Source organism: Trachypithecus francoisi, unplaced genomic scaffold (genome assembly GCF_009764315.1).
Source record: "Trachypithecus francoisi isolate TF-2019V2 unplaced genomic scaffold, Tfra_2.0 Lachesis_group16, whole genome shotgun sequence".
Lineage (NCBI taxonomy): Eukaryota > Metazoa > Chordata > Mammalia > Primates > Cercopithecidae > Trachypithecus > Trachypithecus francoisi.
The window spans coordinates 45,350,749-45,472,644 of NW_022681461.1; the positions used below are offsets into that span (position 1 = coordinate 45,350,749).

Sequence of the window (121,896 nt, forward strand, 5' to 3'; positions counted from 1 at the left end):
TCCTGCAAAGTGACTCTGAAGAAGACGACAAGCCCTGCTCCAGTCACACCTGGAAGCTGACTGGTCCATGCACAGCTGAAGCATGAGGAAACTCATCGCGAGACTCATTTTCCTTAAAATTTGGACTTGTACAGTAAGGACTTCAACTGACCTTCCTCAGACTGAGGGCTGTTCCCAGTGTATACATCAAGTCACTGAGGTAGAACCAAAGGTTGCTACGGTCCTATTATTTTATGGTTGTTATAAGTGTACTGGAACTCTAAAAAGAACTAGTTTGTTTAATATTATTCTATACAAGGTATGTAGCCCAGGAAATGACCAACCTGATGTGTGTTATGACCCATCTGAGCCTCCCATGACCACAGTTCTTAAAATAAGATTAAGGGCCGGGCGCGGTAGCTCAAGCCTGTAATCCCAGCACTTTGGGAGGCCGAGACGGGCGGATCACGAGGTCAGGAGATCGAGACCCTCCTGGCTAACACGGTGAAACCCCATCTCTACTAAAAAATACAAAAAACTAGCCGGGAGAGGTGGCGGTGCCTCTAGTCACAGCTACTGGGGAGGCTGAGGCAGGAGAATGGCATAAACCAGGGAGGCGGAGCTTGCAGTGAGCTGAGATCCGGCCACTGCGCTCCAGCCTGGGCGACAGAGCGAAACTCCGTCTCAAAAAAAAAAAAAAATAATAAGATTAAGGATTAAGGACTGGTGGGAGCTCATAAATGATATGAGTAAAGTGTTAGCCAAAACGGAAAAAAAAAAAGAGTGCCCAAACAAGTCACCTTAAAATTTGATGCCTGTGCTGTCATTAATAGTAATAAGTTAGGAATAAGGTGTGGTTCTCTTAATTAGAAAAGAGGCTATATGGCAGAAAATAAGTACATCTGTCATAAATTAGGACTGTGTGGAAATAAATGCAAATACTGGTGTTGTGTCATTTAGGCCACTTGGATAAAAGAAAAAAAAATGATCAAAAGGATCCAGTCCACCTTCAGAAAAGAAAAAATGGTCCTTCCTGTACTAAGGGACAAGGTAACCCCTTAGAGCTAGTACTAACTGATACCCTTGATCCTTGCTAGAAAAAAGAGGAGTGTGTGACCTTAGGAATTGATGGGGCCAGACTGGATCCTTGAGTAATATCTCGGTTTTAGGAGAAGTTTACAAATGCTCTCCTGAGCCAGTGTTTCAAACTTTCTATGATGAACTAACTGTACCAGTACCAGAAAGTCCAGGAAAAACAAGAAATTTGTTTTTGCAATTAGCCGAGTATGTAGCCCAGCCTCTCAATGTCACTTCATGTTATGTATGTAAAGGAACTGTAATGGGAGATCAATGGCCATGGGAAGCCCGAGAATTAGTGCCTACAGACCCAGTTCCTGATGAATTCTCAGCTCAAAAGAATCACCCTGATAATTTCTGGGTCCTAAAAGCCTCAATTATTGGACAATATTGCATAGCTAGGGAAGGAAAAGAATTCACTCACCCCGTAGGACAACTTAGTTGTCTGGGACAGAAACTGTATAACGGTACCACAAAAACAGTCACTTGATGGAGTTCAAATCAAACAGAGAGGAATCCATTTAGCAAATTCCCAAAGTTGCAAACCGTGTGGACCCACCCAGAGTCCCACTGGGACTGGACAGCCCCAACTGGATTGTATTGGATATGTGGGCATAGAGCTTATGCCACATTACCTGACCAGTGGGCAGGTAGTTGAGTTATTGGCACTATTAAACCATCTTTCTTCCTACAGCCCATAAAAACAGGTGAACTCCTGGGCTTCAGTGTCTATGCTTCTCTTGCAAAGAGAAGCACAGCTATAGGAAATTGGAAAGATGATGAATGGCCCCCTGAGAGAATCATACAATATTATGGGCTTGCTACTTGGGCACAAGATGGCTCATGGGGATACCGGACTCCCATTTACATGATCAACTGAATCATACGGTTACAAGCTATCTTAGAAATAATCACTAATAAAACCTGCAGAGCCTTGACTATTCTGGCCTGGCAAGAAACTCTGATGAGAAATGCTATCTATCAAAATAGATTAGCTCTCAACTACTTGCTAGAAGCTGAAGGAGAGATCTGAAGGAAATTTAACCTTACTAATTGCTGCCTACACATAAATAATCAAGGGCAAGTAGTTGAAGACATAGTTAGAGATATGACAAAACTGGCACATGTGCCCATGCAAGTGTGGCATGGATTTGATCCTTGGGCCTTGTTTGGAAAATGGTTCCCAGAGCTATGAGGATTTAAAACTCTTGTAATAGGAGTTATAATAAAAATAGGAACCTGCCTACTGCTCCCTTGTTTGATACCTGTACTTCTTCGAATGATAAAAAGCTTCATCGCTACCTTAGTTCACCAAAATGCCTCAGCACACATATACTATATAAATCACCATCGATCTGTCTTGCAAGAAGACATGGGTAGTGAAAATGAAAGTGAGAACTCCCACTAATAAAATAAGTGAGAGTCTCAAAGGGGGGGAATAAGGGAGGAGACCACCCCTCATGTTGTCTTATGCCCAATTTCTGCCTCCAAAGAAAGAAGAAGTAGAAACTAAAAGGCAGAAATGAAATCCACAGGCAGACAGCCCAGTGCCACACCCTGGGCCTAGTAGTTAAGGATCGACACCTGACCTAATTGGTTCTGTTATCTATTGATCACAGACATTGTATAGAAATGCATTGTGAAAATCCCTATCTTGTTTTTTTCCGATCTAATTACCAGTGCAAACAGCACCCAGTCACGTACCCCCTGCTTGCTCAATCAGTCACGACCGTCTCATATGCACCCCCTTAGAGTTGTGAGGCCTTAAAAGGGACAGGAATTGCTCACTCGGGGGCTTGGCTCTTGTGATAGAAGTCTTGCCTATGCCCCGGGCTGAATAAACCCCTTCCTTCTGTAACTCGGTGTCTGAGTTTTGTCTGCCACTCGTCCTGCTACAGGATTACAGGCATAATAAACTATTTCTGTAATGGTGTGAAAGTAAATATTTCAAATTTTGCAGGCCACACAGTTTCCTACAACTTCTCAACTCTAGCATTGTAATGCAAAAACAGCCATAGACAACATGAAAATAAATGACCATGCCTGTGTTCCAATAAAATTTTAACAAAAAAAAATGGTGGCAATGTATTCTCCAGTGATAGAAACCTGGGCTCCTTGAAGAAATGGCTGATTCTAGGCATGGAACAGGGAAAATATAAGATGAGCCAGGGCATCTTATAGTGCCAGAAAGTAAAGAAGTACTCAAAACACAAGAGGACTGGGAGCATGTCAAAGGGACACAGGAGTCAAACTAAAAGAGCTCTCAATAGCTGTAAGAAAGAAAAATCTAGGGCTAGGCATAGTGCCTCATGCCTGTAATCCCAGAACTTTGGGATGCCAAGGCAGGTGAATCATGAGGTTGGGAGATCGAGACTATCCTAGCTAACATGGTGAAACCCTGTCTCCACTAAAGATACAAAAAATTAGCCAGGTGTGGTAGTGGGCTCCTGTAGTCCCAGCTACTCAGGAGGCTGAGGCAGGAGAATGGCATGAACCCTGGAGGCGGAGCTTGCAGTGAGCCGAGATCATGGCACTGCACTCCCACCTGGGCGAGGGAGGGAGGAAGGGAAGGAGGGAAGGAGAGAAGGAAGGCAGGAAGGAAAGAAGGAAGGAAGGAAGGAAGGGAGGGAGGTAGGTAGGTAGGTCTTTTTTCTACAACTTCCTAGGTTCACTAGATGGGTCAAGGAAGGAAGGAAGGAAGGCAGGAAGGAAGGCAGGAAGGAAGGAAGGAAGATCTTTTTTCTTTTTTTCTTTTTTTCTTTTTTTTTTTTTTTTTTTGAGGCAGAGTCCCGCTCTGTCGCCCGGACTGGAGTGCAGTGGCCAGATCTCAGCTCACTGCAAGCTCCGCCTCCCGGGTTTACGCCATTCTCCTGCCTCAGCCTCCCGAGTAGCTGGGACTACAGGCGCCCACCATCTCGCCCAGCTAGTTTTTGTATTTTTAGTAGAGACGGGGTTTCACCGTGTTAGCCAGGATGGTCTCGATCTCCTGACCTCGTGATCCGCCCGTCTCGGCCTCCCAAAGTGCTGGGATTACAGGCTTGAGCCACCGCGCCCGGCCAGGAAGATCTTTTTTCTACAACCTCCTAGGTTCACTAGATGGGTCCTGGAAATCAAACTGAGAAAAGACAAACCAGAGCAAAACAGTTTTAATTACAAACCTGTGCAGAGGACTTCACAAAGAAAAAACTGTGGTTCAAGGAGGCAGCCAGATGATTGAGGCTTATATATCCTGTTAGACTAAGCAAAGGAAAACGGGATTGGAGATTCCAAGCCAGGCAGAATTTTACAGTTGAAAAATGCTTTTCTTCTATGATGGGATCAGAATCTTATGTTAGCATCAGATTACCCAGTCCCATAGCTTTTCACCTTCAATCATTTTATATCATTTCCAGGATCCATTACCTTTGTTTCAGGGTGTGTGTCTCACCAGAGGTACAGGGTAACTTAAGCACATTTTAAAAAATGGTTGATTGGCAGAATCTAAGGATGATGCCAGCCTCATGTCATGGGAGTCAGACAACATCCTGGTCCAAGTCACTCTTCAAAAAATTACAGCTTCTCCCAAATGTCCCCTCCATGTTGACAATCTTTATAATCCAAAGGGGCCAGAATATTTTCTCATATATTTTTCTCTGATTCTCTATTTTCTATTAGTAGACTTTCTTGCTCTCTTTGCTAATCCCAAGATTTAAAACAAGTTATAATAAATTAGTCACTATTCTTGGAAAAAGCTAATTACCTAATTTTTACATATCAATGGAGCTGGGTTGGTGGGGGTGGAAGAACAAGGAACAGTAGAGATATCCTAAGGCAATTAGTTGGAGGCAATTTAAAGAATAAAAAGAAAGTTATTATGCAAATATGTATCTATTAGCAGTTAATCAGCCTTGAAAAGACGCATGGCTTAGAATTAAAGAGGACAGGAGATTCAGGTTTTTCACCTCAGTTTTTAGAATTCCATGTAATTAGGCCAGGGTGGGTGGCTGACGCTTGTAATCCCAGTACTTTGGGAGGCTGAGGAAGGAGAATCACTTGAGCCCAGATGTTCAATAACAGCCTGAACAACACAGTGAGACCCGCATCTCTGAAAAAAAAAAAGAAAAAAAATTCTAGCCTGGCGCAGTGGTAACCAGACCCCCATCTCTAAAAATAAATAATAAATGAATCCACCCTGGCATGGTGGCTCACGACCGTAATCCCAGCACTTTGGGAGGCCAAGGTGGGCAGATCACTTGAGGTTGGATCACTTGAGGTCAGACAACATGGCAAAACTCCATCTGTACTAAAAATACAAAAATTGCCGGGCGCGGTGGCTCAAGCCTGTAATCCCAGCACTTTGGGAGGCCGAGACGGGCAGATCACGAGGTCAGGAGATCGAGACCATCCTGGCTAACACCGTGAAACCCCGTCTCTACTAAAAAATACAAAAAACTAGCCAGGCGAGGTGGCGGGCGCCTGTAGTCCCAGCTACTCGGGAGGCTGAGGCAGGAGAATGGCATAAACCCGGGAGGCGGAGCTTGCAGTGAGCTGAGATTCGGCCACTGCACTCCAGTCCGGGCGACAGAGCAAGACTCTGTCTCAAAAAAAAATAAAAAATAAAAAATAAATATACAAAAATTAGCCAGGCATAGTGGTACACACCTGAGTCCTATCTACTCGGGAGGCTGAGGCAAGATAATCCCTTGAACCTGGGAGCCAGAGGTTGAAGTGAGCTGAGATGGTACTACTCCATTCCAGCCTGGGGAATAGAGCAAGACTCCATCTCAAAAAAAAAAAAAAAAAAGTTAGAATTGAGGTATGCTTCTGTCTTAGTCTGTTTATCCTGCTATAACAAAATACCATAGAATAGGTGATTTATAGACAAAAGAATTTAGTTCTGGTGGCTGAGAAGTCCAAGGTTAAGGTACTGGTTGTCAAGCGTGTCCGTGTCCGTGTGAAGAGACCACCAAACAGGCTTTTGTTGTGCCCGAAGTCGCAAGACCCCAGTAAGTGACCACCAGAGTCCAGAGTCAAAGCCAAATAGCTGGGGTCGCCTTATTACGAGTTCGAACCTGGACCTCTCCGCTTTATACAATGGCAGGTAAAGAGAGAGGCCCCGGCTCCTATTTTAGGGTTTCTTTTATAGCAAGGTACAAACAAGTCACAGAGAAACAGTAGTTACAAGCTTATTATTGGTTAACATTTACAGTTGAACATTCGGCAGTTTCTGGTTGGTTCCCGCCTTTTTCACAACCTCAAACGGCTGGGGGTTTTCTAGATAAGTTGTTTGTGTAAGCCCGGGGGGGGGGGGGGGGGGTGGTCACATGATATGTTTAGAATTTTTTCCTTAGGGGCTTTCTATCTCACTTTGTGTGAGCAACATGGCTGTTTATTTCACCTGGGTGCAGGTGGGCTGAGTCCGAAAAGAGAGTCAGCAAAGGGAGATAAGTGTGGGGCTGTTTTATCGGATTTGGGTAGGTAAAGAAAAATTACAGTCAAATGGGGGGTTGTTCTCTGGAGGGCGGGAGTGGGAGAGCTCAGTGGGGGAGCTTTTTGAGCCAGGATGAGCCAGGAAAAAGACTTTCACAAGGTAATGTCATCACTTAAGGCAAGGACTGGCCATTTTCACTTCTTTTGTGATGGAATGTCATCGGTTAAGGTGGGGTAAGGCATTTTCACTTCTTTTGTGACTCTTCAGTTACTTCAGGCCATCTGGGCAGACGTGCAAGTCACAGGGGATACGATGGCTTGGCTTGGGCTCAGAGACCTGACACTGGCATATTCAGTGTCTAGTGAGGGTCAGCTTTTTGGTTCATAGATGGTACCTTCTGAGACAGCCAAGGAGAAAGGGCTCCCCAGAGAACCTCCAACCAGTCTGTGCACTGGGAGGAATCCACACTGGGGTGGAGCCTCAGAAAGTTAATGCCATTTGCAGCAGGGAGGAGCCTGGCCTCTTCTCTTCCGGGGTGGTAACTTACTGGGCTTCAGTCTATGAGGCAGGAAACCTGCTAGAAGGACTCTCACTTTACTGAAAGCCCATTTCCCTTTTTTTCTCTTTTTGCCCAATAAATTCCATTTTGCTTACCCTTCTATGTGTCTATGAGCTTAATCTTTCCCGGTTAGGTGACAAGAACTCTAAGGAGAAAGTCCTGCAACACTTCTACCTGTGTCCTCACATGGTAGAAGGGGCTAGACAGCTCTCTAGGATCTCTTTTATTTATTTATTTATTATTATTATTTTTTTTCTTGCACAGTCTCATTCTGTTACCCAGGCTGGAATGCAGTGGCACGACCTTGACTCACTACAACCTCTGCCTCTGGAGTTCAAGTGATTCTTTTGTCTCAGCCTCCAGAGCAGGTGGGATTACAGGTGTGCCCCACCACGCCTGGCTAATTTTTTTGTATTTTTAGTAGAGATGGCGTTTTGCCATGTTGGCCAGGCTGGTCTTGAACTCCTGACCTCAGGTAATCCGCCTGCCTTGTCCTCCCAAACTGCTGGGATTACAGGCATGAGCCACTGTGCCCGGCCTATTTATTTACTTTTCTAGTTTTAATTTTTTTCTTTTTTTGGAAAGAAGCTTCCCTAGTCAGATAAGGAAATTCCAGAAAGAGTTCTTCCCAGTTCGTCGGGAAAGAAATGTTGGGGACCACTGGTCTAAGGTGTCAAGCTTACATAGCTAGAAAGATTATTATAGAAATAGGAAACAGTATCCTGGCACGGTGGCTCACGGTTGTAATCCCAGCATTTTGGGAGGTCAAGACAAGCAGATCACTTGAATTCAGGAGTTCGAGACCAGCCTGATCAATATGATGAAACCCCATCTCTACTAAAAATACAAAAATTAGCTGGGCATGGTGGCATGCACCTGTAATCCCAGCTACTCAGGAGGCTGAGACAGGAGAATCACTTGAACCTGGGAGGTGGAGGTTGTAGTGAGCTGAGATCGTGCCATTGCATTCCAGCCTGGGCAACAAGAGCGAAACTCCGTCTCAAAAACAAAAAAAGAAAGAAATAGGGAACAATGGAGGGAAAAGCAAATGTATGAGAGAGAAATAGTAACTTTCAGGCCAGGCGCGTTGGCTCAAGCCTGTAATCCTAACACTTTGGGAGGCCGAGGTGGGCAGATCACTTGAGGTCAGGACTTCGAGTCCAGCCTGGCCAACATGGTGAACTCCCATCTCTACTAAAAAGACAAAAAAAAAAAAAAAAAAAAAAAAAGCTGGGTGTGGTGTCAGGCGCCTGTAATTCCAGCTACTTGGGAGGCTGAGGCAGAAGAATTGCTTGAACCTGGGAGGTGAAGGTTGCAGTGAGCTGAGATCACGCCACTGTTCTCAAGTCTGGGTGATGGAGCAAGACTCTGTCTCAAAAAGAAAAAAAGAAATAGTAACTTTCAGAGTAATCTTCTAAGATATTTTTATTTTTATAGAAATTTGTATTTTCCCCAATTAAGAATTTGAGGGTCAGACAGACAGGGTAATGGAGGAAGGACAGAGAGACCTTGGTTCTGAGGCTTATTGCTGAAGCCTTTCAATTTTCTTTAATTCAAAGCAACCAGCAGGCCAAAGCACCATCTTTTGAGGCATTGTTTTCTGAGCTCAGAGTCATAACTCTATGAAACCAAGCCCATCACTGAATCATTCTCAGCCTCAAATTCTTAACTGGGCAAAATACAAATTTCTATAAAAATAAAAATATCTTAGAAGATTACTCTGGGGGCCGGGCGCGGTGGCTCAAGCCTGTAATCCCAGCACTTTGGGAGGCCGAGACGGGCGGATCACGAGGTCAGGAGATCGAGACCATCCTGGCTAATACGGTGAAACCCTGTCTCTACTAAAAATACAAAAAACTAGCCGGGCGACGAGGCGGGCGCCTGTAGTCCCAGCTACTCGGGAGGCTGAGGCAGGAGAATGGTGTAAACCTGGGAGGCGGAGCTTGCAGTGAGCTGAGATCCGGCCACTGCACTCCAGCCTGGGTGGCAGAGCAAGACTCCGCCTCAAAAAAAAAAAAAAAAAAAGAAGATTACTCTGAAAGTTACTATTTCTCTTGCATACATTTGCTTCTCCTTCCATTGCTCCCTATTTCTATAACATTGCCACCATCTTTCTAGCTATATAAGATGGAAACCTTACACCAGTGGTCTGCAACCTTTTTGGCACCAGGAACTGGTTTCCTGGAAGACACTTTTTCCATGGACAGGACCGGGGAATAGTTTTAGGATGAGTCAAGCACATTCCATTTATTGTGGACTTTATTTCTATTATTATATATTGTAATATATAATGAAATAATTATACAACTCACCATAATGCAGAATCAGTTGGAGCCCTGAGCTTGTTTTCCGGCAACTAGTCAGTCCCATCTGGGGGTGATGTAAGATAGTAACAGATCATCAGGGATTAGATTCTCATAAGAAAAGTGAAACCCAGATCCCTCCCATGCACAGTTCACAATAGGGTTCACACTCCTACGAATCTAATGCTGCCACTGATCTGACAGGAGGCAGAGCTCAGGCAGTAATGCTCACTCACCCACCACTCACCTTCTGCTGTGTGGCCCAGTTCCTAACAGGCCATAGACCAGTAACAATCCATGGTCCAGGGGGTTGGGGAACCCTGCCTTAGACCTAGCCTTCTTCCTTGAGTCTCTCATGTTGCCTTTTCTTCTCTACTTCTCTCATGAATCCCTTTATATATTCTTAAACTGTTATTGCCTCTGACTGGACTATCGTTCTTGTTTTCTGAAGTATTTCCGTTTCTAGTCTGTCTCCCTAGGCCCACTTAGATTTACCCTACAAACACATGGTTCTGTTCATATCGTCGTCTATATTAGTTATCAATCGCGATGTAACAAATTATTCCAAAACTTGGCAGCTTACAAACATAAATATTTATTATCTCACACATTTTCTGTGGGTTGGGAATTTGGGAGCAGCTAAGCTAAGTTGTAGTAGCTCAGGGTCTCTATGAGATGGTAGTCATGACATTGGCAGGACTCTAGTTATCTAAAGGTTCAACTGGAGCTAACGGGCCTGCTTCCTAAGTAACTCACTCACATACCTGACAGGTTAGTGCTGGTTATTCACAAGAGGCCTTTTCACATTTACCTCCCCATAGCCCTGTCTGAGTGTCTCATAACATAGAGCTAGCTTCCTTCAGGGTGAATGATCTAACAGAGTGCAAGAGAAGAAATGTTTAAAAAAACATTTTTTAAAGAGATAGGGTCTCTAAGTTGTCCAGGCTGGACTTGAATCCTGGGTTCAAGCAATCTTCCCACCTCAACCTCCCACGTAGCTGGGTTTACGGGCATGTGCCTCCATGCCCAGTTTAAGAATAATCTTTTGGCCGGGCACAGTGGCTCACACCTATAATCTCAGCACTTTGGGAGGACAAGGCGGGTGGATCACGAAGTTAAGACATCGAGACCATCCTGGCCAACATGGTAAAACCCTGTCCCTACTAAAACTATGAAAATTAGCTGGGTGTGGTGGTGCACACCTGTAGTCTTAGCTACTTGGGAGTCTGAGGTAGGAGAATCGCTTCAACCCCGGAGGCGGAGCTTGCAGTGAGCCGAGATGGCACCACTGCACTCCAGCCTAGCAACAGAGCAAGACTCTGTCTCAAAAAAAAAAAAAACTAAAGATCTTTTTTTTTTTTTTTTTGAGAGGGAGTCTCACTCTGTTGCCCAGGCTGGAGTACAGTGGCGCCATCTCGGCTCACCCCAAGCTCCGCCTTCCGGGTTCACACCTTTCTCCTGCCTCAGCCTCCCGAGTAGCTGGGACTACAGGCACCCGCCACCACGCCCGGCTAATTTTTTTGTATTTTTAGTAGAGACGGGGTTTCACTGCGTTAGCCAGGATGGTCTCGATCTCCTGACCTCGTGATCCGCCCGTCTCGGCCTCCCAAAGTGCTGAGATTACAGGCGTGAGCCACCGCGCAAGACCTTAAATAGATTTATTAATTAAGGTCAGAGCACAGATATACATGAGCAAAATGACTGTAAGATTATTCATTGTTGTCTTATTTGTAGTAGTAAAAGACTATAAATAACCTAAATGTATTTCGAGAGTAGAAGAATTAGGATACTCTTTATATGTTAACATATGAGGAAGTCTAAGATATGCGGTGAAGTAGGAAATCTGAAGTATACACTATAGAACAGTGTGTGTAGTATGTATGCTATCATTGTGGGCCAAAAATTGTGTGTGCCTGTGTGTTTCTGTGTGTGTGTGTGTATCTGGAATACCAAAAAAATCTGCTAATATAATTATGGTTGCCTCCAGGAAAGAGTTCTACATGGCTGGGGAAGAGGGAAGAGAAAATTCTCTTTTAGTGTATAAAATCTGTACATTATAAATATTTAATAATATGTGCATAAATAGAAACAACAATAATAAATATAAATAACAAATGTATAATTTATTATATCTTTTAAATTATGTGCCTTATAAAGTTATTGCCTATTCAGAATTATTATTATTATTAATTTTTTTTTTTTGAGACACAGCCTTGCCCTGTTGCCAGGCTGGAATGCAGTGGCGTGATCTCGGCTCACTGCAACCTCCAACTCCCTGGTTCAAGTGATTCTCCTGCCTCAGCCTCCCGAGTAGCTGGAATTACAGGCACGTGCCACCATGCCCAGCTAATTTTTGTATTTTTAGTACAGTCAAGGTTTAGCCATGTTGGCCAGGATGGTCTCGATCTCCTGACCTTGTGATCCACCCACCGTGGCCTCCCAAAGTGCTGGGATTACAGGCGTGAGCCACTGTGCCCGGCCTTATTTTTTTTTTTTTTAATTCTTTTTGAGATAGGGTCTCTCTCTGTCACCCAGGCTGGAGTGCAGTGGTGCAGTCTCGGCTCTGTCACTCAAACTCAAGCGATCCTTCCACTTCAGCCTCCTGAGTAGTTGGGACTACAGGCATGCACCACCACACCAGGCAAATTTTCTTTTTCTTTTTCTTTTTTTTACCAGGCAAGTTTTCTATATTTTTAGTAGAAAAATACTAAATGCCATGCTGCCCAAGCTGGTAAAAATAATTGTTAAAAATCTAGACCAATTCTACACTCAGAGAAAAAGAAACTGAAGCCAGAGAAGAATAAAATAAATGACTTATCTATAGGAAAGATTTAGACAGTAGGAGAAACTAACTGGAAATACAACTTGGATAGCCAACACTGAAATGGTGGGATACACACATGACCTCAATCCCAGGGAGACTCCCAGGTACCTATAGCCTTATTACAAGAAAGAAGGCCTTCGGGCAGTGGCAGTATTACAGTATTATTGGAAAACAAACTGAAAGAATTTTACATGTGGAATTGCATAAACTGGGAGCTGGATGGATTTTAGAGATATGAGAGATCAGAAATCACAATACAGATCAGAGATCACAAACGCCAGATGCCTGTGAGTTGTGTTTGACTTGAATACTGCATACCGTTGTATTTATTTATTTAGAGATGCATTCTCGCTCTGTCGCCCACGCTGGGGTGCAGTGGCATGATCTCGGCTCACTGCAACCTCCACCTCCCAGGTTCAAGTGATTCTTTTACCTCAGCCTCCCGAATAGCTGGGATTACAGGTATACACCACCACACCTGGCTAATTGTTGTATTTTTAGTAGGGACAGGTCTTGCCATGTTGGCCAGGCTGGTCTTGAACTCCTGACCTGAGGTGATCCACCCACCTCAGCCTCCCTCCGAAGGTGCTTGGATTACGTGTGTGAGCCACTGTGCCCAGCCTATTGTTTTAATTTTTTTTTTTTTTTTTTTGAGACGGAGTCTCGCTCTGCCGCCCAGGCTGGAGTGCTGTGGCCGGATCTCAGCTCACTGCAAGCTCCGTCTCCCGGGTTTACGCCATTCTCCTGTCTCAGCCTCCCGAGCAGCTGGGACTACAGGCGCCCGCCACCTCGCCCGGCTAATTTTTTTGTTTTTTTTTTAGTAGAGACGGGGTTTCACCGTGTTAGCCAGGATGGTCTCGATCTCCTGACCTCGTGATCCGCCCGTCTCGGCCTCCCAAAGTGCTGGGATTACAGGCTTGAGCCACCGCGCCCGGCCTGTTTTAATTTTTTTTAGAGACACAGCCTCACTATGTTGCTCAGACTAGCCTGGAAGGAAATACTGTGTTTAAATGTTGTATAAGTTAATTGCCAACATTTTAAGATCAAGAGATTTCACACTTAAACAAATTGGCTATCTGGCTTCTTTTGAAATTCTTATTTTTTATTTTTATTTTTTATGTTTTTAGACCTCTGTGGTTTAACTCTGGAATCTTTTGAAATTATGAAAACTCTGGCAGGTGAGGCCCGCACTCTCACGTGGCACCATCACAGCTGACCCCATTAGAGAGGATAGCGTACTCGCCAGTTTGCCACAGTTCCCACCAGCCAATGTTTCTCATTTTCATCACCTGCAGAGCCCATATAAGTATCTCAGGTGAGGAAGCTGGTTCAGAGGCCAACTGTAACAGTGGCCCCTTTTCCTACTCCCCAATTTTTAATATTTTCTTCAATAAGCCGAGTTGGGAAGTCAAGAGCCAGATAACACTCCATAATCATCTTGGTTTGACCCACTACTCAGTATTCCTGATTCTAAATTCCACACCACTACCCCAACCTAGTGGTCGGGTCCAATAACCATAATCAGGAAACCTTAGGGGTTTTCCCCCCAGGAATTATAGAAAGCTCACCCAGAATTTCAGGGACTATACTAATCCCAGGACCTTGGAGTCTTTCCACTTCCTTGCTGCTATTCCTAGTGCCAGGCCTACGACACTCCCATCTTTTGCCAAATTTGCCACAGACCTAGAAGCTGCCTTTGCCATGACCTTATCCCAAGAAGGGCAGCTGCTAATATGATTATGGTTGCTTCCAGGAAGGGGCGTTACATGGAGGCTAAGACCCAAATGACTGCCATGTTGTTGTGACTGCTGCTGATGCTCACCATGAATTCTTCTTTCCCCAATGATCCCTGTAATTCCCACCTCTGAAGTTGCTGCTCCCAAGTGGTACTCCTTACAGTGACAATGAACCACCTCCCTTGGTTACAGCCATTCTGATCCTGCTCTTACCCACTGCTGCCCGGGAACCTGTGTGGTCACCACGCCTGAAGCCAATGCTAATAAATCTCTAAATAATATGTTAGACCAGTTCTACCTGAAACATGACCTCATTCTCTCGAGTGAGGGCGCCCCCTGTTGAGGAATTTGGGTCAAGTATTTCAGGACCTCAGAAGACTTTAGGTTGCAAGAGAATCCAACTCAAACTAGTTTAAGATTAAAGCAAAAAGGCCAGGAACGGTGGCTCACGCCTGTAATCCCAGCACTTTGGGAGGCCGAGGCGGGTGAAGCACGAGGTCAGGAGATTGAGACCATCCTGGCTAACACGGTGAAACCCCGTCTCTACTAAAAAATACAAAAAATTAGCCGGGCGTGGTGGCAGGCGCCTGTAGTCCCAGCTTCTTGGGAGGCTGAGGCAGGAGAATGGAGTGAACCCGGGAACCAGAGCTTGCAGTGAGCTGAGATTGCGCCACTGCACTCCAGCCTGAGACTCCGTCTCAAAAATAAATAAATAAATAAAAACATAAAAAGTTACTAGTGAAGGAGTTAAGAATATACCACCCCCAAGTAGTGGCATACTATTTTGAGTTAAAGGCACTTGTGTGGTAGGAGTTTTTTGTTTGTTTTCTTTTTTGAGATGGAGTCTCGCTCTGTCGCCCAGGCTGGAGTGCAGTGGCACACTGGAACCTCCGCCTCTCTGGTTCAAGCAATTCTTCTGCCTCATCCTCCTGAGTAGCTGGGATTACAGGTGCCCGCCACCATGCCCAGCTAATTTTTGTATTTTTAGTAGAGACGGGGTTTCACTAAGTTGGTTAGGCTGGTCTTGAACCTCTGACCTCGTGATCCACCCATCTCAGCCTCCCAAAGTGCTGGAATTACAGGCGTGAGCCACCGCACCCGGCCAAGAGTTTTTTTTTTTTTTTTTTTTTTTTGAGACGGAGTCTCGCTCTGTCGCCCAGGCTGGAGTGCAGTGGCCAGATCTCAGCTTACTGCAAGCTCCGCCTCCCGGGTTCCCGCCATTCTCCTGCCTCAGCCTCCAAGTAGCTGGGACTACAGGCGCCCGCCACCTCGCCCGGCTAGTTTTTTGTACTTTTTAAGTAGAGACAGGGTTTCACCGTGTTAGCCAGGATGGTCTCGATCTCCTGACCTCGTGATCCGCCCGTCTCGGCCTCCCAAAGTGCTGGGATTACAGGCTTGAGCCACCGCGCCCGGCCCCAGCCAAGAGTTATTAAGAAATTATTTTAGGCAGAGAGAGAGGAAAAGGGGCCCTTGGGGAGTTTGTGGTTTTTAAGCATCTCTGGAAAAGTTTCTTTTTTTTTTTTTTTTGAGGCGGAGTCTTGCTCTGTCGCCCAGACTGGAGTGCAGTGGCCAGATCTCAGCTCACTGCAAGCTCCGCCTCCCGGGTTTCCGCCATTCTCCTGCCTCAGCCTCCCGAGTAGCTGGGACTACAGGCGCCCGCCACCTCGCCCGGCTAGTTTTTGTATTTTTAGTAGAGACGGGGTTTCACCGTGTTAGCCAGGATGGTCTCGATCTCCTGACCTCGTGATCCGCCCGTCTCGGCCTCCCAAAGTGCTGGGATTACAGGCTTGAGCCACCGCGCCCGGCCGGAAAAGTTTCTTGTAAAGCCCAGGCTCTTAGAGCCAGGCCGGCAACCTTTGATGTGCAAATGCAGGCCTTTAGAAACTGGGTCCACCTAACATAGCAATTCCTGCGGACTTCTTGCCCTTGCCCCACATGTTCCTGGCAACATGGCCACCCCACATATCTCAACGTGTGTAGAACATCCAGAGTGCCCTGCATTTGCATATTAAAAGGCTAGGATGAGATGGCCAGCTTTTTCCGAGGGCTACATGAATGACATGCCTGGTCAAACCAATCCCTGAGCCCTACGCAAATCAGATATCGCCTTCTCCAGCCTCTACATATATACGTGACTGGTATCCGAGGCAGGTGGGGACCTCCTCTTTCGGCTGTGGAGCCAACCTCCCTCTGTCTCTCTACTGGTGAGCTTCTTTCCTCTATTTCCTCTCATCCTTCTTGCCTATTAAACTCTCCACTCCTTAAAACCACTCCACCTGTGTCCATGTTGTTTTATCTAAACTGGCATGAGGACCAACAACTCCGGTGTTCCTCCACTCATCTGAGCCGTATCACTTGGAAAACAGCAGGTGCAAGGAGTTCACTCTGACTTCTGTTTCTTAAAAGCAGGAGATGAAATTCCCATGTAAAAGGTGTCCTCCCTATACCCAGAAGGAAAACATCATTCTTATCATCAAGGACAGGAAGTTGAGGGTGAGGGAAATCTGTACAAACCAACCCTGTTAAACTAATTCTTATCATCCTAGTCACTTCTCCACTCACATAACTACCCTATCCTTGTGTGCTTTGTGTCAGGCCTCTGAGCCCAAGCCAAGTCATCACATCCCCTGTGACTTGCACATATACGCCCAGGTGACCTGAAGTAACTGAAGAACACAAAACAAGTGCAAATGCCCTGCCCCGCCTTAACTGATGACATTCCCCCACAAAAGAAGTGAAAATGGCCAATCCTTGCCTTAATCGATGACATTATCTTGTGCCTGGCTCATCCTGGCTCAAAAAGCTCCCCCCACTGAGCACCTTGTGACTCCCACTCCTGTCCACCAGAGAACAATCCCCCTTTGACTGTAATTTTCCTTTACTTACCCAAATCCTATAAAACGGCCCCACACTTATCTCCCTTCGCTGACTCTCTTTTCGGACTCAGCCCGCCTGCACCCAGGTGAAATAAACAGCCATGTTGCTCACACAAAGCCTGTTTGGTGGTCTCTTCACACGGATGTGCATGACACTTTGCCTTGTCACATTTTCATAATTCACTACTCTTTATCCAATTCAGTTTATAGTGTTCAATTGTAACTGCTTCGTTGGGTCTTCATTTCCTTATGAAGGATCGTATGCCACATAACACTTGTATGAAATTAATTTGGCCGGGCGCGGTGGCTCAAGCCTGTAATCCCAGCACTTTGGGAGGCCGAGACGGGCGGATCACGAGGTCAGGAGATCGAGACCATCCTGGCTAACACGGTGAAACCCGTCTTACTAAAAAATACAAAAAATTAGCCGGGCGAGATGGCGGGCGCTTGTAGTCCCAGCTACTCGGGAGGCTGAGGCGAGAGAATGGCGTAAATCGGGAGGCGGAGCTTGCAGTGAGCTGAGAGCCGGCCACTGCACTCCAGCCTGGGCGACAGAGCGAGACTCCGTCTCAAAAAAAAAAAAAAAAAAAAAGAAATTAATTTGTACGTTTTTCTCCTGTTGCTCTGTCTTATGTCAATTTAATTCTCAGGCCCAGCTGAAAAATCCTAAGAGAATAGAGGTAAAATTTTGCCTCCTTTACCTAATGGCAAATATACGGGAGCACATGGCCTCAGCCCCAATACCTCCAAGTTACTTGACTTCTCTCTTCTCCATTTTCTGTCTTTGCTTATTCAAACTCTTGCCTCTGTTCTTTCTGACTCTTCCACTGGCAGGAACAGTCCGTGTCTAGGACACATTATTAGGTCCTTAGAACGGATAAAGAGCTTCTTGGTTTATAGATAAAACCCCACAGAATTCTGATTGGCTCTATTTGAGACACTTGCTCATCCTTGGACCAACCACTATGGCCAGACTGGGAATGGTTCTGTGACTGGCAGCCCCAGCAGGGTCAAAAGTAGTAGGGAAGGTCAGATCTAATAAACAATATTAGGCTGACAAAAACAACAGATATTCCCTACAATGATGTACTGATAAAAACCAGAGCTCCAGCCGGGCATGGTGGCTCATGCCTGTAATCCCAACACTTTGGGAGGCCAAGGCAGGAGGATAACTTGAACCCAGGGGTTCAAGACCAGCCTGGGCAATATGGCGAAACCTCTTCTCTACAAAAAATAAAAAAATTAGCTGGATGTGGTGGCAGTGTACCTGCAGTCCCAACTACTCAGGAGATTGAGATGGGAGGATCACCTGAGCTTGGGAGGTCTATGCTGTGTCACGTGCATCTGTGTGAAGAGACCACCAAACAGGCTTTGTGTGAGCAATAAAGCTTTTTAATCACCTGGGTGCAGGCGGGCTGAGTCTGAAAAGAGAGTCAGCAAAGGGTGGTGGGATTATCATTAGCTGGGTTTTTTTTTGTTTGTTTTTTGAGACAGAGTCTCACTCTGTCGCCCAGGCTAGAGTGCAATGGTGCAATCTCAGCTCACTGCAACCTCTGCCTCCCGGGTTCAAGCGATTCTACTGCCTCAGCCTCCCAAGTAGCTGGGACTACAGGCATCTGCCACCACACCCAGCTAATTTTTGTATTTTTAGTAGAGATGGGGTTTCACCATATTGGCCAGGCTGGTCTTGAACTCCCGACCTTGTGATCCGCCTGCCTCGGCCTCCCAAAGTGCTGGGATTACAGGCGTGAGCCACGGCGCCCAGCCTATCATCAGTTCTTATATGTTTGGGATAAGCGGTGGAGTTAGGAGCAATTTTTTGTGGGCAGGGGATGGGTCTTACAAAGTACATTCTCGGCCGGGCGCGGTGGCTCAAGCCTGTAATCCCAGCACTTTGGGAGGCCGAGACGGGCGGATCACGAGGTCAGGAGATCGAGACCATCCTGGCTAACACGGTGAAACCCCGTCTCTACTAAAAATACAAAAAAAAACTAGCCGGCCGAGGTGGCGGCGCCTGTAGTCCCAGCTACTCGGGAGACTGAGGCAGGAGAATGGCGTGAACCCAGGAGGCGGAGCTTGCAGTGAGCTGAGATCCGGCCACTGCACTCCAGCCTGGGTGACAGAGCGAGACTCCGTCTCAAAAAAAAAAAAAAAAAAAAAGTACATTCTCAAGGGTGGGGAGAATATTACAAAGTATGTTATCACAAGGGCGGGGAGGGTGTATTGTCATAAGGTCAATTGATCAGCTAGGGTGGGGCAGGAACAGATCACAATGGTGGAATGTCATCTTTTGTGGTTCTTCAGTTGCTTCAGGCTATCTGGATGTATATGTGTAGGTCACAGGGGATATAATGACTTAGCTTGGGCTCAGAGGCCTGACACGCTTCAGTGAGCCATGATTGTGCCAGTGCACTCCAGTCTCGGTGACAGAGCAAGATGCTATCTCAAACAAACAACAACAAAACAACCAGAAGGCCGGGCGCAGTGGCTCACGCCGATAATCCCAGCGCTTTGGGAGGCAGAGGCGGGTGGATCACCTGAGGTCAAGAGTTCTAGACCAGCCTGACCAATACGATGAACTCCTGTCTCTACTAAAATACAAAAAAATTAGTCGGGTGTGGTGGAATGCACCTGTAATCCCAGCTACTCAGGAGGCTCGAACCCAGGAGGCAGAGGTTGCAGTGAGCCGAGATAGCACCATTGCACTCCAGCCTGGGCAATGAGAGGGAAACTCCGTCTCAAAAAAAAAAAAAAAAGAAAAAAAAAAAAACAGAGCTCTTATGGGAAGACAATAACCTTATTTAAAAATTGGTAAAGAACTTGAATAGACATTTCCCCAAAGAAATATGCAAATAGTAAATAAGCACATGAAAACATGCTCAATATAATTAGGGAGATGCAAATAAAAAATCATGAAACACCATTTCACAGTCACTGACATGGTTATAATAAAAAGTTCAGATAAGTGTTGGCAAGGATGTGGAGAATCCTGCTGGGGAGGAGTGTAAATGGGACAGCCACTTAAAAAAAACCCTGGCAGTTCCTCAAATGGTTCAAAATAGAGTTACCATAAATACAGAATCCCCTGGTATCTGCAAGGGGTACTGTTTCTAAGACCTTTGTGGACTCCAAAATTGGCAGACGCTCATCTTGCAGTTAGCCCCGTGGAACCCGCCCATAGGAAAATTGCTCTTATCCTCAGGTTCTGCAGCCTGGGAATACTGCATTTTTGATATGTGGTTGGTTGAATTGGAGGATGCAGAACCCATATATGGAGGGCTGTCTGTATACTGGGCACATGCCCAAGAGAAATGAAAATGTATCTGCACAAAAATGTGTACATGAATGTTCACAGCAGCATTATTCACAGTAGCCAAAAGGTAGAAACTTTTTGATAAATTGATAAAATGTGGCATATACATAGAATGCAGTATTATTCAGCCAAAAAAGGAATGAATTACTGACACATACTACAAAACGGATGAACCTGTTACAGGTGGCAGATATCCAAGTTACGAGGACAAATCTGTATGGGTCTGCAGCAACTTCAATTCTTGCCTCCTCAGAAGAAAGAATTTGAGGAGCAATAAAGCAGAAAAAGAGACTGAGGCAAGTTTCAGAGCAGGAGTGGAAGTTTATTTAAAAGGCCTTTAGAATAGGAAAGAAAGGAAAGCACGCTCGGAAGAGTCCCAAGCCATCACTGAGGTCAACTGTGATATTGACCTTGATCCTAGGACTTTATAGGCTGGCTCCTTTCCCATGATTCTTCCCTTAGGGTGGGCTGCCTGCATGCGCAGTGCCCTCCTTATCACCGGGAAGTGAGCACAGCGCAGTATGTAGGAAGTTGCACGCACGCCCATGAGGCTTTCTTGCCTTTTCGATAGAGTCCCCTTGGAAGGTCATACTCCCCGATTTTGTCTCTTAATGCATATGCCCAAGAAGTTGCTTCTCCCTGTCATCTGCATTCAACGAGCACTTTAGTGCAACAGGTGTGGGCCATCAGGAAATGGCCTCTCCCCGGCACCGGCTCCCAATTTATCACTTTTAGAGGCAATATGCATTCCTAGTGGGTGAGGGAAGAGCCCTCTCCTGCCCTGCTCATGCCTAACTACCTGTGACAAACCTTGCAAATATTAAGCCAGCCACCAAAAGACCATATAATTCCGTTTATATTAAATGTCCAGATTAGTTAAATCTAGAGAGACAGAAAGTAGGTTCTTGGTTGGCTAGGGCTAGAGGAGGTGGGAGGATCAGGGGTGATAGCTAAAAGATACAAGTTTCTTCTTTGGAGTGGTAAAAGATGTTCTCAAATAGTGGTGATGGTTGCCCAAGTCTGTTAATACACTAAAAATCATTGAACACTTCAAATGGGTGAATTATACGGCACGTGATTACAACCTAATAAATAAATAGTATGTCCTGCTCTATCCTTTAGGGCCTCTGAGAAATGGAGAGAGCTCCATCTGAAGTCAGATTGATTGAGTTCCGATCCTGCTTCCATTTTCCCCGCAGGTAACTCCTTCCTTAACAGCATCACGGGGTGATACTCCCTATCCGGAAAGTTCATTGTAATTTTTAAAAACATTAAAAACATACACCAGGGTTAATCATGTGCAGTGTGTGATACACAGACGCTCTGAAACACTACTGCACACACACACGCGCACGCACATGGGGCCTCTGGGGAGGTTCTGAAAGAACCAGATCTGGAGGACTGATCGTGTCCCTGGTCTCGGCCCTCGCCCTCCTTGTTTCTTAGACTCTAAAGCAAGCAGGCAGCAAAGCAGTCCTTGAAATGCAGAGTCAAGAAAAAGCTCTGCACCCCTTGGTCCAAGAGACGCAAGGAGCGCGGCCTAAGCGCCTGGCGAGGCCGCCCTACCCAGCAGAGGCAGCTGCTATGTAACTCGGGGACCAGACACCAAACCCCAACCGCTGGCGTTAACCTACAGCCGCAACGGTTCCCGCCCCGCCCAGGTCGGAGAACAATGCTGCACCCTGCCCGTAGAGCCTCGCGGTGCCGCGCCCTGGGGCGGGCCTGCCCATGTCCTGCCGGGAAATGTAGTTTCTGAAGCCCCGCCCTTGCCGCCCCGTGGCTCGCCGGCCGGGAACTCCAAGCAACTACAAGTTCCATCACGCTCTGCGAGGCCTTGATCTCTAGGCTTTTGCAGGGAAGGGAGTGGGGCGAACATGGCTGAAGGAAGCCGAGGTGTACCAACGTGTAGCGGGATGGGTGGCAGGCAGGACCTAGTCTCCGGCAGTGGCGGCTGCAACTTTCCAGAGTATGAGCTTCCCGAGCTAAATACGCGCGCTTTCCATGTGGGCGCCTTTGGGGAGCTGTGGCGGGGCCGTCTGCGCGGGGCCGGGGACTTGTCGCTGAGGGAGCCGCCGGCATCCGCTCTGTCCGGGAGCCGGGGGATTGCTGACTCCGACCAGGAGGATGCCGCGGTGGCCAGGGATCTGGACTGCAGCCTGGAGGCGGCGGCTGAACTGAGGGCGGTGTGCGGGTGAGTGCGGAGCAAAGGGGCTCTTGCAGCTTGGGGTCAAACAGGGTGCATCCTTGCTCCTGCGCTCCTCTGGGACTCATCCCTGAGAAGGGCCTGTGGTTTGGACCTGGGCTAGGAGTACTACTGTTTCAAAGCTTTCAACCCGCTGGAGCCTCCCTGGAACACCAGGAGAAGTCCTGGGACCCGAATGCCCAGTTTCTGCGAGTTGGAGCGAAGGGCCAAGACAGCTGCATCAAAGACTAGTTTTTCTATTTGCTTGTTCTAAAAGTGCTTGTTAATAAAGAATAGCAGTCAGGGCAACAGCGAGGTGTACCTGCCATTGACAGAGACTTTGACAGTGGAGGAATCTGAGTAATGGTGAAGCTGCGGGAGACTTCATCAAAGGAGTGTTAAAACCCCGACTAACTGGTTTCTTTTGGGGACCTTCCGGGTATTCTGTTACTGAAATTTTTCCTAAAAGTGCCTTATGTGGGGGTGAAAATATAAAAATAACTTTAATCCCTTTCTTCATTTAACAGTACTGGCTGCCTTCATCGGCCTTTTCATTATAAAATGTAACCACAGAAATCTTTGTCTTAAGTTCTGGCCTCTCTGAGCCGCCTGCTGGATTTTATCTGACTTCGTAATTCAGTAATGTATTTAGGAAAACAACCCTAACTCGTTGTGAACCAGATGCAGAGTCGACCTTAAAGTATTGCTTTTCCTTTTTGTTTTAGCCTTGATAAACTGAAATGCCTTGAGGACGGTGAGGATCCAGAAGTCATTCCGGAGAATACTGACCTGGTGACTTTGGGGTATGGAGGACTTGGTTTTTATGATCTATTTATTTAAACATTTTTTCAACATTATGTTTTGAAAAGTTGAAAGTACAGTGTTGATTGTTATCTGTATACGCACCCCGTAAATTCAGCTGTTCTTAACATTTGACCATATTTACTTTAGCCGTGTGTATGGGATGCCTGCTGTGTGTTTTTTCATTTTGCTATCCCCCATTCAGTAAGTTAGACATGATAATTTACCCTTAAATACATAAGCATATAGCGTCTAAAAGTATCATTCTCCTACATAATTATCGTGGTATTATTGTACCTGAGAAAATTAACCGTAAATACATAATCTGTAATATTCAGCCCATATTCAAACTTGTGTTTATTTTTTAATATTCTTGAATGTGTGTTTATAGAGGTAGAGTTAATCTACTTAGATCTGGGGGACAAGCTAAATACTCTGATAGTGTTTCTCAAACTATTTGTGGTAAAGGACAGTTTTTGTTTTTAAAAATTTTAAATTTTTGACAGATTTATACTTTGATAAAATACTACAAAAAGAATTGCTAGAAAAATGAAATTAAAAAAGACAAACACAATGTAAGTTCACATTTTTAGTTAAATTCAACAGACATAAAAATACTGTCAACTGATAATGGAAGTTTTTAAATGCTTAATCGCATTTTCTGTACAGATTGGTTAACAAATAGGTCATAGATGAATTCTAGTCTGCCTACCACTCTTTGAGAGGCACTGTTGTATGATAATATAGAGAAATTGTGCATGTAATAGTGAAATTTATAATTTCCAGTTTATAGTCCACTTACTTCGTACCACCTCAGCTATGTTCTGTTATTCTTGATCCTACGATATTATCCCCCTCAAATATTTAGGCAGTCATTTCAACTCTATTTGGGTTTTCTTTCATAATAACTGCCAAATCAGTTCCCCTGGTCCCTACTGCTAACTTTTACAGCAGCAACACCTGGAGCGCTATGCAAGGTTCTTAACTGTCTTTGCTAAGTACAGTTATTTCTCCCACTGATTTATCCATCATGCTACCGCCTGAGGATATATTTTGCTTAAAAATGGTCTATGGCCTTACACCTCCTATATGGAAAAATTTCAAACTCCTTAGGTAGACATTTGAAGCCTTCCACATATATCCCAAATCTGCCTTTCCAGATTTATTTTCAACCACTTTCAGATGGCTGAGAATGCATGTGGCCTCTCTCCCATCTGAAACATACCACTTTGTTATGTTATGTTATTTTTTTGAGATGGAGTCTCACTCTGTTGCCCAGGGTGGAGTGCAGTGGCGTGATCTCTGCTCATTGCAACCTCTGTCTCCGGGTTCAAGTGATTCTCCTGCCTCAGCCTCCGGAGTAGCTGGGATTACAGGCGCCCGCCACCTCGGCTGGCTAACTTTTTTGCATTTTTAGTAGAGACAGGTTTCACCGTGATGGCCAGGCTGGTTTCAACTCCTGACCTCAAGTGATCCGCCCACCTCGGCCTCCCAAAGTGCTAGGATTACATGCCTGAGCCACCACACCTGGCCCATACCACTTCTTTAAAAACCTAAAGATTCCTTTCCAGATTACCACAACCCATCTTTCCCTTAGGAAACAGATACATTTATACTGCCTTAAACTCTGCCATTTCTAAAGTCCTTGAAGGCTCAGTGAGAGTCCAAACTCCCATCTATGTATTGTTCTCAGGCCCACTGTACTGCCTTACTCCAATTGGTGTTCTGTAACTATTGTTGATTGATTAGTTGTATTTGTCTAAAATGCATATCTGATTGTTACTCCCTTGCCTAAAACCTTTTGATGTCCCTGAGGCTGAAGTCCTGAGTCTGTAGTGGCTCACAAAGGCCTGTAAGGACCATGGACCTTGCTGTTTTCGTTTTGTTTTGTTTTTGAGATGGAGTTTTGCTCTTGTTGCCCAGGCCTGAGTGCAATGGCCCGATCTCCGCTCACGGGAACCTCCACCTCTTGGGTTCAAGTGATTCTCCTGCCTCAGCCTCCCAAGTAGCTGGGATTACAGGCATGCGCCACCATGCCTGGCTAATTTTGTGTTTTTAGTAGGGATGGGGTTTCTCCATGTTAGTCAGGCTGGTCTCAAACTCCCAACCTCACGTGATCTGCCCACCTTGGCCTCCCAAAGTGTTGGGATTACAGACATGAGCCACCGTGTCTGGCTGACCTTGCTGATTTTTTTCAGCTTTCTCTCTGCAGTGTTAACAGCCACACTGCACTGTGTTTCAGTTCCTGGAATGTGCTCTCTCACTCCACGCTTTTGCCCAGAACAGTCATTCTTGCTTATCTCCTGACCCTGCTGACTTCTACTCATCCTGCAAGTGTTAGCTAAAGGATTACGGACTCCATTTAGGTCCTCTTGTATGCTTATGTAGCCCCCCATGCTTCCCTAATGAAATGCTCATCACATCTGTAATATACATGTTTAATTTTCTGTGTTCTTAGCTACACTTGAAAGTTCCTTAAGTTATATCTGCCACACTCACTGTTCTAGGAATTGGTAATATAGCAGCGAGTGTGGCAGATATAACATGAGCATACAAGAGGACCTAAATGGAATCTGTAATCCTTTAGCTAACACTAACAAGTATTTGTAGAATAAGTGGAATAAATGAAACTTTCAGAAGACTCAGGAAGTGATTTCTGAGATAGACTGAAAAAAGAACGTTGATGATAATCATATTAAAGCAGACTCTTTTTGCTATAGTTAATACATTAATTAATTTATAGTAATTTTGTTAAGCCATGTTAAATAGTAATTTTAAGACTACTTAAACATTGCTTCTCATGACTACTTTGCACTACTAGGCCAACTAGATCTCTCTGGTTATCTTCTAGTCCCTCCAAACAGGATTTGTGAGTAGAATTATATATAATCTAATGTAAATCAGTACAGTATTCTTCAACTGGGGTTATTTTGATATACTGTGAAGCTAGTGTATTTAATACATGACCATTGTTAACTGTAATGGTCCTGCCAAAAAAAATTAAGACTTGTGGCAAAAGCCTAAATTTGTATTTTTATGCTTTATTGTTCTCTGAACCTTCCTTCTCCTCACCAGTAATTTAACATTATTCTATTATAAAAATAAAACATAAGTACATCATTTCTTTATTATGACATAAAATAAATTTCTGGTACTTTTTCTTTCCTACATCGAATGATAGAGCTCATTTTATGCATGTGAGAGACAAAGGGTAGTTGGTAGATATTGATTCTTCCTTGATACTTGTTGTTCCCTTAATCTATAGCAAGCTACATAGCTTCAGCAGTTTTGAAATTTTTTTTGACTACTTAATTGGAAGGTTTTAATTCCTAGGAATAGGAGAGAGAATTGTTAATACATGGGTGCTGCTAAAACTTCGTTGTCATTCCAAAAGCTTCAGCAGCATCCTTTTTTTTTAGACAGAGTCTCACTCACTCTGTTGCCCAGGCTAGAGTGCAGTGGCTCAATCTCTGCTCACTGCAACTTCTGCCTCCTGGGCTCAAGCTATTCTTTTGCCTCAGCCTCCCAAGAAGCTGGGATTACTGGCATGTGCCACCATGGCTGGCTAATTTTTTATATGTTTAGTAGAGATGGGGTTTCACCATTTTGACCAGGCTAGTCTCGAACTCCTCACCTCAAGTGATCTGCCCGCCTTGCCCCAAAGGGCTGGTATTACAGGCGTGAGCCACCGTGCCCAGCCCTTCAGCAACATTACTTTTAATACAATAGAAATTTTAGATTATTCTGCCCATCCCCCTCACTTTTGTGACCAAGAAAGCACTGTTTACAGGTCCAGAATTTACTGTTTAAAGGCTAAAAAAGGGAACTTTAGAGTCCTGCTAAAAAAACCAAAAGAACCATGAAATTGGAGAACTCAAAACTCTTATCCCACCAAACCAACCACAAATGACTTTTTAAAAAAACTCAAACAGGGCGGATCGCTTGACGTCAGGAGTTCAAGACCAGCCTGGCCAATATGGTGAAACCTCCACCTCTACTAAAAATGCGAACATTAGCTGGGCATGGTAGCACCTGCCTGTAGTCCCAGCTACCTGGGAGGCTGAGGCAGGAGAATCACTTGAACCCGGGAGGTGGAGGTTGCAGTGAGCTGAGATCATGCCATTGCACTCTAGCCTGGGTGACAGAGCGAGACTCTGTCTCCAAAAAAAAAAAAAAAAAAAACACTCAAACAGCTCTCATATATCTGAGGTTGACTAGAATGACAGAAATGAGCACCGTCAAACTGGGAATCTTGTAAACTATCACTATACCCCAGATATTACAAAAATGAGCAAGAGGAAATAAAATCTAAAGAGAGCTTATTGTAGACAATGAGGAAATAACTGTAACTGTTTATACAAATCAACTTTGGAGACTACCTGCTTCCACCCAGAAAACAATGAGGAAATAGAAGAAAACCTGTAAGTCTACACTCCACACAGAATTGAATATACTCAGATAAGCATTTGAGGGTATAAAAATGTTTACCTTGGCTTAGAATTTTTTTTTTTTTTTTTTTTGGAGACAGAGTCTCACTCTGTTGCCCAGGCTGCTGGAGTGCAGTGGCGCGATCTCAGCTCACTGCAAGCTCCGCCTCCCGGGTTCACGCCATTCTCCTGCCTCAGCCTCCCAGGTAGCTGGGACTACAGGCGCTGCCACCTCGCCCGGCTAGTTTTTTTGTAGTTTTTAGTAGAGACGGGGTTTCACCGTGTTAGCCAGGATGGTCTCGATCTCCTGACCTCGCGATCCGCCTGTCTCGGCCTCCCAAAGTGCTAGGATTACAGGCATGAGCCACCACGCCCGCTGGCTTAGAATTTTTAAAACTATTAATAAGAATGGAAATGATGACTAAAGGAGAAATGAAAAAAGAGTTGATGAAACGCAGGAAAGAAATGGAAGAAAATACAATTACTTCGTAAGCGAATAAATTGTAAGATACCTAACGGAAAATAGACTGAAATGAAAGCAAGAGGCAATGAAGAAAGGCATAAAAACAAGCAAGAGAATTGAAAATGACAAAGAAAAAAGTAAGGTGAATCCGAGAGAGTAGGGAATGGTAGATAGACAAAGATATAATAGTCATACTATCAGAGTCCCTGAAGAAGAAAAAGAAATGGAGCAGAATTCGTATTTAAAAACATAATCCAACAAAAGTTTCCAAAATTGAAAAAAAAACTAAATCTGGAAAGGGTTCTCTAGGTACCTGGAAAAATTAACCTAGACTTACTGGCTTTTGGGATATATATTAGTAAAAGTATTAGATTTCAGAGATAAAGATGAAATCATCACGTCTTCCGTGCCCAAAAAGAACACATAACTTGTAAAGGCAAACTTACAGAAAGCATCAGATGTTGCAAAACTGATGTACAAAGCAAGGCAACATAGAGCAGTGTTTTTTTAAAGCTCAATGAAGGTGTGAATTAAGGATTTTGTATTTAACTGAATGTCCTAAAATATCAAGGTTATAGAAAAAGAGTTTTCAATATACAAGAACCTGGGTAATTTCTGTACCTGCTGGCCATTTCTGAGGAGCATACGAGAGAATGAGCTTTATCCAACCAACTGATGACTGGGAAATTTTCAGCAAAAGGACTAATACAGAGAGGATGAGGGTAGAAGATTTGTGTAACTGCTGGGTATTGTAACAAAGTGTGGTATTGCAACTAAAACGATGGAAGGAGAAAAATGGATAACGTGTGGGCAATAGATGGGTTTTTTAAAGACTACTGCAGAGGGAAAACAAAATCTGACACATCGGATAGTAAAGTGTTAAATAAGAAAATGGGTAACTATAGGATTTAAAAAATATGAGTACAAAGGTAACCAGTAGAACAATAATAGAAATACCAACTCCCCCTCAATTTCTAAAAAATAAATGGAAAAGAATACACATTTCATAATGAAAAACAGCTAATACAACAAAATATGGATAATTAGAAAATATTGTGATAGAGTTGATACCAAATACATCCATCAGTCTTAAGCAACCTATTAAAAAAGGATTTTCAGTTTGGCTTATAAAACAAAAATCTTGGGAAGACAAGAGACACATCTAAAATAAAGTGATTCAGAAAAGCTAAAAATAAAGGGTTAGACAAAGGTATATCAAGTAAATGGAAACAAAAATTGAGCAGGAGTAGTGATGCTGATAACAGACAAACAGTATTCAAGCCCCAAAGTATTACCTGGGATAAAGGACACTTTTTAATTTATATCTTATGGAGGTACGTATACATAAGATTTGCTCCCTGCTAATGAAAACTATATGACATCTTCACAAAAATTGATTATGTATTAGGTCACAAAGGTAACATCAATGACATTCATAAAATAGAATATTACAAACAGATTGGGTGCAGTGGCTCATGCCTGTACTCCCAACACTTTGGGAAGCCAAGATGGAAGGATTGCTGGAGCCCTGGAGTTTGAGAACAACCTGGGCAAGATAGGGAGAATCTGCCTCTACAAAAAAATAAAAACAATTAGCCAGCTGTGGTGGCACATGCCTGTGCTCCCAGCTACTCAGGAAGCTGAGGTAGAAGGATCACTTGAGCCTGGGAGATTGAGGCTGAAGTGAGCCATGATTTTACTACTCTACTCCAGCCTGGGCAGCAGAAAAGGACCGTGTCAAAAAAACAAAAAGAAAATAAATTTCCAGCTCAGAAAACGAGAAAAGAACAACAAAATAAGTGAAAAGAAAATACTAGAAAGGAAATAATAAAGATAACAGAAATTAATGAGGAAAATGATAGGAAAACCATGGGTCTAGTTAATTTTTTTTTTTTTTTTGAAATGGAGTTTCACTCTTGTTGCCCAGGTTGGAGTAGATTGTGTACTGGCACAACCTCGGCTCACTGCAACCTCTGCCTCCCGGGTTCAAGCAGTTCTGCCTCAGCCTCCAGAGTAGCTGGGATTATAGGCGTGCACCACCACACCCAGCTAATTTTGTATTTTTAGTAGAGACAGGGTTTCTCAATGTTGGTCAGGCTGGCCTCGAACTCCCAACCTCAGGTGATCTGCCTGCCTCAGCCTCCCAAAGTACTGGGATTACAGATGTGAGCCACTGCCCCTGGCCCTAATTAAATTTAAAATGGTGACTTTCTGAAACAATTTAAAAGTTAGTTAACTAACATATAAAGCAAGGCAACAATAGAGCTGTATTTTAAAAGAAAATTCAAGGTGTGAATTAAGGATTTTATATCCAACTGAATAGTTATAAAGTTAACATCTTATTTATTTTATTTTATATTACTTTTTTTTTTTGAGACGGAGTCTCGCTCTGTGGCCCGGGCTGGAGTGCAGTGGCCGGATCTCAGCTCACTGCAAGCTCCGCCTCCCGGGTTCACGCCATTCTCCTGCCTCAGCCTCCCGAGTAGCTGGGACTACAGGCGCCCGCCACCTCGCCCGGCTAGTTTTTTGTATTTTTTAGTAGAGACGGGGTTTCACCGTGTTAGCCAGGATGGTCTTGATCTCCTGACCTCGCGATCCGCCCGCCTCGGCCTCCCAAAGTGCTGGGATTACAGGCTTGAGCCACCGCGCCCGGCCTTTTTTTTTTTTTGAGACGGAGTCTTGCTCTGTCGCCCAGGCTGGAGAGCAGTGGCCGGATCTCAGCTCACTGCAAGCTCTGCCTCCCGAGTTTACGCCATTCTCCTGCCTCAGCCTCCCGAGTAGCTGGGACTACAGGCGCCCGCCACCTCGCCCGGCTAGTTTTTTGTATTTTTTAGTAGAGACGGGGTTTCACCGTGTTAGCCAGGATGGTCTCGATCTCCTGACCTCGTGATCCGCCCGTCTCGGCCTCCCAAAGTGCTGGGATTACAGGCTTGAGCCACCGCGCCCGGCCTATATTACTTTTTGAGATCGTCTCACTCTGTTACCTAGGCTGGAGTGCAGTGGCCTGATCTCCGCTCACTGCAACCTCCACCTCCTGGGTTCAAGAGATTCTCCTGCCTCAGCCTCCTGAGTAGGTGGGACTACAGGCACATACCACCACACCAGCTAATTTTTTGTATTTTTAGTAGAGATGGGGTTTCATTGTGTTGAAGAGGCTAGTCTTGAACTCCTGACCTCAGGTGATCTGCCCGCCTTGGCCTCCCAAAGTGCTGGGATTACAGGCGTGAGCTACCACACCCAACCTTATTTAATAGAGGAGCAATACATGCATTTTCTACTAAGATCTGGAACAAGGCAAGCATGCCCACTATCTCTACTACTTTGCAACATAGTCTGCAGGTGTTAGCCATACAGTCTGACAAGGGAAATTAATTAGACGCATAAGAGTAGGTAAAGAAGAAAAAGTCCCCCTATTGGCAGATGTTATAATAGTTAACTTGATTAAGAAGAAATGGAAACTTTTTTTTAATGGCTGAGACTGGTTAGCAGTACTTTTTTCAAGGGTTGGCAAACTACAGCCTATGGGCTGGCTGGTTGTTTTTGTGTATAATCACGCCCATTTATTCACATATTGTCTGTGGCTGCTTTTGTACTGTATGGCAAGTTCCGTAGTTGTGTGAGAGAGGTCATATGGCCCACAACCTAAAATATTTACTATTTGGCCCCTTAAGGAAAAGTTAGCTGATCTCTGCTCTAAGCAAATAAATTTGAAAACCTAAATGAAATGGATAATTTCCTAGGGAAAAACAGATTACTGAAATTAAGCCCTTAAGACTTAGAAAACTTAGACAATTTCTGTAGAAAAACAGAGAAAGTTGTGTAAAGAACTATTTCAAAAAGACTCCAAGTCCAGATGGTTTCACAGAATTCTACCAGACATTCGAAGACTAAATACTCCCAGTGCTTCAGGGCCTTGAAGGAAGAAAAACTTCTTGATTATTTTTCTGAAGCAAACATGACAGATACTTAAACTAGATACTGACAATACAGAGACAGAAAACTTGACATGGGGATCATTCAACACAATATTACCAGACAATCCAACATGATATTAAGATGATACTCTATACCATTGCCAAGTGGGATTTAGTTCAGGAATGGAACATTGGTTCAGTATGAGAACATGTATTAATATCATATACCGTGTTAATAAATCTGACAAATTATTATTTCCAGAGATGCTGCAAAGGCCTTAACAAATTCAGCACACATTCATGATAAAAATACTAAGGAAACAGAAGTTGGAGGAATACTGTTCCAACATGATAAAATATATATATATATATCTTAGTTGTAAAGCTAGCACCTTATTTAATAAGGGAGCAATACATGCATTTTCTAAGATCCAGAAAAAAGCAAGCATGCCTACTGTCTCTACTACTTTGCAACATAGTCTATAGGTATAGCCATGCAATTTGGCAAGATAAATTAATTAGAGGTATAGGGGTAGGTAAAGAATACAAACTTCTCTATTTGCCGGTTATGTGATTAGTGTGCATGGAAAATTAGTCAATGTGAAAACTAACTCAAACAGAAAAAGAATTTAGTGAAATAGGATCCAAAATTGATACATAGAACTTAATAGCCTTCATATATGTGACAATAAACAATTAGAGATGGTGGAGAAAATTCCTTTTATGATACCCCAAAAGAAGGTTAAATACTGAGAAATAAATTTAACAATAAATGTATAAGACTTATGTGTGGAAAATTCCAAAACAGTTCTGAAAGACTGAAGAAAACCTGAACAATTTGAAAGATAGTCTGTTTTGCGCTTATTTTTTTTTTTTTTGTCTTTTTTTTTCCTTTTTGTGGAGAACGGGGTCGTGCTGTATTACCCAGGCAGGTCTCGAACTCCTGGGCTCAAGCTATCCTCCCGCCTCTGCCTCCCTGAGAGCTGGGATTACAGGCGTGAGCCACCGCGCCCGGCCAAGATAGTCTGTTTTGGATAGGAAGACTAAACATTACAATGATGTCAGTTCTTCCTAAATTAAATTATAAATATGGTGTAATCCCAATAAAAATGCCGTAAGTATCTGTTATGAAGTTAAACAAGTTGATAATAGCATTCATGCAGAAAACACATGTAAGAATAGGAAGACTGTGGAAGGAAAAAGAAAATTATGAGGGATGCTTGACTTGGTGGTGGGGCGATGGCTTACACCTGTCATCCCAGTACTTTGGGAGGCCGAAATGAGTGGATCACCTGAGGTCAGGAGTTTGAGACCAGCCTGGCCAACATGGCGAGACTCTGTGTCTACTAAAAATACAAAAATTAGCTGGGCATGGTGGCGGGCACTTGTAATCCCAGCTACTCAGGAGGAGGAGGCTGGGGCAAGAAAATCGTTTGAATCTGGGAGGCGGAGGTTGCGGTGAGCCAAGGTCACACCATCGCACTCCAGGCTGGGGGACACAGCACAACTCTGTCTCCAAAAAAAAATATGAGGAAGTAGTAATTTTACCAGATATTAAGATATGCGACAAAGCCTTTATAATTAAAATGGTGGGTAGTAGCTCATAAATAGACCAGTGGAACAGAATGAAAAGTCCAGAATTAGAGTCAAATACATATAGAAATGTAGAATGACACTATACACAAGAATAATAGATAGGGATCAAAGTGTAGAGAATGGCCGGGCATGGTGACTCAGGCCTGTAATCCCAGCACTTTGGGAGGCCGAGGTAGGCGGAGATCGAGACCATCCGTGCTAATACAGTGAAACCTCGTCTCTACTGAAAATACAAAAAATTAGCTGGGCGTGGTAGCACACGCCTGTAGTCCCAGCTACTTGGGATGCTGAGGCAGGAGAATGGCGTGAACCTGGGAGGCAGAGATGCAGTGAGCCCCGATGGCACCACTGTACTCCAGCCTGGGCGACAGAGCGAGACTCCATCTCAAAAAAAACAACAACAACAAAAAACAAAGGGTAGAGAATGAAACATGCATACCATGGTGCCTAGTGAAAGGATTTGTTACTCAAATCCAGAGGAAATAAAAAGATGGATAAAACTAACTAAAAATTAAAAATATTTTCAGAACATAAAGTCAAAAGACAGCTACCAAACTTGGAGAAAAATATTTATGACATATACCACAAAGGGGCTGATATCCCTAATATGTAAGAACTCTTTTTTTTTTTTTTTTTAAGACGGAGTCTCGCTCTGTCGCCCAGGCTGGAGTGCAGTGGCCGGATCTCGGCTCACTGCAAGCTCCACCTCCCGGGTTTGCGCCATTCTCCTGCCTCAGCCTCCCGAGTAGCTGGGACTACAGGCGCCCGCCACCTCGCCTGGCTAGTTTTTTGTTTTTTTTTTTTTTTTAGTAGAGACGGGGTTTCACCGTGTTAGCCAGGATGGTCTCGATTTCCTGACCTCGTGATCCGCTCGTCTCAGCCTCTCAAAGTGCTGGTATTACAGGCTTGAGCCACCGTGCCCGGCCAAGAACTCTTAAAAGTTGAGGAACAATGACCAAAAACCCAATGGGAAAAATATATGAACCAGTAATTTACACAAAAACATGAAAGTGACTCACAAACATGAAAAAATGCTCAAACACACTCAAAATTAGAGAAGTGAAAATTAAACCTACACTGAGATACCTTTTCTTCCTATCAGACTGGCATAAATTTTAATATATAATACATTTTTTGACAAGGCTGTGGGAAACAGGTGGTTTTTTGTTTGTTTTTACATTTCTGAAGAGAATGCAGATTGTTAGAACTTTTCTGTAGGGGCCGGGCGCGGTGGCTCAAGCCTGTAATCCTAGCACTTTGGGAGGCCGAGACGGGCGGATCACGAGGTCAGGAGATCGAGACCATCCTGACTAACACGGTGAAACCCCGTCTCTACTAAAAACTACAAAAAAAACTAGCCGGGCGAGGTGGCGGCGCCTGTAGTCCCAGCTACTCGGGAGGCTGAGGCAGGAGAATGGCGTGAACCCGGGAGGCGGAGCTTGCAGTGAGCTGAGATCCGGCCACAGCACTCCAGCCTGGGTGACAGCGCGAGACTCCGTCTCAAAAAAAAAAAAAAAAAAAAAAAAGAACTTTTCTGTAGGGTAAATTTTGTAATACTTAACACAATATTACATATATGTGTACTTTTTGTCCCAGCAATCCCACTTCTAGTAATTTATACCGAAGATACCCCTCCAACAATATGAAAATACGTATGTTCAGGGTTATTCCTTGAAGTATTGTTCATAATTGCAAAATATTTGAAATACCTTAAATATACAGACATAGGAGAGGAGATTGTTGAATATGCTATGGGAAATCCACACTGTAATATTTTGCAGCCATAATAAAGGATGAGAAAGGATTAACTCAGAGTAATTTCTAGTACATTCCATTAAGTGAAAACAGCAAAGTCCCAAAGTATATGCCACCTTTCATGTAAGAAACGTGTGCCAGGTGTAGTTTATTGGCTCTCATCTTCAAATTTACTTCTTTTTCCTGCTCTGTAAAAATGAACCTTGGCCTATTAAATACTTTTCTTTTGCCAACTAGCACATCGTTAAGCTTTGTCAGTGAAGGGCGATGGAGAGACCTTTCAGGACTCTCAAGGGTTTTGCTTCCTGATCTGATGTGCTGGCCCAGCAGGATTCTGCAGTGCACACAGCTTCCCCAGTGCCCAGCTCCTGCAATACACTGCAGTCTGAAGCACCCTGCGCCCAGCAGCTTTCCCTGCCAACCCCATTTCCCTCCACAGCTCCCCTGAACAGGTTTTCTTGGTGCCCTTAAGGGTAGATTTCCAGCAAGTTCCACTGATGCAGCACTATAGCAACTTCTTTCTCTTGCTGGATCTCAGTCCTGGGAAGAAAAAAGGACTTCCTTGAGCTTTTTCTCAGCCCTAGGGGTAGGGTGCTCCTTATATTTGTGATTATTCTGTTCTTTAGTGTTCCCTTTTACTGCTTCCTTGCCAGTCCCTCATTATTCCAATCTTCTGTTAAAGTTGTTGAATCCTTAACCTTTGTTCAAATTGCTATTCATTTTTTTCTTTCTTCCTAATTGAACTCTGATACAGAAGGAGATAAAAGAGTGTACATAAATATTTGTTTATTTGAACAAAAGAAATAGAAAGGATAAAGCAAAATTGTAGAGACTGGTTGCCTGCAGGGGTGGGTGCGAAAGGGGTAGAAAGAAGGGAGGGAATGGGAACCGGTTAGTAGGGACAAAGAGGGGGTGATACTTTTGACTCTTAGGATCATAGTGATGTGTCACATATTTTTCACATACCCCAGATGTAATCAGACAATTATAACCAACTAGGATGTAGGGGGAACCCAAAACTGAATTCAAAAACTAAAAAATAAGCCTAGCTGCATTACAAATGTGTATATATAACACCACTGAAGAGGGTGGGGAAGAAAGAACTAAAGTCTTTATTAAAGCCTATCTTACTTTTTTTTTTTTTTGAGCACTTCATGAATTTGCATATCATCCATGCATAGGGGCTGTGCTAATCTTAACTATGTTGTTCCGATTTTTAAATAATAAAATGCTACCAAAAGCATATCTTGATATAATGTAAGGGTGAAGACAGAACTTTTTATAAGTTAGTGTTTCTCACAGAGGTATAGGTTAGCAATTCTGTAACCATTTTATGTATTTACTAGAATTGAACAAATAATAGGTTGCCGACAGTGAAAGCTGGATTTCTCACTTGTGGAGAAAGAAGTTATAAACAAGGAAATGTTAAAGGCTAAAATGAATCCTGTGGTTTTAGTTTGGGATTAGAAGTGTCAGTATAAACTCATAGTTTTAAATGTGTAACAGTAAAATACAGAAATACAGATATTTATCATGTATAGGTTAGTATGCATACATATATTTCCTGCCTATCTCAGCTGAGAAGCCTAGAAGCAGTGACAATGAGAACTCCAGTAACAATGAGAACGCCTAGAACCCAGATACTGGTCTCTAAACACCTTTTTCCAGTAAAGGAACTAGGGCTCTTACAAGTGGTTGATTCCTGGGATGAGACAAGAAAAATACAGGATGGGCCTTGAGCATCTTGTGTGCCAGAAAGTAAGGGAATGTTCAAAAAATAAAAAATAATTTTAAAAAGGAGAGGACTTGCTGAAAGAACAGGAGCTCCTAATGACTAAAACTACCAATTTGAACAACAAAATAATGGTAATATTAGATTTTAACCCCAGAATAAAACAATTATCTGTAGGTTCATACTAATAGAAATGATGAAGTAAACAGATGGGAGGAAAGAGGTAGCTCTTCCTCAAAATATAATTCTGATGAATAAATGTAGAAGAAATGAAAGACAGAATTGCTATTAGGCGTACATCACAGTAATAAATGTTGCAGACAAAATCTATCAATGAATGCTAAAATTCCTGGGTGAAGTTGGAGGAGAAACAAGATTTGCATAGTGTCAAAGTATCTTCCCCAAAATATTTACCAAGTTCATAGAAAATAAGGTATCATTCTGGTGCAGGAACCTGGCAGACAGAAATAAGCTAAACATCACTAGTAAAATGTCATATTAATATCATGAACCTCTTGTGATGTACTGAGAAGGACATCATTGTAGTGTACTTACCAAAATGCTAAATTTATTCCTATCATGAGGAACTAGCAGTCAAGCACAAATTGAAGGACATTCTATAAAATAACTGATTAGAGCTATTTGAAATTGTCAAGATCATGAAAGATAAGGAGAGACTGAAGAACTTTAACAAACTCAAGGAGACTAAGGACAAATAACATGCCATGTGGGATCCTGAATAGGAATCTGGAACAGAAAAAGAAAACCGAGTAAATTAAAAATTGTGTGAAATTTTAAAAAGGCCTATAGCTAATAATATTATATAATAATTTATTTCCTGTTCTTGATAATTGTCTCATGATCATATAAGATGTTGACATAAGGGAAGCTGAACAAGAGAAGGGAACTTTTTCCTGCTTTTGCTACTTAAAATTAGTTCAAAATAAAATATACTAAATATTTTGAAGTCTGAATAACAAATGTTGAACTTTGATTTTTTTTTTCCTTTTACATCTACAACAGGGTTAGAAAAAGGTTCTTGGAACATCGGGAAGAAACCATTACAATAGATCGAGCCTGCAGACAAGAAACATTCGTTTATGAGATGGTAATTAAGATTCTCATCTTTTTCACCCTTTTCTCTTAAAACAGTAAACTGACATTGGCTGAGGGTTAGTAATGACAGTATGGTAGCTTTATACTGGATATGCTTAGTTGAAAACAAACTAGAGAAACTCCTTTGAGTCTGGGAACTAGTGAGAGAAGAGGATCCTTAGAACTCAAGTGACCACATATTTGACTTTTTCAGATCTCTGCCTTTATTCTTGTTTGGTTTTATCTTGCTGTTGGTATTAGGCTAAATTTATGCCTTTTCACTACCCTATTTCTGGTCTTTTTGTTCTGCTCATATTTTGGTTTAACCACATTCTTAATCCTTATCTATTATCTCTTGTGTAAAACTCTGGGAAAATTTAAGATGATGACTCTTGAGGAATTGGGAGCTAGTAGACACAATGGGTTCAGAATCAGTGTGCTGGCACTTGATCATGCATATGAGCACCTATTGTCTCTCCCACTTATTTTACTTTTATTGTGGTAAAATTTACATAACATAAAGTTTACCATTTTGATCATTTTAAAGTGTTCAATTAAGTGGCAGTAAGTACATTCACAATGCTGTATAATCATCACCACTGTTTCCAGAATTTTTTCATCATCGCAAACAGAAGTTCTATACCTATTGAGCAATAACTCACCAGTTTTTCCTCCTGCAGCCCCTGCTAACCTCTATTCTGCCTTCTTTCTCGATGAATTTGCCTATTCTAGATATCTCATGTAAGTGGAATGCTTTTTTTGTCCTTTTCTGTATGGCTTTTTTTTTTTTTTGAAACAGAGGCTCGCTGTGTCGCCCAGGCTAGAGTACAGTGGCGCCATCTCGGCTCACTGCAGTCTCCACCTCCTGGCGATTCTCCTGCCTCAGTCTTCTAAGCAGCTGGGATTATAGGCACCTGCCACCATGCCTGGGTAATTTTTGTATTTTTAGTAGAGACAGGGTTTCATCATGTTGGCCAGGCTGGTCTCGAACCCTTGACCTCAAGCAATCTGCCCACTTCGGCCTCCCAAAGTGCTGGGATTACCCACGGTACCCAGGCTATGGCATATTTTACATAGCATAATGTTTTATAGGTTCATTCATATTGTAGCATGTATTAGAAATTCATTCTTTATGGCTGAATAATATCTATTGTATGGATATAGCACGTTTTGTTCTATTTATCTGTTGATGGACATTTGGGTTGTTTCTATCTTTTGGCTATTGTGAATAATGCTGCTATGAAAATTGGTATACAGGTATCTTTTTAAGTCCTTTTTCAGTTCTTTTGTATCTGCACCTAGGAGTAGAATTGATGGATTGTATAGTTAATTCTGACAAACCTGTTTTTCATAGTGATGATACCATATTACATTCCCATCAGTAATGCATGAAGGTTCCAGTTTCTCCATGTACTTGTGAACATGTATTTTCTAGCTTTTTTAAGTAATAGCCATCCTAGTGGGTGTGAAGTGGTATTTCAATGTGGTTTTGATTTGTATTTCCCTAATAACTAGTGATACTGAACATCTTTTAATTTGGTTTTTGGCCATCTGTATATTTTCTTTGAAAAAGATCTATTGATATATTTTGTCCATTTTCAAATTGGGTTGTTTATCCTGTTGAGTTATAAAGAGTTCTTGGCCGAGTGCCGTGGCTCACGCTTGAAATCCCAGTACTTTGGGAGGCTGAGGTGGGTAGATCACCTGAGGTCAGGAGTTCCAGACCAGCCTGACCAACATGGTGAAACCCCGTCTCTACTAAAAGTACAAAAATTAGCCAGTCATGGTGGCATGCCCCTGTAATCCCAGCTACTCAGTAGGCTGAGACAGGAGAATTGCTTGAACCTGGGAGGTGGAGGTTGCCGTGAGCCAATATCATGCCACTGCACTCCAACCTGAGCAACAGAATGAAACTCTGTCTCAAAAAAAAAAATTAGCCAGGCGTGGTGGCAGGTGCCTGTAATCCCAGCTACTCTGGAGGCTGGCAGAAAATTCGCTAGAACCCAGGAGGCGGAGGTTGTAGCGAGCTGGGATTTGTGCCATTGCACTCCAGCCTGGGCAACAAAAGCGAAAACTGTCTAAAAAAAAAAAAAAAAAAAGTTCTTTGTATATTCTGCATACTAGACCCTTACCGTATATGTAATTTAAAAATATTTTATCCCATTCTATATGATGTCTTTTTACTTACTTTTCTTTTTTTTTTTTTTTTTTTGAGAGAGAGTTTCGCTCTTGTTGCCCAGGCTAGAGTACAGTGGAGCAACAATGGAGCAATCTCAGCTCACTGCAACCTCCACCTCCTGGGTTCAGGTGATTCTCCTGCATCTGCCTCCCAAGTAACTGGGATTACAGGTGCTCGCCACCACTCCCAGCTAATTTTTGTGTTTTTAGTAGAGATGTGGTTTCGCCATGTTGGCCAGGCTGGTCTCGAACTCCTGACCTCAGGTAATCCATGCGCCTTGGCCTCCCAAAGCGCTGGAATTACAGGTGTGAGCAACCACACCCAACCTTTTTACTTTCTTTTTTTTTTTTTTTTTTTTTTTTTTTTTTTTTTTGAGACGGAGTCTCGCTCTGTCGCCCGGGCTGGAGTGCAGTGGCCGGATCCTGGCTCACTGCAAGCTCCGTCTCCCGGGTTCACGCCATTCTCCTGCCTCAGCCTCCCGGGTAGCTGGGACTACAGGCGCCCGCCACCTCGCCCGGCTAGTTTTTTGTATTTTTTTAGTAGAGACGAGGTTTTACCGTGTTAGCCAGGATGGTCTCGATCTCCTGACCTCGTGATCCGCCCGTCTCGGCCTCCCAAAGTGCTGGGATTACAGGCTTGAGCCACCACGCCCGGCCTACTTTCTTGATAATGTTATTGGATGTACAAAAGATTTTAAATTTGGTGAAGTCCAGTTTATCTTTTTCTTTTGTTGTCCTTGTTTTTGATGTCATACTTAAAACATTGCCTAATGCAGCATCATGAAGATTTTCCCATATGTTTTCTTCTAGGAGTTTTATAGCTTTAGCTCCTAAGTTTGTCTTTTATCCACTTCTGAGTTGATTTTTCTATATGATGTAAGGTAAGGGTTTGACTTTGTTCTTTTGCATATAGATATCTAATTTTTCCAGACTGTCCTTTTCCTAGTGAATGATCTTGGCACTTTTGTCCAAAGTCAGTTGACCATGTAAGTTTCATTGTTACATTCTGTTGGTCTAGATGTCTGTTCTAACCTAGAACTACTCTGTTTTGATTACTTTGGCTTTGTAGTAAATTTTGAAATCAGGGAGTATGATTTCAAAATCCGGCTTTGTTCATGTTTTTCAAGATTGTTTTGACTATTCAGAGTCCCTTGAAATTCGCAATGAGTTTTAGGATGGGTGTTTCTATTTTTGGAAAAAATGCCATTGGGATTTTGATAAAGATTGCATTGAACCTGTAGATTACTTTGGGGAGTATTGAGATCTTAATGATATCAAGTCTTCCAATCCATGAATGAGATTTCTTTCCATTTATTTAGATATTTAATTTCTTTCAGCAGTTTTTTTTGTTTGTTTGTTTGTTTTGAGACGAAGTTTTGCTCTTGTTGCCAAGGCTGGAGTGCAATGGCGCGATTGTGGCTCACCGCAACCTCCGCCTCCCAGGTTCAAGCGATTCTCCTGCCTCAGCCTCCTGAGTAGCTGGGGTTACAGGTGCGTGCCACCACGCCCGGCTAATTTTTTGTATTTTCAGTAGAAACAGGGTTTCTCTGTGTTGGTGAGGCTGGTCTCGAACTTCCAACCTCAGGTGATCCACCCGCCTCGGCCTCCCAAATTGCTGGGATACAAGCGTGAGCCACTGTGCTCGGCCTATCAGCAGTGTTTTATACTTTTTATGTATACAACCCTTTCATTTTCTTGGTTAAATTTATCCCTAAATATTTTATTCTTTTGAATGCTATTAATAGTAAGTGAAATTGTTTCCTTAATTCCTTTTTTTTCGGAGACAGAGTCTCGCTTTGTCGCCCAGGCTGAGTGCAGTGGCGCAATCTCGGCTCACTGCAACCTCTGCCTCAGCCTCCCGAGTAGCTGGGACTACAGGCGCCCATCACCATGCCTAGCTACTTTTTGTATTTTTAGTAGAGACAGAGTTTCACCACGTTGGCCACGCTAGTCTTGAACTCCTGACCTCAGGTGATCCACCCACCTTGGCCTCTCAAATTGCTGGGATTACAGGCATGAGCCACTGCGCCCAGCCCTGCTCCTATTTTATTTAGTGTTTTTATCATGAAAGGGTATTAGATTTTTGTCAAATGCTTTTCTGTGTCAATTGAGGTCATGATCTGTTTTTTTTTTTTCTCATCATTCCATTAGTGTGGTGTATTATATTGATTGACTTGCTAATGTTAAATTACCCTTGCATTTTGATGATAAATAAATTCCACTTGGTTGTGGAATTCAGTAAAAATTGTAATCATGAAAAGTACCTTTTCTTAGAAGAAAAGTTGGAAAATTCACAAAAATTAATGCATTTGACAAAATCCTTTTAATATGCCTCTGAGTTTGCTTTGCTAGTATTTTGTTGAGATTATTGCATTCCTATTTATAAAGGGATATTGGCCTGTAGTTTTCCTGTAGTGTCTTTTTCTCACTGTGGTATCAAGATAATGCTGATCTCATAGAATGAGTTAGGAAGTGTACTGCTTTTCAAATTTTCTGAAAGAGTTTGAGAAACTCTGATATTAATTCTTCTTTTAATATTTGGTAGAATTTACCAGTGAAGTCATCTGGTTCTGATAACTTTTCTTTGTTGGGAGGTTTTTCATTGCTGATTCAACCTCCTTACTTGTTACACGTCTATTTAGATTTTTTGTTTCTTTTTGAATCAGTTTTGATAGTTTGTATGTTTCCAGGGATTTGTCCTTTTCATCGAGGTTATCCAATTTGTTGGCAAACAGTAGTTCATAATTTTGTCTTCTAATCCTTTTTTTCCTGTAAAATCAGTAGTAATGTCTCCACTTTTACTTCTCATTTTAGTAATTTGAGCCGCCTTTTTTCTTAATCAGTGCAGTAAAAGTTTGTCAAATTCGATGTTTTCAAAGAACCAGTTTTTGTTTTTATTGATTTTTCTATATTTTCTCTTCTGTTTCATTTGTCTCCACTCATCTTTATAATTTCCATTTTTTTGGCTAGCTTTGGGTTTAGTTTATTCTTTTTAATTTCCTATCTAGTTATTGAGATTGTTCTTTTTATATAAAGTTATACAGCCATAACTTTTTAAAATCACTCTTTTTACTGCATCTCCCTAAGTTTCCTGTGCTGTGATTTTTGTCAAGAGTGTGTTGTTAAATTTCCACATACTTGTGAATTTTCCAATTTTCCTTCTGTTACTGATTTCTAATATTCACTTATGATCAGAAAAGATACCTTTATTACTTTAATTTCTTTAATTTTAAGATTTGTTGGTTTATCCTGGAGAATGGTTCATATGCATTTGAAAAGAACCTGTATTCAGCTGTTGTTGGATGGAGAGTTCTTTGTGTATCTGTTAGGTCTAATTGTTCCAGTTGTTCAAGTCTCCTGTTTCTTTATTGATCTTCTGTCTAGTTATTCTACCCATTATTGAAAGTGGGATATTAAAGTCTCCAACTATTATCATAGAACTGTCTATTTCTTCAATTCTGTTGGCTTTTTGCTTCATATATTTTATTTTACTTAAGTTTTTTGAGACAGGGTCTTGCTCTGTTGCCCGGGCTGGAGTGTGGTGGTGCCATCACTGCACATTGCTACCTTAACTTCCTGTGCTCAAGTTATCCTTCCACCTCCACCTCCCAAGTAGACAGGACTATAAACGTGTGCCCCCATGCTGAGCTAAGTTTTTGTATTTTTTGTAGAGATGGCATTTTGCCATGTTGCCCAGGCTGATCTTGAACTCCTGGACTCAAGCAATCTGCCCACCTTGGTCTCCCATGTTTCTTATATTTTAGAGTTCTGTTGGCTGTATATAAGTTTGTAATTGTATATATCTTCTTGCTGGATGGCTTCTTTTCCCAATATATAATATCCTTCTTTGTCTATTGAAACCTTAAAAAAATTTTGTTTTTAGAGATGGGGTCTTGCTATGTTCCCCAGGCTGGCCTCAAACTCTTGGGCTCAAGTGACTCTCCCACATCAGTTTTCTGATAGCTGGGACTACAAACACATGTGAAAGCATCTTATTTTTCTGTAACTTAAGGATTACTTTTTTTTCTTTGAGACAGAGTCTCAGTCTGTCGCCCAGGCTGGAGTGCAGTGGCCTGATCTTGGCTCACTGCAGTCTCTGTTTCCCGGGTTCAAGTGAATCTTGTGCCTCAGCCTCCCAAGTAGCTGGGACTACAAGCACCCACCTGGCTAATCTTTGTATTTTTGTAGAGGCAGGGTTTCACCATGTTGGCCAGGCTAGTCTGTTACTCCTAACCTCAAGTGATCCGACTGCCTCAGTCTCCCAAAGTGCTGGGATTACAGGGGTGAAACACCGTGCCCAGCTAGGATTACAATTAAATCTTAAAACTGAAACAACTTACTTTTATACAGACAGTCCTCACCCTACTGTGGTTTGACTTTTTTTTTTTTTTTGAGAGGGAGTCTCGCTCTGCCGCCCAGGCTGGAGTGCAGTGACCGGATCTCAGCTCACTGCAAGCTCCGCCTCCCAGGTTCACGCCATTCTCCTGCCTCAGCCTCCCGAGTAGCTGGGACTACAGGCGCCCGCCACCTCGCCCAGCTAGTTTTTTGTATATTTTAGTAGAGACGGGGTTTCACCGTGTTAGCCAGGATGGTCTCCATCTCCTGACCTCGTGATCCGCCCGTCTCGGCCTCCCAAAGTGCTGGGATTACAGGCTTGAGCCACCGCGCCCGGCCGACTTAGGATGTTTTTATGATGGGTTTATTGGGGTCTTAAATGCATTTTCCACTTGTGATGTTTTTTATTTATGGGGTTTATTGGGGCATCATCCCATTGTTGAGCATTTATGTCAGTTTTGTTTCCATAGTATTCAAATACTCTGCTTCCACATCTTTGTCTGTCCCTCTTTGGGTCGTCACAGATCATGTCTTTATATATTTATTAGGTGTCCATTAACATAACCTTGTACGTATTGTTTAATCCATTTATTTTGCAATTATATTGGAAAAACAGAAAAATCATAGAGGAGTGAGTTACAAACCGAAAGTACAGTAATACTGGCTTCTATATTTACCTTTGTAGTTCCCTTTAGCAGTATTCTTTATTTCTTCTTATGGCTTCAGTTTACTGCCTAGTGTCTTTTCATTTCAGCCTGAAGAATCCTCTTTAACACTTCTTACAGGTCACGTCTACTGGTAGTAATTAATTCCCTTAGCTTTTGTTTATCTGCAAATGGCTTAATTTCTCCTTCATTCCTGAAGGATAGTTTTGCCAAATACAGAATTCTTGGTTGACAGGATTTTTTTTTTTTCTTTCATGGGGTTAAATATGTCATCCAGAAGTAAAAAAAAGTTAAAAGCTGAACACAGTGGTGGGTTCCCATAATCTCAGTTATCAGAAGGCTGAGGCAGAAGGAGCACTTGATCCCGAGTTTGAGGCCAACCTAGGCTACACAGATAGATAGATTTAAAAAATCAGTCAGTTCATCTGTCTATCTGCCCATTCTCTGGTTTCTTACCTCCATGGTTTCTGATGAGAAAACTGCTGTTAATCTTATTGAGGAATCTGATTTTAAGTATTTGTGGTTTCCTTTAGGTGATTGAACACATTTTTAAAGTTGATACATAATGAGTTGTACAAATTTCTGGGGTACTCATTGAGCACATTTAAGTCAGTTGCTTTAACATCTTTGTTTAGTGGACTTTTATTTATATGTGAATATTATTGCCTGTAGGAATAATTAATTGATACTTTGACTAGTAATTCCAGTATCTGGGCCTCCTCAAGGTTGGTTTTGTCAAATTCTTATTTTCCTAAGAATTGTCCATACTCTCCTCTTTCGTGTATTTTATATGTTTTTGTTGAGAACTAGACATTCTAGGTATATTTTTTCTTGTGCATGGCTGGAGCTGCCTGTGACTTTTCCAAACAATTATTGCAACATGTGTATTACTTACTGTACGTGGTCACTGATGTTTCTGTTTCATTATCTGTGTGGTCAGTCAGTGATCTGACACAGGTTTCCTTAAATACCTGGCTCCAAAAAGAAAAAAGGCATCTTGTCTCTAAGTCTTCCAATATAGATCCTGCTGGGGGAAGCTGCTGCCACCAAGAGGGTCAAAACCAATGCACGTATCTGGGCCAGGCACTCGGTATCACCACACCAACCAGAACATACAATCCCCAGTTCTTAGAGAACAGGTCCTCACTGTGTGTCCTGGCACCAGCCAGCTTCTCCAGGAATTCAGGCTGCTGTCTCATCAACAGAGGGGCGAAGGAGTGAGGGTGGTAGTTGATTTGCACACAGTGCTTACTAATAAAAAGCAGCAACTTCTCCCTTCATCAAACACTCCCCTGATTGTTATAAGTGTCCCATCAGGTTCCAGAGTTCCAAAGTAGTTTATTCCAGTCTTTCATTCCAGCTTACTGGGTGCTTCTGTTAGAGGGACTGAGCCCTGGAGCTGCCTACTCTATTTTGTGACATCATTCCCACTTATTTTTAAAACATCCTGCATCTAAACCAGTTCAGCCTGGCCCCTGTTTTATATTAATTCAGCACACATAAAAGATCAAAATATATTAAAGATGTCATGGTGTTATATAAAGCATGGGATTTAGAGCCAAACAAATCTGCATTTGCATCCTAACTCTCTGGTATGGCCTTGAGTAAATCACTGAACCTGTAAGCTTTATCTGTAAAATAGCTTTCATAGGAATATTTGATAAGGAATGTAAAAATGTAATTGGAAATGCCAGTGGTATACCAACATTAGTTGATACTCCTGTTTGCTCATCAACTGCTAAGTATTCAGTACCACACATCTTATTAGATGCATTATGTACACATTCCCAGCAACAGTTTTGTAAAGTAAGTATTTTCTGGTTTTGTTGGTTTATTGAAAGAAGATGAAACTAAAGCTTAGAGATGTCTTAACAATTTTCCTGGAGTATAATTAGGCGTCAAACCCAAGGCTGCTTGACTCAATCCGTTGCTGAGAGCCATTGTACCACACTGCATCTTATCTGAGTTATAGTATCTGATTTCACTGTCTCTTTTTCTTTCTTTAGGAGTCACATGCCATAGGAAAAAAGCCTGAAAATTCAGCAGACATGATTGAAGAAGGGGAGCTTATCCTATCTGTGAATATCTTGTACCCTGTTATATTTCATAAGGTAAGTAGTAAAACCGTTTGGATTTCATGGATAATAGTAACTTTTGTATAAGTGTTTAATTATTTGAAGAGGCATGTCCCTATGCTTACATTAAAAAATAAATGCTCTGAGCATGGTGACTCATGCCTGTAATCTTAGCACTTTGGGAGGCCGAGGTGGGAGGATCACTTGAGGCCAGGAGTTTGAGACCCATCTGGGTAACATAGTGAGACCTTGTCTCTACTAAAAATCAAAAAAATTAGCTAGGCATGGTGGTGCATATCTGTAGTCCCAACTGCTTGAGAAGCTGAGGTGGGAGGATCACTTGAGCCTAGGAATTCAAGGTTGCAAGCGAGCTATGATTGCACCACTAAACTTCAGCCTAGGAGACAGAGTGAGACTCGGTCTAATAAATGTAAGCATATGCTGCCTATCTGACATTTTCTTTTTAGAGTTGACAATCTGTAATCTTGTGTCATCTGTTCTAATAAGGGATATTGGAAATAAGGTCAAATTTCAAACAATCTCTCGATCCAATAGGATTATAGCTATAGTATTGAAATATATGCCTGATTTCTGCACTAGAAGCAACTGAAAGTATATGTAAATCCATAATGATTCTAATTCTACAAATTCTTGAGAGATTTTTGCAGAATAGGTGGCTAACGGAGGAATGGAGTGACCTATGTTCACTAATTTAGAATACTTGAGAAGTTATTGAACTAACCAGAGATGACTCTGATGAAAATACAGAACGTTATTAAGTCAAGGGGTATCCAAGACTCTTTTAGGAGAAAGAAATCTTTCCTAGCCCAGAGTGTATATATTCTTGATTCCTTAAATAGATGTGTCATAAATTCTGATGAGTTGTCATTGAAATATTAATATATATAAATTGCACTTATGAATAAATAGGCTTTTACAAAGCATCTGGGATGTAGTTAGTACTAATTGTCTTATTTAATGAAGATCTCAAATTGTTGGCCAGGTGTAATGGGCCACACCTATATCCTCAGCACCTTTGGAAGGCTGAGGTGGGCTGATCACTTGAGCTCAGGAGTTCAAGACCAGCCTGGGCAATGTGGCAAAACCTCATCTCTACAAAAAATACAAAAACTAGCTAGGTGTGGCGGTTTGTGCTTGTAGTCCCACCTACTAGGGAGGATTGCTTGAGCCTGGGAGGTCAAGGCTGCAGTGAGCCAAGATCATGCCATGGCACTCCAGCCTAGGTGACAAAATGAGACTCTGTCTCCCACTGTCACCCCCTTCCCCCAAAAAAAGATCCCAAATGACCAATCATAAAAGCAAACCAAACCAAAGTAATGCATCTGGGTGTACAACCTTAGGTTGCAGTATAGATTGCCTGACCTCAATGAATGAAGTAACTTTTAGGAAATTTTAAGACAGTCTTGCTAAATGAAGTTATTTTCCGGTGACTGTTAATGCTCATGTCAGTTTGGTATCATCTTGATTATAAGCTTTAGTTTAAACCAGAAAATTTCCATGGCTAAGTATGTTGGTTGTACCCATGGGATTTTTGTTTGTTTGTTTGTTTTTGAGACAGGGCCTTGCTCCATTGCCTAGGTTGGAGTGCAGCGGTACAATCGCAGCTCACTGCAGCTTTGCTCGAGCAATCCTCCTGCCTCAGCCTCCCAAGTAGCTAGGACTACAAGCATGTATCACAAAGCCCAGCTAACTTTTAAATTTTTTGTAGAGATGGGGTTTTTCTATGTTGCCCAGGTTGATCTTGAACTTCTAAACTCAAGCAGTCCTTCTGCTTCGGCCTCCTAAAGTGTTGGGATTACAGGCATGAGCCACTGTGCTTGGCCATTCCATTCTATTCTGATTTATGGAGGTGACTGAGTGATGACATGGAGAGGCTATAATGCCTTTGAAAGAAGATTTTTATTACATTTCCTTAGAGGAGGGCGCATACCATGTAGGGCCACAGGAAGAAGCACCATTCTCAGTCAGGAGGCTGAAAGGGGAGAGGGGAAGGCATAGACTACAGTTTTTATTGGGATTTCTGTGGGAAAGACAAGGTAGGGAAGAGTAAACAGTTTAGGATTGGCTAGTTTGAATAATTCCAGTAGGTTTGGGGGCAGAGGGGCTGTCCCTTGTAGCCTGGTGCTGGGCCCTGGGTGGATTGAGGTTGAGGGAATACCAGGTTGAGGGAAATAGTGGCTTGGTGTGTGATAAAGGAGGTGGTTTCAGAGTAGCTCTGGATCACAGGGGAGCCACTCTGAATTTTGGCCATTAGTTTGGCCTTACAATTATTGGATGTGAAAATACAGAACATCAAGTTATGAGGACAATTTAAACTTAAGAAAACTTGACTGGGCACAGTGGCTCACGCCTGTAATCCCAGCACTTTGGGAGGCCGAGGCAGGCAGATCTTGAGGTCAGGAGATCGAGACCATCCTGGCTAACATGGTGAAACCCCGTATCTACTAATAACACAAAAAATTAATCGGGCATGGTGGCAGGCGCCTGTAGTCTCAGCTACTCAGGAGGCTAAGGCAGGAGAATGGTGTGAACCCAGGAGGTGGAGCTTGCGGTGAGCCAAGATTGTGCCACTGCAGTCCAGCCTGTGCGACAGAGCAAGACCCCATCTCAAAAAAAAAAAAAAAAAAAAACCTTAAGAAAATCAGCAATTGGCCGGGTGCGGTGGCTCAAGCCTGTAATCCCAGCACTTTGGGAGGCCGAGATGGGCGGATCACGAGGTCAGGAGATTGAGACCATCCTGGCTAATACGGTGAAACCCCGTCTCTACTAAAAAAAAAATACAAAAAAAGCTAGCCGGACGAGGTGGCGGGCGCCTGTAGTCCCAGCCACTCGGGAAGCTGAGGCGGGAGAATGGCGTAAACCCGGGAGGCGGAGCTTGCAGTGAGCTGAGATCCAGCCACGGCACCCCAGCCTGGGCGACAGAGCGAGACTCCGTCTCAAAAAAAAAAAAAAAGAAAGAAAAGAAATCAGCAATTTAGTTTTGTTCCAGTCATGACAGGATTTGTAGTTTTATTGCTTTGTCTCTAAATGAACACTTATTTATTCTTTGACTTTTAGCACAAAGAACACAAACCATACCAAACAATGCTGGTGTTGGGCAGTCAAAAGCTCACAGAACTGAGGGATTCAATTCGCTGTGTCAGTGACCTCCAGATTGGTGGTGAATTCAGCAACACTCCTGACCAAGCCCCTGAGCACATCAGCAAAGTAAGGTGATTTCCTCCCATAAAACAAAAGGAAATAGCAAGCTAAGGAAATAGTGATTACTCTAGCAGGTTCATAAATGTCCCAGTAAATCCTTTTCTTCTCCTGTGGGATTCCATCAAGCTACTACACTATCTCATTCTTTCCCTTTATCACTGGAACTTTTCCAAAGAGGAGGCCAGACTCTGTTTTGATTTCTTCATCTCTCATTTGTTTCTAAACTATTGTATGGAGACTTTTCCTTCTGGGCTAATAGTGACCACCTAATTTTCTAAGCAGTTGGTCACTTTTCCATTTTTATATAACTTGACCTCACTGTAGCATATGACTTTGCTGTTCATTCACTCTTGTTTTAAGCTCTGTCAGCATTGCGATCTGTCATAATTGCCCCCAGCAAAAGGCTGGAGTCGACCTGAGAGCCTTAATAGTTAGCACCCATTCTTTGCCTTTCACTGCCCAAGGACCAGTACCAAACAAAGAGAGACCATATGAAGTTGGTCCTTGCTGGTGTTTCCCCAATGTGTTGCTCTCAAAAGGAAAGAGAAGTCCTGCATACCCCCTGGATAAGGATGGAAAGGAGCAGTGTGGTAGACTGGCAACAGCAATGTTTTCAGAAAGGATCGTTTACCTAATAAAGCAGGAGGGCCTTGATCCCTTCCACATTTCACCATAGGCCCATCAGAGGGCCTCAGGTTTACAGGGCCATTTCAGGGGAGGGATAGCATCTCCTAGAGATAAGTAAAAAGGTATTTGGAACAACAAGGATGGAGACAGTGTTTGGACAGGAACCAATACAATCTCCTTTTTTCCTGGTTCCTGTTCCACCAGCCACATAAATGTTGGTATAACTTAGGTTTAATGTTAGCTTTTTTTTTTTTCTCCTTAGGCTGACATATAAGACCTTTTATAATGATGCTTCCCAAATTAACTTTCTCTACTATTCACTTGCTGCCTTTACACCTTATTCATCCATAGTGAATTTGTGTATTTTCATCAGTGTACCATACTTTTTCATGTTTCTGAGTATTTGAACATGGTAGGAAGCCCTTTCCTTCCTTCCATCCATTTTGTGAGTTCATTCTCAGATTTCTAAACCTAGCTCAAAACTCACCCATTACATACAAGTTTTCTTGACTCCTTTCTTTTTTACCCTGCCACCTTTTCATTTGTCCATTGTAGTGTATATTTCAGTATGCTGATTCAGTGTAATGCGTGTGTCTGCCCCACAGGCTGACTGTATTCCAGTTTTTGGTAACTAGTGTGGATACTAGCATCATGGCTCACATGTAGATTTCACTTAAGTACCTGTTGAGTTATGCTAAAAATGGTTTTTAGATATTTAGGTTCTTCAGGGTTGCCATCTCAGTGCTTTTGGAGAGAAACAATAGGGTAAAAAGAAAAGTAGAATTTCAAAACTTTATGCGAACTAGGAAATAAGAGATTTATTTATTTTATTTTTTTTATTTTTTTTATTTTTTAGATGGGGCTCTGTTGCCCAGGCTGGGGTACAGTGATGCAATCTCAGCTCACTGCAACCTTCACCTCCCAGTTTCAAGTGATTCTCGTGCTTCAGCCTTCCAAGTAGCTGGGATTACAGGTGGCCTCACTGCACCCAGCTAATTTTTGTATTTTTAGTAGAAACGGGGTTTCACCATGTTGGCCAGGCTAGGCTCGAACTCCTGACCTCAGGTGATCCACCTGCCTCAGCCTCCTAAAGTGCTGGGATTACAGGCATGAGCCACTATGGCCCGGCTAATTTTTGTATTTTTAGTAGAGACGGTGTTTTAGCATGTTGGCCAGGATGGTCCGAACTACCGACCTCAGGTGATCCACCCGCCTCAGCCTCCTAAAGTGCTGGGATTACAAGGCGTGAGCCACTGCGTCTGGCCAAGATTTATCTTTTCTTTAAAGCAGCAGTGGCAATCTTCTGCAAAGTTAATCTTGTCAAAAAAAAAAAAAAACATAAGATGTAACTGTTAAATAATAAGATCAATCTAAGAAGAAAAATCTGAATTTATCCTCTTCATTCCGACCATCTGAACATTGCTCAAAGCAATTTGAGTCAGATCTGGGAATCAGTCTTATCTTCAGGAAGCCCTGGATAATGTTTGTCTGTTTGTTTTTTGATCAAGTCCAGTCTGGGCAACAACTCACTGTGTTGCCCAGGAGAAGGTTTTAATCAGGCTTTGTGAATTTACTTGGTCTGTACATTGGTGCTGATACCTTCAGAAGTTTTCTAAGCAGGGATTAAATAACCCATAATTGTATTTTAAAATATTTACATATCTACTGTTATATTGATTCTGTCTCTTCTATTTTTTTTTCGAGACAGGGTTTTGCTCTTGTTCCCAGGCTGGAGTGCAATGGCGTGGTCTTGGCTCACAGCAACCTCTGCCTCTTGGGTTCAAGCGATTCTCCTGCTTCAGCCCCCTGAGTAACTGGGATTACAGGCGTGCACAACCATGTCCAGCTATTTTTGTATTTTTAGTAGAGATGGAGTTTCTCCATGTTGGTCAGGCTGGTCTCGAACTCCCGACCTCAGGTGATCTGCCCACCTTGGCCTCCCAAAGTGCTGGGATTACAGACGTGAGCCACTATGCCGGCCAGGGAAGTTTATTAGTGGATGACTTTTGATTTAAATGGAAAACACTCTTGTTCTTTCAGAGTTCACCTTGTAATTAATAATTATGCCAAAAGATATTAAGTTGCTTAAATCACCTAAGATGAGGTTTTATGGAAGTGTTTTGTGAAACACAATTATATATATTAAACTTCATTTTGTTTCCAAAATAAGTCAATAGTTATTTATTTAGAACCTTTATTTCAGACCCTGCTTACCTCTTTGAGGGTGTAGAAGTATATTAAGTGGCAGATTTTGTATTGGAGCAGCTAGTCATATGACATTAAGTGCATTATACATTTTAATCTCCATAACAACCAATGAGAAAGGTAAAGGCTTTACTCACATTTTACATGGGAGAACAGAAGGTGAGTGAGATTTAGTGACTGGTCCAAGAAGAAACAAGACAGCCAGTCTTGCAAGAGTGTCTGATGCGAACACAAGATGATCTGTAAGTGGGGGAATGAAGACAAGAAAGAAAAATGGAAGCTTGAAAGAAGTAGGAGAAAAAATAAAATATTAGGGTAAAATTATTTTAGTACCTGAAGCATATATCTCCTATACATAAATTGCTTTTGGCCTTCACCACAATCCTGTAAGACATCGTGGCATATGCTGTTATTCTCATTTCACAGATGAGAAAACAGGTCTGAGAAGTGATTGCTACATACCAGAATCACAAAGCTAGTAAGTGGTAGGTTAAGGAAAAGAACTCAGGTCTTCTGACCCTCATCCAGGGGTCTAAAGAGATGGTGAAGGACCAGTTTAACAGAGTGCTTCTCAACTCTGGTTGCATGTTTTTTTCTTTTTTCTTTTTTCTTTTTTTTGAGACGGAGTCTCGCTCTGTCGGCCAGGCTGGAGTGCAGTGGCCGGATCTCAGCTCACTGCAAGCTCCGCCTCCCGGGTTCACGCCATTCTCCTGCCTCAGCCTCCCGAGTAGCTGGGACTACAGGCGCCCGCCACCTCGCCCGGCTAGTTTTTTTGTATTTTTTAGTAGAGATGGGGTTTCACCATGTTAGCCAGGATGGTCTCGATCTCCTGACCTCGTGATCCGCCCGTCTCGGCCTCCCAAAGTGCTGGGATTACAGGCTTGAGCCACCGCGCCCGGCCTGCATGTTTTTTTCTAGAGAGCTTTGGAAAAATACTGATCCCCAAAGATTCTTAATGAATGAGTCCGAGTTGACATTTGGTGTTTGGTTTTTTGTGATTTGATTTTGCAGTCAGGATTGAGAGCCACTGCTTTGACGGAAGCTGTGGTAGAATGAGTTAAGAAACCTTGAAGGTTCCCACCAGTTGTGGTACAATTATGGTACCTGGGGCAAGATTGCTTGAGTAAAAATAGAAATTCAGATGCTGTCTGCCTAAGAGTTACTGAAAATGTAAAGAGAGAATTTTTGTAAAAACATTGCAAATACAAAAAAAATGCCAGAAAAACGTAACTTGATGATCATTGTTATCACTGGGGAAACATTAAAGATAGGACTTTGTTTAGCTTTTAGTTCTAGTATCCAACACGACTTACTACTGTGTATTCATATGATAAAATAATGATGTTTATTTGATTTCTAATTGGGTTTCTTTCATGAATCTCAGGAGAATATACACATTTGAATAAAACGTAGTGATTAAAACAGCAGTAGGGTAAAATTCAAAGTAGTAGCAGTTTTTGTAACATGTATTAGTGTGATTTTATGATACATAAATTTTGAATTAATAGAGTAATTTCATAATTGTTAATAGTTGACTTTCTCTCAATACCATCTGTTTTCTTGTAGGACCTATACAAATCAGCCTTCTTTTATTTTGAAGGAACATTTTATAATGATAAAAGATACCCGGAATGCAGAGATTTGAGCAGGTATAGTTTCCAAAAATCTTCTCAAAGTCTTTCCTATTTCTAGTTATCAAAGTAGTGTTATCTCCACAAATCCTATTATTGGCCTATTAAGGACCTTTGCCAAGGAATTATTGATAAATCTTGTCTTGAGCATTACATACATCCAAAAAAAAAATTAGCCAGGTACAGTAGTCCCAGCCACTGCAGAGGCTGCGGCAGGAGAATCTTTTGAGGCCAAGAGTTCAAGGCTGTATAGCATGCTATAATCTCACCTGTGAATACCCACTACTCTCCAGCCTGGGTAATATAGCAAGACTCTGTCTCTAAAAAAAATAATAATAATAAATTAAATCCCATTAATACGCATTATTAGTCTCTGGCCTTTACATATAAGTAGTAGTGGTAAATTAACCTGTCACTGTTTTTTCTGCCTATCTAGTATATACTATTTGTGCTAGGTGATGGTGATATATATGTTGCTTAAGTACATAATATAGGAAAAATCTATATCTAAGCTCATTTTAATGAGACCATACTTTCATTATCAATGTCTAAGGAATTAGAGTATATAAGTATACATATTATTTTTGCCTTTTAAGAAAAAAAAAAAAAGTGTCGTTCTGTCATTGTACAGTGGCACGATCTTGGCTTTCACTGCAACCTGTGCCTCCTGGGTCAAGCCATTCTCGTGCCTCAGCCTACCAAGTAGCAGGGACTACAGGTATGTGCCATCATGCCTGGCTAATTTTTGTATTTTTAGTAGAGACAGGATTTCGACATGTTGGCCAGACTGGTCTTGAACTCCTGGCCTCAAGTAAGCCGCCTATATCAGCCTCCCAAAGTGCTACATTACAGGTGTGAGCCACAATGCCCAGCCTATTATAGCCATTTTTAATCTGTATTCTAACCCAACAGTTCAAACCTATTAGTTTTAGCATTTGTTTTGTTTTGTTTTTTTTTTTTTTGAGACAGTTTTGCTCTTGTTGCCCAGGCTGGAGTGCAATGGTGCGATTTCGGCTTAATGCAACCTCCACCTCCCGGGTTAAAGCGATTCTCCTGCCTCAGCCTCCCGAGTAGCTGGGATTACAGGCATGTACCACCACACCCAACTCATTTTGTATTTTTAGTAGAGATGGGGTTTCCCCATGTTGGTCAGGCTGGAATCAAACTCCCGACCTCAAGTGATGCGCCCACCTCGGCCTCCCCAAGTGCTGGGATTACAGGTGTGAGCCACCGTGCCCAGCCTTGCATTTCTTTATACTGTAAATAATTGAAGACTCCAATGAGCTTCTGCTTATGTGGGTTATAACTATCAATATTTATGATATTAAACATTGAAACTAAGAAATATTTGAAATAATAAATCTCATTACATACTAACATTTTGTGAAAAATATTTTTCAAAACTCAATAATGAATGACATTGTTACACATTTTTGCATTTAAGCTAAAGTGATACACATCATGTAACCTGCAGAAAACTGATCCCTTATGAAAATTCAGCATTCCTAATCTCAACATGTATCAAACATTTTGGTCTTCATCTCAAGATGGCAACTGTCCAGTTAGTTGGGTGAGCTAGGTTAATGTGAATTACTGCAATCACAAACTGTTTTCTGTAGTTTTTAAGTTTTTGTGGAAAAATGATATATCCTTGCCTTTTCCCCCCTTAGAACTATCATTGAGTGGTCACAGTCCCATGACAGAGGATATGGAAAGTTTCAGACTGCTAGAATGGAAGATTTCACCTTCAATGACTTGTGTATTAAACTGGGTTTTCCTTACTTATACTGTCATCAGGGAGACTGTGAACATGTCATTGTCATTACTGACATAAGGTAGGTTACTTTTTTTTTTCTTTATTTCAGAGTACAAAAGCAGATATAGTTTTTTTAAAAATAAGAGGAGTAAAAGTAATGATCATTGCAACTTGACTTGGAAGCAGCAAAAATGCTGTCTTTCCATGCAAAGACCAAGTCTTTCCATCCATTTGCATCCTCTATTGTTCGTTATTTTGGAAAATCTATAAGAAATACTTTACTATTAGAAGGTTAAAAATCTGTTAATAATTTAAAAAGTATCTCCATTTTGTATTAAACAGCTGTTATTCAGGTAGTAGTTATCCATTTATAGATAACTTTGCAACTTTGTTTTTAGGTTTCTCTTTTTGCCAAAATTTGAAGGAGATAAAAGGGAATTGGAGGAAGAGTAATTCTAATATTTGACAAATGTGAAGTCTTAATGCTTTGACAAAGATTTAAATTGGGAAGGAGTTAAGATAGTCTAAAATGAGATTTGGGGATGAGTTATAAATTTAAACAGCTAATAGCTCTTATTTCATGAATAAGGCTATTCATTTCCTCTTTATTTAGGAAATCTGTGTGTTTTTTTTTTGTTTTTTTTTTTTTGAGACGGAGTCTCGCTCTGTCGGCCAGGCTGGAGTGCAGTGGCCGGATCTCAGCTCACTGCAAGCTCCGCTTCCCGGGTTTACGCCATTCTCCTGCCTCAGCCTCCCGAGTAGCTGGGACTACAGGCGCCTGCCACCTCGCCCGGCTAGTTTTTTGTATATTTTAGTAGAGACGGGGTTTCACTGTGTTAGCCAGGATGGTCTTGATCTCCTGACCTCGTGATCCGCCCGTCTCGGCCTCCCAAAGTGCTGGGATTACAGGCCTGAGCCACCGCGCCCGGCGGAAATCTGTTTAAGAAGGAATACTATGTACGAATAAACCCTGCTCCAGTGCTGGTTTGATTCCTTATGAGAGACCATTTAAAACTTTTTTGTGGAACAATAATGTACCTGTGTTTGACCAGTAATTAGAAACTAGTAATTACTGGTATTAATTAGTAATTTATTATACCAGTAATAGAAACAGATGCCTGCCACGTGCAGTGGCTCACGCCTATAGTCCCAACACTTTGGGGGACTGAAGTGGGCAGATTGAGCCCAGGAGTTCGAGACCAGCCTGAACACCACAGTGAAACCCTCTCTACAAAAAATACAAAAATTAGCTGAGCATGGTGGTGCGTGCCTGGAATCCCAGCTACTCAGGCTAAAACATGAGGATTGCTTGAGACCAGGAGGTCAAGGCTGCAGTGAGCTATGCTCATGCCACTGCATTCCAGCCTGGGTGACAGAGTGCGACCTTGTCTCAAAAAAAAAAAAAAAAAAAAAGGAAACTGATGCTTTCAGAAAGTCCCTGCTTCTATTTTTGGTCTTACTGACTCATCTCCAAAATTTTATATCTCATGCACTCCATCTCCGGAAACTACCAGAAGATGTAAAAGTGCTTCACAGAAAGTGTACACCATGAACAAGAAAGACATGGAATGCAACACAGAATAGGCAGAATAGGTCAAATAGACATAAAAGGGATTCTCAGAATGATGGAAAAGTGAAATCCCAGTGTGAGAGCTTTGTACCAGATCTGGAGATTTGATCCAGGGTCTGGAGCCAGGAGCGCATACAAAACTCAGGAAGGATGTCTGGGGGGAAAAATAAACTGGTTGACTCCTGGTTGTTCACTGTTCTGTCAGAAAATTGGTGACTGAATTCGTGACAGGTACATTGAAAATTAAACAAATGGGCCAGGTGCGGTGGCTCACGCCTGTAATCACAGCACTTTGGGAGGCCAAGGCGGGTGGATCACAAGGTCAGGAGATTGTGGCTATCCTGGCTAACATGGTGAAACCCTGTCTCTACTAAAAAAAAAAAAAAGTTAGCCGGGCATGGTAGCGGGCGCCTGTAGTCCCAGCTACCCGGGAGGCTGAGGCAGGAGAATGGCGTGAACCCAGGAGGCGGAGCTTGCAGTGAGCTGAGATTGCGCCACTGCACTCCAGCCTGGACAGCGAGACTCCGTCTCAAAAAAAAAAAGAAAAAAAAAATTAAGCAAATATAAATGGGAGAGAATTAATAGATTCATAGCTAGAAAACAAAATGTTGTCCCATAAATGTCAACTATGTGGCTTAGGTAGAAGTAGCACTAATTCGTCAAGAATTAAATATCTGTTTAACCAAAATTATGGTAGTTCTGTGGGGAGAAGTTGAGGAGGTAAATTCTAAACAAACAATTAAGAATGGAAAACAGTTGCCCCTAGGGAAGAAGAATGGGGAGGCAAGAGCCAGAAGCGTATATAAACCTTGGATTTATATGACTTTTAAAATTATAGACAGTACATTTATGTCTTTGATGTTATTAAAATTTTATATCAGCAGCCTGGGCACAGCGGCTCATGCATGTAATCCCAGCGCTTTGGGAGGCCAAGGTGGCCAGATTACTTGCAGTCAGGAGTTCAAGACCAGCCTGGCCAACATGGCGAAATCCTGTCTCTAAAAATACAAAAATTAGCTGGCTGTGGTGATGGACATCTGCAGTCCCAGCTACTTGGGAGAGTGAGGCACGAGAATCACTTGAATCCAGGAAGCGAAGGTTACAGTGAGCCAAGATTTTGCCACTGTACTCCAGCCTGGGCGACAGAGCAAGACTGTATCAAAAGAAAAAAAAAAGTTATATAAGCTGTTCTGCCTGCTCTTCCTTTCAAATGTGGGAACATATACTAGCCTTGTAATAAACATAAGATGGAAGGCAACCCCCAGTTCTCTCTGGTGGCTTTATTTTCCATACATTTCTTTTCTTTTCTTTTTTTTTTTTTTTTTTTTGAGACAGAGTTTTGCTCTGTTGCCCAGGCTGGAATGCAGTGGCATGATCTCAGTTCACTGCAACCTCCATCTCCCGGGTTCAAGCAATTCTTGTGCCTCAGCCTCCCAAGTAGCTGGGATTACAGGTGCGTGCCACCTTGTCTGGCAAATTTTTGAATTATTTATTTTTTTTGAGACCGAGTTTTGCTCTTGTTGCCCAGGCTGGAGTGCAGTGGCACAATCTCGGCTTACCACAACCTCTGCCTCCCAGGTTCAGGTGATTCTTTCGCCTCAGCCTCCTGAGTAGCTGGGATTACAGGCATGTGCCACCACGCCCAGCTAATTTTGTATTTTTAGTAGAGATGGGGTTTCTGCTCAATCTGTTGGTCAGGCTGGTCTTGAACTCCCGACCTCAGGTGATCCGCCCGCCTCAGCCTCCCAAAGTGCTGGGATTACAGGTGTGAGCCACCGCGCCAAGCCTAATTTTTGTATTTTTAGTAGAGAAGGGGTTTCACCATGTTGGCCAGGCTGGTGTCGAACTCCTGACCTCAGGTGATCTGCCCACGTCGGCCTCCCAAAGTGCTGGGATTACAGGCATGAGCCACCGCGCCTGGCCTTTTCCATACATTTCTTATAGTGTAGGCCTGTTTCTATAAACAGTGTGATTCCAAGGCTGAAGGATAAAAACATGACCCTTAAACTCATGGTAACTTCTTGATACAGTGATCAACAAAAGAAACATGATCTGTTTGAATGTTAAAGAAAAAGCAATTTACACTTTTTTTTTTCTTGAGAAGGGGGTGTCACTCTATTGCTCAGGCTGGAGTGCAGTGGCAAAATCATGTCTCAGTGCAGCCTCGGCCTCCTGGGCTCAAGCAGTCCTCTTCCCTCAGTCTTTACCATAGCTGAGATTATAGGCATATGCCACCATGCGTGGCCAATTTTTTTATTTTTTGTAGAGACAAGGTCTCACGCTGTTTCCCAGGCTGGTCTTAAACTCCTGAGCTCAAGCGATCCTCCTGCCTTGGCCTCCCAAAGTGCTGGGATTGCAGGCGTGAGCCACCACGTCTGCCCTTTTGTTTTTTTAAACAGTTTACATTTATTAAGAGTATGCAATGTAGGGCTTTTAAAAAGGCAATTTAGAGAAGTCATTTTTATCTTACAGGTGGATTTAATCATTCAGTTGCCGTTCCATAATACCAGTTATCAAAAGGTTAATTATTTTCTGATGGTGAAAGTTTTAATTTTAAAAAATGGTATTTTAGAATTGTTAGAGACCTTTAGAACAATTTTGTGTAGTCCTTTCATCTTTCAGAATAATCTGAAGTCTGTCATGATTTACAGGATTTACCCAAAGCCATGGAGCTGATTAGTGGCAGAGTAGAGATTGACTTCAATTTTTTTTTTTAATAAAAGTTATGAAACTTCTTAAAGGTTTCATAATTCTGACACTTAAAACTAAGATTCTACCAATTCATATTATGTCAGGAGTCAGAATTAGATTTTAATAAAGGAGACATTAAAAAAACAAGAGCCACGTTGTAACAACCAGTTAATCTAGGTAAAATATTACTGAGTAGCTTTGCCCAAATTGTTTCATTATACGGTACTAAATGTTAGCCAGGTGTGGTGGCTCACACCTGTAATCCCAGCACCTTGGGAGGCTGAGGTGGGAGGATTGCTTGAGGCCAGGAGTTTGAGACCAGCCTGGACAACATAGTGAGACCCTGTCTCTACAAAAATTTTAAAAATTATCTGGGTGTGGTGGTGCATGCCTGTAGTTCCAACTACTGGAGAGGCTGAGGTCGGAGGACTGCTTGAGCACAGGACTTTGAGGCTACAGTGAGCCAAGATCATGCCACTGTACTCCAGCCTAGGTAACAGAGTAAGACCCCATTTCAAATAAATAAAAATAAAAGGTACTAGTGTTAAGCAAAGCAAGGATTCTCTGGTAGAATACATTCAAGAAATGCTCTATATGATGACCCCCTCTTTGCGGGGGTCACAGTGTACATTACCATAAAGGGATTTGAGAAGTCTAAGGAAAGAAAACCTTGTTTAATCCAAAATGCTCTTGGAGAAAGTATTTTGTGGAACACAGTTTGGTCAAACATGGTATAACAAGTAATTTAGCAATATCTTGTAAGCAAAAATTGAAAGTATCTATTTTCCTAATACTCAGGTACAGATATATTTAATAGCTCATAAAAATTTGTCACTTAGTATTTATCACCTTAATATCTTTATTTTCCCATGAACAAAAGGCTTGTGCATCATGATGACTGCTTGGATAGGACACTGTATCCCCTCCTTATCAAGAAGCATTGGCTATGGACCAGAAAATGTTTTGTTTGTAAAATGTATACAGCTAGGTGAGTGATAATGTATTTTTTTTTTTTCTCTGAGAAATGGTAGTTTTGACTTTTGGTATTTGTTTTCCACTTTGGATCTAAGAATATTTGTACTTTAGGTTATAAATATGAAGTATCATGTAGTAGGGAAGTGCCACAAAACCAGTTTAGTGAGTTAAAACTGACATTCTTAAATAGTAAGGAAATATATGTACACAAGTCCAGGGGTAGGTCAAATTTAAGGCTTGTAAAATGTATACAGCTAGGTGAATAAAAATAAAAGTTACTAGTGTTAAGAAAGCAAGGATTCTTTGATAGAATACATTCAAGAAAAGCTCTGTACAGTAACTCCCTGTTAGAGGGTCACAGTGTACGTTACCATAAAGGGATTTGGGAAGTCTAAGGAAAGAAAACCTTGTTTAATCCAAAATGCTTGGGGAACCATGTTCTTTCTGTCTGTCCACACAGCTTACATAATCAGCTTCATCAATAAAACTTCATCGATTAAAAAAATACCACAGCACATCACATGAAGTTAAAATATAGTTTTATAAAATTTTTATTTCATGTGATTCTACATGTTTAGATTATAAAGCATTTCTTACTGTGGGTCAGTGAAAAAAAAAAAAAGTTTGTTGCTTTTGGAGGTTGAGGTGGGAGGATCACTTGAGGCCTGGAGACCAGCCTGGACAACACAGCAGTAACTGTAAAAAAAAAAAAATCTGAAAGCCACTCAGAGGACAGGGAATTTAGTATAGGTTGAGCATTTCAAATTTCAAGAATCAGAAATCCAAAACTTGAAAGTTTTTGAGTGGCAACATCTGATGCTGAAATGATCAGTGGAGCATTTTGGATTTCACATTCTCAGTGGAATGCTCAACCGGCAAATATATATATAATATATTTAAAAATCTGAAAAAATCTGCAATTTGAAATACTTCTTTCTGGTTCCAAGAATTTCAGATAAAGGATACTCTTTCTTTTTGAGATGGAGTATTGCTCTGTCCCTTGGGTTAGAGTGCAGTGGCACAATCTCAGCTTACTGCAACTTCTGCCTCCTGGGTTCAAGTGATTCTCCTGCCTCAGCCTCCTGAGTAGCTGGGATTACACACCACCACACCCGGCTAATTTTTTTTTGTATTTTTAGTAGCGATGGGGTTTCGCCATGTTGGCTAAGTTGGTCTCAAACTTCTGACCTTGTGATCCACCTGCCTTGGCCTCCCAAAGTGCTGGGATCACAGGCGTGAGCCGCCGTGCCCGGCCCACATAAAGGATACTCAACTTGTATCTTCAGTTTGTTTTCGCCACTCCACAATATTCTTTTCTAAAAGATCAACAGGAAAACATGATAAATCAGATAAAAGGGAAAATAATGTTAAAAGCAAACATTCCATGAGATGCAGAATTCAAACATACCATACAATAGTATCTTCATGCCATTCAACATTTTGGTTGAATAATGTTGCCTACATTGCCATTTGTATATACTTTATAACATAATCTTGAGTTATAGGTAAATAGTTACATAAGTTTTCAAAATAACCAGTACTCATTTATCAGTTAAGAAGGTATATTAAGCAAAACTGTATCAGATCTGTAGCATCTAATTTTGTTATGGTTTTTCAAAATGGTCTGTTAGAAGAAAATGACTATATTCATACTTGGAGAATAGGTATGTCATGGCAAATGTGTGATGCTTTCAAGTAGATTTATATTCTTCCTTTAAGGATAATATTACAGAGAAACAGCATTCTGCAGTGTTTTTTTTTTTTTTTGGTTTTTTTTTTTTTTTTTGAGACGGAGTCTCGCTCTGTCGCCCAGGCTGGAGTGCAGTGGCCGGATCTCAGCTCACTGCAAGCTCCGCCTCCCAGGTTTACGCCATTCTCCTGCCTCAGCCTCCCGAGTAGCTGGGACTACAGGCGCCCGCCACCTCGCCTGGCTAGTTTTTTTTTTTTTTTTGTATTTTTTAGTAGAGACGGGGTTTCACCGTGTTAGCCAGGATGGTCTCGATCTCCTGACCTTGTGATCCGCCCATCTCGGCCTCCCAAAGTGCTGGGATTACAGGCTTGAGCCACCGCGCCCACCCTCGGCAGTGTTTCTTACTATTGGATGACCTTTTGCTTTGTAGAGTGTATTGCTGGTATTTGCATCTATGTATACAAAATTAAAGATTATGCATTAATAACAGACTGATAAGGAAATAGAATGTTATATTTACATATTGCTACAGGTCATAACTTAAAGCATGTTAAGGTATGGAAAATTTGATTGTAATGATGTACTTCTTTTTTTAAAAACTACAGATGGGTGACGAACAATGACAGTTTTGCACCAGAGGACCCATGTTTCTTTTGTGATGTTTGCTTCCGAATGCTCCACTATGATTCAGAAGGCAACAAACTGGGGGAATTTCTTGCTTATCCTTATGTTGATCCTGGAACCTTTAATTAAGAATAGCTACACTCACAAAAGTACCCCCTCATGAAATAACTGTTCTCTCGGATGGTTACCTTTTTTCTAAGAAACGCCACTGAGGAACAGGATCCACTTTGAACAGTCTGCTAAAGCTAACAAAAAAAATTCCAAATCACAGATTTTCTTATAAAGTAATGATTGTATTTAAATGTTTATAACATAGTTAAATTTCATATTTATTCCAAAGAGTATTTAATTTAGTGCTTTTTACCCATTGAGTTGTAGTATTTTATATACTCTGACTTTAAATCCTTTGTCAGACACACATATTCTTTCTCCCAATCCATGCCTTCCCTATTCATTCTCTGTCCAGAGTGTTTTCTTGCTAAAGATAGAATTAATGATACATCAAGTAGTGGAAGTGTTTTGAAAATGCTTTGAAGAATGTGAGAGCTACACCTTCTACCATGAGGCTTCCAAGGTAAAGATCCTTCAAATATCTGTAACGGAAATTAGGGAGAATGAATTATTTACAAATAAGATAAAATTAATAGCTTTGGGATAATTTTTGTTTTTGAGACAAAGTCTCGCTTTTGTTGCCCAGGCTGGAGTACAACAGCGCAATCGTGGCTCACTGCAACCTCTGCCTCCTGGGTTCAGGTGATTCTCCTGCCACAGCCTCCCGAGTAGCTGGGATTACAGGCACCTGTCACCATGCCTGGCTAGTTTTTGTATTTTTAGTAGAGACGGGGTTTCACCATGTTGGCCAGGCTGGTCTCAAAACTCCTAACCTCAGGCGATCCGCCCACCTCAGCCTCCGAAAGTGCTGGGATTACAGGCATGAGCCACCGCGCCCGGCTGCTTTGGGGTAATTTAATGTTCGTGTGCTGTTGAGTAATGTTAGGTTTTGTTTTGAAGGAAACTAGGCATATAAGACATGTTAATAAGACTTTGTGAATAATGAATTTAAAAAGATACTGAGTATATACTCATAACTCCAGAAATAACATTAACTTGAAGCTTTATTTCTTGACAAAAGCTTTATGAATGCTATGAGTTTAAAATGTCAATTTAATACTATGATTTAAAAAACAATAGATTTCTTATGACTGTGGAGACATGGAAAAATCAAGATCCTATTGATACGCTAGCTCTGGCTCACTTATTCTTGGGTAATGATACTACTGGATATATACCAATATTCTATAAGCAAGAAGAAAAAAATAAGTGTTTCTGGTCCAGGTCTTCCATTCTTCTGGTCCCCTTAATATAATAATCCTAGTTACTCTCATCTTATTCTGAGGAAAAAAAAAAAAAAACAACTTTAAACTTATTTTTTGATACAGGGTCTTACTCTGTCACCCAGACTGTAGTACAGTGGTGTGATCTTTGCTCACTGGAGCCCTGACCTCCCCAGGCTCAGGTGATCTTCCTACCTCAGCCTCCCAAGTAGCTGAGACCACGGGCACAGGCCACCATGGCGGGCTAATTTTTTTATTTCTTGTAGAGGCAGGGTTTCACTATGTTGCCCAGGATAGTCTCGAACTCCTGACCTCAAGTGATCCACCCGCCTTGGCGTCCCAGAGTGCTGGGATTATAGGCATGAGCCACAGCACCCAGCAAAAGAAACTATTTATTTTCAGGTCTAGACTATCAGATAGATTTATAGCTATCTATATTCAAGTATTTTCTGGAAACCTTTATGGGTAGAAAATTTAATACTGTTTAAAAGACTTTTAGGGATACTATAGATTTCAAATGCATCATTTAAAATAAATAAATTCCACTTTCTCTCTCCTAGGTTGTATTTAAATTTGACTGAATATCTGGATGGCTAAGAACAGACATTTATATAAATGGAAAACTGACGAAACCTATAAGCCTGTGTGTTTAAAAGATTGACAGTGAAGTATGTTTTATGGACTTAAATGCCACAAACAGTTAAGTCCGTTGGCTTGGAGAGGACAAGCACGTGTTTCTGGTATGTCTAGTGTTCTCATTCACTGATTCAGTCAGTACGCAGATAATCAGTATAGAGAACTCAGAGGCTGGCTTATGTTACCTAAGTTTTTACTTTCTTGTATACAACAATGCTAAAATTGAGCAGATTGATAACAGCCAGCAAACCATAGATTTAAGATAAATGATTTACCCAACCCTAAAATTCCATCGGTAAAAATTTTGATTCCTTTATTTGTAATATTGCATTCCTTGTAGGTCTCACATGCATATATGCAAGGATATTTTATTTTATTCATTTTCACTTCATACTCTCAAACCTCAAAAAGTTAATTATTATCATAATGCATTATTCCATGTGTGGTGTTGATTCATTTTAGTGGACAAAGAAGAAACATGCCAGTTAAAACATTTCTGCTACTGGCATTCTATTATTTGAGAATGTTTTTCTGCTAGTTCTTAAGGTTAACCTTTTCATCAGAGACTCAGGTACCTATTATTGTTTCCTGGTGAAACTGAGGAGAAAAGTTAACCAGGTTAATCCCAGTTTGCCCGTGTGTTATGTATCAGTTATACAGGTATCCAACCAAGTTCAAATCAGAAGAAATTCCTAACTTTGTATATTTCTGGAGCTATAAAACCCGATTTAAGACAGCTTTTCTCTTTTTTCGAGACAGCTTTTCTTTCTGCTTATTTCAATCAAAATAACACACCTGTCAAATTACATGTAACACATTATCTAATGAAGATAGGCAAATGTGAAAATGTTGTCATGAACATGTCAATCAACCTGCTTGGTAGTTGAATTTGACTTTTATGTAATAGTGGATGCACATGCACAAAAGTCACCAGAGAAGCAATAGCTATTTCTTTAAACATTCTTTAGGCCTCAGTACCGTTTAAGGATAATTAGACATTTTAGTTTTACTAGGAGAAAGTAACATTGTGTTGCAGAATTACACAGCACAAACAAACACATTTCTGCCTATTAAATCAGCTTCTTTGTTTCTAAAGAGTTTAATGATACGGGTTTGCTATTTCCATTAGAGCATCCTTTCTCTGGCCAATCGGACAAAATAAAGTTAGTGAAGCCCTCACAGCACCCTATGAAAAATCTTTGCTCTTATACAGGATTAGGTGCAGACCTCATCTTGACCTGACATCTGTAACCAGGTAAGTGTATGTGAGTGGGAACATAGACAGCAGTACTGTATCAGCAAAATCTGTTGTATTATTTGAAATCACCAGATATAATATTAAAGTGCATGGTTCTCTCCAGTTGTTCACATACCAAATCCCAATCAGTTCTCAGATTCAGATGGATGTATCTGCAGTTTCTCCAAGCAGCCAAGAAAACCTTCAATAGTTCTGCTCAGTCATGTATGACTTTTTTTTTTTTGAGACGGAGTCTCGCTCTGTCTCCCAGGCTGGAGTGCAGTGGGGCAATCTCAGCTCACTGCAACTTCTGCCTCCCAGGTTTCAAGCAATTCTCCTGCCTCAGCCTCCCGAGTAGCTGGGATTACAGACACGTGCCACTGCGCCCGCCTGATGTATGACTCTTTTACCCAGTAATCAAAACACATACGTACACACACACCAGCCCAAAAGAGGTGTTAAAACATACATATTACACACACTTTTTGCGGGGCAGGGTGGGGGCTATCTCAAAATTACCTCTTGGTGCCTTGTCAAGCTGTGGAGTTTTGACCACACACACCAATTGAGTCAATGAACAATTTCAATGATCCTGAAAGTTCTTCAGTCTTATGAATAATTATCAAGAGTTCTGAGAATGATAGTTATCTGTAAATCAGCCTATGACAAAGCAAATTTCTTGAGAGTTACAATTAAAAGGCAGTTATGCTTGAAGTGAACATCAACTAGTTAGAGCAAGGTCAGCTTGTACAAGCTGACATAAATTATGAGAATGATGCTGTATCTCTAGAAGTTGAATATTCTGTGGCTTCTTTGTAAAACTATAGATCTAGTGGGTTATGGAAAGAAAGGGAGGGTGAACAAAAGATAAATATTTCCTTTATTTTTATCATCTTGAGCTTACTGTTTAGTTAACCTTGTTTCCCAAAACAACACAACCTCTGTGACCAGTTAACTAAGAAATTACTTCCTTGGCAGCAAACCCAGAATTTCATCACTTAAACTCTTGTAAATAGGAAGAAAGTAATTTACTAGTAGAGTTTGGTAGAAAAATTCTTTAATCAAAACAAGTTTACATGTTGAACTTATGGCTTAACTAGAATAAATCTAAGTTAAAACTGTATAAGGATCAAACAGATAATGACTGGTATATATGCAGGTTCTCTCAAAACAGTGATTCCTAGTTCCACTCTTAAGACCTCGTAAAAGCAAAACTTCAATTCTGTAGATGAAAACAGTTATCCCAGAGAGTCAACCATACAATGTCATACACAGACACTGGTCTTAAGCCATTTTTTTCCATATTCATATAGTTTCAAAACATGAGAAGTATCCTACTTATTTAAAAATGCCAAATGGCCTAATATTCAAAATATCTTAGAAATGCTATCATTTAGTTAACATACCCTTAAATTTTGTAACATTGATTTCATTTCACCCTGGATTTAGTCCATACACGTCAGTGTACAGACTTTCCAAGTACTATGTTGGAAGAACTAGTGTTTGTATTTTTGGAATCTAGAAAATAAAAATAATATAGCCATAATTTCAAATAGGTGAGTTTCCTTATATAGCATTTATTTATATTTGTCTAAGCATCATGATTTTTCTTCCAATTAAGTACTATTTAGTGATTTCCTGAACACATCTTTAACATTTCTCAAAAATAAACTTACTTAGTTTTCAGTTTTAATTACTAGTGCCTGCCTATAAAAGGACCTTAAATGATTTAACCCTAAAGCCAGATTCATTCCTATATATAGCCAGTCAGTTATCTGCAGAGAAGTCCTAAGACTTCAACTGAATGTTCAGCCACAAAACTAAATTACTTTCAAAAATTTAGTTTGTATTTAACATCATGTTTTATAGTTTGTAGATTTCTCAGTCAGTTCAATGTCAGTTACTTAACTAGTTGTCATACCAAACAAACCATACAGACTTTAGATAAAAAGGGAGTGAGTACTTGTATAGAAGTAACATTTTGTCTACCATAAAAATGCTCAACTTCTACAAAACCCACAAACAGTGAAAAGACAGTCTGGTAAATCCAAGTTTGTAAAAACTATGCACAAAACCCACGGTATTTGGGGAAAGAGGCAAGGTTTATACAAGTAGCAGTTTTAAAAATGTAACTTTGTTCTACTATCAATTACACATTAACATACACACACTAATTGAAAATATGCTACAACCATGTCTGGAAAAGCAGTTTAACATTTTCTAATTGGATTTTATCCCACATTTACTGTATAATGTAGCTGTTAATACTGCACAAGTATACTTAGCAATAATGTTTACTTTAAAACAAAGGGATCTTCTCCCCCGTAACAAATTTTCAACATCAAACCTATGCTTATAAAAATTTAAAACTTTCAGCAGTCTATTTCAAATGAAAGCCATTACAAACTTCTCAAGTGTTCTCTATATTCCAGGTATGTCAACCTAGTTATCTAGTGTAGAATCCTTCAGAGATATTTCAGTCTCTCTCTCTTCACTGGATGGCCTGAAGAAAAGGGGGAAAGAAAGGTACAATAACTGGAATTAGGATTTTCTCCTAATGAAGAAAAAAAGACATTAAGTCTGCATTATATTTTTAAACTGATGAAAAGACTGAAATCAAACCAAAAATAAACTTGACTTATTAGAACAGTCATTATTTTTTTCTTCTTCAAAACTGTTACATCTTCTTCCCAAAGTAATATGCAGATGAAGCAAAATAACTCAGGAAAGTGTCACAGACCAAGCCTTTTCCATCATTTCTAGCTTAAAAGTGATTACTAAAGAACATGAGCATGTTTTGTATCTGTGATACCAACACATTTCAAAATCTTAACAAAAAGAGAGGTTGATATACACATAGATAACAAGATTTCCCTCAATTTCAGAATTAGAAGGGATGCTTCAAAGTCCTTCAAATACACCAATGGAACAAACCAAGACTTCAACTATGGCTCCGTAGCCTATTTTAGGGTGGGTATTAAAAAACAGCCTGTGATGGCTGGGTGTTTTGGCTCATACCTGTAATCCCAGCACTGTGGGAGGCCGAGGTGGGTGGATCACCTGAGGTCAGGAGTTTGAGGTCAGGCTGGCCAACATGGTGAAACCTCCTGTCTACTAAAAATACAAAAATTAGATGGGCGTAGTGGCAGGAGCCTGTAATCCCAGCTACTGGGGAGGCTGAGGCAGGAGAATCACTTGAACCCAGGAAGTGAGGGTTGCAGTGAGCAAGATCATGCCATTGCACTCCAGCCTGGGCAACAAGAGAGAAACTCTGTCTCAAAAGAAGAAAAAAAAATAGCCTGTGATTCTCCATCTAACTGTTTACAATTATCCTCTCACAATTCAAGAAAGTGTGAATGCAAGTCATTACTAACAGTATCTCAGTAAAAGAAGTTCAGGACCAAATATTTTCTTTTTAACTGGATTCCCAGCGAGCTCCATTCCCTTGAATTCAGTGGCAAAGTCATCGTCAATAAAAGGTTTTTACTCTTCTGCCTTTTTGAATTGTAACTTGCTTACTGAATTCAGGAATTGGGTGATCAAAAGATAATTGCTTATACTAAAATAACCTTGGAACAGAACTGTGATTAAAAACTTGCATAATAAAACACACAAGACCCATTAAAACCTATTCCTCACTTTTTCTTTGTGCTGGCTTCATGGTTGTCTTTGCTCTCTTCATTGCTCTCCCCGTTATGTTGTGGTTGATTACCATCTTGAGCATCAGATCCTCCATTTAGAGTCTTTGACCCTTGAGAAGGAATCCAATGGAAAAACTTTGTTTAAAAACTTACAAAGTAATAACTGAAGGTGTCTACTAAAGTTCCAAAATCAAAATACAACATGGCCCTCGTGTTTCTACTACTTAGTTTCTTTTATTTGAAATTACATTGTAATACAGCCCTCTCTTGAATGTTAGAATTGGGTTTTGATGCTTTATCAAAAAGAGGGGAGTGGATCACCACCGGAGGCTTTGGGTAGCAACGGTACCATAAAATGCAGGTTAACTGTATCTATGGGTACAGGAAGTGGATTATTAATCTGGTTATTCTGGTTGTTACTATGACCAGGAAGACTACAGGGTGTTATGATTCTTAGCATATTGATTTATTCTACTACTAAGAAAAAGCAATGTGAATCAAATTTTAAAATTTATTATTTTAGAACAAAGTGCTAAAGGAGATTTCCTAATTGGTATTTTTGTGCCTAATAAAGGGTTTTCCTGTAAGTCATATTAATAATTCTCTAAGGGGACCCATATTATTCCCCAATAAAGCAACAAAACCAAAAAACCAACCGCTTTTGAAATGCCAGCTTCTACCTTAAGCAGCTGCCACTAAGATGTTTAATAACAAGATTGGAGGAGCTGATAATGGTATTATGATTCTGTTTTAAGAGTATTTCATACATTCTGAAATGTTTATGAGTGAAATGATATGTCTGGGATTTGTCATTAAAAACTTTTAAGAGGGGCACAGAGAAAGGTTTTGGGCTACAAAAGCACAATGATCATAAACTGAACTACCAAACCTGGATGACAGGGATATGGGAAGTTATTTCTATTTGTGTATGTTACAAATTTTTACTAATACACATGAAAATAACTACTGTTAGTAATACTAGCGGGATTTACTACTAAAAGTTAGTGAAAAAAGAAGCTAAGGTTGAGTGCTTTACATATATGCTACACATCTAAGTGCTTTATAAGACTTTCTCACCGGGCGCGGTGGTTCATGCCTATAATCCCAGCACTATGGGAGGCCAGGGTGGGTGGATTACCCAAGGTCGGGAGTTCAAGACAGCCTGACTAACATGGAGAAATCTGTAATTTCTCCATGTAAATTTGTAAAAATACAAAATTAGCTAGGTGTGGTGGCGTATTTCTGTAGTCCCAGCTACTATGGAGGTTGAGGCAGGAGAGTCGCTTGAGCCCAGGAGGCGGAGGTTTTGGTGAGCCGAGATCACACCACTGCACTCTAGCCTGGGCAACAAGAGTGAAACTCCATCTTTAAAAAAAAAAAAACAGAAAGACTTTCTTATTTAAGAAATTGTTTTGGAAATATTTGAATATATGTGAGTTTAACTTGCAGATGGGACCCAACTCTAAACATGAAATTAGTTTATGTTTTATACACACCTATAAACATAGCCTAAAGGTAATTTCACACAATCTTAATTTTATATATGAAAGTTTGTGTACATTTAAAACCATTAGAAAGCAAAGGTATATCTTAGCGACCCATATGGACAATCTGTGGTTGCTTGGCATCACCATCATTGTTGACTAAATTTATATGCTACCAATGAGATCATTGTCCTTAAACTTATTCACACGTAAGTACTTTATAGTAAAAAATATGACATGGCATTAATACAGTGAAAATACAGTCTGTTCAGGGTAACTCAGCAGCATCATCAGAATACCTGTATTAGCCTGTCAACAGCAACAAGTAATGGCAGGTGTAGTCTCCACCTATGATGCTGTGTTTTAAAAGGCTACCGTATGCTATTTTACTTTTTACGTGAGAAGAAAACATCAGAAGCAGTTGAGCAACCAGGAAGTGGGTCCTCTAGGGATGAGGAGGCATTGTGATGGATGACTTTTTAAAAATGTTTATCCAGAGTCATCTGCCTCATGAACAATGGTTTCTGCCTTAGAAGTCTGATAGAAACTGACATGACTTTTTTGTTCTGAATGCACACTGCTCTAGTCCTTCAATAAGCCCATCATATTTTCACCATTTTGCCTATGTATACTTTTTCTGTGGTATGAACACTGACACTATGCATCAAAGCCATTTTTAAAAGCAGTCCTGGCAAATGTTTTAAAAACTGGCGTGAAATTGTTGGCTTTTTATCACATACCTGTTTGTTCCTTTTCTAGCTTTTTGTTTGGCCCTTTCTTCCCTTGATCTTTGGTTTTATTCGCTTCCTCATGCTGTCTTTGTTCAGCAAGAGATTTATTCAGCACTTGTGTGATCACGGAATCTCCTTCACCAACCAAAAACATGTTCTTAAACTTGTTATACAACATTGTAGACTTTTCCATGATAACCTGACTAACTTTGAATCGTCGTATCTGAGAAAACAATATACATTCATCATAATTGTTTGCCTAATTGGTTTAAATAATTTTTAAATGAAGTAATGACAAAATTCAAAGAATCTACATGACTTGAAATCACTTACTTTTTTGAGTGTAGTAATCATCTCTGTGTGTTTCTGAGCTTGTTGCATTGTGACCTGAAGTGAAGCAAGTTCATCCAAGGCCTCAATGCATCGGTTCACATCCTTCATGACAAAACAGTAATTTCATAGCTGTTAATTATCATAATACTTATAATCTGTTACTAAAGATCACTTTAAAAAAAAAGGTAGTGTTAAATGACCAGTAATTTATCCCTTATCTTAAATTTACATACTCATAAGATCATGTGAGAAAATCAAAGATGAAGCTATAAATGCAGTACTGTAGTTTTAAATGAAGTTAAACACTTACAAGATTATCAATTTTGAGGGAATTTTTAATCTCAGCATGTATCCTTTGAAGTCGAGAATCCATTGATGTTTCTATAAATTAAAATATGTGAAAAACAGTGAACAGTTTTTCCAAAACCAGTATTTCTGTATATAGGCTAAGTATAATGAATTAGTGGATCAAAAAAAAAAAAAAGTTCTCAGTAATCTTTACTAAGAAGCTTACAGATACACACAACAGCTTAAGTAAGAATAAGTGCTTATTGCCATTTTTAGCGTCTGGATGAGAAAAGCAACATGCAGTGTAAAAGCACAAAACCACCACCTGACTGCGTTTTTTCTACAATGAATAGTCTGCATATGATAACTCCTCTGCTCTCCAGTCCCTAAACACCTGCTTTTCCTTATGTTTAACCAAGGGATTTGTCTGAAATGGGAAAGCATCCAGCTTTCAGCAAGTGTACTAAAATTTGACACTGTCAAATAATTAATGAGCATTAAAGACAACTTAAGTTCACTTGATTATGCTTAAAATACAATGCAATTTATATAAAGCCCATTAGGGATTTGAAAAAGTATTTGTAGGATATGAGTATGAAATGATTCCAAAACCACTACACGAAAAGTTATGTCTATATAACTTCCTTTCCATGTATAATTTTATGTATCTTAGAAAGCGAAATAACTAACCTCGCTTCTTCTCCACTTTCTTAACTTCTGGCTTCTTTCCTTCATCTTTATTCTGCCTATCAAATGTTAACACAAATATTTCAAAACATTGGAACTTTGTGACTGATTACTAAATGCCCACAATCCCTATGCAAAAACTAAAAATGTTTTCCTTAAAACAAGTAATAACCTAGACTGCAAAGGAACTGACTGTAGGAATTGAATGGTGGGGTTCCATAGCATAAATACAAGCAAAACTCAAATTAACATGCTAAATTAAATCGTATCTAACTTTTCAGTGACATCATAGTGTGTTGCTAGAAGAACAATTTCAGGGTCACTGGACAAATAGGCCACAATGGGAAGATAATACCTATAAATATTTAATGGCTTCTACATCAATTCTTTTTAAAAGCCGTATGTTAAAATAGACCAATTTAATTGTTGTGCATGTAACACGTAGATAAATGAGTTTTGAAGTTAGCTTTAGGGTTAAATAGATGTAAGATACCTTTTTTTTTTTTAATTTTGGCCAATATATCAAACTTGAATGACGTCCAGTAACATTCACTAACGTTTCACAAATTAAAAGGTACCATTTTATTGTCAATCACGAAAATCACCACTTAAAATTAAAATCTTAATTTCTAGTATCTTAGCTTAGAGTTCAGGCCATATTATATGAACCAATTCAAATAGACAAGAACAAAAAATATCTAAAAATCAGTTTTTTTTTTAAAAAAAAACTTTATTTTAAAATTTTGGTTACAGTTTCATTTTTTTCTTAACAAGTCTACTACTGTTTAATCTCTCAGGATTAAAAAAACATTTATTAAGATTCTAAAGAATTAAACAACAAAGGAATGTCAAGGGAAGGGCCCCATTCTCAGGGGATATAACTGCTATTCCAGTTTAATAACTAGCTTCAAAACAAAATGAATTTTTATATTTTCTAAATGAATAATGTACAACCACCATCTTCGTCTGAGCTTATTACTTTCAAACACAAAGCTTCATTTTAAGCTTGGTTAAAAAAAAAAAAAACAGGAATGATGGCCGACCTTAGTATGTAGTGTGTACCTTACATGAAATTTGTTAACAATCATAACACAGTAATGCCATTAATAATGAAGTCCTCAATTTAGAATCTGGAACATTCTTCCATCAATGGGGGGAAGGGGGAAATTCAGTCCAATGAGTCTGTCTCAAGATCTTCATCTCTTGTTTGCTCCACTTGTATTCTCTTTTCAGTAACTGGATTAATGCTTTGAGCCCAAAATGAGATATATTTTTTATTACTGTAGATTACATGTTGTTTGGCTGGGAATACAATACAATAAACTTTATTTTGCATAATGCATTTCACACAAGCTGCATCTGAAATGCTTTTACAGAGCAAAACTGTCCAAGTACAAAGTTTTGTAATAACAGGAGAAGGAAAGAAAACACAAATATTAGAATTTGAGAAAGTTACATTGGAGGACATTCAAAAGAAACTGAAATACATAAAGTTAACTTTAAGATACTAAAGAAGGGTTGTGCTATGTATACTAATAACAACTAATTTTATATCTTAATTTTGGGAGCACAATAAAGTCAAAAGCAACAAACAGTCCAACAGCTTTTCAGTGAAAAGACAGAATAGAAAATGATAGGTGACAAAGAATAACTTAAATATTTACAGAAGTGCTTAAAGTCTAACAGATTAGAGGGAATAATATTTTTGAGCTTTAGATAAGTTATTTAAATTACTCCCTCAAGGAGCTAAAACTACTTGTATATCCTCCAAACTAAGAAAGCAGAGTAAAACACTGTACTTGTCAAGAAAGACTTTGGCTTACGGATATATTATATAAAGAAAAAGAGTACAAAATTATTGAAGAATCGTTTCACTGCTCATGATTAACTTTGTCTTATTGACCTAGAGCATGTTTTAAAAATCACCTCACTAAAACAACAAAAAAACAAAGTTTAGTCAGAATGTAAGACGCTTCACGAGGAAAGAAAAGCATGTCAGAGAAAGAACTCAGAAGTGACAGTCTAAAGGTAACTAGGAAAGCAAATGTAATAAAGACACGAAGTCTGTTTATTATCATTGCTATTACTTTTCCTTCTAGTAATAAAATTATATAATAAGGGGAAAGAAATTCCCCATGGCAAGTATGGTCTCTATCAAAATTTAAGAGAAAACAGCTTTGAATTTGATTTATATTGCACATATATAATAATGTACACCCTGTCAGCCTTTAGATTTACTTTTACTGGCTTCCTGGGTTTCCAAATGTGCTTTTGTTACTTTTGCTGGTCTTTAGGGTGAGGCCTGCTTGGTGGTGTGGTGAATAAGGGTATTTCCTGCATTCTTTCTCCACCAGTATATTATCAACCCTCTTTCTATATGTATTATATCATACAAACAAATAGTAGAGGATGAATACACTTCTTGCAAAGCCACTATCAAATCCTATCTGCACTTTGTTTAAATTCAAAAATAAGTTACAGAGTGACTGCCTGAGTCAATTTCATCCTCTCAGAAAAGAATGAAGCCTGAAATAAGATCATCATCATATACTGAAGATTTTTCTAACATATGGGAAAAGTCACTTCTTCAAAAGGCTTCATAAAGTCTGGAAAATGAAAGTCTATTATTTAAAATTCCATGCTAGCCTTTAAAAAGAACCCAAAATTTAGAAAAAAAAAAAAATACTTACTGCTCAGTTTCCATTTGTTCCTCTTGCTTGCGTTTTCGATCTGCTGCTTCTTTCTCATGTTGGCCTTTCAGCATATTCCTTCGGTGAGCAGTCTGAAAGTTCCTCCCACCTTTTCTCTTCTGTTTTGAGAATTAGGATGGTTTCAGTTAACTGTAAAGTCAGTGACTAGTGCTTACGGAATTACAACCTTGTGAAAAGCAGCAGCTAGTTTTTAAAAAAGGGATGAATACTCAAATTAGCAACCTAAAAAGAGTCTTTGAATTACACCTATCTCTGCAAGTTTAACCTTTGATTAATGACTGTGAAATAATCATCTTGTTTTATGCCCGGCCATAGGAGTGATGTCCTTTGGATAAAATGTAGTATAGTCTCTCTGTTTGCCTCTCTACAGAGTGAGTTCACTTGAGTACTGACAAGCACACTACATGACCTATCCAGTTTAAAATTTTTGGTTTCTAAAAGATTAAGAAATGAGCCAAAAATCAGATAAAAGCGAACAAAAGATTTGCATGACCTGGATCTGTAAATCTCTAAGGCTATACACAAAATTTTATTTTCTGCACAAAAGGATACACAGCTTTAGGAAGATTCCCAACCACTATGGCGTCCAAATAAAGTTACATACCACTGATAAAATGTACAATAGGCCTGAAGAGTGTTAAGAATTTCTTGGGGGTAAATAACAAAAATCTCTATATAAATCCACCTCTTTTGTCTTCACTGGGTACAGCCTATTTCATTTCCTCTACCTTTTCTAGACAGATGGAGTTATTGGAAAGGTACTGTTTACTTAATTTCCAGATCACAATTGTAAAACAGATAAATTTAGAGAACAGACAATAAAGAGATTTTAAATATGCTTTGTAACATAGCTAATTCAAGTCTATTCAAAAACTTGAACAAATTCAGTTTAACTGCCACTGATATTTATAGACTTCTCCAAAATATTAAAAGCTCCTTAACTAGGTAAAGATTAAGAAATACATAAACGGCCAGGTGTGGAGCCTGTAATCCAGGCACTTTGGGAGGCCAAGGTGGGAGGATCATCTGAGGTCAGGAGTTCGAGACCAGCCTGGCCAAGATTGCAAAACCTCGTCTCCACTAAAAATACAATAATGAGCCGGTAGTGGTGGCAAACGCCTGTACTTCCAGCTACTCAGGAGGCTGAGGCTGGAGAATTACTTGAATCCAGGAGGCAGAGGTTACAGTGAGCCGAGATCGCGCCACTGTACTCCAGCCTAAGCAACACAGCGAGACTCCATCTCAAAAAAAGAGAAGAAAAAAATATACATAAAAACTAAGAATAGAACAGCCATTTTATATATGTAGACTTTATACCTTTTCACCTTCTTGATCATCTCCTTCTTCTTCAGAATCGGAGGTTGATGTAACCCCTGTTTTAGCTAGATTTTTCCTTTTTGATTCAACTTCTTTCTTCCCCTCTTTTTTGTCTGGCTCTTTTCTTGGCTTATCTTCCTCCTTCTGGCCCTCTTCATCCTTCTTAAGCTGCTTTTTAGGTTGTTTTTCCTCTTGCCCCTTTTTCTTACTTTTGTCCTCTTCAGTAATGCTATTTCAGAGAACATAACAATGTATATTTGTCATTCAACTATATTCTCCCAGTCAAGTGAACAGTATTTTAGGTATCAGTAAGCTATAATTTTTAATTTAAAGGCAAATCTAAAACAACCTAAAGTAAAACAGAGTGTCTTCACTATCCAATCATAAAAGGAATTCTGTCACAGAACATCCTTTTGGTATAAATTAGAAGATATAAGGTGGGCAGATCCCTGGCTCTTATCGAACTTAAATTCTACATATTTGTAAGAATAAATTATGTTTAAAAAGTAGACACACTGGGAGAAATGGAATTGCGAAAGTGAAATCAAATACGGTCATTTTAGAACTCACAGAAATATTCTTTGCAGGGTAAAAAGGTCACAACTTAAGCATATAATGATAAATACATAGCCAATTAAGCATGTTTTCAGACAGTGCTGTGCTGACTAGCACCTAAGTATTCCCATCATCACTGAATTTCAGAGACCACTAAAACAAGAGAAACTACCTAAACTGCTCAGTAATCCTAATTACTGCTGCATATTTATGCAAGTTGATACTACAGAAATAGGCTCTAAGAGAATCAAATTATGCAAATACTAACCACATAATTACTTTTATGGTTGATACATATTCTTCCAAAACAATTCCTTTATAAATAAATACTTCACTTAAAGCTCGAATAAGCTGTTTAAAAACTATAACGTTTTTACTGTCCAAAGAATTTCATTGAGATTTTCACAAATTATTCAGTTAAATCAATGAATTTGAGAGCTCGAAGAGACTTATCATTCAGTTCAACCTCTTCCATTTGACAGATGAGAAAATGATGATGCAAAAGGTCAAATAACAAGCCCAATATCTGAATTCCAAATCCATTAACCTCTTTCCAGACAAGTGATTCCTTGACCACTTAAGAACTATTAAGTTGGAAGAGAAGAAATTTACTTTTGCCCCTTTAGAAACTTTTTATTACATAATTATCATTGGGTATACTTATTTTCTAATGCTCCTATGGGTTTCATCCTTTTAACTTTAGCCTCTCTGGGATTAAAACCATCCTTTTAATAAATGAAAGTAAAAGCATGCAAGTGAAACTATTTGCTTTCTTCAGGATATCCACTGATGTAAATATTCTGATAATCAGTGTCCTAAAAATGGGACTAGAGTCCCATTTAAAAAGGCATTTCTGTGTCTCTTAAACAATACTGGCCAACTACTTTTCCCAAAATGTTACACCTGTATGGAAGGAAATAGCTATGAAAAATAGAAATACCATTTGATCCAGCAAATCTGCTTCTAACAATGTATCCTAACCAATATATTTGCATTATGTACAAAAGAATAAATGACAATGTTTTTAAAATCGTGTATCAATACATAGGATAGATCTTAAGAATTATAAAACATATACAGTGGGATACCATACAGCACGTCTTTAAAAAGTGACTTTAAGGATTTATTTTAAAAATTTATCCTAAGGTCATAAAAAAGATTATTTCAAGGTGTGAAATAATTTTTGTGCCAAAACAAATAATTTGCATAAACATGACTATCACTGCTTGCTACCAATCAGTCTTTTCCCAGTGGTTCTTCCATAAAATACAGACTTGTGACAATTTCCCTTTTTAGTAGTTGAAGAGATATTAGCAAAGTTGTATTTGTAAATTTCTTAATATTTTAATATGTTAATATAAGCAAAGACTAATGTAAACACAACCCCAAATACTTCAGTAGGCTTTAACAAACATTTCTGAGGATTGTGAGTTGGTTTTTAGCTCTTCTGGGCTCTGTTTTACTGTCGTGTCACATCAGTACCCATGGCAAAGAGACGCTAAGAGATACATGGTGTTCTAATGGTGAAGAGCAGAAGTTTAAAAAGAGCTTATACAGTTTAGTTCTGCACTCCATTGAGTATGTGCCCAGATACACAACCAAGAGTAGTTACAACTCACACTCAGCCTACGTACAGCATGAATAAGAAATAAATGTTGTAAAGGCTACTGCTGTTTTAGGGTTGTCCATTGCCTCAGGAAAAAGCTCACTAATAGAGAAACGGACACCAGGACCAAAAACCTAAAACATGTAGTGACTTGCTTTGGGGCTGGGAGACTGCAAACCCTAATACGTTATTATACAATGGGTAAAACCATTGGACAGTAGCACAAATAAGAAAATATATTCAATGAATTTGTGGCTTTGGATGAAGAAGTTTCAAAATGCAATACTGGCAGTGTGAAATGACCATCAAGATACATCTGATAGTGTTCAAGAAAGAGATAGGTTCAAAAAAGATTAGCCTATTTTCAAGTAAGGATGTAGGACTTTTGAACAGGGTGATAGCCTGAGTCAAAGACCCTGAGTCAAAGGGTATAGCTGTAGCTGCAATCCTTAAGAATTAGAACTGGACTTCCTTAATCCTTCACATGGACAAACGATTCCTGAGGGATGGTTTCTCAGAAAAACTTACAAACTCAAAGTATCTATTATTAAATATATAAAGATGAGCATGTCTGAGAAAAGCCTTACGAATAATTGCACAGGAAGCTGACCAGAATTAAACACACATACAAAAGTATTATATTACCAAAAGTGACACCAGACTGCATCAAGAGAAAGTGAGATAAGGATAAGTTCCTAAAAAGGAACACTGGGCCCTCAGATTATATGGTCTGAAAGTAGGCTGAGAAAGCTGCTCAGCTGATAAGCAGGGCGGTATTTTCCAATGACCTTTTCAGATGCAACAAAGGATGATACTGAAAAAGTACAGAAGTTCCAGAGGAATCAGTCAAAAGCCATGAATACAAACGGAGTGGGAAGCATACTCCCAGGGAAAACTGGGACCTAATCAGGGAACACTAATTATATCCAAAATAGAGGGATCTCACAATATTTTCCCAGCAGAATTTCAGATTTCCAAGGGAATAATGGCTGCAAACTCACCTGTTAAGTACCCAATTTCTTAATTCCACTACAATAAACTATATTGTATTTTTTCTGCCACTATTTTTAAAAATTGACAGGTAAAAATTCTATGTGTTTATGGTGTGCAACACAATGTTCTGATGTATGTATACATTGTGGAATGGCTAAATCAAGCTATTTAATGTACTACCTACCTCATATACGTATTTTTATTTTGTGATGAGAACCCTTAAAGTCCACTGTCAGTAATTTTCAAGTATACAATATATTGTTATGTGCCACTATTTTTCAAAGTAAATACAGACCGGCAGTAAAACTCTTTAAATACATTTTGGTTGAAACATACCAATTCTCTAATATTTGTGTTCTACAATTAGAATTTTCTATAATCAGTTCATTCAAAACAATGTAAATCTATGCTTAATAGACATACCCCACTTAAGCCTTTCAAATCTTTAAACACAATAGCCATAAAAAGTTTTTCTCCTTCTCTGTCTAAATATACTGTATTTCTTCTGGAAAAGATGCCCCAAAAAAGCCAAAGTAAAAAGGATCCAAGTAGAAAAGGCAGCAAAGGAAAAACGCAAAAAAAAAAACAAAAACAAAAAACACTCGTATTTCCTGGATAACTGAATAATTATTCTGAAATGCTTTAAAAATTAAATTTACATACAAAAATTATTTTAGCCCATTTTTAAATAAAGCACCTATTCTGGAGGAGATTAAAAAAAAGATCTGGGCCGGGCGCGGTGGCTCATGCCTGTAATCCCAGCACTTTGGGAGGCCGAGACCGGTGGATCACGAGGTCGGGAGATCAAGACTATCCTGGCTAACTCGGTGAAACCCTGTCTCTACTAAAAAATACAAAAAAAAAAAAAACTAGCCAAGTGCAGTGGCGGGCGCCTGTAGTCCCAGCTACGCGGGGAGGCTGAGGCAGGAGAATGGCGTAAACCCAGGAGGCAGAGCTTGCAGTGAGCCAAGATCCGGCCACTGCATTCCAGCCTGGGCGACAGAGCAAAACTCGTCTCAAAAAAAAAAAAAGATCTGTAGGCCAGCCACAGTGGCTCACGCCTATAATCCCAGCACTCTGGGAGGATGAGGTGGGAGAATCGTCTGAGCCCAGGAGTTTGAGACCAGCCTGGGAAAGATGAGACCAGTCTCATGAGAAAAAAATTAGCCAGGTGTGGTGGCACACGCCTGTGGTCCCAGCTACTTGGGAGGCTCAAGTGGGAAGATCCCTTGAGCTCAGGAGTTTGAGGTTACAGTGTGTGACTGCACCACTGCACTCCAGCCTGGGTGACAGAGTGAAACCCCATCTTAAAAAAAAAAAAAAAAATTTTGACATTGCTTCAAATATGTCTAAAATTCCTGAAACATACCATCTTGCCCAATTTCTCTATTATATATTTTACCTTGTATTATCTATCTATATAAATTGATATACCCAAAAGTCTTAATTAATGAAATGATAAACAGCCATTCCTTACCAATTTTTACTTTACAAAATTTTTCCAGTTTTTTCTGTAATTTTAAGAAATATCAAAATAACAAACATCCTGTAAGAGAAAACTGATAAAAACGCAGAGATATGTGCTTGTTTAAAGTCAAATGTCTCATTTATTGCATAACTAATTATACATTAAAAATAAACTCACATGTCACTCTCTGAAGGACAGGGTTGTTTTACCATTTTGGGTCTGCCTCTTGGTTTTGGAATCTTGACTTCTGTAGCTAATATACACATGGAGAAAAAATCAGTAACTACTAGTTTCTAGTTAAGATACAAATCTGATATAAATATTAGAAATGATACATACTATATAAGAATATGAGTAGCTTATTAGATACAATTATTGCTAAATTTAAAAAACACCTCCCCACCATGGTTCAAATGAGCAACAACAAAAAATTTATAAAGAGGTAAACTGAGTAATCCTCAATTTGTCCTTATTATGACTGAGAGGGCTTAAAACATTTTTCTCTATCATTTTGACAGTAATGTCACAAAATTCAACTTGAGAATAGGAAGCAGCACATTTATATTTAATATCCGTATACATATTATATATAATATTACTTATGCAGTTACATATCTTTGGAAGTTCGTATCAGAATTCACTGAGTTTCCTAGCACTATTTTATCCACTACAGTATTAAACTCCAAAATATTATGTAAATAAAAAAATTTTTTTTCTTGGTATTACTCATCTTACCCCCATTTTCAGTAAGAATCCTAGTAAAAAGTAGAAAAAAATTCAGTTTTGGTTTTTACTTTGTATTAGGAAGATCTTTCCAAAATATTTCCAATTTGCCAAATTAAGAAAATACTTTTCCAGAGCTGCATACTGGAAAAATCAAAATCCCTATCAACAGAGAACGCAAAAATTTTAAATATTAATGGCTTTAATCAAATGCTATTTCTTCTCACTCTCTGATTATAACTCCATTTTGAAATCTTATGACTCTTAAGTGAAAGGTAAAATAAACCCATTATTCATGATAATTTTAACCTCACCATAGCTTCTCTTACCACTATTTAGGGAAAACATAACAGCGATAAAGCAAAGTTTATTTCAAATTTAAATACTTTGAAACAGAGCACAAATCATGTTTATCTCCTTTGAAATCTGTATATTACACACAATCAATTGCCTATTCGCTTCATTCCAAAATATTTGAGCAGCAACACTTTAAATGGACTGGAATATTAATCACAAGCCAAACAGATATTTAAACATCAGTAATCCTACCTGCAGGTCGTCCTCTTTTAGGACTCACTTTTAGATTAACAGATGCTGTTGCTGTTGTCACTACTCCTGCCTCCTCAGTTTCTACTTGTTTTTCTGCCTGAATTACAAAAATTTAATTAACTTATTTAGCAAGTAGTAGGCACTCAGAAAGTTTAATTCCATGGCAAAAATATGCCAGTCTACGGCAACGTGAATTCAAGTACAGATATAACCGCTATATGATCTTTGTTATTTTTCAACAATCAGAGTAACATCTTCAAACTTAGTTTATAACTCTAGTGAACAATTCTTAAAAATTAACTTTCTTAGAAATGAAGTCATTTGTAAAAATAAAGCTAATATTCTTGATGCAATATGGAGAACAAAGTATGTGATTACACTGCAACTAACACACTGCTTTTTCTAATTCTTCGTTCATATAGACACGTTTTATTTCTAAACTGAGACTGTTTATTCTTATTTCCCATAAGAAGGGATTTACTACAGCATAGAGTAAGGAATCCCCTGACCATCTGCAAACTCTAATGCCCTTTGATAATTGCTGGTATGACTCTCCTGGAGAGAATGGCCTCAAAAGAGAATCAGTATTATTGATTTAAGCATTAGCATGGAACAAAGGTTAATAACCACAAATTAGAAACGAAATGTAAACATGAGGCAGCAGTTGGTACTGATCGTAACTGCAAGAGGAGGAAAGAGAGAGACCACAGGAGATGGGCTCCTTTCCCCTCTCCCCCAACTCTTTAGAATTCAGCATTAACTGTATCACTAAAGATATAAGCAAGGCACTCAAAAACATGCATAATCCAATCTCATTGATTAAAAAAAATTAAAAATTGCCTTTTCATCAATGATTTGATTTGTAAACATAATGCCCAGTGTTGGTAAGCAGGCAGAGAAGCATTCATACATTGACTATCAATGATCAATAAGCTGGTACCAATAAATACTTTATGATAAAGAGCATAATTATGAATGTGTATTGGCAATATAGAATGTGCTAATCTCTATATAGGGCTGGACACAGTGGCTCACACCTGTAATCCCACCACTGTGATCACTTGTGGTTAGGAGTTCGAGACCAGCCTGGCCAACATGATGAAACCCCTTCTCTACTAAAAATACAAAAAATTAATTAGCCAGGCTTGTGGTGCACACCTGTAATCCCAGCTACATGGGAGACTGAGGCAGGAGAATTGCTGGAACTCAGGTGGCAGAGGTTGCAGTGAACCAAGATTCATGCCACTGCATTCCAGCCTGGGTGACAGAGCAAGACTGTCTCAAAAAACAAAAACAAAAAAAAACCTTTATATGGCAATTCCACTTCTACGAATGTATCCATTTCTTTATTACGTTTTTAAACATTTCTTTTAATAACTGAAACATAATGAAGCATATTAAAAGCATTATTAAAACTCATCTAAGGTAACCCTTGAGTTGTTCTCAGAGAACACTGAAAATTCCTCCCTGAATATTATTAGCTCAGGTTTTATTTCTAGAGTTTTAAGAACTTACAAAGTTGACCTGCCCCAATCCTGATTCAATAGCTCTGAGTCAGGGAACCAGGATTCTGTGTTTTTAAAAAGCTCCCCAGGTAACAAAGCTTAATAACTCAAGACTGAGAGCTCTTTTCCTACTGAGAAGAGGGCATAATTTGGCTAAAATTATAACTGATCAATTCTTTGGTGCAAAGAAGACTCTTTTCACTTAACTTTCTGCTTTTGGAAATAAATCAAGACACTGAATAAGAATTATAGGTAGGGTTGGGCGCAGTGGCTCATGCCTGTAATCCCACTCAGCACTCTGGGAGGCTGGGGAGAGCAGATCACTTGAGGTCAGGAGTTCAAGACCAGCCTGACCAACAAGGTGAAACCTCATCTCTATTAAAAATGCAAAAATAGGCCGGGCGCGGTGGCTCAAGCCTGTAATCCCAGCACTTCGGGAGGCCGAGACAGGCGGATCACGAGGTCAGGAGATCGAGACCATCCTGGCTAACCCGGTGAAACCCCGTCTCTACTAAAAAATACAAAAAACTAGCCGGGCGAGGTGGCGGGCGCCTGTAGTCCCAGCTACTCAGGAGGCTGAGGCAGGAGAATGGCGTAAACCCGGGAGGCGGAGCTTGCAGTGAGCTGAGATCCGGCCACTGCACTCCAGCCTGGGCGACAGAGCGAGACTCCGTCTCAAAAAAAAAAAAAAAAAATGCAAAAATAAGTCAGGCGCCTGTAATCCCAGCTACTCAAGAGGCTAAATAAGGCAGGAGAATCACACGAACCCAGGAGGTGGAGATTACAGTAAGCTAAGATCCTGCTACCACACTCCAGCCTGGGCAACACAGCAAGACTCCATCTCAGAAAAAAATAAAAACGTTAAAAAAAAAAAAGAATTATAGGTAGAAGAGATGGTTTCTAAGGAGGTACCAATAAGTGTAACAAGTTCATCGATAATAATTAAAGATATATTAACACTAAGAGATCAGCCCTACCATGCATGTGTGTTCACCCAAAATCATGCAAGTCAGAACCATTCCTCATGAAAATAAAATCAGAAATATTTTATCTAAAGAAAGGACCAATGAAGTTATATGAAATACACATATTTAAAGTTTTTTCCACTCTTAGGATATGCTTAAATATTTAAACATCTTAAATGCAAATATTTTACACTACTGACTACAGATTTATTTCTTCCATATTTTACTTACTCTGAGACCTCTAACCCTTTAATTTACTTTCTCTTCATTTTAACCCCACTTTCTAGCTCTAACAGCTTCCTTGATCTTAACTAAAAACACGCCACCTCACACGCACACAAAAACCTCATGGGATTACCATTCAAATGCATTCATAAGTCCTCCACATCCTTGTTTTGCTGTATCTGTCCCACAAATCCTCAAGAAAGAGGTTACTATACAATTCTACCTTCTCTGTTCTATTATTCCCAGCTGCTGAGGCCTGCTGGAAAAAAAAAAAATGTACAAACATGCATTCATTTTATGCAATCTCAGCTGAGATCTCAAAGTCACTTTACCCTCTCTGATCAGGTCTCCTTCTCCCATCAACAGCTGCATAAACACTCAATCCATTCTTCCTGACTTGTACCATATCCAAAGTCTTCCTTTGATGTGGGTAGGGCAGAAGGGAGTAAGGGCCATAGAAAGGAATTCCCTTAATTTCCTAGTGTCCCAAGAAAGTTTCAGAGCCTCTTTCATCCCTCCCCTTCAGTGTTAGAGACTGTAACATCCATCTCTTCCTTGTTAAGTCAATTCCTTCAAATGTCCCCTCCATTCTCTCATCCAACACATATTTATGTAAAATAATTTATACTGACTCTGCATCTTTGATCTTTCCTAATTTTGCAAAGAAAAACTCTTAGGGCATCTACTGTCTTTTGTCATTTTAACACTTTCCCTTAGCCATGAAAACCCCTATTAAGTTGCCACATTCTCCTTTCCTTCAAAGATTTCAAAAGCACAGTGTAACTTTACCATTAAACATTTATTCTCTAACCCCTTAATCTAGTTTCTGTCCTTACCATTCAACTAAATGGAGTTCACCTGAAAGTATCCTAGAGGAGCCTATTTGGCAAGTATCTTACTGGGACCCTCTCTAAATCAGGACATTACTAACCACTTCTTCATTCTGGAAAGTTCTCCCTTCCCTTGTTTAGCTTGATATCCTCTTAGATTTTTCTCTCGACAGTTCATTCTCAGCCATAATTTCACAGAGCAATCTTCCCCGCTCTCCATTATATTCCTTCAGGATTCTGGTTTCTGCATCCTCTCAATAAACAATTCTCCTTTGACCTCATCTATTACCCTGTCTTCATGCCAGAGACTGCATCTGTAACTTACATCTTCTCTCTTTTTGGTGCCAGAACAATATATATATAAAATATGTATCTCTTCAGTCCAATTCCCACAGGTGCTTCACCTTCCCCTTACTCATGCCTGTGATTCCAAACTAACATCCTCTGCACTCCCAGTAACTAGTTATTCAAGTAAAGACCTTGGAGCCACCTTAGATTCTGCCCCCCCCCCCCCCCCCCCGCCTTCACCACCCACTTCTCATCAACCATTAACTTAACCTCTTTAAGTGCTGTTAAATCCCATCTCTCGTCTACACCACTTAAAAAATCTGCTGTAAGGCCGGGCGCGGTGGCTCAAGCCTGTAATCCCAGCACTTTGGGAGGCCAAGACGGGCGGATCACAAGGTCAGGAGATCGAGACCACCCTGGCTAATACGGTGAAACCCCGTCTCTACTAAAGAATACAAAAAATTAGCCGGGCGACGAGGCGGGCGCCTGTAGTCCCAGCTACTTGGGAGGCGGAGGCAGGAGAATGGCATAAACCCGGGAGGCGGAGCTTGCAGTGAGCTGAGATCCGGCCACCGCACTCCAGCCTGGGCGACAGAGCCAGACTCCCTCTCAAAAAAAAAAAAAAAAATCTGCTGTAAGATCCTTGTCCTTCCAGTCTCGTGCCAACTCCTTAGAAAGGCCTTTTGTAGCCTCGTCGGTTGCCAACTCACTAACTCCCCATTTAGACCCTCTTATTTTAAATATTTATTTTTTGTCTCAAAGTTCAATGGAAACAAAGACTTTGTCTTCTTTATTGACTACTCAAATCCATGCCAAGGCCAGTAAAGTTAGTACTAAAATTCTGAATGAATTTTACAGTGAACTGTTTCAATGCCCCAATCCAATCCCCATCAATCACACTGCTTTAAAAAAATGATGCATTCTTTGGGAGGCCAAGCCAGGCGGATCACGAGGTCAGGAGTTCAAGACCAGCCTGGCCAACATAGTGAAACCCCGTCTCTACTAAATATACAAAAAATTAGCTGGGTATGGTGGCGGGCACCTGTAATCCCGGCACTTTGGGAGACAGGTGAGCAGATCACATGAGGCCAGGAGTTTGAGACCAGCCTGGCCACCATGGTGAAACCCCATCTCTACTAAAAATACAAAAATTAGCCAGGCATGGTGGTGCACGTCTGTAATCCCAGCTATTCAGGAGGCTGAGGCAGGAGAATTGCTTGAACCCAGGAGGTAGAGGTTGCAGTGAGCTGAGATCATGCCACTGCACTCCAGTCTGGGTGACAGAATGAGACTCTATATCCAAAAAAAAAAAAAAAAAAAAATCAAATTTATATTAAAAAAAGAAAAAAATGAGGCATCACGTTGGGCACAGAGGCTCATGTCTGTAATCCCAGTGCTTTGGGAGGATTACCGGAGGCTGGGAGTTTGAGATAAGCCTAGGCAACACAGCAAAACCCCATGTCTATAAAAAAATAAAAATAAAAATAAAAAAATAAAAAAATTTGGCCAGGCCCGGTGGCTCATACCCATAATCCCAGCGCTTCAGAAGGCTGAGATGGGCGGATCACCTGAGGTCAGGAGTTCAAGACAAGCCTGGCCAACATGGTGAAACCCTGTCTCTATTAAAAACACAAAAATTGGCTGGGCGCGGTGGCTCAAGCCTGTAATCCCAGCACTTTTGGGAGGCCGAGACGGGCGGATCACGAGGTCAGGAGATCGAGACCATCCTGGCTAACATGGTGAAACCCCGTCTCTACTAAAAAATACAAAAAAACTAGCAGGGCGAGGTGGCGGGCGCCTGTAGTCCCAGCTACTCGGGAGGCTGAGGCAGGAGAATGGCGTAAACCCGGGAGGCGGAGCTTGCAGTGAGCTGAGATCCGGCCACTGCACTCCAGCCCGGGTGACAGAGTGAGACTCGGTCTCAAAAAAAAAAAACCACACAAAAATTAGCCGGGCGCAGTGGCTCACGCCAGCACTTTGGGAGGCCAAGGTGGGTGGATCACTTCAGGCCAGGAGTTCAAGACCAGCCTGTCCAACATAGTAAAACCCCATTTCTACTAAAAATACAAAAAAATTAGGCGCGCATGGTGGTGTGCACCCGTAATCCCAGCTAATCGGGAGGCTGAGGAAGGAGAATCACGTGAACCTGGGAGGCGAAGGTTGCAGTGAGCCGAGATGGTGCCACTGCACTCCAGCTAGTGCAACAGTGTGAGAATCCATCTCAAAACAAAACAAAACAAATCACCACAAAAACACAAAAATTAGCCAGGCATGGTGGTGTGTGCCTGTAATCCCAGTTCGGGAGGCCCAGGCAGGAAAACTGTTTGAACTTTGGAGGTGGAGGGTTGCAGTGAGCCAAGATCGCTCCACTTCACTCCAGCCTGGACAACAAAGCGAGATCCGTCTCAGAAAAAAAAAAAAAAAAGGCCGGGTGTGGTGGCACACTTCTGTAGTCCCCGCTCTTAGGGAGGGTAAGATGAGAAAATCCCTTGAGCCCAAAAGTTTGAGGCTGCAGTGAGGTGTGATTGCACCAATGCACTACTCTAGCCTATGTGACAGAGCAAGACCCTATCTTTTAAAAAAAATTTTTTTAAAGGAGGTATCTAAAATTTGAAAAAATTCAATCATTTCCCATCACTTCTGTAAGTTCCAAGGACTTTAGGACAACATCAGGTTTTTTTGGTACCTATTCCCTCAAACTTTATGGTGTGTTAATACTGAAATACATTACTCAAGATGCTTGAAACGGAATTTCTGCTATGTGTCTGTATGTGCTATTCAAATTGCTTCATGTGTCCTTCCCTGCTCCTTCATCTGCCTGACAAAATTCTGCCTGTATTTTAAAATCCTGTTATCAGGCTGGGTGCGGTGGCTCAAGCTTGTAATCCCAGCACTTTGGGAGGCCGAGACGGGCGGATCACGAGGTCAGGAGATCGAGACCATCCTGGCTAACACGGTGAAACCCCATCTCTACTCAAAAATACAAAAACCTAGCCGGGCGAGGTGATGGGCGCCTGTAGTCCCAGCTACTCGGGAGGCTGAGGCAGGAGAATGGCGTAAACCCGGGAGGCGGAGCTTGCAGTGAGCTGAGAACTGGCCATTGCACTCCAGCCTGGGCAACAGAGCCAGACTCCGTCTCAAAAAAAAAAAAAAAAAATCCTGTTATCACACCACCTCCAACCCATACTACACAGCAAATAAGCCACTATAATTATTTATTTTCACAGTTTACCTCCTCATGAGATACTGAACTCTTGGTTTTCTTTGTATCTTTGGTATATAATAATAATTCGAGACATAAATAGGTCAGAAAAGGGTGTGAACAAAACTTCGTATATGGAAGGAAAATTTCATATTAATTAAAAGCCTACTATGTACCTAATCTTGCACTGTCACTCACACTCATTTCTCACAACAATGTTGTGAAGTAACAATAACAAAAACATAATGGACAACACTTATATAGCACTTACTAGTGTTTAGGTACCAGGATTTAGCATAAACATTTTACATATGTTAAATCATTTCATCCTCCACAACCTTCGAGTATGTATTTCTAGCCATTTTAGAGAAACTGAAGCAGAGTCATTAAAATGAATGAAAACTGATGCATTTCATTTCCTTTACCACTCAAGTTATTTTAAAGGTGCTACATCACTAAGAAAGAAACACAGATAGTTTTGCCAAGTAAAACATAACCCATAAAAAATTAAAGGGTTTAGAATAAAAGCTGAAATTTAAAGTTTCATTATATCTACTCTCCCTCAACCCAACTGAAATAAAAATTCTTTTCAGATCCCTGTGGTTGGTAAGTCAGTGAAATTACCTTTCTCTTTCTCCCTCTTCTGGCAGCTTTTGGAGTAGTTATATCAACTGCTTTAGTCACATCCTAAAAAAGAAAAAAGAAAACTGAATACTGAATAAATCATTCCAGGAATGAAAGAAACCTTCTTAAACTAAAAGTCACAAGCACGTTTAACTAAAAGCACTGGGGAAATTTGTTTTGCTCTGCAGAGTTCTGAAATTATAAACATTATGTCTCAACATTATAAAGTGAGAAAAATGCATTTCCACTGTCAGATCAAATATGTCATGCTTGCTAGTACACCAGGAAGTTTGTCTATTTACATTTATAAAACTACTTTTTCTACACTAGAATTCTGAATTTTAGGATTGTGAATTTTAAAGGGTGGCTGGGACTTTGAAGATCATCTAACAACTACTTCATGAAGCCTAGAAGGGCTAAATGAGTAATCTTTACACACAGATCATATACAGTTGGACATCTATCTAGGTTTTAAAAAATTTACTCTAATACTCTTTCCAGTACATTCATCCCACAATACTTCCCTTTAAAAAATATCCTTAACAGCTGGGCGCGGTGGCTCAAGCCTGTAATCCCAGCACTTTGGGAGGCCGAGACGGGCAGATGACGAGGTCAGGAGATCGAGACCACCCTGGCTAATACGGTGAAACCCCGTCTCTACTAAAAAATACAAAAAAACTAGCCAGGCGAGGTGGCGGGCACCTGTAGTCCCAGCTACTCGGGAGGCTGAGGCAGGAGAATGGCGTAAACCCGGGAGGCGGAGCTTGCAGTGAGCTGAGATCTGGCCACTGCACTCCAGCCTGGGCGACAGAGCAAGACTCCGTCTCAAAAAAAAAAAAAAAAAAAATTACTTCCACACCCTATAGTTGTACTTCATGTTTTACGCATAAAAATCACTTCAAAGAATAACATGTATGCATCTTAAAGATGCACAAATTGTTTAGCAATACTGTATTTAATACTTAAGGAAATAAGCCTTAAATATTTTCTAATTCACTTTTCAAGTACTTTAAAAATTACTTACTAATAATCATGGCCAACTTATTTCATTATTTGTTCCTTGAAACAAAATCGGTTTAAAATGTTAGGAGAAATAGAACATACCTCATTGCTGGTTTTTTCTTCATGGTCAGTATCTTCCTTTGAAACGCTAGTTTCCTTTTCTTCAACTTCAACATCAGATGATGCATTTGATTGTTTAGTTGCTGCCTGTGAGCAATCAACTCTATTAATTTTGCAAAATAAGTTTTTACCCCAATAATATACGCAATTCTTTATTTTTAATTTTTTTAGAGACAGGGACTCACTCTATCACCCAGGCTGGAGGCAGTGGTGCAATTGTGGTTCACAGAAGCCTCAATTCCTGGGCTCAAGGCATCCTCCCTCCTCAGCCTGAGCCCAGGAGGTCGAGGCTGTTGTGAATCATGATCGTACCACTGTACCCCAGCCTCTGCAACGCAGTCTCAAAAACTAAAAAAATTCCAAGACTATATGCTGACAAGGCTTGACAATTTGGAAGATGAAAAAGACCATAAAGGTGCAATCACAGGACAAGTGATCCAAGAGAAATGACAAAACGTAGTCAGGCATTGTGGCACACATCTGTAATCCCAGTACTTTGGGAGGCTGAGGCAGGCGGATTGCTTGAGGTCAGGAGTTCAACACCAGCCTGGCCAATATGGTGAAACCCCATCTCTACCAAAAATACAAAAATTAGCCAAGCATGGTGGCATGCGCCTGTAATCCCAGCTACTCAGGAAGTTGAGGCACGAGTATAGCTGAATTCCAGGAGGCAGAAGTTGCAGCGAGCCAAGATCAAGATTGCACCGCTGCACTCCAACCTGGGTGACAGAGCAAGACTGTGTCTCCAAAATAAAAAATAAAAAAAGAAAATTACAAGACATTAAGTTTCAGAAAACAATCAATTCTGTCTTTTAGACAGATGTCTTCCCATTACACAGTCAAGGCAATAATGATGAGAAACCATGAAACCATTCAACAAATACTTAGTGATTAGCTATTCTTCTCACAGGTGTACATGCTGGGCACACAGGACATTAACCTTTGTTCACAGAGGCAATATAACTCTGTAGCAGGTACAGACAAGTACAGAAACAATTATGATACGGTTTGATGAATCCATTAACAAGTAAGTACTCGGAGGTAATGAAGTCACTTATGATCATTTAATGTGGCCTTGGAGCTTCAATGAAAGATTTCTATGTTACAGATAGAACAGTATCTAAAAAGTTATCTAAGAAAAAGCATGGCACATGTGAAGACATAAAATTTACAGGTGTAAGAGTAAAAAGTGGGCCGGGCGCAGTGGCTCAAGCCTGTAATCCCAGCACTTTGGGAGGCCGAAACGGGCGGATCACGAGGTCAGGAGATCGAGACCATCCTGGCTAACAGGGTGAAACCCCGTCTCTACTAAAAAGTACAAAAAACTAGCCAGGCGAGGGGGCGGGCGCCTGTAGTCCCAGCTACAGGGGAGGCTGAGGCAGGAGAATGGCGTAAACCTGGGAGGCGGAGCTTGCAGTGAGCTGAGATCCGGCCACTGCACTCCAGCCTGGGCGACAGAGCGAGACTCCATCTCAAAAAAAAAAAAGAGTAAAAAGCTAGGCCGGGCATGGTGGCTCACGCCTGTAATCCCAGCACTTTGGGAGGTCGAGGCGGGTGGATCACAAGGTCAGGAGTTCAAGACTTGCCTGGCCAAGATGGTGAAATTCCGTCTCTACTAAAAATACAAAAATTAGCCAAGCATGGTGGCAGGCGCATGTAATCCCAGTTAGTCGGGAGGCTGAGGCAGGAGAATTGCTTGAACCTGGTGGGGCGGAGACTTCAGTGAGCCGAGATTGCACCACTGCACTCCAGCCCAGGCGACAGAGTGAGACTCCGTCTCAAAAATAAATAAATAAATAAAAATAAAATAAAAAAGGCTAAAAAGCTGCAGAATTTCCACTTTGTTGCTACCTCCCTTCTTTAGGTTTACTCATGCTCTTCCCAATTTTTGGACCTCAGGTCTTAAAAAGAAGACATTTATTGATGAATGAGAAACTTTCCAATTATCTTCATAAAGACCTCCTCTCATAGCGCTCTGGGTCTATTATAAAGCCATGTGTTTACTTTAAATCGTAAGAGCTCTGAGACATTCATTTGGGAATATATGCAACAATTGAAGAATGCAATTGACAATACAAAAAATTTTTCTAAGCCTATAATCCCAGCATTTTGGGAAGCCGAGGCAGGCAGATCACAAGGTCAGGAGATCGAGACCATCCTGGCTAACACAGTGAAACTCTGTCTCTACTAAAAATACAAGAAATTAGGCCGGGCGTGGTGGCTCAGGTCTGTAATCCCAGCACTTTGCGAGGCTGAGGCGGGCGGATCACCAGGTCAGGAGATCGAGACCATCCTGGCTAACACGATGAAACCCCGTCTCTATTAAAGATACAAAAATTTAGCCAGACGTGGTGGCAGGCACCTGTAGTCCCAGCTACTCAGGAGGCTGAGGCAGGAGAATGGTGTGAACCCAGGAGGCAGAGCTTGCAGTGAGCTGAGATGGTGCCACTACACTCCAGCTTTGGTGACAGAGCGAGACTCTGTCTCAAAAAAAAAAAAAAAAAAAAAAAATTTTTTTTTCCCTAATCCATCAATACCAGCACAAAGGAAAAGAGAACAAGTGTTTTCTGTAGTATGATAAAAATGAAACAAATTGGATAAAGGCAAACCACTCCATGAAAATTTAGTATCGCATGTAAATTAATAAAAGCTCTGGACCCATGGAAAAAAACACAGAAAAGAAAGTATAAGGTGGCTGCTGACACCAATAAATATAATTTGCACAGTGTTATATTTGTCACATATTAATTTAACTCATGAGGTTCATATTTGAATACAATTCTATGGATTTAGAAATTAAAGGCTGGGTACAGTGGCTCATGTCTGTAATCCCAGCACTTTGGGAGGCTGAGGCGGATGGATCACCTGAAGTCAGGAGTTTGAGGCCAGTCTGGCCAACATGACAAAATCCTGGCTCTACTAAAAACACAAAAAGTTAGCCAGGTGTGGTGGCGGGCACCTGTAAACCAGCTACTCGGGAGGCTGAGGCAGGAGAATCACTTGAACCCAGGAGGCATAAGTTGCAGTGAGCCAAGACTGCACCATTGCACTCCAGCCTCGGTGACAAGAGCGAAACTCCATCTCAAAAAAAAAAAAAAAGAAAAAATTAATTAATTAAAGAGAATAAGAAAATTAAAGCACACATCATGTAAGTTGCAAAACCTAAATTTAGGAGACTAGTACATACAGCTTTAAATTCAATGATGTATTAAACCCTCAATCAGGAGGAGTTAAATAACTGAATAGTTCCCAGTTTCTTGATATCTGTTTACACAAAATAATGATTTCATCAGTTCGTTTTGATATAAAATGTCCAAGGTTCAACCTCACAAATAAGAACACAACAAGCTAATACGAAATTCATAAGGCTTTTAGTATTTATTTTCCTACAGCCAGGATAGTGATTATTCCCCAGGATTAAATAATACCAAATTTTATGTAATGACGTACCTGTTGACTTGAAAATTTCACTTTTGGATTGTTATCTATCTCCCATAAACCTTCATTAAAACCTTTTCTTTTATTTGGTTTGCCATATTTTTCCTTATTTTCTGAGTAAGGAAATATATCCTTTGGTCCTAAAAAAGCACTAAAAAAGAAGGGGGCAGGACGTGAGTACAAAGCAAGCTCAAATATATAATTTATTAAATAATACACCCTATTATGCAGTTATCAAAAATGCATAATCTAAACTGCATTACAAATCTTTATATAAGTTAAAGGACAATTAATAATTCCAAATACTTTTATTAAATTCAGTAACAAGCTACTACTTAAATTCAGTAATTCTATTAAGTAAAACTACAGAGGTTGCACAATGTGAATGTACTTAACACTGCTGAATGATACACTTAAAAATGGTTAAATCGCCAGGCGCGGTGGCTTACGCCTATAATCCCACCACTTTGGGAAGCTGAGGCGGGTGGATCACCTGAGCTCAGGAGTTTGAGATCAGCCTGGCCAACATAGTGAAACCCTGTCTCTACTAAAAATACAAAAATTAGGCGGTCATGTGGCACACGCCTATAGTTCCAGCTACTTGGGACGCTGAGGCAGGAGAATCACTTGACCCCAGGAGGCGGAGGTTGCAGTGAGCTGACACGCCACTGCATTCCAACCTGGGTGACAGTCTGACTCCATCTCAAAAAAAAAAAAGTTAATAAATTTGGTTTTCTTTAACCTACAATGATAAACTACAAACTCTGACACATTAGCATTAATCAATACATTTAACTGCATCCGAAATATGGTTTCACTTCAAAATAACTTTGTGTATTATACAACTCACAAAACTTACGTTTTTAAAATGATCAATGAGTATGTTAAGAATTTTATTTTAGGCCGGGCGCGGTGGCTCAAGCCTGTAATCCCAGCACTTTGGGAGGCCGAGACGGGCGGATCACGAGGTCAGGAGATCGAGACCATCCTGGCTAACACGGTGAAACCCCGTCTCTACTAGAAAAATACAAAAAACTAGCCGGGCAAGGTGGCGGGCGCCTGTAGTCCCAGCTACTGGGGAGGCTGAGGCAGGAGAATGGCATAAACCCGGGAGGCGGGGCTTGCAGTAAGCTGAGATCCGGCCACTGCACTCCAGCCTGGGCGACAGAGCGAGACTCCATCTCAAAAAAAAAAAAAAGAATTTTATTTTACTCAATGAGGGAATCAGACATGTTATAACCCATTCATTCATATATGTACAATCAGTTCTTGCTATCTGCGGTAGTAATGTTCTATAAAGTCACTGTGAAAACTGAATTAGCAAATACTCAACCATTGTTCCTAGGGGAAATACAGGGTTAAGTTCCTGTAATCACAAGGTTTTCATAAACCAATCAACACATAAACTCATTTTACGTGTGTTTCCGTTTTAAAGACACCTTATTTAATACAGATTGCTAACTCATTAACACTGAACTCATAGCCAACAGCGTATGTAACATGCGCTTTCTCTGTAAAACACCTTATAACCTTCTCGCACTTACCAACACTAAAGAACACTTTAGCATTAGGCTTGGGGGCTGGTTTAATTGGCAAAATGACCAACAAAAGCACAAAAATGCAAAACCTCATGGCAATAAATAGACTGCAAAAAAGATACTTGCTTACAGTATGAGTGCTGAAAAAAAGAAGGCAAGCATTCCCTTGTTCAACCTCAGCTAAGTATGCATTGTATCAGGACACTCAAATGTTTCTGCTACTCAGTGCATGTTTGTGAATGACCTGTACAACAAGTACTACTGATCTGGGCTTACAAATAAATTTTAGTGAGTAGGTACATTCGCAAATATGGAATCCACAAATAATGAGCCTCAACTGTTTGCATGTGTGTATATATATACACAGACAGTTCTTAATTTACTAAGAGGTTATGTCCCAATAAGCCCACTATAAATCTAAAATATCTTAAGTCGGAAATCCATTTAAATACCATGAAAAACCCACTCAAGTCAAAAATCTAAGTTGAACCATTGTAGGTGTGTTAGTCCATTCTCACACTGCTATGAAGAAATACCCAAGACTGGGTAATTTCTAAAGAAAAGAGGTGTAATTGACTCACAGGTTCCACATGGCTGGGGAGGCCCCAGGAAACTTACAATCATGGCAGAAGGCACCTCTTCACAGGGCCACAAAAGAGAATGCATGCAAGCAGGGAAAATGTCAGACACTTATGAAACCATCGGATCTCATGAAACTCACTATCACAAGAGCAGCATGGGGAAACCACCTCCATCATTCAATTACCTCCACCTGGGTCCGCCCTTAACACATGGGGATTATTAGAATTCAAGGTGTGATTTGGGAGGAGACACAGAGCCAAACCATATCATTCTGCCCCTGGCCCCTTTAACAATCATGCCCTTCTAACAGTCCCCCAAAGTCTTAACTCATTCCAGCATTAACCCAAAAGTCCAAGTCCAAAGTCTCATCTGAGATAAGGCAAGTCTCTTCCACCTAGGAGCCTGTAAAATCAAAAGCAAGTTAGTTACTTCCTAGATACAATGGGGGGACAGGCATTGGCTATATACATCCATCCCAAATGGGAGAAACTGGCTAAAACAAAGGGGCTACAGGCCCCATGCAAGTTCAAAATCTAATAGGGGCAGTCAAGTTCCAAAATGATCTCCTTTGATTCCATGTCTCACATCCAGATCATGCAAATGTAAGAACTGGGCTCCCATAGCCTTAAAATGCTCTGCCCCTATGGTTTTGTATGCTACACACCCCACCTTGGGCTGGCGTTGAATGTCTGCAGCTTTTCCAAGTGCATGGTGCAAGCTGCCGGTGGATCTACCATCATGGGGTCTGGAGGATGATGGCCTTCTTCTCACAATTCTACTAGATAGTGCGCCAGTGGGGACTCGGTGTGGGGGATCCAACCCCACATTTCCCTTCCACATAGTCCTAGCAGAGGTTCTTGAACCATGCAGTCTTTGTCCCTGCAGCTGACTTCTACCTGGACATCCAGGCATTTCCACGTCTTCGGAAATCTAGGCAGTTTCCCAAACCTCAATTCTTGTCTTCTGCACACCCGCAAACCCAACACCATGTGGAAGCTGCCAAGGCTTGGGGCTTGCACCCTATGAAACAACAGCCTCAGCTATACCTTGGTCCCTTTTAGCCAAGACTGGAGCAGCTGGGACACAGGGCACCAAGTCCCAAGGCTGCACGCAGCAGGGGAGGCCCTGGACCCAGCCCAGGAAACCATTTTTCCCTCCTAGACCTCCGGTCCTATGATGAGAGGGGCTGCTATGAAGGTCTCTGATATGCCTTGGAGGCGTTTTCCCCCTTGTCTTGGTGATTAGCATTTGGAGGCCAGCTTGAATTTCTCCCCAGAAAATAGGTTTTTCTTTTCTACTGCATCATCAGGCTGCAAATTTTCCTTTTATGCTCCGTCACTTCCTAAATGCCTTGCTGCTTAGAAATTTCTTCTGCCAGATACTCTAAATCATCTCTCTCAAGTTCAGAGTTCCACAGATCTCTAGGGCAGAGGAAAAAAGCCACCAGTCTCTCTGCTAAAGCACAGCAAGAGTGATCTTTACTCCAGTTCCCAACCAAGTTCCTCATCTCCCTCTGAGACCACCTCAACCTTGAGTTCGTTGTCCATATCATTATTAGCATTTGGGTCAAAGCCATTCAACAAGTCTCCAGAAGTTCTCAACTTTCCCATATTTTCCTACCTTCTTGTGAGCCCTCCAAACTGTTCCAACCTCTGCCTGTTACCCAGTTCCAAAGTCACTTTCACATTTTCAGGTATCTTTACAGCATCACTCCACTTTCTGGTACCAATTTACCGTATTAGTTGGTTCTCATGCTGCTATGAGAAAATAGCCAAGACTGGATAGTTTATAAAGAAAAGAGGTTTAATTGACTCAAAGTTCCGCATGGCTGGGGAGGCCTCAAGAAACTTACAATCATGGCAGAAGGTACCTCTTCACAGGGGCGCAGGAGAGAGAATGAGTGCAAGCAGGAGAAATACCAGACACTTAAACCACCAGATCTCATGAGACTCACTATCACGAGAATAGCATTTGGGAAATCGCCCCCATCATTCAATTACCTCTACTTGGTCCTGTCCTTGACCTGTGGGGATTATTACAATAAGTCAGGGACTATCTGTACATACATATTTAGATACATTATCCAGGACGGACCCTGTACATCTCCTCCCCACATCAGTGAGTCATATAGAAGTCTATCAGTTCTATAAAGCTAGACATAAGTATGTTGATAATTTTACTATGACAGCTGATATACATTTACTCCCCAAAGCAACAGGAAAATGGAATGGATACTTTTTTCCTCTAAAATGTACCAACTTCTAAAATTATTACTATCGTTAGACGTGTATCACCAATTCCTTATCTGCTAAAATTCTTTAAGAATTAGGGAACTAATGAGTACAGTTAACACTCTAGTTAGAATTTTTAAAAAGCTCTAAAATAAAATTTCAATTAAAAGAAAGCTTAAGGCCGGGCGCGGTGGTTCAAGCCTGTAATCCCAGCACTTTGGGAGGCCGAGGCGGGCGGATCACGAGGTCAGGAGATCGAGACCATCCTGGTTAATACGGTGAAACCCCGTCTCTACTAAAAAGTACAAAAAACTAGCCGGGCGAGCTGGCGGGTGCCTGTAGTCCCAGCTACTAGGGAGGCTGAGGCAGGAGAATGGCATAAACCCGGGCGGCGGAGCTTGCAGTGAGCTGAGATCCGGCCACTGAACTCCAGCCTGGATGACAGAGTGAGACTCCGTCTCAAAAAAAAAAAAAAAAGAAAGCTTAAGAGTTCTATTTAAATATGGCCGGGCGTGGTGGATCATGTCTATAATCCCAGCACTTGGGAGGCCTAGCCGGGGAGATCACCTGAGGTCAGGGTCAAAAGCCAGCCTGACCCACGTGGCAAAACGCCATCTCTACTAAAAATACAAAATTAGCCTGGCGTGGTGGCGCATGCCTGTAATCCCAGCTACTTGGGAGGCTGAGGCAGGAGAATCGCTTGAACCCGGGAGGTGGAGGTTGTGGGAAGCCAAGGTCGCACCACTGCACCCCAGCCTGAGCAACAAGAGCAAAACTGCGCCTCAAAAAAATAAATAAATAAAATAAATAAATATATATATATTTTTATATATATATAAAGTGAGGGTATATAAAAGTCAGCTTTAATATTTAAATTCTGTAATGTTCATTGTATCCATGTATTTTAACTGCACATCCCATTTTCAAAGTAATATTATGCTAGGATTAAGGCAAACCAATTATTTACCAAATTTACTCTGGAGTTAAACTGAAATCATCTCATTCCATCAAAAACTGAAGATTTTACTAGACATCATTAATTCCTGTCCATAATCTCAAATTAGAAAAATTAACACATTTAGCTATAACAGTACAACATTCCTCTTATGTAACAGGTTTCAAATTCCAAGTAAATGACTTGAGTTAAACCTCCATGAAAATATATTTCTGGTCAGAACCAGAATATATTTTTTCTGACCAAAATATATTTCTGGTCAAACCAATTCAACACAAATTCTCCCTCCTGAAAAACAACAGTAAAGAGATTATTTCAAAAGTATAAACTCTTAACAAGACAAAAATAAAATTTGTAAGCTAAAAACAAGACTGAAGAAGTTGAATCTTAAGCACCCCCATTTACTAAATTAACATCCCCAAAGGGCTCAAAATTGTGGTCACCAGGAACTTCAGGAGTAGGAAAAGACCTCAAAAACAATTACAAGAAAATGTTTCAAATGTGGATTTTTTTTAATGGTATGGCTCTAAGTCTAAAAGCCACTGAAGACTGATCTACCACAAAGTTACTGTATAAAGATTAGAGATAAATTTTTTTACATGAATCATTTTTCTTAACCTCAAAGCAGTTCTTAAAAATGACCATGCAAGGCAATCTTAATAATCAATTGGAAAAGTTACAATTGTTCTGTGACCTTTAAAAACTGTCAGAACATTAAGCCGTCTGTTACTGACAGTTATGTAAATGTATAAGGAAATGAAATAGTAAAACCAATACTTACTTAGTATGCTGTAACTTAAAACTTTAGGAACACTGAGATTAAAGTGTATCATTTCTTCGTTAAAAACAAAACAAAACAAAAAAACTATCAAGAATAGTTTTCAACAGGGCCGGGTGCGGTGGCTCACGCCTTTAATCCCAGCACTTTGGGAGGTCGAGGCGGGTGGATCACAAGGTCAGGAGTTCGAGACCAGCCTGGCCAATATGGTGGAAGCCCATCTCTACTGAAAATACAAAAAAATTAGCTGCGCGTGGTAGCACATGCCTGTAATCCCAGCTACTCGGGAGGCTGAGGCAGGAGAATTGCCTGAATCCAGGAGGCAGAGGTTGCAGTGAGCCGAGATCGCGCCACTACACTCCAGTCTGGGTGACGGAGCGAGACTCCATCTCCAAAAAAAAAAGAATACTTTGAACAGTGCTTGCTTTCTTCTAGTGATACTAATTATGATACGGAATGAGTCTATCTTCTATGCCTTGGCAAATTGTTATACTCCTTTCTAAGTTTGGATCAGATTCCAATATTTTACCCTTCATGCTTTCAATGTTGTGAAATATCCTCAATGTTTTTTGTTAGTATCACTTCTACTAATAGGATATCTTCATCTTTTCCATTACAACTACCTTTTTCATTTATGCTGATAAGCTTGTCTTCGCTAAGTTTCTCTGGCTGGACGATTAGTGTCTGTCCAACTGCCAACCATCTATATTTACAAGGTAAGCTATTTATTCTATTATTCCATTTATATTAAATTCAAATTTCCCATCTAGCATTATGATTTTTGCTGCACTATCATCTTTGATGACCAATTTCCTCATTTATTTTGGTAAACTGTCACATGGGGACATCATTAGGAGACAGAGGCCAACTATACATCCCACTGTGCATGATTTTGAGAAACTGATGCACGGTGACCAATCACCAAGAAACTTTGAAAGTGACGGCCGGGCGCGGTGGCTCAAGCCTGTAATCCCAGCACTTTGGGAGGCTGAGACAGGCGGATCACGAGGTCAGGAGATCGAGACCATCCTGGCTAACATGGTGAAACCCCGTCTCTAATAAAAAATACAAAAAACTAGCCGGGCGAGGTGGCGGGCGCCTGTAGTCCCAGCTACTCGGGAGGCTGAGGCAGGAGAATGGCGGGAACCCGGGAGGCGGAGCTTGCAGTGAGCTGAGATCCGGCCACTGCACTCCAACCTGAGCAACAGAGCAAGGTTCCGTCTCAAAAAAAAAAAAAAAGAAAGTGACATTATATGCACCTGTAATTTATATCTTAATTTGTGGGTTGAAAGACTAGCAGCAAATTTTGTAGTTTATGCAATTACAGTTAATACGGCAGGGTAGCTGAAATTTTAACCATGTTATTAGGGGACTGTTACTTAGCTAAGTCATGGCAATTGAAATTTGTGCCTACAGGAACTATGTAAAGCTAAGGACTGCCTATATATACCCTTCTCTCCTCAAGCTTTGAGTTTAAATTCCACTTTTAACAGACAGCAGTATCGCCATTCCTGCTTTCTTTGTGACGTTATATCATTACTTGGTCTTGTTTTGTTTGAGCTTTGTCTCACAAAATTAAGACATAGCAAAATGGTTTATTAACACAGAAACAATTAATGAAACTATATTTATTCATAAAATGTAATGTTTGCATTTAGTTTGATTCACACCACCTCATTTTACACGTACTTTTTCATTACAATTGGTTTTTAATTTTGCTAACTAGGTTTTTTAAAAAATTCACCCCTTACTCCTACTCCCAGATTCAGATTTACAAGTTGTACCTTTCATAAATTTTTTTTTTTGAAGAGGGAGTCTCGCTCAGTCGCCCAGGCTGGAGTACAGTGGCACAATCTAGGCTTACTGCAAGCTCCGCCTCCCGAGTTCACGTCATTCTCCTGCCTCAGCCTCCCGAGCGAGAAGCTGGGACTACAGGCGCCCGCCACCACGCCCGGCTAATTTTTTCTATTTTTAGTAGAGATGGAGTTTCACCGTGTTAGCCAGGATGGTCTCGACCTCCTGACCTCATGATCTGCCCGTCTCAGCCTCCCAAAGTGCTGGGATTACAGGCATAAGCCACTGCGCCCAGCCCTGTACCTTTCATTAACCATTACGGTTCAATTGATGTCATACATAAATTCACGTATCTTAATATACCAAAAATTAACTATGTCCTTCCAACTGAAAGACTTTTACAAATGTAAATTCATGATAAGTACAGAAAACTTTTAAATTTGCACATTTTTTTTTTAGTTCACATAATTCAACATCATTAAGTTATTCAGGAAATGTAAATCAAAAATCACAAGATACCACCCTCACTGCCACTCAGGCGGCCAAAAAATAACAAATAATAACAAGTGTTGGCAAGGATGTGGAGAAACTGGAACACTCATACAATTGCTGGTTGGATGTTAAACGGTGCAGCTGATTTGGAAAGTCTGAGAGTTTCTCAAAATATCAAACATGAAGTTACATCTGACCCAGGAATTTTCTCCTAGAGAAATGAAAACTTATGTTCACAAAAAAACTTCGACACAAATGTTCACAGTATTATTCATGAAAGCCAAAAGTAAAAATAACTCAAATGTCTATCAAGTGATGAGTAAATACAATATGGTAACTCAATATAATGGAATATTTGATAATAAAAAGTCATAATGTACTATCACATCCAGGCTAGAGCATGGATGAGCCTTGAAAATCATCATCCTGGCCGGGCGCGGTGGCTCAAGCCTGTAATCCCAGCACTTTGGGAGGCCGAGGCGGGCGGATCACGAGGTCAGGAGATCGAGACCATCCTGGCTAACACGGTGAAACCCCGTCTCTACTAAAAAAAAAAAAATACAAAAAACTAGCCAGGCGAAGTGGCAGGTGCCTGTAGTCCCAGCTACTCGGGAGGCTGAGGCAGGAGAATGGCATGAACCCGGGAGGCGGAGCTTGCAGTCAGCTGAGATCCGGCCACTGGACTCCAGCCTGGGCGACAGAGGGAGACTCCGTCTCAGAAAAAAAAAAAAAAAAAAAAAACAACAAAGAAAATCATCATCCTAAGTGAGAAAAGCCAGCCACTGAAGACCACATGTTCTAGGATTCCATATTTTTTTTTTAGACAGAGTCTCACTCTGTCACCCAGGCTGGAGTACAGTGGCGCGATCTCAGCTCACTGCAACCTCTGCTTCCCAAGTTTAAGCAACTCTCCTGCCTCAGCCTCCTAAGTAGCTGGGATTACAGGCATGTGCAACCACGCCTGGCTACTTTTTGTATTTTTAGTAGAGATAGGGTTTCACCATGTTGTCCAGGCTGGTCTCGAACTCCTGACCTCGAGATTCGCCCGCCACAGCTGGGATTACAGGCATGAGCCACCGCACCCGGCCAATTCCTATTATAATGAAGTGCCCAGAATAGGAAGAAAGGAGGTTAGTTGCCACCTAGACCAAGGTGGGGAAGAAGATTGGGTAGAAATGGAAAGTAAATGGATACATGGTCTCTTTTTGGAGAAATGAATTATATTTTAATAAAGCTGTTAAAATTTTTTGACAATAACATATCCTATCAAAGAAAACTAATCCATAATTTCAACAACTCAATCTGTTTTCAGCCCACGTATTTGTATATATACATACATAGCTATGCAATTTTAATGTATATGACACAAACGTACTCAAAAGTAGACCTCTTCAAATTAAAATGAGTATCTTTTTTTTTCTTTTGAGACGGAGTCTCACTCTGTTGCCCAGGCTGGAGTGCAGTGGCCGGATCTCGGCTCACTGCAAGCTCCGCCTCCCAGGTTTACGCCATTCTCCTGCCTCAGCCTCCCGAGAAGCTGGGACTACAGGCGCCCGCCAACTCACCCGGCTAGTTTTTTGTATTTTTTAGTAGAGATGGGATTTCACCGTGTTAGCCAGGATGGTCTCGATCTCCTGACCTCATGATCCGCCCGGCTCGGCCTCCCAGAGTGCTGGGATTACAGGCGTGAGCCACTGCGCCCGGCCTAAAATGAGTATCTTTTTATGTCAACAATTACTCAACACGTACACAGTACTTCACTGAATAGCTAACCCTACTGTTGGGCCATTTTCCATATCAAATTTTGTATTATAAAATCACACTGCTGTAATAAACATATTGCTCAATCTCTACATCTATCTTCACAATAAATTCTAAGAATAAGTGGGTCAGCCGGGCACGGTGGCTCAAGCCTGTAATCCCAGCACTTTGGGAGGCCGAGACGGGCGGATCACGAGGTCAGGAGATCGAGACCATCCTGGCTAACACGGTGAAACCCTGTCTCTACTAAAAAATACAAAAAAAAAAAAAAACTAGCCAGGCGAGGTGGCGGGCGCCTATAGTGCCAGCTACTCGGGAGGCTGAGGCAGGAGAATGGCATAAACCTGGGAGGCAGAGCTTGCAGTGAGCTGAGATCTGGCCACTGCACTCCAGCCTGGGCGACAGAGCGAGACTCTGTCTCAAAAAAAAAAAAAAAAAGAGTAAGTGGGTCAAGCCGGGAATGGTGGCTCACATCTGTAATCCCAGCCCCAGCACTCTGGGAGGCCAAGGAGGGCTTATCACCTGAGGTCAGGAGTTCGAGACCAGCCTGGCCAACATGGCAAAACCCCATCTCTACTAAATATATAGAAGTTAGCCAGGCATGGTGGCGGGCACCTGTAATCCCAGCCACTAGGAAGGCTGAGGTAGGAGAATCGCCTGAACTCGGGAGGCGGAGGTTGCAGTGAGCCAAGATTGTGCCACTGCATTCCAGCCTGGGTGACAGAGTGATGCTCCATTTCAAAAAACAAAACAAAAAACAAAAACACAAAGAGTAAGTAGGTCAAAGATATGCTCAAGACTCATAAGCTCTTAATGAGACTCAAAAATGACAGAAGATGAAAAAAAAAAATCTTCCTTGGGCAGGCAGTCCTACGGTTTGGTGAACAGGGACCAGATTAGTTTTTCAAGACATCACTGTACTACTTCCCAAGGGTACAACCTTATGCAGCTGTGGTTTTGATGCATTCTTCAAAGCATTCCACTTTAAAATTACATGTAAAAAAATCCTTAATATGCTAAGTAAAAGCAGGATATAATTATACATAATAGCAAATACCAAAAAATTGTAACAGTCAGTCTGAAAGAAAATATATCAAAATGTTAACAGTAGGTCTGACTGATTCATTCTTCAAGGCATTTCATTTTAAAATAACATACCAAATGCTTAATACGCACATGCACACAAAAGCGGGGCATAACCATACACGACAGAAAGTCCTTTAAAAAATGCATAGACGGCCGGGCGCAGTGGCTCAAGCCTGTAATCCCAGCACTTTGGGAGGCCGAGACGGGCGGATCATGAGGTCAGGAGATCGAGACCATCCTGGCTAACACGGTGAAACCCCATCTCTACTCAAAAATACAAAAAACTAGCCGGGCGTGGTGGCGGGCGCCTGTAGTCCCAGCTACTCAGGAGGCTGAGGCAGGAGAATGGCATGAACCCGGGAGGCGGAGCTTGCAGTGAGCTGAGATCCGGCCACTGCACTCCAGCCTGGGTGACAGAGCAAGACTCCGTCTCAAAAAAAAATAAAAAATAAAAAAATTTAAAAAATGCATAGACAAGTTTGAAAAAAATACACCAAAATATTACCAGGTTTAGGGGTTATTTCTAAAAATAGGCATAAAAATGATTTGTTTCCTTTTATATTGTTTTTAAACATTTTAACAAGATACACATTCAAGGTAACTTACCTACCAAATTTCAGAGCTGAAAGGAAACTGAGGGATCACTAAAAACCTCATTTTAAATATTAGAAAACTAAAATTCAAAAAGACTGACTCAGGCAAGGTCATCTACCTATTAAAACAGCAGAGTCTTAACTTGCAGTGTTCCTTAAAGAGGTTTTGGACTTTCCTTTAACCACTGTAATACAGTCTTTGAAACATCTCCGAATAAAATATTCATGCTATTTCTCTATATGTACGAACTTAGACCTCAAATACCAATGTCAAAGCTTATAAGAGTCAAGACTAATGTAAAACATCCTAAGAAAACTGCAAATTAAAACTGAATTCAATACTAGTTTTATAATACTGTGGCAACTCAAATCCTGCAATGTGTTTCTTACATGGCACACATTTTGAAGCCCTAAGTGTGTACATGTGCATCCCTATTTTCCTAATGATTTATAAACAAAGAAAAGCAGTTATTTCTGTTAATTCACTTTTTGTGAATAATATGTATACCCACAAGCACACACACAAAAATTCAGCTGTTACACAACTAAGAACGCTTATTTTTTGAGACAGAGTATCGCTGTTGCCCAGGCTGGAGTGCAGTGGCCGGATCTCAGCTCACAGCAAGCTCCGCCTCCCGGGTTTACGCCATTGTCCTACCTCAGCCTCCCAAGTAGCTGGGACTACAGGAGCCCACCACATCGCCCGAATAGTTTTTTCTATTTTTGAGTAGAGACGGGGTTTCACCGTGTTAGCCAGGATGGTCTCGATCTCCTGACCTCATGATCCACCCGTCTTGGCCTCCCAAAGTGCTGGGATTACAGGTTTGAGCCACCGTGCCCGTCTAGAACTCTTAAAAGAAACAAGTCACAGGCTAGGCATGATGGCTCATGCCTGTAATCCCAACACTTTGGGAAGCTGAGGTGGGAGGATCACTGAAACCCAGGAGTTCGAGACCAGCCTGGCCAACATGGTGAAACCCGTCTCTACTGAAAATACAAAAATTAGCTGGGCTTGGTAGCGCATGCCTATAATCCTACTCAAGGAGGCTGAGGCAGGAGAATCACTTGAACCTGGGAGGCGGAGGTTGCAGTGAGCGAAGATCACGCCACAGCACTCCAGCCTGGGTGACAGAGCGAGAGACTGTCTCAAAAAAAAAGAGTCACATATACAAAACAGAAATCCTATCAGAGCCACATATATGAAGCTCAAAACAGTAACTGTTGCCAAGTAATATCGCTAAATAGAAAAATCCCATTTTTTTTTTTTTTTTGAGACGGAATCTCGCTCTGTCACCCAGGCTGGAGTGCTGTGGCCGGATCTCAGCTCACTGCAAGCTCCATCTCCCGGGTTCACGCCATTCTCCTGCCTCAGCCTCCCGGGTAGCTGGGACTACAGGCGCCGCCACATCACCCGGCTAGTTTTTTGTAGTTTTTAGTAGAGACAGGGTTTCACCGTGTTAGCCAGGATGGTCTCGATCTCCTGACCTCGTGATCCGCCCGTCTCGGCCTCCCAAACTGCTGGGATTACAGGCTTGAGCCACCGCGCCCGGCCGAAAAATCCCATTTTTAACAACATACTGATTCTAACTTGCTGCTTCATTTCTACATTACTAAATCACAAAATATGAAAGTTTATTATAAATATTTTATATTTTATAATAGCATGTATTATTCTATAATAGAAAAATGATTCAACAGACAATTGAATATGCATGCACTATGAGTCATGAACCTGCTGGTAAAAAGAGATCAATAGGGCCAGGCGTGGTGGCTCACGCCTGTAATCCCAGCACTTTGGAGGCCGAGGTGGGCGGATCATGATGTCAGGAGATCGAGACCATCCTGGCTAACACAGGGAAACCCTGTCTCCACTAAAAATACAAAAAAATTAGCTGGGCATGGTGTCGGGCACCTGTAGTCCCAGCTACTAGGGAGGCTGAGGCAGGAGAATGGCATGAACCTGGGAGTCGGAGCTTGCTTCGAGCGGAGATTGCACCACTGCCACTGCACTCCAGCCTGGGCGACAGTGAGACTCTGCCTCAAAAAATAAAAATAAAAAATAAAGAAGAGATGAATAAACAGTTCATCTCATTATTTGGTGTAAAATTTAAGAGAAATCATACAAGTCCCACACCAATACATGCAGCTATGAAACTTGTATAACTACTGTAGAAGAAAAAAACCCTATCCTATGATTCATTACTTTATTTTCTTCTTGTGACCACTATCAGTACACCTCTGCACTGACCTTCACTCCTAATACTATAAATTAGATGGGTTTTAAAACAGCCTGTGATGTATATTTAAAGTTCCTGAAACTGAGCACCCAACTTCTTTGCATTAAGACAATTAAGAGCAGTAAGGAGGAAAAAACAGCAAAATATCTTTATTTAAATTTTCTAGACTTCAAAGATACAGAGCTAGATAGGAATATTCCCTGAATTAGCAAAGGTAATTAGTCAGCAAACCTCAAACTGAGCAGCATTTCAATTTAATAAATACTGCTAGTAGAAGTCTTGGAAAAATGGGTAAATCCCCACAAGTCTTGTTCCCAAAATGAAACATAAGTTTGCCAAAACTGAACATTTTACATAAATAATAGCTGCTATTTATTTAGTCTTCAATACATGCCAAGCATTGTTCTAAGCATTTTTCATGTCATGTCTTACTAGCATCCCATAATTCTTTTTTTTGAGACAGAGTCTCACTCTGTCGCCCAGGCTGGAGTGCAGTGGCCAGATCTCAGCTCACTACAAGCTCCGCCTCCCGGGTTCACGCCATTCTCCTGCCTCAGCCTCCCGAGTAGCTGGGACTACAGGCACCCGCCACCTCACCCAGCTAGTTTTTTTTTGTATTTTTTCACCGTGTTAGCCAGGATGGTCTCGATCTCCTGACCTTGTGATCTGCCCGCCTCGGCCTCCCAAAGTGCTGGGATTACAGGCTTGAGCCACCGCGCCCAGCCGCATCCCATAATTCTGAGGCAAGATATTATTATCCCCACTTTACAAATGAGAAAGAAAAAAACACAAATATGAGTAACTTGCCCAAGATTATATAGCAGGTAAGTGGCAGTCAGGATTCAAAAACAAACTTCTGATCTAGTTGTCTTAAACTCTACATAAACGCTGGCTAATGGACAGCAAATGCATAATCAACAACTGACTTTATCTAGTGCACAAAGCTTTCAATCACCAAATATTTATTTAACAGCTACTAAGTGCCAGGCACTTAAGTTAATGATGACAAGACAGACAAGGTCCCTGCTGATCCAGCTCTTCGAGTGTGGGTGAGAAAAAGAAAAAGGGGGAAAAAAATTCAGTCATTGTTGCAACGGGGAAAATAAACACAAGGAGGAGGATGTGAGCTAAGATCTAAATGACTTCAAATATTCGATGGCATAACCTTTCCTGCAAAGCGAAAACAAAAGACCTGAGACAAGATGAGGCTTATTTGTACAACAGAAATAAGCAGTGAAAAATGTAATAAGGCTGCAGAGGTAAGCATGGGCTAGTTCGTATAGGGTTTTACAAAGAGCATTTGTAGGTAGTTTTTGGTTTTCATTCATTGCTAATGTTAAAATAGGGAGTCACTGAAGGTTTTCAGTGAAATGACATGATCTAATTGGGATATAAAGATCTCTTTGACTAGACAGTTGTACCTCTGTATCCGTAAGATTGTGGATTATCCTTCCCCCACCCCTACAGATACCAAAATTCATGGATGTTTAAGTCCCTTACATAAAACAGCATATATACATATAATGCACACCCTCCCATATACTTTAAATAAGGGATCCCCAGCCCCCGGGCCAAGGACCAGTACCCATCCGTGGCCTGTTAGGAACCAGGCTACACAGCAGAAGGCAGGCATTACCACCTGAGCTCTGCGTCCTGTCAGATCAGTGGCAGCATTAGATCCTCACAGAAGCACAAACCCTATCGTGAACTGCACATGAGAGGGATCTAGGATGAGTGCTCCTTATAAGAATCTACGTAATGCCTGCTGATCGGAGGTGGAACAGTTTTCATCCCAAAACCATCTCCCCAAACCCCCGTGGAAAAAATGTCTTCCACCACTGCTTTAAATCATCTCCAGATCACTTACAATACCTAATACAATGTAAATGCTATATAGTTGTTACATTGCATTAAGGTAATGACAAGAAAAAAAATCTATACATATTCAGTCCAGCCATAACCATCTTTTTCTCCCAAATATTTTCAATCTGTGACAGGTTGACTCCATGGATATAGAACCCAGATACAGCAGGCCAACTGTATATGAAGAGTGGAAACTGAAACCAACATAGAGTAAGTAAAAAAACAAATTTTTATTTTTTTACTCCCCAAGACAGGGTCTTACTATGTTGCAAGCCTGATTTGAACTCCTGGGCTCAAGGGTTCCTCCTGCCTCAGCCTCCTGAGTAGCTAGGACTACAGACATGTCCCAGTGTGCCCAGCTTAGGACATTATTTACAGGAGTCATTATGCATGGACTTGAATTATACAAAGATGACCAAGAGTGGACAGATTCAAATGCATTTGAAAGGAAAAGAAGATTTGCTGACTGACTAGATGTAGAAAGGAAGGGGAAAGACTGTAATATGTAATCAAGGATAATACCAAGCCTTGGCTTCAGCAAGAATTGAGTCTACGTCATTCCCACTTACTAAAAATCTGCTTGAATATGTTAAGTTTAAAATATCTAGTACACGGTCACAGTTAGGGCTCATTGTCTAATACTCAAAACTTGATTGCTGAACATTTACTATAAATGTCCTAAGTAAAATCAGATGTTTGTAGGCCAGGAAAAGAATGCAGTTACAAATGAATTCTGCTCTAAAGTAACAATTAAAAAATCTTAATCTATAAATCAGTTATGAATTAGTACAATTTTCCAAATACCCCTTTCTTCTTGTATGTTCTTACTATCCCATCTTCCTAACTCCTGGCTAGCAGACTAAACTACTTATGCAAAATCCAAACTAAAAAGTTCAAATAGGCCAGGCACAGTGGCTCATATCTGTAATCCCAGCACTTTGGGAGGCCAAGGCAGGTGGATCACTTGAGGTCAGGAGTTTGAGACCAGCCTGGCCAACATGGTGATAACCCTGTCTCTACTAAAAACACAATAATTAGCTGGGTGTGGTGGCGGGTGCCTGTAATCCCGGCTACTTGGGAGGCTGAGGCAGGGGAAACGCTTGTATCTGGGAGGTAGAGGTTACAATGAGCCGAGATTGTGCCACCGCACTCCAGCCTGGGCAACAGAGGAGACAATATCTCAAAAAGCCTGAAATCTCAGCACTTTGGGAGGCTAAGGCAGGATGATCACTTGAAATCAGGCACGGGAGACCAGTCTGGGCCATGTAGCAAGACCCCATCCCTAAATAATAACAATAATAATAATAATAATAATAAATACAAAAATTAGTCAGCTACTGTAGTATCAGCTATTTGGGAAGCTGAGATGGGAGCATCACTTGGGCCCAGGAGTTAAAAGGCTGCAGTCAACTACGATCGCCACTGTGCTCCATCCTGGGCCACAGAATGAGACCTTGTCTCAAAAAAAAAAAAACTTCAAATAACTACCCTCCCAAATTTTGAGGGGAAAAAAGATCATCAGTGACTTAGTTTCCAAAAATTAATCTTTTTCATTTTTTAGAGACAGAGTCTCACTCTGTCGCCCAGGCTGGAGTGCAATGACATGATCTCAGCTCACCACACCCTCTGCCTCCTGGGTTCAAGCAATTCTCCTGCTTCAGTCTCCCGAGTAGCTGGGACTATACGTACACACCACCACGCCCAGCTAATTTTTATATTTTCAGTAGAGATGGGGTTTCACAATATTGGCCAGGCTGGTCTTGAACTCCTGACCTCGTGATCCTCCCCCCGCCTCAGCCTCTCAAAACGCTGGCATTACAGGCCTAAGCCACCACGCCCAGCCCAAAATTAATCTCAAGTCACCGCCAGACCAACATACATATGGGGCAGCACTGCTTTTCCAAAGATAAATGATACAAGAACATTAAGGCAAAAACCAAGTGCATTTTGAAATGAAAATTCAGTATCATTAACTTAACTTTAAAGTCAAATACATTTGAATTCCTTGAATATATCCTAAATTCTTGAATTATTAGTAATTCATTGTCTTCATTAACTACCTAATTACCTATTAACTAAACAACAGTTAAGTTTAGTTACTTGGTTTAGTTTGCTTTGGTTTAAAGCGTACATATATTTGGCCAGGCCACGCTGTAATCCCAGCACTTTGGGAGGCAGAGGTGGGCAGATCATGAGGTCAGGAGATCGAGACCACGGTGAAACCCCATCTCTACTAAAAATACAAAAAATTAGCCACGCGTGGTGGCGGGCACCTATAGTCCTAGTTACTCAAGAGGCTGAGGCAGAAGAATGGCATGAACCTGGGAGGTGGAGCTTGCAGTGAGCCGAGATGGTGCTACATTCCAGCCTGGGCAATGGAGGAGACTCTGCCTCAAAAAAAAAAAAAAAAAAAGGTACATATATTTATAATGTGAAAATCCTTTCAAATGCTAGGGAAGGGATAATCATTCCTCTTCTGAATTTAAAACAGTAATGTAAGAAAGGGACTGTGTGTTCTATAAGACTATAAGGATATATAGAAGTATAAAATCTGTTCCATTTCAGGCTGGGCATGGTGGCTCACGCCTGTAATCCCAGCACTTTGGGAGGCCGAGGTGGACTGATCATGAGGTCAGGAGATCGAGACCATCCTGGCTAACACGGTGAAACCCCACCTCTACTAAAAATACAAAAAATTAGCTGTGCGTGGTGGCGGGTGCCTGTAGTCCCAGCTACTGGGGAGGCTGAGGCAGGAGAATGGCATAAACCCGGAAGACGGAGCTTGCAGTGAGGAGAGATCGCGCCACTGCACTCCAGCCTGGGCAACAGAGCAAGACACCATCTCAAAAAAAAAAAAAATCTGTTCCATTTCAGACAAAAATCAGATTTAAAGAATTCTAAGCTTATAAAACTGAAAAATGCTAAGGAACGTCCACTCACATTACCACAGTATTTCCAAACTTCAATGTAAATCAGAATCATCCGGAAGGCTTGTTAAAACAGATTTTTGGCTCCACACTCACAGCTTGATTCAGTAGGTCTACAGTAAGGCCTAAGAACTTTTTTTTTTTTTTTTTCCTGAGACAAGGTCTGCAATGGTGAGATCTTGGCTCACTGCAAGCTTTGCCTTCCCAGCTCAGGTAATGGTTCCACCTCAGCCTCCGGAGTAGCTGGGACCACATGTGTGTGCCATCACAAACGGCTAATTTTTGTATTTTTTGTAGAGACACAATTTCACCATGCTGCAGGCTGGTCTCCGAACTCCTAACTCAAGCGATCCTCCCGCCTTGGCCTCCCAAAGTGTTGGGATTACAGGTGTGAGCCACCACACAAAGCCAAGAACTTACATTTTAACTAAAGTTCCCATGAGATGCTAATGGTGCTAGACCTGACAACACACTTTGAAAAGCCCTACTCTAATATACACTGCACAATTTTCCATTAAAAGATATCTTTGTCCTCTATTAAATTTACCAAAGAGTTTCTTTAGAGTATCCCATGGAATCAGAAATTTATCACTTCTTAAAAATTCTATTGTTATACATAGAATACACTTGAATCTAACTCTAATTATGATGAAGGCCAAATCAATTCTGGATCGAAAGTTGTATTTTTTAAAAAACTAATTATGAAATATTGTACTACACCCTTAAAATATCCAGAACTGGTAAGTCTACACAGACAGTAGACTAGTGGTCGTTTAGGGTTGGAGAGGGGAAAGTGATCAACAATAGGTTATGATAGTAAATATACTAAAATCTATTGACTTACACACTTTAAGCAGGTGAACTTCTTTTTATGTAAATTCCATCTCAATAAAGCTATTAAAGACATTGTGTGAAAGTTCATACAGTAGCTAAGCAACATTAAACCAAATATTGCCATCGTAGCCACTCTTAGGAATACGTAATTCTAATCAGAATAGCAGTAATTTTGTTTCTCCTCACCCCAGGTAGACAACACTACCAAAATTATGACAGACTCCAAACTTCAAGTCCAAAATCAACCAGTATTTGTAAGGCCATTAAATTAAAGGTATGTAAGAATATTCTTTGGGAAATTAATGGTTGCCTCTAGAGTGATCCCATGCACTTGGCAGTAACAAGCTTCAACATTCAGCTGCAATTTTTGAAAAATCTGCTTCACCACATTAGTTCTCTGCCCAAATATCCACCAGAGGCAGCAGAGCTTCAGGAATCATATAAACACAAGGAGGGAACTATCTAGACTTCCTCTTCTCACCTTCCCCACAATATACACAGTTTGTATATCTGATATCATAAAACCAAAAATTAGGTAACAAGTAGTCCTTATAAAAAGCACTTACTGCATAGGAATATTAGATAACTTATTAAAACTTTCCCTATATATTTTCATCCATCAATCATTCTTATTGCTGAGAGAATTTCTACTTTCCTTTTTGGTTAAGGAAATATCAATTCCAATAAAAAATAAACCTACAGCATCGGTAAACACTACCTTAAAAATAGAGACTTAAAGGCTCTTTCCAAAGTTCAAAGTTTTTAAAGTTTCCTATTACATTACTATTTCCCCCTTGAATTAATGTCTACTGCTCAATAAACCTGTTAAATGAGCTCTGATTTGCCTTTAAAGCGAACAGGACTTACGTCTCATGAGTTCCAAAAAAGAAAATGGGTAGTTTGTTTGTGGGTGGCTTTACAGCTCCATCAGGAACTTCATCTACCTAAAAGAAAAGTGAGAAAAATTAAAGTATTTTAAAACATACACACCTCAACATTTATCTGAATAAACAAGAGCAAAACATCCAAAAAGGATCTGTTATAAAATGGACCAGTTCTGCAGGCCCATAATCTCCTATCCCCAAATCTGAAACCCAAGAAACTCTGAAAACCAAAATTTCTGTCAAAACTCATTTGGTGGCAAAACCTGGACTGACACTGAGGGTATCAGTCATTTCTTTTGTCCACCTACTGTTTCCACTGTTCTTTGCAGATAATTAAGATTATCATGTGCTATTCCAGACCACACCAGCAGCAAAATATATGGTATATGTACTCTCCCTGCCTTCCTAAAATCCCAAAATTCTGAATTATTAATCATATCATCATTTCAGGTAAGGAGTCTGAATCTATTTGACAACCCTAAATGTTAGTTCTGTAGGAAATCTATACAAATAACAGAATAATGTAAAAGCAGACATTGACAAAAGTTTAAATCAGTACCTCCCGAAGTCTGAAAAGCTTATGAAAAGATCGTTCACTAATATGCCTGAATCACATGAGGCTAGCTGTTCCTTTTTCACTGCTCTTTCAACCTTTTAAATTATGTAAGGCAGAAATCATCAAGTTCTATCACATCTAATATATCCATAATACTTGTTACTTTCCCTTATCAATAAAGGAAAAGCAGACCTCAGGACTAAAGCAGTACTATCTAGCTAGAATTTAACAACATGTCGGCCAGGCGTGGTGGCTCACGCCTGTAATCCCAGCACTTTAGGAGGCTGAGGCTGGTGGATTATGAGGTCAGGATTCAAGACCGGCCTGAGCAATATGGTGAAACCCCACATCCCTTAAAAACACAAAAATTAGCCCAGCGCGATGGCAGGTGCCTGTAATCTCAGCTACTCGGGAGGCTGAGGCAGGAGAATCGCTTGAACCTGGGCAGCAGAGGTTGCAGTGAGCCAAGATCACGACACTGCACGCAAGCCTGAGTGACAGAGTGAGACTCTGTCTTAAAAAAATAAAAATTTAACAACATATCTATTTTAAATGTCATAATTTTCATAATTTCAAAAACACTTCAATTTGAAAATCTGCTGACTTTGCTAAGAAGGGGGCTGACCATTAGAGGACCTACTATCCCCTCTGTAATCATTATGGTGTTGCAGAAAAGACCATGAGGATGACTGGTTATTTGTGAGGGAAGTCTAAAGGCTCTCACACATCAATAGAATCATTACCACCCAGTATCTCTAGGGACCTATTTCCCCACCGATATGATGAAGATCACACCTGTTATCTGAACTCTGTGGGAAGGTCCCGATAATTGCAAAAATGCTTAATCCCTGAAGAGATCATTTCTGTTAACCCAGTTCATATGCTTCTTTCTTTTAGCAAACAGCTTTAAGAGTTCATGCAAATACCTAACACCTATAGCCTTTAACAAATGCCAGGCAAAATTTGATTTTTTAAAATGATTATTACCGGTAAAGGATTATGTACATGAATGTTTAAGACTTAAAAATTAAAGTCTGGGACATGTAGACAGAAATGTTAAAGCAAAAATTGCAACAAGAGGTGTCACCTTTACAGCTCAGATTTTAAATACGTACTCTAAACTCTCTACAGCAAAGATTTCAAATTTCTAATGAAGACAGAAAAAGGAAATAATTGTTGGACACAGAATACACCAAAACTAAATGCAGCTGTTTCTCAGAACAAAATGATGGGGAAAAGGGAAAAGACAAGCACTTCCCTTCCAATCCAAATGAACTTGTTAAATAAGGAAAACACTGTGGTCTTCCAAAGGCTACCCTATTTTATTTTCAGTAGCACTCTTAAGTCACTTAACATGAGCGTGGGGAGGGTGATTTGGGAGATTTTTAAAACATTTCATTGGCTTTCAACTGCATTGTGGCATGCAAATCAGAATACAGATGTATTAGACAACCTCAGATTTTCAAACACCTCAAAATAAACAAGGATACCTTGATAATCATGAAAAAGTATATTAGAGGGGCCTTAAACCTGATCAGTTTCCCTAGGCTCCATTTAAACGTGAATTGTGTTTTATAGGTGCATTATATGTACTACGGACTGTGGAGGGTATAAAGAAATTGCATTTAAGGTTGTTGCCCTCAGGCTCACAATATACTTGGAAGTCAAAGCATACACAGAGTAGGAATTAAAACAAAAGATTATCACGAAAGGAACAGATTACAAAGTAAAATATATAGACAAGGATTATGACTAAGGATTGTTCAAGTAAGACTGCACCGAAAAAGCAGACTTTATAGGCAAGGAAAAAAGCTTTGGAAGGAAACTTGTGAACAGGGGTCTACGTAGAGCAGCTAGATGGAATAAAGTCAAGGAACAGTGATCAGTTTACACTTGGATGGCACTCTCAACTCCTAGACAGGACTCTGTCATCTAATGGGTGTTTTCCCCCATTCCTCTTCCCTGCTGACATAACTAAAACTATAGAATTTAATTATTTTTAAAAAACACATTTTCAAAGGAGAGTAAATTAGTCGAAAATAAATGGCTTGGAAAAATACAACTTCAGAACACCATATATTTTTAAAGGATCTCGAGTTTACCCAATCTAATGGATTGCAACATATTTTAGATCCTATCACTATTTTAGAGCCTGGGTACCACCATAAACAAAAAGACCCCTTTTTCTAAAAATGGAGCGTATATCTTTAAACAGTCTCAATTCCTAAATGTCAAACATCCTGGGTCCTTAATCATTTCTCTTTACCACTAGATGTGAACTCAGGAATCTGGTCCACACCTCCTTTTTGCCTATTGGAAACAAAAAGGTTAAAACAACTTCTTCAAGGTCATAAACACCTCAAATAAAAAGGGGGAAATGAATTTTCTGGCCCTTCCTCGGTGCTAAACTACTGAAATAGTTTCAAGAATATCCAGTCCTGAATCTCTGTATTAAACAAGCAAATCCAGAAGGCCTCATCAAGGTATTTTTTTAAAAACCCCATAAATCCAATTTAACCACATACGCACTTCTCTGACATCCAAGAGTTTGTGTGTAATCTGCACAAATTCCAGATATTTTGTACTTGATTTAAAATTACGGAAATGTCAGTGTTTCACTAATTTTTAAACAAAATTCATTCTTCATTATTTCACCTACAATGGAATATTAACTAGCGACGTATTTAAATATTTCCTAGGAAAAAAATCTGTCCAAGTCGGCCAATAAACCATAGAGAAATACACAGGTATGTAGAAACGTCTGGATTTTTATAATTACATGGGAGATTATTGGGTAAAAAACTAAAAGGAAAAATCAGGTTACAAATGAGACTGAAGCGAGGGAGAGAAAGGACAGAGGAAAAAATGAAGAGACACGGTGGGCAGCAGGCCTCCGGGGAAGAGGGTAGCACTGCTAAGCGCAAGAGCTACAAATCACTTACTCGAGCTGGCCAATGGGGATAACCTTTCATCTTGGCGAAGATGAGGTCTCCAGGTTTGAAATCGCGAGTCATGTTTCGGGGGCGAGGCCGGGGGTCCGAAGCCCGGGAGGCGGCGAGGAGATGCGGCGGCGCGGGGATGCGGGCGGCGGACACGGGCCGCCCACGGGCGGGGGATGATGCCTCGGGGCGTCCCGACGCGCCTACCAGGGAGAGCACCGAGGGCGGTTAAAGCGAAGAACCCCGAAGGGAGGGGCCGCAAGGGGAGGGGGAGGGGAGCCGGCGGGTGGGGGTGGCAGAGCGAGGGGAGGGCCGCCTCCCGCTCCTCCCCCGCCAGTGCGCTGTCTCCGCGCCGGGGCAGGTCCTCCGCCCCGCCACCGAAGAGACGCCACCACCTGAGGCGGGGATGCTGCCCGGCCCGAAATCTCCCGTCCGCTCGCCCCATCTTTCTCCGGGCTTTTTCCACCGGGCTCAAGCCCTAGAAGGGAGGGGGTGCATGGGAGAGAAAAAAGCAGGGATTCCGAGAGGCGAGCGGCCCCCTTCCGCCCACGCAAGGCCTCCCCCGCAACCTGCTGCCCAGCGACTGCAGCCTCGGCCCCCTCGGCTCCAGGGCGGGCCGCGTCCACTTCTCCGCTACAGCCAGGAGCGAGGCCACCGAGGGGGGGGCGGGGCGAGTCCCCGTCGCCCGCTCACCTGCCGGGGCCGCGGGCGCCGACGCTGCGGTTGCTGGCCGGTCGCCTTTACCCGCGTCCACGCAAGCCACCTGCGCCACCAGCTGCCGCAGAGACGTCTCAACGGCCCGGAATCGCAACCGCGCCGCCGCTGCCGCCGCCGTAGCTGCGCTGCTCCCGCGCGGCTCCCGCTCGGCGCCCGCTAGCACTGGGGCGCGACCACCTGCTTACCGAGAGAGGGGGGATGATGCAGCACCCGGCGAAGGTGTGTGGCTCCGAAGCCGATTTTCTGAAAACCCTAGGTCCCCAAGTTCGCTTTCATGTAACAAGTGCATGCAGATGCAGAGGGAGACGCAAGCGAAGAAGAAAGGACTGGGCGAAAATAGCTCGGCCTGCC

General features: G+C 41.0%; 2 protein-coding genes and 1 non-coding gene across 9 annotated transcripts; 1 reads left to right on the top strand and 2 right to left on the bottom strand.

The window, feature by feature from the left end:
- Positions 1-21,775: 21,775 nt before the first annotated feature.
- SNAPC3 (small nuclear RNA activating complex polypeptide 3) lies at positions 21,776-67,131 on the top strand. 3 transcript variants are annotated; one of them, XR_004443488.1, is made up of 11 exons: positions 21,776-22,268; positions 22,985-23,062; positions 37,971-38,055; positions 47,227-47,331; positions 50,374-50,523; positions 54,916-54,998; positions 56,651-56,815; positions 61,878-61,962; positions 62,208-62,230; positions 64,268-64,860; positions 66,181-67,131. XR_004443488.1 is itself a non-coding variant. In XM_033237404.1 (9 exons), the coding sequence occupies exons 1-9, from the start codon at positions 21,952-21,954 to the stop codon at positions 64,413-64,415; spliced, it is 1,239 nt and encodes a 412-aa protein (XP_033093295.1). In that variant the 5' UTR covers positions 21,776-21,951; the 3' UTR covers positions 64,416-66,176. The 3 variants fall into 3 exon arrangements, 1 of the variants encoding a protein (XP_033093295.1); XR_004443487.1 differs by lacking the exon at positions 62,208-62,230 and having other exon boundaries at positions 61,878-61,985; XM_033237404.1 differs by lacking the exons at positions 62,208-62,230; positions 66,181-67,131 and having other exon boundaries at positions 61,878-61,985; positions 64,268-66,176.
- Positions 36,352-36,459, bottom strand: LOC117099484. Its single transcript, XR_004443820.1, has one exon. It is a non-coding gene; the product is annotated as a U6 spliceosomal RNA (small nuclear RNA).
- A 1,251-nt stretch (positions 67,132-68,382) lies between the features above and the next one.
- On the bottom strand, positions 68,383-121,690 carry PSIP1 (PC4 and SFRS1 interacting protein 1). 5 transcript variants are annotated; one of them, XM_033237398.1, is made up of 16 exons: positions 121,522-121,657; positions 120,832-121,031; positions 117,317-117,393; positions 96,791-96,929; positions 93,323-93,427; positions 92,219-92,281; positions 84,580-84,676; positions 83,485-83,560; positions 78,686-78,914; positions 77,348-77,466; positions 74,661-74,716; positions 73,993-74,063; positions 73,683-73,784; positions 73,359-73,572; positions 71,133-71,244; positions 68,383-69,996 (listed from the first exon to the last, which is right to left on the bottom strand). In XM_033237398.1, the coding sequence occupies exons 2-16, from the start codon at positions 120,901-120,903 to the stop codon at positions 69,936-69,938; spliced, it is 1,593 nt and encodes a 530-aa protein (XP_033093289.1). In that variant the 5' UTR covers positions 120,904-121,031; positions 121,522-121,657; the 3' UTR covers positions 68,383-69,935. The 5 variants fall into 5 exon arrangements, with proteins under 5 accessions (XP_033093289.1, XP_033093294.1, XP_033093291.1 ...); XM_033237403.1 differs by lacking the exons at positions 68,383-69,996; positions 71,133-71,244; positions 73,359-73,572; ... (1 more) ...; positions 73,993-74,063; positions 74,661-74,716 and adding an exon at positions 75,378-76,040 and having other exon boundaries at positions 121,522-121,690; XM_033237400.1 differs by lacking the exons at positions 68,383-69,996; positions 71,133-71,244; positions 73,359-73,572; ... (1 more) ...; positions 73,993-74,063; positions 74,661-74,716 and adding an exon at positions 75,378-75,904.
- Positions 121,691-121,896: the final 206 nt, after the last annotated feature.

Coding starts and splice junctions, on each gene's coding strand:
- SNAPC3 (XM_033237404.1), top strand. CDS start 21,952: ATGGCTGAAGGAAGCCGAGGTGTACCAACGTGTAGCGGGATGGGTGGC. Junction 22,269..22,984: donor GAACTGAGGGCGGTGTGCGG/GTGAGTGCGGAG, acceptor TTTTTGTTTTAG/CCTTGATAAACTGAAATGCC. Junction 54,999..56,650: donor GAATGCAGAGATTTGAGCAG/GTATAGTTTCCA, acceptor TTCCCCCCTTAG/AACTATCATTGAGTGGTCAC.
- PSIP1 (XM_033237398.1), bottom strand. CDS start 120,903: ATGACTCGCGATTTCAAACCTGGAGACCTCATCTTCGCCAAGATGAAA. Junction 71,245..73,358: donor GCTAGAAAAGGAACAAACAG/GTATGTGATAAA, acceptor TTCCTTCTCAAG/GGTCAAAGACTCTAAATGGA. Junction 69,997..71,132: donor GAAGCCAGCACAAAGAAAAA/GTGAGGAATAGG, acceptor CCTTTTCTTCAG/GCCATCCAGTGAAGAGAGAG.